General features: G+C 39.5%; 5 protein-coding genes across 6 annotated transcripts; 3 read left to right on the top strand and 2 right to left on the bottom strand.

Annotated features, from left to right (window-relative positions):
• Positions 1 to 12,502: 12,502 nt before the first annotated feature.
• LOC131225453 (aluminum-activated malate transporter 12-like) lies at positions 12,503 to 17,300 on the bottom strand. Its single transcript, XM_058220983.1, has 6 exons — positions 17,012 to 17,300; positions 15,639 to 15,779; positions 14,581 to 14,853; positions 14,259 to 14,374; positions 14,026 to 14,169; positions 12,503 to 13,178 (listed from the first exon to the last, which is right to left on the bottom strand). The coding sequence occupies exons 1-6, from the start codon at positions 17,292 to 17,294 to the stop codon at positions 12,840 to 12,842; spliced, it is 1,296 nt and encodes a 431-aa protein (XP_058076966.1). The 5' UTR covers positions 17,295 to 17,300; the 3' UTR covers positions 12,503 to 12,839.
• A 59,980-nt stretch (positions 17,301 to 77,280) lies between these two features.
• Positions 77,281 to 98,124, top strand: LOC131226075 (3-dehydrosphinganine reductase TSC10A). 2 transcript variants are annotated; one of them, XM_058221750.1, is made up of 4 exons: positions 77,281 to 77,927; positions 86,623 to 86,770; positions 95,115 to 95,314; positions 97,696 to 98,124. In XM_058221750.1, exons 1-4 carry the CDS (start codon positions 77,412 to 77,414, stop codon positions 97,753 to 97,755), a joined length of 924 nt encoding a protein of 307 aa, XP_058077733.1. In that variant the 5' UTR covers positions 77,281 to 77,411; the 3' UTR covers positions 97,756 to 98,124. The 2 variants fall into 2 exon arrangements, with proteins under 2 accessions (XP_058077733.1, XP_058077732.1); XM_058221749.1 differs by having other exon boundaries at positions 95,115 to 95,405.
• A 2,426-nt stretch (positions 98,125 to 100,550) lies between these two features.
• Positions 100,551 to 123,843, bottom strand: LOC131226074 (peroxiredoxin-2F, mitochondrial). The gene is made up of 5 exons (XM_058221748.1): positions 123,582 to 123,843; positions 122,270 to 122,299; positions 121,757 to 121,915; positions 113,680 to 113,774; positions 100,551 to 101,237 (listed from the first exon to the last, which is right to left on the bottom strand). The coding sequence occupies exons 1-5, from the start codon at positions 123,774 to 123,776 to the stop codon at positions 101,132 to 101,134; spliced, it is 585 nt and encodes a 194-aa protein (XP_058077731.1). The 5' UTR covers positions 123,777 to 123,843; the 3' UTR covers positions 100,551 to 101,131.
• A 5,273-nt stretch (positions 123,844 to 129,116) lies between these two features.
• Positions 129,117 to 130,101, top strand: LOC131225000 (uncharacterized). Its single transcript, XM_058220429.1, has 3 exons — positions 129,117 to 129,705; positions 129,789 to 129,921; positions 130,031 to 130,101. The coding sequence occupies exons 1-3, from the start codon at positions 129,310 to 129,312 to the stop codon at positions 130,099 to 130,101; spliced, it is 600 nt and encodes a 199-aa protein (XP_058076412.1). The 5' UTR covers positions 129,117 to 129,309.
• Positions 130,102 to 130,473: 372 nt separating this feature from the next.
• On the top strand, positions 130,474 to 131,968 carry LOC131224999 (uncharacterized). Its single transcript, XM_058220428.1, has 4 exons — positions 130,474 to 131,049; positions 131,145 to 131,240; positions 131,325 to 131,480; positions 131,569 to 131,968. Exons 1-4 carry the CDS (start codon positions 130,474 to 130,476, stop codon positions 131,950 to 131,952), a joined length of 1,212 nt encoding a protein of 403 aa, XP_058076411.1. The 3' UTR covers positions 131,953 to 131,968.
• Positions 131,969 to 144,179: the final 12,211 nt, after the last annotated feature.

Here is a 144,179-nt window from a genome sequence, read left to right as displayed (position 1 = left end):
TGTGACACGTGACTAAAGAAGTATATCCAACACGTATATAAAAGACCCATCGAGGCAAGGATCATATCACAAATTCAGATATGCTTGGTAAGACCGTCTCTCATAATCCTTCCAAAACTAGAGATCTTTCCAGAGATGTTCGAAACTCTCACAAAAATTACGAAAATCTCAAAGATGCGAAGATTGGACTACTATTTGAGCAGATAAGAACTAATGGATTGGACCCGATTTTGGATATGGTGGGACTAACCACCAGTTTTACGAATATTCAAAGTCATGATAGGAAATCTCTAAAGATGGCTATGATCGAGCCACGATTAGATGTAATAGATCTTTGAAAATGATTTTTGATTTACAAGAATCGTTGCAACCACGTTAGCAAGAGATCTGAAAATGGTTTCAGATCTACGGAGATCTCTTATGAGAAGACCATATAAAAATTCGTGGATATGAGGGATTCTAAACCAATAAGGAAACACAACAAGAGTTTTTCCATATCCAGAAGCTATAAAAGGAGAACGCAATGAAATGCTCGAGGCCTACTCCAAACACAATCTATATACATCTTTACCTTTACCTATTTTTTTATCTTAGCATGGCTTAGCCTAGCTCTAGCTTAGATCCTTATTGTCTAGCACCATCTCTACAGTATCGTACGAGTAGAATAAATGTCCACAGCCTTCCGCTGTTGGATTTCGATCAACTGAGTTCTTACTTAGAAGATCAAATGCCTTGGTCACATCCAACTGACTATTTGCCTAGATTGTTTATTTAAACGAGCGGGTTAGGTATTTATTTTCAATTTTATTTTATTCTCAAGTTTATTTAACACCGTTGATTGTAATGAGCATCATTCATAAATCAATAAAATCAACATTATTTTAGTCTATTTCTATTTTATTTGTCCACTTTTTTTTTTTTTTTTTTTTTTGAGAAATATATTAACTGCAATTACTAGTGAAAGAACAAGTCCTTAAGACACAAGGGAAAAAGAATTTATTAGGAAGCTACTCTTCTACAAATCGCCTGATTAGTGTTACAACTAGTGGTTGACGAGGGCAATTGGATTCTAAAATCTAGTTTTAAACGGTACATCTCAGCACGGGGCACTAGCATTCAATTAAACATCGACTCAAGTATGACTTTGGCACAGCCACACTTCCTAATTACAAACGTAAACTGAATATATATTTTCTCATTCACACGTGTGGCCTCATATTTGATTGAATTGTACAAACATTAGTTATAAGATGGATGGACATTTATTGGACAGTTAAAAATAAAAATTTAGCAATGAACCTGTTTGAACAAACAAGTGCCCATGAATTAGAAGTTTGGATTAGCCAACCAATCTGATTTATCGGGTTTCATAATCTTGTATACCTTAATATATATGAGATTAGATAGACCAAACATCAGTTTTAAGTTTTTTTTCCCATGTTAGTCCCAATTATGGTGTGAGTGGACCACCAAACTGTAACATAAATTGTATATTTGGAGGTCCTTGGGGAGATGTCTTAATTAAAATTTTCCACTGATCATAGCCATCTGTTTGTTGGCTTGCAAATGGACAATCATCTCAATTGGTGGGCCATGAACAACAGCTCAGAGAGCTAGTTCTACCTATGCTCCCACCCAGCAAAGGTTCCACCACATGAACGTTTGGTTTGCCAAGACGTGGTTGCATTTTCTTCAGTTTTTTGTATGGTATATCTCGAGTCTAGCTTCTGCAGAATCTGGACCCATGCACGCCCATAAGCTGTACAACCGGACAATCTAAGCCCTTCAATTGGTATCCTATAAAACGGATGATTGATATAAAAAAGGACAGGCTCCGGTGAATACAAACTTAAGTTGGGTCACAACAGAAGGAACGATCTGGGACGGAACATCCACCCTTGAATTTCACATAGGCCCACTTGAACATCAAAACTGACCCTTCATTTGGATCTCAACGGACTGGATTATATATACACAATATGGTGGGATTTGGGGGACCGCAGAAGCACGCAGAGATGAATCAAGTAAAATATTCCACTCGTGCAATCAAGTCTAATTACAACCACTCCAAATTTAACGTGGAAAAGCCCTTACGGGAAAAACCATGGCATAAAGCGATATTATAATATACTATGAAAGCAGAAAATTACAAGAGAGAGATTACTCAATTCAAACAAGCCTCAAATTTCTCCAAGCTATATCCTTGAAGCCCTTAGAAATGAATTTACAAAACCTAGGACACCTTTATTTCTACCAAAATTCTAATTACACTCATATATATAGCCTCTATGAAAATCACATTTGAAATCGAAAACAAATCCCGACAATTCTGCACGTGTGCTCGATTACACCTTCGATGGCAGTTTGATGGCCCTCGATGTCATTGAGTTGAACATCAAAAAGTTCCGGTGACTAAACATGGATTTTTCATATTTTTATGATGGCATCGAACGGCCTTCAATGGCATCAAACTGTCATCAATAGACCTGTTGATTTTCAGATTTTAAGACATCAATAGGTCCCTCTCAACATATGTTTTCTGTGTGGTGATCCATCCAAGTTTTGGCTCGGGCTGATTTATGGGCTCTTGGAGTTTTGAGGTGACACATCTTATGTACGGATTAGATTCTATGAATAGAACACTAGGCCCAACATATTCCCAATATTATTGTAAGCTTAAGGTGGCAATGGGCCCCACTGGAATGTGCCCTTATAAAAAAAAATAAAGCATCGGCCTAGATTCAAATGGAAGTAGGGAAAAATATTGAATGGTTGGGATCATCCATCTTAAAGACTTTTGGGGCATGGGAGCCAACCAGGCATGGTCTAGATTATTCAACCATGGGGCCCACTTGTATTAACTCAAGGCCCCGGTAAGCTATATCGAGTCAAGAATCGTGTGATCTTTCATTTACTTTTACAAGGATCGATATATACAACAAAAAATGATGTTAAGAATATAAAAATAATAATATTATTATAAAATTTCTTACAAGGAAATATAAATGCTCAACCGGATCTAGCGTGCTTTTAGTTCAGCTAGTCACCACACAATTGGCCCCACCTTTCAACGATCATGATCATTAGTCTAATTTAGACAATCAACTAATCATCCATTTGTAGGGCATCGATTGAATGGTGATGATTTAAATGGTATCCAAATGATTAGGAAGAAGTTATAGCAATAGTTAGGAATGAGTGACCTGGGACTCATCTGTCATTTTTATTTTTTATTTTTTATTATTCTTGTGAATTAAATTGCTTGGAAATTTTTTAAAGATGATCTGTTAAATATTAAGCACTTCTATCGAGCTAGAAATGATCATCTCTAATTATTTTTAAGCAACTATTGTTGGGCAATTTAAAAGGCAACATAAACAAAGATTGAAAATATGAATGTGGTCGAGATGAGAATGTTGATATAAATATGTTAGAAAATAAAAGGGAAGATTAAAAAAACAAAGACCATTGAAAGGATAAAAAGACGGGAAAGAATATTGAGACGATTTACATGTGCAATGAAGATAGAAATAGGTAAAAGAGAGGGAATATTGATTGGAGTTGAAGTACTTAAGAACAGGAGTAACACATAAGTCAATCACAGCCTGCCCACCCACCTCATCAATTAAATCTTAATACATTATTTCACAATCTAATTCATATATTAAGTTATATGTGATGCATTTGGCAATATTTCTAATCTTCATCTAAGCAATATTTCTTTCTGTATCCCAATAAAAAAAATAATGAAAAAACAAAAAGGTTTTGATCCAAGAATGCTAGTCAATGATCAATTGAGAGGCCACTTTCTATGGAAGATCATATGCATTGGACCATAACTTCCATAAGAAAAAGAGCGTACTAAATGACAAAAATTAAAAATCTTTGTAGGTGACTTCCTGATAGAAAATGACTTCTAATCCTCTTATTTAATTAAAGTATCACATGGAAGTACAATTTCTTCTGTTCTTGTTGGAGCACCAAGGGCATGTTTTTTTTAAAAAAAGAAATTATACTTTAAATACATTGTAAATGAGTAATGATTAACTCTCCCCAACATTTGAAAGAGTGAAAATTAGCCTTTGTAATTATCCTTTGAAAACCCTGATTGCAAGCATGTAATTGGACAAAGATTGTTGTGTCTGTTTAAATCTGTGGAACCCACCATGATGTATGTGATCTGATCCATGTCGTCCATCTGTTTTAGCAACTCATTTAGGTCATGACCCAAAAATGAGGCAAATTGTAAGTTTAAGTGGACCCTACCACAAGAAAATGAGGGATAATGATGTCCATTATTGAAAGCTGAAATAAGCCTACGGCCCACATGGATGTGTATCTGTCATCCAAACTGCTCATAAGATCACACAGACATAGATGAAGGGAAAACAAAAATATTAGCTTGATCTAAAACTTTTGAGGGCCCCAGGAAGTTTTCAACTGTAGGCATTCAATTCCCCCAGTTTCTTGTGGTTTAGCCCACTTGCACTTTGGATCTCTCTCTTTTTTTGGCTCATGCTAAAGAATGAGCAAGTAAAATGGATGGATGGCGTGAATCAAGCACATACATAATGGTGGGCCCTATAGATTTTACAGGAACCACATTTCCATTCCTCGATTTTAGTGTACATGCGTAGCTATCACGTCATGTGGATGCATTTGAGTTGCAATTGCAAGTGTAAATAATAATTACTTATTTACCTGTAGTTATAGGTAATTACAGAAAAACAAACTCTAATGACTTATTTGTTTCGGTACAAATATTGGTAAATATGTGCTAAAAGCTTTATAATTGCTTATGCTGGCTGTTTGGAAAGAGTGTAATTGCTCATGAGGCAAGACTTAGCCTTGTTTCATTGCCAAAACTCAATGGGCCCACTATGATGTATGCATTATATTCACACTATCCAATTAATTTTTTAGACCATTTTAAGACATGAGCCCAAAAATGGGGCAGATCTGAAGCTCGAGTGGGCCACACTACAAAAAAAGTAGGTTCAACTATTATTCCCACTACTTCTTGTGGTGTGGTTCACTTGAGCTTTGGATTTGCCTCATTTTTTGCTTCATGCCTTAAAATGGTACAGTATCTACCTCGTTTTCTATGTTAGAACCTACTAAAAGGTGTAGACATCATACTCTCTGACTCTTATATAATTAATAAATACTAAATTCAATTAAATTACAAGTAAATACAATATAACAAACTGTCTTTAAAGGATTCTTATTGGGTGAAGTTCAAAAGAAGTTTTTATTTTTAATTTTATTTGACCTAGCAATTTTCTTCTTTCCTTGCTTTTCCTTGATATTAATAAGTTAACAAAATAATAAAATTCTCATTAAGAATGAAAATTTTGTTATACTTAAAACTTTCTAAGCATCAATATGACCCTTCATCGAACTTCATTATTGTCTACACCCATTTTTTACACATTTATATCGACCAATGAGATGTCACCACATATCGACATTACACGCTAAGTGATGGATGAAATCGTACTCATGTATCGAGAATATTGTGTACATCTAGCCCAGCATGCCTAGATCAAACGGTCCAAAAGATGCACAACTAAGCCATATGTGGTGTAAATAAACTTCAAGAAGAGTTAAAGCCATGTACTAAGAGAGCATTAAATACTAGAGTTTTATCAAAATTACTATTTGCATGCAAAATACAAGAGTCTTATTAAAGTAAATCTCTCTCTCAATATTAAATGTTAGAATCTCATCAAATGAAATCTCTATCTAGCGTTAAATGCTAGAGACTTGCAAAAAATAACTCTCTACAAATGCCAAAAGCAAGTGACGTAAGGATCATAATAACTATCTTAATGTGGGAATCCAGAGATGGGAGGACTTCAGCCGATGCACAATCTGAAGAAGCGAGAGTATATCTCTTATACACATGACCACACGCGATAGGCGACGCTAACATGTAAGAATCAAGGAGATTTCTACAACCGATTGCCTAAATCCTTTACAATGCTAAAGACTATACATGACCATATTGCCTTCCAGAAGCTTATATAAGTAACAATCGATGAAGAGCTCTAGACCTCACTCCATTACAATCAAACCTAGTTTTATCTATCATTCCACGATGGATATTTATCTTTTCATTTTATTTTAGTTTAGCCCAATCACTGATCATAGTATGGGCCTCTAATTTTTAACTCTTAGTTTATATATCCACCCTTCATACACGGCATCCCGTTGGATTAATGTAAGGAAGATCAATCAATTTTGAATGAAAGGTTATGAGGCTTTCTTGCTACATAATAGGTGATTTTTCTGCCTATCTTGCCACGAAGTCTCGTACACACCAAACGACAAACGGATATCGATTCACGACTATCTCACCATGTGCTTTTGGTTCCCACTAAGACCACGAACATGTTATTTATCTATCCACTATGGATATTTATCTTTTTATTTTAGTTTAGTTTAACTCCTATTGTTGCTCATAACATGAGGCCCATAGTTTTAATCTTTAATTTATATCTTCACCCTTCATTCACAGCATTTCGCAATATCGCAAGGAATATTACTTAGTTTTGAATGGAAGGTTGCAGAGTTTTCTTGCTACATATTAAGTGATTTCGCTGGCCATCTCTCCACGAAGTCTGATTCACACCAGACAACAAACAGATAATCAGTTCACGACTGTCTCACCACGTGCTTTTGGTTCCTACCAAGACCATGAACAGGATATCACCTCATTGGTCATCTCGCCACAGAGCTAGGTTCTAACCAATTAATGAACAATTTGTCAAATATTCACCCTCCATCAGACGTTTTTCCACGAAGCCCAATTTTCAATTAAGCAACAAATAGATAATCATCCTGCACATCACGAACAACTCGCTATGAAGCTCATTCCACGATTGGGTAACAAATGGATCGTCATCCCTTGAGCCTATCGTGAATACCATTATTGTAAAAATCATTAATAAAATAATACTTTCAGATTTTATCATCTTTCTCTATTGTTATTGTTGAATTATGGTTGCTATCACGCTGAAAGAAAAAAAAATCTCAAGTCCTTAGACACAAGGCAAAAAGAATCCACTCATAAGGGCTAACGCTTACCCATTTACACAGCTCTTGATTGTTAATCGCAATCAGTATTTGAGAGGATAGTTCGATTCTGCATCTAGTCTCTAATTAGTTTGAGTCAATGCGAGAGATACTAGTAATGACAGCTTTTTGTATATTTCAAATTCTGTATATATTCTGTGTATCTTTACAAAGAAAAACAACCTATTTAACAACGTTACAAGGGACCATATATGGTTATACAGAGATTGCGCCTAAATGGAATCTGACCCTATAATTAAGGGATTTTTGTCCCTGTATATCTTCAATCAAACAGCTCACGCCTAATCAGAACAGCTCCTGCCAGAACAGCTCACGCCAGAACAGCTCACGCCAACACTCCCCCTCAAGTTGGTGCGTATAGGTTTCTGAGGCCCAACTTGTCAAGTGAGCTATGGAAGTCCTTGCTGCACATTGCTTTTGTTAGTATATCTGCCAGTTGGTCTTCGGACTTAACAAAAGGAAACCGGATTATTTTTGCTTCAAGGTTTTGTTTGATAAAATGTCGATCCACCTCCACATGCTTGGTTCGATCATGCTGGACAGGATTATGAGAGATCTCTATAGCTGCTTTGTTATCACAAAAGAGATTCATCTCACAATCCAGAGCAAAACCAATCTTTGTCAAAAGCCTTCGAAGCCAAAAAAGCTCACAAAGACCCTTAGTCATTCCACGAAACTCAGCTTCAGCACTTGATAATGCCACTACCTTCTGTTTTTTACTCCTCCAAGTCACGAGGTTTCCTCCAACAAAGGTGAAGTAACCTGAGGTGGACTTTCTATCTGTGACATTCCCTGCCCAATCAGCATCAGTATAGCCTTCGACTCTTAAGTGATTATTCTTAAAAAACATAAGTCTCTTTCCAGGAGAGAACTTTAAGTATCGGAGGATTTAAACCACTGCCTCCATATGATCTTCACTTGGGCAATGCATGAACTGACTAACAACACTTACTGCATAAGCAATATCGGGTCGTGTATGAGAGAGATAAATCAGCTTACCAACCAATCCTTGATATCTTCCTTTGTCAGTTGGTATTTGATTTGGGTACTCTCCGAGTTTGTGATTCTAGATCATTGGTGTATCCGCAGGCTTACACTCCAATAATCCAACTTCAGACAATAGGTCAAGGACATATTTCCGTTGGGACAAGAATATCCCTTGATTGGATCTAGCGACTTCAATTCCTAGAAAGTATTTGAGTCCTCCCAAACTTTTCATCTCAAATTCTGTTGCCAACTGCTTTTGTAGTTTTGATATTTCTTCTGAATCATCTCCCGTAATAATCATATCATCCACATAGACTATTAACGCTGTGATCTTTCCCTGTCGATGCTTTAGAAAGAGCGTATGGTCTGAATTGCTCTGATGAAAACTATATTTCTTCATTGCCAAGCTCAACCATCCGAATCATGCCCGAGGAGATTGCTTTAGTCCGTATAACGTCCGTTGTAATTTGCATACAACTTTGGTCTCAGAGGTCGCTACATATCCTGGAGGAATATCCATGTATATTTCTTCTTCGAGGTCACCATGGAGAAAAGCATTTTTCACGTCGAATTGGTGTAATGGCCAGTCGAGGTTTGCTGCTAAGGACAGTAGAACTCTGACAGTATTTAACTTGGCAATTGGTGAGAACGTCTCTTGATAGTCCACACCGTACGTCTGTGTATAGCCTTTCGCCACTAGTCTCGCCTTGTATCGCTCCATGGATCCATCAGCTTTGTATTTGATGAAGAACACCCACTTGCATCCCACTATTTTTTGTCCTTCGGTTAGAGGCACGAGAATCCATGTCTCATTCTTCAGTAATGCTTCCATCTCTTCTTTCATGGCTTGAATCCACCTAGGATCTTGCAGAGCTTCATCAACACTAGTAGGAATATGGCATGAGGAAAGTTCATTTGCGAAGATCTTGAGAGGTTCAGATAGTTTCTCTGTAGATACATAGTTGGCAATTGGATACCTCGACCTCCGTTCCTTGACTTCTGGAGAGTATCTATTAGGTGGATTTCCACGATTGTGCCTGAAAGGGAGCTCATAGCCAACTGGAGTATCCACATTGTTAGAAATCTAAGATATGGGTAGAGTGCTTATCAGCGATATTCTCAGGAGATGGGTCGTTGGATACAGGAGAGTGGGGGGTTGTCATTTCGTCTTCAGTTTCCGAAGATGTCGTTGGCTTAGTACTTGCAGGAGACGATGTCGTTGGTTCAATTGCAGTGTTTGGTTCCTCAAGGGCTAGTTAAGAAGGAACTGAAGATCCTCCAGTAGTGTGATTGAGTAGCCAATTCATCTTTTCACCATTGGTCTCCCCCTGAAGGGAAGAATTGGAGGCGGCGGGAGAAAAAAACATGTCAGATTCCAGAAACGTGACATCCATCGTCACATAGGTACGCCGGGTGGAAGGAGCATAGCAGCGATACCCTTTTTGATTTACAGCATATCCCAAGAACAGATAACGAATGGCACAGGGATCGAGTTTCGTTCGTTGGTTCTTGGGAAGATGAACAAAGGCAACGCAGCCAAAGACTTTTGGTGGAAGCATCAACATCGTAGGTAAGTGAACGACTGTCGACAAGACCTGTAGAGGGGTCTTGAAAGCGAGAATTTTGGTAGGCATTCGGTTGATGAGATGAACTGCTGTGGTAACCGCATCCGGCCAATGAGTGCTGGGCACATGAGCTCCCAGTAGAAGGGCACGAGCAGTTTTGAGAATATGGCGATTTTTCCGCTCAGCGACACCATTCTGCTGAGGGGTTTGAGGGCAAGATGTCTCGTGAAGCAGACCATGGTGTCGAAAATAATCTGAAAATCGACTGTGCATGTATTCGCCACCATTATCCGACCGCAGAATCCGAATTTTACCAGTGGAATGGAAAGCTTGAAAAATGCTGAAGACCTCATCTTTATTTTTTAGTAAGTAAAGCCAAGTCATTCTAGTGCAGTCATCAACAAATATCACATACCACCGTACACCAGACATACAGGGTTTTGGGGAAGAACCCCACATATCAGAGTGAATTAGAGCGAAAGGAATATCACTTTTATTCATACTCAATGGATATGTAACTCGATGACTTTTAGCTAAAATGCAAGTATCACATGTAAAGTCTGAAATTGACAATCCTGAAAATAAATTAGGTAACAAATGCTTCAAATATCCAAATGACGAATGACCCAACCGACGGTGCCAAAGCAAAATCTGTTGTATTTTCTGGTCCCTCTGATGGTGTACATGAAATGCTCGGCCTATACCGAAGTCATCCATGTAATATAGCTCCCCCTCTTAGTACCACGCCCAATGATCTCCTTGGTGAGAATATCCTGAAGAAGACAAAAGGTAGGGTAAATTAGCACCAAACAATTCAGGTCTTTGGTAACTTGACTTACAGATAGTAATTTGTGAGAAAGGGAGGGCACAAGTAAAGTGTTAGACAAGGATAGAGCTGGTGACAACTTTACAGTGCCAGCCCCTATAACCGAGGAAATAGCCCCATTAGCATTGACAATGCTAGTGCGCCGTGGTGGGGAATGTTGGGAAAAATCCTTGGCGTCAAACGTCATGTGATCTGTAACTCCAGAATCAAGTATCCAAGTGCTCCCATCACCATAGCTACGGGAACCAAAAAGAACACTACCTGTGGTGGAGGCTGAAGAGTTAACAGGAATAAAAGAGAGCTCTGGTTCTGTCGTAACTACCGCAGCCTTCCCTTGACCTCCATCGTTTCCATCACGACGCTTTCGGGCTTGGAGTTCATGCCACCAGTCAGGGTACCCGTGAAGTTTGAAACAAGTTTCACGGGTATGCTTGCCATTTCCACAATGAGAGCATTTAGCTCCGTCCCCCATGACCTTTGGCTTAGAGTTTGTCACTTGCTTTAAGGAAAGAAAATCAGTGGTAAGCATCCCTACTGGCATGTTATTTTTTTTAGCCTTTGATGCCAAAAAAACACCCGAGAACCCATTGGAATCTCCCGCCGTCATCACAGCTTGACGAACCTCTTCTCTACGGACGTGAGCATAGGCCTATTCTACCGTGGGGAACGGTTGCATTTGCAGAACATCACTGCGGATGTTATCAAGGTGGTCATCGAGCCCATCCAGAAACACATAAACACGATCTTCCTGAAGCAACATGTTGTAGTGCTTGATATCCAAGGGACACTCTATCGGATTGGGGCGGCGGAAGTCTATCTCACGCCAGAGGCCTTGAAGTTCATTATAAAATTTTTCCAGGGAGCCGCCGCCTTGCTTGAGCCTTGTTACACGTCGCCGGAGGTCATAGAGTTGAGAGGCATCACTGCCATCGAAATACATGGTGACAATGGCATCCCAGACTAACTTGGTAGTAGGGAAACGAATGAAGTTATCTATGAGGGAGGAATCCATGGAATTAATGAGCCATCCTTTTACAACAGCGTTGTTTGTGCACCATTGTCGAAATGTCTGGTCGGTCGGAGAAGGTTGAGGGAGGTCGCCATTGATATATCCCAGTTCGTCTTTGCTGGAGATGTACATCTCAACGACCTGGGACCAGAGGGCATAGTTGGTGCCGTCCAACTTGATGCCGATCGATGCAGCAGCGGCGTCTGTGGTTGTGGTCGAAACGGAGGCTTTGGTCAGAACCTCCGTCATCTTTGTAGTCAACTCAGCTAGTATGGCAGGGGTCGGTGAGTCTGCGTTGGCCATTGAAGCAGAAGCGATCGGTGGGTCAGATTAGAATGAAAGGCTCTGATACCATGACAGCTTTTTGTATATTTCAAATTCTGTATATATTCTGTGTATCTTTACAAAGAAAAACAGCCTATTTAACAACGTTACAAGGGACCATATATGGTTATACAGAGATTGCGCCTAAATGGAATCTGACCCTATAATTAAGGGATTTTTGTCCCTGTATATCTTCAATCAAACAGCTCACGCCTAATCAGAACAGCTCTTGCCAGAACAGCTCACGCCAGAACAGCTCACGGCAACAAGTAATTCAATCAAAGATTGAGTTGAGTAGACTATAGCACGCCTACACATTATACACTCACATGAAATCTGAATACATGCCCTTGATTATACATGTAACCTTGTGTTTGATTGAATCGATACAACAATTATAAATTCCTTCATAAAACTTTAAAACTTGAGCATCGATTCAACCCTATCTAAGAAAAAAAACAAAGGAGCGTTCTCCTTGTTCCTTTTCGCTGTCTTCTTATCTCCATATACTTAGAAAAGGAAACCTTCAAATCTCATTTCAAAATGCCAAAAGTATTTTACAATATCTCAAGCATAATATAAAACAGCCTAAACTACCTTCTAATTAATTTTGATAACTCCCAGACTAAAAACTAACCAACACAAAAGGAAATAACATAAATATCCCTCAAAATTACTGCCATTGCAAAAATAGATCAAAAGTATCATTATAATTATTGATAGTGAGGAAGAGTATTAGAACAATACTCATACTCTTATTTTCTACATATTTTCGAGATCGACAGCCTACACTAGTGTAGGTTTAGTTCAGTCGTTTTCAATCTTTTTTAGCTAAACAGATCATTTGTCATACATATTCAACATTGTATTTGATTTTAACATAATTAATGCGAATCAATTGTATTCCTCCTGCAAAAGTGTTTACAAATACCATGTGTTCATGGCTACTTAGATGTTACTCTTCACTTGTCATATCTAGCCTCATAAATCCTCACCATAGACCATCAAATCTCCGGCACCAACGGCTACTTTATTGAGAAATGAAACCTGCAAGTTCTCCAAGTTCTTGTACTTCTTTGGCCAACATTTCCACCTTATCCACCATTTCCATTAACATAAACACAAAACTCGCCATAGAAAGTTCATCGCGGATGCTACTAGTTTGATTTCCCAATGTCCCAAGTTTCCAAGTAGATATCGTTGAATTTAGCTCCTGTCTCGCCATCTTTAACTCCGCAACAATAGACTCTCGTCGTTGACACTTCCTCATGTTGAAGATGGTATCGCCAAGTTCCTTCAAAGCGGAACATATCAACACGGCCATGGCTTCGCAAGGCTCCTTGATAGTGGACCGTATGCATTGTGGCGACTGCTTGAAACAGTAAAAAAAAAAAAAAAAAAAAAAATCAAAGTTAGCAATTGGGATTTTTCTACCATGTGTAATAGAACAAGGAATGTGAATGATTTGGTTCGTCGATAGCTTGTTTTCAGTGGGGAGTTATGGATTTTGTAGAGTTAGTTCTTTGGGTAATTTTCTTTCTAGAAAAGAAATGAACTTCTTTGAGAGAAAGAGGATGGTTATCTCAACAGATGGCTCAAAATTTTTTGGAAGAAGGTGCTGAAAAACCAGTCAAATAACAGGCCTAACCCTGCATTTGATTGCTTCAAATATCAAAATTTCATGAAATATCATGATATTTGGTGCAACCAAACGCACCCTAAAGCACCTTCCTTTCTATCCTGTAATGGTGATTAGACCACTTTGTTACTCTGATGAAAATATTCTTATAACATTTTTGCTTAAGTCAGGCCAATTTATGATCTTAGTCGTTAGTTTTAATCATAGTTCAAAAACATGAAAACCCAACTCAAAACCTAGTCGAGTCGGGTTGACTCGACTCAAAAACCCCAAGTGAGGTTCTTAAAAACTCATACAAGTTTTTCTGAGTTTTTTCATCAATATATAAATAATATTGAGTTGCGCTGAGTCATGTTGAGTTTTAACAAATTTTATCGAGTTTTTCTGAAGTTTTGTTTAGTTGACTCGGTTTTTCTCCACACTAGACCGAGACATGGTCAGATCAAGTTTTTCTCGAGTCTTGGTGATTTCTGATTGAGACGAGTTGAGTCGAGTCGTCAAGACAGTATTTTTTTTTTTTTTTTTTTTTTTTTTTTGAGGTTTTAAACTATGGTTTTGACAGGGACGTGCTTCATGCCTGTCGATGCGATGGTAAGCATGCTTTCAGTTGAATCATGGAAGCTGCCAGCTCCCGAAGAAACTCGCCGACGTGCAGGTACTTGTTCCAGGGATAGCTGAATCCGAATCTCCCATGCCAGGGCTCCCACCTCGCGAAATTGGCCTGAGACACAAAAAAATACCACAAAAATTCTTTGAGTACTCTTTCAAACACTTGGAGAATTCAGTAACTAATGGAAGAATATCACATACCAATGACTCGTCGGATGATTTTGAGTGTAGCACTGATTTGTATCTATCAAGATCGCCGCTTGATTGAGTTCCTGTTTTCTCGACATCGATCAATTTGAAGTACTCTTTCAAACATTCTACAATAAAATGAAAAAAATTTAAATGATTATCAACCATAAAACTCAGCAAATGTGCTAATTGATTTGGACCATCTAATTAATGGACCACCTCATGGATAGATGTAGTAGAGTTGGTTACAACCATTGGATCTTAGATCATGGTTCATCCAATAGGTGTTCCACTAAATGGACAATTGAGTTTGTGATTATTGAAGAATACAGACCTTCGATCGAGGACGCAACATTGTCGAATTTGGACTTCAAAGATCGATGAAGCTCATCGCCAGCCCAAACAGGGAAGATGAGCAAGCTGGTGAACAGGGAAATGGAAAAACCGATAGTGATTGTCAAGAGACGATCTTTGGCTAGTTTGATGATCTCCTCGCCGCGGAAACCCGAAACTGCTACTAGATTGAAGGTGAGGATGAAGATCACAATTCCATATTCAAATTTCTTCTTAACGCTTGGGACCAACCGAAAATACGTTGCTGCCATGCCTGAAAGATCATTGAAAATGATCGTGTTCAGATGTTTAATTCAAAGATGAAGGAACAATTCCATGCTACATGTATGTGTCATGATACCATCTGATACTACTGTAAATGTGGACAGTCTAATTATCAATCATGACCATCCACATCATGGGCCCACCTTGGAATAGTCCTGACCAGGTTGCTTGTACATTTTTTTCACCCTCCATTTGCATTTCCTGGATCGATGTGGGAGCGATTTTCGGGCCATGGAGGAAAGTGATGCGAAAAATGTGGACAGCCCCGACGGATCAAAGTGGGACCCACATGAATGGTAGAATGGATCAAAGCGGGATTCACATATGGATTGTAGAATGGATCAAAGTAGGACCCACATGGAAGGTAGAATGGAACAAAGTAGGACCCACATGTACTATAGAATCGACCAAAGTGGGACCCACATGCATGGTAGAATGGATTAAAGAGGGACCCACATGGGTGAATCAAAGTAGGACCCACATGTACAGTAGAATGGATCAAAGTAGGACCCACATATAATATAGAATGGATAAAAATGGGACCCGCATGCATGGTGGAATGGATCAAGAAGGGACCCACATGCATGACAGAATGGATTATCGAAGAGGGACCCACATGGATGTCAGAATGGATTAATGAAGTGGGACGACCCACATGCATGGAAGGATGGGATCATCAAAGTGGGACCCACATGCATGTAGAAATTGATTCTGAAACATATATATATATATATATATATATTGCAATGCAACTGAGTTGTATCACATGCTCACCAAAGATGAAGACTGATATGGCAATGGCAATGGCTTTGCCGTTCCCACCAACGCTTCGAGCCAAAAGTGCTGATAGGCACCCTAACCCACCACCTAAGATAGTGCCCATTCCACGATTCAAACCCTTGCTGAGTGTCGCACCTAACATCACATACATCACCAAATCACAAACGTTAATAAAGCATATCCACTCCTTTTTTCTAGATTTGATGATATAACACAATACAACTCTTTTCACAGTACTATTTATTCCAATAGTTAGAAAAGTAAGGGTGCGTATGCGAGGAAAGATATTTGAATATGATTCTGTGCTGTCAGAGCACTATAAGTTATAGAGATCCTACTTGCATAGGATCCCATAAGATGATCTGAGCTGTCCATTAGGTCCACCAAACATTTCAGAGGTTACCATCTAAAAACTCTGATTGGACTATTCTAACCATCCAATCAATAACATATGAATGGACGTCAAAGATCTTTAATATAAAAACAGGCCTAATCAACCATTTGAGACATTTTTAAAAAAAAATTATTTTGGGACCCATCATGGATTGTTTTGTAAGAACCACTCTATCAGAGAATCCTAACCATCCAATTCATTGTTATAAAAAGCAAGGCCAAATTATGGATGGCAAAGATCATCCAATCAATTTGGTAATTTCCATTGAAATTTATGATGAACCTGATGGACAGTCAAGATTGATTGCATGGATTGTCTGAGTGCCCCAGAGCATCAGATCATTCTCTTAAAAGAATTACTCATGTTATCTTCTTTTTCAGCTTTGTTCATGGATAGACAACTAGAAATTTCATCATAATTCTTAGCTGTTTATCGGTGGGAGAAATAGATATTTATTGGGATTGATACATTAGATGTCCCAGATCATGATACGCCAAATAGACACTCGATGATCAGTTGGTTTTGTACCAAAAGCGCGTGAAAAAAAATAGTTATTTGATGTTCCATATGATCCATTTAGATGGTGCATGTCCCCAAAAATCAGATTGATCAGATGGGCCTCAGCTCTGATGAATCAATCAATCAATGGACATTTGTTCGTCGAACTTGAAAAATCAACTAATCTCTTTTTTAATTGTCTATTGCATCTCGACCAATCAACTAATTACAATCAAATGTTCATTGTAATTTTAAGCAATGGCCCATCATAATTCTGAAACTTCAATTTCGAGCCCTGACTCGACTTGACAAGATTTCAAGCTAAGTCACAAGGAAACTTGGTAGTGACTGCTCCGCCTCTTTAATATATATCAAAAGCAAAAAATGAAATTGTCTTGAGTAACCCAGGCACGAAATTAAAATTAAATGACCCAAATGGACTATCTTAGGCTAAAAGTTGGCAAAATTCCCTTACCTGCTGAGAATTCGAAAACAACCACGACTGTCATAATCGCCCACATCGCATTATCGCCGAATTTGTCATACAGAGGCTGCAAAAGATATAGTAATGACACTAGTACCAGAGCGAATCCCACCTTAATGCAGTGGACCACCTTTCTTGGGTCTTCGACACCAATTTTTTGTAAGAGAGAAGAGAGAAAAGAAAGAGGACTCGGTTTTTTCTTCGCGATAGAAGATCCTTCTTCTTCATCGTGAATGGGCACTACTGTCGAGCCTAGCGAATTCACTGGAACCATTTTGTGTGAATCTCGTTACATTGAGGACTTGATGTGGTGCAATGCAATATATATATACATATGTAATGGAATATCATATTGAGACCGCGTGGGCCACATCAGGTGTGCGATAAGTACGGAAGCTTTCGTATAATGTCATTTCTTTTCTTTAAGTGACCAAAAGGAGGAATATAGCTGCTCTAGGCCTATGATGATGGTCCAAATGAGCTTAAGGACCAAAACCAAGTCATCAATCATGACAAAAGGAAATATTTTTCTACTCCTTATATGGGTATACATCTTATCGATAACTCTTTGGGTGGGTTGTGATGAAATGCATTTTTCTAAGAACTCTTTGGGTCATAGGACATGATGCCCAAATGCTTATTGCTTTTCTCTCTCTCTCTCTCTCTCTCTCTCTCTCTCTCTCTCTCTAGCAAATGATCTAGTTGCATTAGTAGTTTTTGGTATCCATGTGGGTTATGTGGACCGTCCACTAATTAAAGTTCACTGTTCATAGGCTGCCTTAAAAAATATATACTAAACAAGATTATTCAAACTGTCCATCAATGGAATATAAAAAATGAGTGATCAAGATTTATCTATTTATTTATTTTTGTAGAAGATATGACCGGTGTCGAATGTTTATGACCATCCAATTGATGTTGTTGTTGCATTATAGTGGGAGTAAAGTGGACCAGACCTAATGAACGGTTCAGATAAGTGATGTCGATATCAACAAGTTCAAATACAACCATTTGCATGTGAAGGTTTCCATGTGCTTAAAAAACATTAATCTTGCTTTGAGGTTTAAGACCTCTGACCTCTCTTTCTCTCTTGTAAGATTTATTTAATTATTTATTTAGTTAGTGGATTTCTTATCAAATCTGTCTCCCATCCCACTACTTTCCCATGACCATGCAATTTTTGGACCATCCATTGAATGACCATAGCCAAACATCATGCCACTTAATTTCCCAGACCATCAGATCCCTTGCTAATTTTTTGGACGGTCAGGAAAGTTTAGATCAATGGACCAGAAAATCTTTAGATCAAATGGTTGTCAAAGCTAGTTTTTCTGTGGTTTTTGGCATTGGATCATCCACAAGGTGGTCCACCAGTTAGTTTCGTTTTGGTATGGGTTTTATACATTCACTAATCTTGTTCGTTAGAGAGTTAATGCAATTTACTGAAATGGTTTATAACACCCCAAGGAATTATCATATAACAATCGAGAGAATGATAAGTTAGCACGCTGCATCTCTTTTCCCGCCAATACTCCACATTTTTTAACAAATCCAAGCCGTGCAAAAGTTGGGCCCCATCATGAAAACCACTCAGTGGAAAAACCTGACGGATCCGCTCATCATGCAGGCCACACTTTTGAAACCAAAGAAAGGTTGATTTTGGTGCCACGTGATCTCCATCGCGGAGCCAAAGCTTTTATACAGCTACAGATCAAATCGTGGGTGATATCCACTCCGTCCATCAGACGAGATAACTTATCCTCACCGTACATCCAAAAGATCATCCCATAAAAAGAAACTTACATGGGCCACACCAATAGTAACAATGTAAAATTGCACCTAAAATATCTAAGTTTGGACCCACATGAATTTTAGATCAGGCTGTCTTATGATGAAATATAAACACCATATGGCCCCACACACAAACTTATATCTAGCATTCCATTCACATAGTTCCTTGTGGCATGGCCCACCTGAACCCTGCATGCAGTGGATTTTTGCCACTTGGGTCTAAAATAGAGAAACACACTTAATAGACTGAGTGGATGGTGGTGGTATGGTGGGCCCACAGAGCTAGAGCGTGAGGCTTGCTAAGCATGCACTTGAAAATTATACACGTGGCATATGTTAACTAAATTAGACTAACAACAGCATGGATTCCCTGGATATCCAAACAGACACTTGTTTGGAATTGGACCACTGGATACCTTTCATTTTCAATCATCCAATAAATGTCTATTAACCCAATACTCAGACAATGAAATAAGCTTATCTAAATTGAGACCCACAATTTGTACAGTTCAATCCTACTTACTCTAAGCCACACGTTCATTTTTTTCAGAGTATCATCGATCACGCGGTGCCGGTGTAATAAAGCTATCTGACTTCTGCATAGAAGTATAGATGAATGGGATGCCACTAAGAATAAGGTCTCAGTCCAACTGATTAGACTATAAGTTATGGGCCACCTAATAAATAACTCTCAACCCGTTAACCGCATGCGAAATCCAATCCTTTTAATAGGTCAGCCACACCATGAATATCACCTGGTGTAAATAAAAAAAAACAGCTCATCTACTCATCAACAGATCCACACCTTTGAAAACAATATCCAGCCATTGGTAAATAGCAGACTGCTGATATGGTCCAGTCAATGGGTAAATGTGGGTTATTTTTGTGTAAGGTTATTATCATGATGGGTGCAGCCAGTTAGACGAATTTGACTTCCCAAGCAAATAAAAGGTTGGATGTTATCTGTTGGGTGGACTGAAACTTATGGGTCCAACCAGATGGATGGATTTGAGAACACCTCCACTGACAGCATGGAAGAGATAAAATTCGAGGAAGGCAATACACTGAAGTCGTGCTATAACAAAAGTGGGCGGTTGGGGTTCGAGGATGTAAAGAAATGACAGCACCAACAACTTAGTGCGGTGTGAGAGGCCACCATTACTTGCCTGATGTGTGTCTCCCTTTTGTCTTCATCTGTCTACTTTTCGTTTATCGCGAGAAATCATATCAAGCATTTTCTTTTAAGTGTGGGCTACTAGGACATCGTATTTAATGGTATGTAAACTTTAATTGATGTAAATAAAAGGTCGACATTCGTTACTCACTTTTAGCCCATGATACGACGGAACTTACCTTACATGGGAATGCTGTTTTTCTTTTTTAGGAAATTAAGAATTTAAACCCTTAAAGGTTTGAAATAATCGAATTTAATAGCTTTTATTCGAATTCTACTTACCTTATGACCTAAAACTACCCTATAAATGGTTTGGATAAGTGCGACTATAGATTCAATGGCTAAAGTGGATTTGGCTTTGATAGTGACACTATTATCGACGTTGGTATTGGTCAGTGCTATGTGGGCCCCACCATGATGTATGTGTATATTTATTTTTCTAGCTCATTGTAAGTTATATTTTTTTAAACATACGCCTATACCCACCTACACAACGTGGGCACTCAATCTCATGATCTTAGTATTGAAATAGTCTGTCTACTGCTAGATATGGACTTGGATTCAACTCATTTTAGGTTATGAGCCCCAAAAAAAGGTAGATCTAAATCTCAGGTGGACCACACCACAGGAAACAATGGTGTGATTGAATATGGTAGAGCCATATGTCTACAACACATGATGTACTGCATTTGGCGAACCGGTCGAGCCCAAATAACTAAAATATGGTAGAGCCATATGTCTACAACACATGATGTAATCAATCACAGACTTTCCATCTATCCTATGAGCCGTTCATTCTAAAAGAGATGTTTAAAAACTACAAATAAATCAGTGGCCTACAACGATTATAGAAATAAAATAAAGTTGATTAATGGTCAACATCAAGTGATTAATGGTTGATATTAAGAGCCGAAAAGTGAAGACAAATAAATTAACCTAAAATCTTTTAATATATTGCAAACATTAAAACATGAATGCCATTACTCAACCACTTGATTAAGGGTGTTGGACTAATTAATTAGTGGTCCAGCTCAAACCAAGCAACCTAGTTCTATAGAGCTAGGGTTTAGGGTTTTAAATTTGGACCAAGGGCTAGCTGCATGTTAGAAAGAGAGGCCCAATGCTGAGAATGATGGATGGCCTAGGTTTGCTGGAGCATCTAGAGTCTACCATATTGCAAGTGCGAATTTGTTGTGTGTTGCACGCAAGTGCTTAATCCGGTTCATCCATTTTGAGGGTTCCTCCGTGTAGACGCCTCGACCAAAAATAAGGCCTGCCCACTGAAAGGTGGCACACGTTAGCAATGAATGGACAACTAAAATTATCTAGTCATGCATTTATTTTGTAAAGTAGGGTTTGATTTTTTGGTTGGGCATCCCACCTAGGGAACATCCATGATCATGCACTCACGTAGGAGCTATCTTCTCTCTCTCAAGGCACTTTCAGCCCCACAATGGCCAGGGAGTGGCTTCGACCCGGAACCAGCAACATGGGTGGGACCGACCGTAGGGCCTACCTTGATGCATGCGTGTTATATATTACTATATTACGGTGTCCATCTGTTTTGTTAGCTTAATTTAGAGCATGGTCCATAAAATGAAGAAGACATAAATTTCAAATGGACCACACCATAGTTAAAAACTTTTTAGGGTCCACTGCAATGCTTGTTGACTATCCAACTTGTATAATGTCAGGGCACTTTCAGCCCCACAATGGCTACGGAGTGGCTGTGACCCGGCCGGGAACCAGTAATGTGGGTGGGACCAACTGTAGGGCCTACCTTGATGCATGCTTGTTGTATATTAGGTTGTCCATCTACATTGTCAACTTAATTTAGAGCACGGTCCATAAAATGAAGAAGACGTAAATTTCAGATGGACCACACCATATATGGTTAAAAACTTCTTAGGGTCCACTGCAATGCTTGTTGACTATCCAACTTGCGTGATGTCAAGGCACTTTCAGCCCCATCATAGCTAGGGAGTGGCTGTGACCTTGGAACAGTAATGTGGGTGGGACCGACCGTAGGGCCTACCTTGATGCATGCGTGTTATATATTGCGTTGTCCATCTATTTTGTCGGCTTAATTTAGAGCATGGTCCATAAAATAAAGAAGACATAAATTTTCGACGGACAACACCATAGTTAATTAAAAACTTCTTAGGCTCCATTGCAATGCTTATTAACTATCCAACATGCATGCATAATGTCAAGGCACTTTCAACCCCACAATGGCTAGGGAGTGGCTGTGCCCCTGGAACCAGCAATGTGGGTGGGACCGACTGTAGGGCCTACCTTGATGCATGCATGTAATATATATATATATATAAGGTTTTCTATCGGTTTTGTTAGCTTAATTTAGGACATGGTCCATAGAATGAAGAAGACATAAATTTCTGATGGACCACAACATAGTTAAAAACCTCTTAGGGTCCACTGCAATACTTGTTGACTATCCAACCTGTATAATGTCAAAATAGATATTAAGTTGATGCAAAACTTTTGTGGGCCCATAAAAGTTTTCAATGGTCAATAATCACTGTTTTGTGTAGTGTGGTCCACTTAAATTTTTTATATTCTTTATGGTCAATAATCACTGTTTTGTGTAGCATGGTCCACCTAAATTTTTTATCCTCTTCATTTTTGGGACCACGCTGTAAAGTGGACTTGCATAATACATAGAACAGAGCCAATTCATGTTAGCATGCACCCTGATTGGATAGTGTAGCACACAACACCTATTGTGGGTATATACCGTGCTGGAAAAGCTTTGTTAGCCCCACCATGCATGATGCATGTGTTTTATCCACACCGTCCATCCATTTAGATCACTTATTTTAGGATTGATACTAAAAATGAGGCATATTCAAATCTCAGGTGGACCACACCACAGGTAAATAGTGGTGATTGAATGCCCGCGGTCTAAAACGTCTCTGGGACTAGAAGTTTTGGATTAAGCTGATTTCTGCGCTTTCCCTTCGTCTAGTTCTATGTGACCTTATCAACAGGTTGGATGGCAAGTAAACATTACAGCGGGATGTAAGAAGCTTTTAATGGTCAAGGTTCAATCACTATTGTTTCTTGTGGTGGGGTGGTCCACGTACATGGATTAAAAAAACATACTTCATGGTGGGGCCCACGGAGCTCGAGTTATTAATGTACTGTTGTTGCCAATATGTGATTTCTTTCAAATCATTAAAATTATAAATAGCTTTTATAGAACTATACGTGCTAAAGCTGTTATATATAGACCATTTTCCACCTAAAATGTTTGCTCCATGGCCACTAATCAATGGATGAGATTATCCAACAAGTATAAGATCAGGAAACTTACTCTAGATTAAGTGTGCAATGCATGGTGGAAGTATTGACAATAACAAATGGCCATTAATCACATGTTTCATCCGTTTACACTTACACTTGGTGGACTCAAGACTCAGACCAAAATAAGGACTAGTAGACCCATGGTTTAAAATATTATCCAAAATGGATATGCATTGCTGGATATGAACTAATCTTAGCCATATACTATATGACCAAACCAGTACGTGCTTGAAATCGGCTGATATGTGATGGTATTGTTGCGGTTCGATTTCAAATTTGATCATATGATTAGTACGAACATGCTAGAATTGAATGTGCAGCTCAATTCAAACTGAACAGGGTATAACCCCAAGCACCAAGACAGGTGGATACATCGAAAATCAATTATATATAACAGAGTTCTAATAAGATCGCTCACTTATTTAACCACTTGCACAGTGTTGTTTAAAATGATCAGATGATAGTTAGATTAAGAACGCTTCTCTAAATTAAGAACTTCGCTTGATATTCGATCGGATTGTATCTAACATATGAGCATAGACTCAAATTATAACTAAAGTTAACAATACTTAATTATTGCTATGGATTACACCGAAGAATGTAAATAATAGGTAAATATAAAAATTACACTAAGAAATATAAATGACTAATAAAGATAATGATTACACTAAGGAATATAAATAACTGATAATTAAAAGATAGATTTAGTTTGATTTAGTTGATATGAGACGCATTCTTCTGCTCAATTTCATTTCTATTTATAGCCTTAAATTGACCATATGGATACTTTTCATATTATGATGGTTATTATAATCATTTCAGCACTGCACAACCTTCTGGAGACTTTCTTCTAAACTTGTCACTTGTCTTAGTAATCACTTAATGCTTCATTACTAACTCAACCATTCTTGCTTTGTGGATGACATGACACTTCTTGATAGACACTAGCTGTATACCAACAAAATCATCTTCAGGTATCTTTGCAGATCTTGAATACACCACACAACTCTCGCAAAATTACGCGTCCCTTTTTGATTGACTCTCGTAGGAATGGACATACATAAAGTTGAATAGCAATAGTCGAAAAACATTTTTAGATTCTTCTCTTTTCTAGATCCTTCTTTTAGTGTGTTGTTTCTTCCTAATCATTCCTCTTCTCTCAACCAAGCTCTATTTTTTGTCACTAATCAATCATTGGCCACACATCGACCACATCTTTTTTATCAGTCGCTCGCATGCGCTCCACTCGATTGCTCTCTGCATATTTCCGTTTTGACCACTCGACGAAGCATCTCGGTCAGATGTATTCCATTACCTGGCTTCCCTCAGTCGCTTCGTCTACTTTGGGACACCTCTTGGCCGCTCGGTCTGCTTCTACATGCTTATCGATTACTTTTTCCACTTTCGTACAACTATCGACTACTTACTTCACTTTGTCGACCAAGGTTTTGTCTTGATTGCCCTCTCGGTCGATCTCTTGAATATCTCCCAGCCACTTGGTTTGCTTTGGAAATCCTTACAACTGTTCACTATCTTATCATTATATAAATTGTGATTCCGTAAAAAGAACTTTAAGCATCCTTGAAAATCTTTAGCATGTTATATCTTTCTTATACTATAACACATGTTCTTTTCAATTAAGTTTCCTAAGAATGGTATAAAAAAAAAAAAGCACAACAGGTGCAACCCAATTACTCAATTTGGGATGCTGTTTGGCTTGTGACTCCAACGCCAAATAAGCAGCTGGTGCCAAGGCTCTATGGGCCCAACTATGATGTATGTGTTTTATCTAGCTTGTTTATCCATTTTAATTTATAGCTCATTTTAGGGCATGATTAGTCCAAAATTGAAGTATATTAAAAGCTCAAGTGGACCACACCTCATGAAACAACAGGATAATTATGTCCATCGTTGAAATGTCCTAAGGCTTACAATGATGTTTTTGTTATATACATGTACCTGTCAGTCTTCGCCATGACGCAATATTCGCCATGATGCTTTCTCTCACATTCATTATATGCGTCTTTTTTGGGGTACCTTGCAGATCAGAAAGGGTATAAAAGTGCTATGATCTTATCACTGGAAAGTGCGTATTTATCGCCATGTCACTTTTTATGAAGATTTATCTCCATTTACCAAGGCGCCATTTAGATTGGATGATAAAATCGAACTGGCTCTAATATAGGGGGAGAGCTCTTCCAACCTTTTCACAATTATAGTTCACCGCGCACTACTTGTGGCTTGCTTCACGAAGCCCCGCTCGCTACTTTAAAACCAACAAGCTGAAAAAGGTATGATTGCGCTAGCAAGCAATGACTTTGAAGCAATCATTGTGCATTTGTCAGTAAATCCGTTTGTAAGGTCACACAAACCTAGATGAAGGGAACACACAAATATCAGCCTTATCCAAAATTTTCATAGCCACCAAATTTAATAGTAAGTATCCAATCTCACTATTTCCAATAGTGTCATTCATTTGAGTGTTGGATCTACTTTATTTTAGGGCTTATATACTAAAATGAGCTGACAAGATAGATAAATGGTATGGATAAAACTCGTATATCATGGTAGGGCCTATGGAGCTTCGACATCAGCTTATTGGCTGGTATTGGCAACACCAGCCAAACCACGTCCCCTAATTTGGGCCACCAACGATATGGATTTTAAATCCATATGTGTGACACACAAAATGCCTTTAAAAAAGATACAATAAAGATGCATTTTACTTCCAATGGTTAAAGTTGCGGGACCACCAAAGTAGGTAGCACGTTGCTTAAAATTTCAATGGGTTACGCGCTACAGACCTCGATATCTCGTGAAACGAGAAAATGCAATGAAAGGGTGAGTGAGGAGCCCCGAGAAGACGCAATGATTAGAGGCACCTTGGGCTTTGGAATGGAATTCAAAAGTCCGTGCCACGGAATTACCGTCGTACATCCGTACTCCTTTGACGGGACACGTGGAAGCCTCTTTCTCCGTTAATTCAACAGGAATGTTCGCGAATCACACCCATCTCGATGGACCACAGTGTTCCTGTCCGTTTAGCCATACGTGCGTTTTGTTGAGTGTATGAGAGATCCGAGCCGTTGAAAATGTGGACACCATGTTGGAGACTATGGGTAGAAAATCAACCTGGTATATTCTCTTTTTTTTGCCACACGTATGCAATGAGTAACGCATTGGCCGTGCATTGGATCCATTGGCTGCACAAGTATTTTCCACGGTGGGGGATGATGATGAATTTATGGGCCTATTTTTGTTCTTAACATGTTCAACATAGGACCCACCTTTTCAACGGCTTGGATATGTTATGGACAACGTAAGTTGGCCGTATGCTATAAATGGACGGTAATCTTATCGCGTTGGGGAGAATCAGAACGTTCCTCTGTACTTGTCTTCGAGAAGGGACCCGAACCCGTGCAACAAAAAGATCTGTTCGGGCCACCGTTATCTGTGTGGGACATCCAGTCCGTCCATAACTTTATACATCTCATGTTGGAAGGTGGGCCACAATTAAAATTTTAGATTATCAAAAATTCATGTGGACCACACCACAGGAAACATGGTGATGTAGACACACCATTGAAACTTCGGTGGGGCTAGGGAGGTTTCAATAGTAGGCGTGCGGCTTCGGTGGATACCCGGATCCACCAAGGTGGGTGGGAGGGATCCTTGACTCTGAGGCCCACCATTATGTATGTGACTTATATCCAGGTCGTCCATCTATTTTGAAAACTCATTTTATAGCATGATTCCAAAAATGAAGCAAATCCACGTCTCAGGTGAACCATGATACAGGAAACAGTGGTAATCTTCAATTAAAAACTTCTTGTGGGCAACAAAAGTTTTGGATCAATTTAATATTTGTGGGGTCCCTTCATCCAGGTCTTTGTGACCTTATCAACGGTATAGATGGAAAATAAACATTCCAGTGGCCCTCATGAATTTTTTAATGGTGGACATTCAATCATACTGTTTCTTGTGGTATGGCTCATGTAAGATTTGGATCTGCTTTATTTTTTATCATACCCTAAAAAGAATTTTCAAAATAGATGGACAGTGTGGATTTAAGGCACGTGCATTTATAGTGGGCCCCACGGTTAGGGATCCCACTAAAACCGGGTCCGCATTTCCAACCCATCTTTCCGGAAACGGATTGGCTACTCCCCCCGGCAAGCAGCCAATGGCTGATGGTCGGTATTTTTGGGCCCCACCATGATGTATGTGCTTCATCCATGCCGTCCATTTATTTTTCTAGATTATTTTATGTTATTAGACCAAAAATGAGGTATATCCAGATCTCAAGTGGACCACATTATAGGAAATAGTGTTGAATGAACGTCAGCTATTAAAACCTTTTTAGAGGCCATAAAAGTTTTGGATCAAGCTGATCTTTGTTTTTTCCCTTCATCTGGGTTTGTATAACCTAATTAACAGATTGGATTTCAAATAAACAGTACAGTGGGCCTTAGGATGGTTTTAATGGTGGATATCCAATCACTATTGTTTTCCCATGGTGTGGTCCACTTGAGATTTGTATCCCTCTCATTTTTTAGATCAAATCCTGAAATGATCCGTAAAAATGGATGAACGGAATGGATGAAAAACATACATCATGGTGGGTCCCACAGAGCACCGACCATCAGCCACCTGAAAGGTGGGCCCCACATGCGCAGACACCGAAAGGACGAAGGACGATCCTGGCATCAATGGTACGAGAAATATATAAATCCTTGTTTCAGCTTTAGTCTTCGCACCAGATCTCAGGTAGATTCATCCGTACACTGGCATGCAAAATGCCATAGAAAGACATGTGAGGTGAGACATGATGTGCGCACTGGGTCACAAGTCAAGATGAGTCAGATGGGACAGACATCAGACCCACACGATTAGTCAATCCCCACTCTCTGGCAGAAATATCAAGCAAATCAGTCTCATCAGGTGGACAGCACATGCACGGAAAATAAAATAAACGGTTGATCTCGACTGAAAGATTTGCATTCCATGAAAACGTGTAGCCCAGATGCTGATCATGTCAGGCTGATTTTTTGAGGTGGCATCTATACAGTGGGGATGGCCTGATGAAGAGCTACTGAAGGACAAACGTCTGGCTTGTGTCTGCAGGCAATGCAAGTGCACTGACTGAATTTGTTCCTGCAGTACAATCAGCACCTTCCGATTGCTACAAGAAGAAACATACGTACATTTTTCTCGAGCACTTTAGGAACTTAGCTTTACGAAGAGGGATTACTCTTATCATGACCCACGAGAAAAAAAAAATCTCTTGGGGCTGTTTGATTTTTGAGGTAAGAGTTAATTAGTCGGTGGATGAGTAATAATTAGTTATCAAGTAATTACCGCATCGTTTCTTACAACCATGTTCTCTGCTTAACTTTTTGGCATTAAAATTAAGGATGACTGCTATATGAATATAGGGTACTCTGTGATGTACGTGATATATCAATACCATTCATCCTATATATCAGCCTCATTTAAGCCATGAACCAAAAAATGAGGTAGATGCAAAGCTCTAGTGGACCACACCACAGGAAACAGTGAAAATTGAATGCTTACCATATAAAAATTTATGTAGCCATCAAGAGTTTGGGATGAAGCTGATTTTTGTGTTTAACCCTTATCAATGTACTCTTGGATAAAGTTGATATTTGTGTTTAACCCTTATTAATGTTTTTATGATTGCATGAACATGTTAGATGACAAAAAAATATTAATGTGGGCCCAATAAACAAAATAACTTTTAATGACAGATGTTTAAGGCCATTGTTTCCTATGGTACGGGCTACTTGAGCATTGCATTTGTTCAATTTTGGACTTATGCCCTAAAATTGTCTAATAAAACAGATAGATGGTATGTATATGTCATGCACATCATAGTCGGGTCCATAAATGTAAGTCAGCTTTTTATGATCAATTTTCGAGACGAAAATGCATTTGAAATTTTAAACGGGGAAAATGTAATAATAACCTCTTTCAAGGATATTTCTCTGGTACACAAAAATCAAACACGCCCTTATAGTCCATTAGGATACCACCAAATAAGTTATTTTTTCTAACTACAGCATTAGTTAAATAAATTATTTTAGATAAGTGCCCAGTAGGCGGTGGGAGCCTCTAGATATGGACGTGATGATACCTTCCGTGAAAATCAGATAAGACTTCTCTTCATCATGAGATTAATTGGATCCACCGCGGCAACCGAGAAACCAAACCTACTTGTGCGCGCATGGGTGTACAATGGTTATATTTGTTCTGCATTGGCAAAAGAAGAATAATCTATTCTTAATGGACGGCTTAAATAAGTGCAGTGAATGCCAAAGGGTCCAAATTCAGCCATGTTCATGAAAAGGTTCCCAAACACTTACCACCACATCATTTATCATTAAAAATTCATGCCAAAGGCATCTCTACCTAAGTACGAGATTACTTTGGAGTTTGGTTGTCTAAAGGCATTGTTATTTTTTTAATGGCACCGAGATAAGCTAAATAATACTCCGCCGGAGTTTGATGATGTATGCACATTCAATCAGACATTTTGCACGTCTTGTTTCACATGTAACTCAATTTAAACCGTTCAAATCATGGGCCCCACTATAGGTAGGCCACACCTCCGAAATAAGATTGATTGGATAAGCCTATCCACTGATCGGTGGGCATCCATTAATCAAGCTTGGATCACTAGCTATTTTCATTCTAAGCATCCATCCATTGTGATTGTTTGTTTATGATCAACCTATGGTGGGCCACTTCACATGTGTACCAAACTGCCGCATGTACAAGTTTGCGATCGCATGTATACAAACCACATTTGTGATGGGTGGTGAGGATTTGGATCAAATTATAATTGGTGGGTCAATCAAGAAGTTCTTAAAAAACAATAATAATAATAATAATAATTGTTATTATTAATTAAGTAGACGATTGTAACAGCAATTCTGTATATAATAGTAGATAGTCTTTGTGTATTTCTTTACCTTTGCCGAAAGAACTCACTTTTTGTCTGAATGTTTTTTTAAAGAAAATAAAAGGTCATTAGCTTGAAAGCTTAGAATGTTGGAAGAATCAAATCCGAGTTAATTCCATGTGGGGTCGTACGCCATGGAACACATGTTATTAGAAACCGTCCATACACAACTAATTGGAGACGAGAAATTCATGTAGTCAGGTGTGGAGCCCACAGAAGAGCGCGTATGTTATCCAACCACTCCAGGAGAGTTGTTCCACTGCAAAAATCTGACGAGCTGAGCCAACCATTGGTTGGATGTGTTGTCCAATGTTTCACATTTTGTGGCCCACCTGATAGTTGGATCGGCGTGATTTTTGGGGCATCCTATTTTCATGGTGAGGCCATCCTTGCAAACGGGTTTGATTTCATACATGTGCCATAGTGGGCCCATTTCTCATCTGCAATTAGTAGCGCTTGAGAAGTTATCATGTTCCAAAGTTTTCAAATTCTTAAATTGAATGAATATGAAAATGTTTGCGGGAATTTACATATGTTGGATCATGGAAACATGTTTTCTTGCCACTATTAGAGAAAATTGAGATAGTGGCAGCAGCTTCATTATCTTTTGAATTATATTTGTGGTCTACATTTTATTTAGAAGATGACATTGTCATTATAATATTATAATGATACATTATAATATTATAATGATACGGTGGTAAATAAGTTTCATAATGTGATTTATTTCATAATGGTGCATTTGGTTGCATTAAATATCGTGAAATTTTGATGATATTTGCACCAAATTAGACTGATTGATCATAACATTTTGATTTGGAAATTCTAACTATGTAGGTAATTTATGGCTTGTAAATAAAGGACAGTTGTAAGAAATTGGACCCATTTTAAGGGTCAGGGTTATCCGATCAATTTCTTCTGACCATCAGTTTAATAAGCCATAGATTACATGGACTAGGTGGCAGCCTCTGAGGAGTTTCAACACCTGGTCAAGGGTTCGAATACCCATAGGTGGTGAAATTCCACTACGGCGTGAGTGTGTGGTGGTGTGTGTGCGTGTGTAAAAATTAAAACAAAATTTTGTAAAAAAAAAAAAAAAAAACCTATAGATTACATGGTTAGAATCATCAAACCAAAGTGTTACTTCGAAATCATAGCATTATAATACTAGGATCTATCAAATAGACAGTTCAAGATGATCATTGGACCTATTTTATTACTCAATCTTGATTGTCCATTTTTCATGCTATTTAACCGATGCTTAAGATCATCTGATAAGCATGATATTTCCACTATGGGCTATCTCTAATTGTATGAAAGGATGGATCCCTAAGTGTCACTTGAACACTTTGCGGGGCGTTGCTAATGGTACTCGGGATGTCTAATCATCAATTTGAGCCCTCCATTCTTTCATACAATTATGGACAAGCCATGGTACAAAAAATCCACGTCAACCATATGATTGTAATCTTGAACCATCCATCTAGTATGGCCCACTTTGCATTGGTTATGACTCTAAAGTAGCACTTTGGTTTGACGAATCTAACCATGTAATTTATAATTCATAAACAAAACTGTGTGATTTTTTGTACCATGGTTTGATCTCATTGATACCATTGAATGAATTGTCCAAGCATGCTGCATGTCATTTAATGGTTTGAGGACATTTGCAAGCATACCCAACAAGGTGGGGACTTGTTTAAGACATGAGACAATCTAAATGGGATTAGGAGACGTCTCTCTTCATTTATGTGACACGATGCTTACAATACATGATTGTTATATATAAATGGCATCCAACCCTTCTAACAAGTTCACTCTATTATAAAAATTGGACAGCTATAAAACATGTTAATCCGATCGTATGATGAACAACCGCCTAAAAATCTTCAAATTTAAATAGTGGACCACCTAATGGGTTTCATCAACTTGATTTTTGATTGTCCATTTTCATAATGGAATGATCATGTTGAATGGGTCAAAATCCACCATAGATCTTTAAAAAAGATACGAGTAATAATCCAAAAGAGAAGAAAGTAAAGAATGTATACCTAAAAAGTAGGTTCATTGCACTTAGCCCATCCTTTTACTTCACATTTTCATCAACTTTAATGGATTGAAATGCAATTTAGATTGGATAAATCCTAAAAATCCCATAAATATGGATCAAGCAAGAAATCCATTGAAATGACAATCCAGCTACAAATCAATAGGCAACATTCTTCAATGACACCTCCACGGCTACCTAATCGCTGTAAACAAAATGTGCCTTCCAGATGAACGGTCTGGATCTCATACAACGGGACTAGACATACAAAAATAAATCCACTGGCCCACTGTGATGTATGTGTATTATCCAAACCGTCCATCCATTTTACCAACTATTTCTACGGCATATTCCCAAAAATTAAGCATATCCAAATCTCAAGTGGACCACACCAAAGGAAACACTGTAGATTGAACACCTCCAGTTGAAAACTTCCTGGGGCCCACTCTAATTTTGAATCGAGCTTATATTTATATTTTCCCTTCATCCATATCTGCGTGATCTTACAAAAAGGTTGGATGACAAGCATACATCACTATGGGCCCTAGGAAGGTTTCAACGGTGGACATCATCATCTCCACTATTTCCTGTGGTGTTGCTCACTCGATCATTGGGTATGATTCAATTTTCGTCTCCTCCCCTAAAATGATCTGCCAAAACTGATGAACGGCATGGATAATACATATACATCAACAGTGGGCCCCACAGAATTTAAAATAACTCAATACACAATCCACTTCCAAGAGAAGGGAAAATGAGTTCATGTAACCCAGTTTCCTGGAGCCTTCAATTCATCTACGACTAAGATCTGATGATATCAAGTGTCCCAAAAAAGTCGAAAGCATCTAAGTTCCGTCACCCATTTTACTTAGCTGAGTTTGAAAGGTCTGGTTTTGAATTTTGGATTTTTCTTCTGATGGTAAGATGTCAAAGCAGCCAAGATTCAAGTGGACATAGTCCACTTAAGATAGATGAGGTCCATGTGATGGTGGGCCACCAACCCACGAACATGTCAACGTTGGCCTTTTTCTCCTTTCAGCCCAGACAAGGGTACCCTTGTACGTTCAAAGCATGAGCGCGTGATGTCCTAAACTAGCAATATTTTATCTGCTTTTGTACGTGCATCATCAGGTGGCCACTTCATCCTGTCTTTCTACGGTTGGATTAGTGAAGACATAAACACATGTGCCAATATTTCACATGTGTGGGAGATCTAGGCTATTCGTTAGGGAGGAATACTTCATTGAGAGAAGAAATAAATAAATGGTTGGATAAAAGTGGGCCTAAATTGTATTATATATCACCTATCTTGATGAGTGGACCAGGGTAATTTTCGGTAAGGTCATGTTAGTATAGAGTCTACACAATGAATGGTTCAGATCTTACACATGCATGCCACATTGGTATTTGGAGCTGTGAATGGTGTGTTATTGGGCCCACAATCAAGGACAGAGAAATAAAGAACATGAGAGGTTGATAAGACCCAATGTACGATTTTAATGCCATCATGGTTGGATGACCCTTAAATGCTGACTTCGAATGTTGGCATTGCTCAACGTGGTTTGGTGGTCCACATGGTCTCCATCGTAAGGCCATGGACATGACATTATTAGATCCTGAGATCATGTTGGTTGTCCTCTAGGAATGAAAGAGCAGCTGATTTTTATTTTTTTAAAAAAAAAAAATTGGTTTACCAGGATTTGAATGATACACGGGTGCCCGTCTTTCCACCATACACAGGCTTTAATTCTGAAAAGTGGGGCCTATCGTTATGAAATCTAGACCATTTGTTTGATGTACCCCATGGCGGAAGAACCATGATGCCCCAAGAATCAGCCATACATTTAAAAGTTTTTTAATGTGATTTGCAAAGGGAATTTTTATTATGAAATTCCAGGGTAATTCTGTTTCACCGAACAGTGCCTTTACTAATCAAATTTTCATGGAGGTGCTTTATAATTAGAGATGTACATGAGTTGAGTTAGCACTGTCAGCTTGCTTGACTGGAAAGCTTAACTCACCTTGAAATTGGACTCGGACCAAGTCATGCTAGATTTTGGAGCTTAAAAAATTTTCTTCAAGCTTGCTCAAGCTCAACTCAACTTAGATCCAACCGCAGTTCGAATTGGCTCGGTGACTTAGTTATTTTGATATTAATGCTGCTTGCTAAGTGCTTGATGAATTGATTCAACGAAATATTGTTTCGGGTGCATACATTCTCCTTGGGATCGGTGGTGGCGAGGAAGGAATGGATACGAAAACAAATTGTCACAAAAAAAACTTTATATTATAAAACTACCATCAGATCTTGATTTTGATGTTACCTGCCAAGTGTTTAATAAAATGCGTGTAAATTGTTACTATTGTTTTGCATTTTGCAAGAACTTGAAGATGTACTCTATATATTTTAGAAAATGTGATGTAGAGCGGGTCGCAGACAATTACATGGCCAAGATGGATCAGAAAAGGCCCGGTCAACGACAGAAGTGATCCAGACCATCGAACCTTAAATCGGGCGTATCTTGCAATCCAGAATGAGTTATCTGACGTAAAATATATGATTTTGGGGTAGAACGAGCTACTGAAGCCAACCAACCCTGCTAAGCCGGGTTGCGCAGCCCGGAATTGCGAAAAACCCCTGGATCGATGGTCGTTTCCCCATTTTAATTTCGTTTTTACTATAAATAGTAAGTTTTAGTTTGATTATAACTCTTCATCCGTCGGGCTTTAGGAGTTGCGCCCAACGTGAAAAGAGCTTAGAATAATTAGGAGAACGGTTTGGTGAAGCCAAATAGGACACTTACTATTTTTGGCCGAAAACCTTGCGCACTAGTAGACATCACGATCGTCTATAAATAGTAAGTTTACTATTTATAGTAAGTCGCGGATTCTAAGAGTTTGAGTTGTAGTTTGCTTCTAATTTCTTTCCCAATGCTTGGTAGCCCTATTTAAAGGGTTGTGAACTCGTTTTTATTCATCAATTAATCAATTTCGAATTTATTAGAATTTATTTCTATTTTCTGCTTTCTTTTCCTCGTGGATTCGAGAAGTCTCTGTGAGGAGTCCAGAGAAGCTCCGTGGATTCGGGGTAGTTATCCTCATCACGTTCATCCCTGCGTCAATTGGTATCAGAGCGAGGATTTCCCTCGGGCCGATGGCAAACAACGAAGGTATGAATCAAAATCCTGTGGACGGTGATTTAGGGATTCGTTATCTTTCGGAAAGAATGGAAGCTTTCCACCGGGAGAGTCAGTTGACCATGCAAGGGTTGCAGGCAACTCTCGACCGTCTTGCGGATGCGCTACTTCCGCCCCGAGCCCTAGGCGGTGCTCCACCACCCATGGTTGCTGTACGACACAATCCCGATTTTCGTAGAGCATTACCAGTGGCAAACCATAGGGCTACACCAGATGATTCAAGTTCTAGCGACGAGGACCTTAATGAGGGTTTTGCTCGACGACCAATCCATGGAGGTGATCATCTAGATCGTGCTGAAAGAGACTATCGAGGTAAGGCTGAACTTCCTAGTTTTAATGGTTTATTACGTATAGAAGATTTTCTCGATTGGCTACCCGAAGTAGAGAGATATTTTGATTACATGGACGTGCCAGATCATAAAAGGGTAAAATTGGTAGCGTTTAAATTAAAATCTGGTGCTTCTGCATGGTGGGAACAATTACAACTCTCAAGAGCCAGCCAGAACAAGGCGCCCATCTCATCATGGCCACGGATGAGACGTCTTCTTCGATCTCGATTTCTCCCCAGTGATTATGAGCAGATATTATTCCAAAGAATATCAAAATTGCGAAGGAAATCGAACTGTCACAGATTACACTGAAGAATTTCAACGGTTGGCTACACGAAACGATCTGTCAGAATCTGAGTCACAGAAGGTGGCACGATTTATAGGTGGGTTGCGACCGATAATTCAGGATCAAGTTCAGATGTACCCAGTCGGGACCGTGGATGAAGCAGTTCAATTGGCGGGTAGGGCAGAAACACAACTTGCAAGAGCTCCTGCTCGTCCATATCCTTCAAATCGACCCCCCATGACGGGTCCCACGCAGGATCCAGTGCTGCCACGAGGAAAAGATCCAGTACCTTAACTTCCTACAATAGCAAACCGTGATAAGGGGAGCGGCTCATCCAGACCTCAACGTGCAGCACCCACAACAGCAGGTCCGAGTAGGATTCCAAATCCTTATACTCGGCCAAGGTCGAATAATTGTTACCGCTGTGGCCAACCAGGCCACTTATCAAACACTTGTCCTCAACGTCCCGCAGCGCACTTGACTATAAACGAAGGGGGCACTGAAGATGAGGCCGCAGAAGAAGACCATCGCTTTGATGAACATGAACAAACTACTGAAGAAACAGCAGGTGGCGATGAAGTGACGGGCGAGGATCGTGGCGAATTTCTAGTTGTGAGGCGATTACTGTATGCCCCACGAAAGGAATTACATCCACAGCGACACAATATATTTCGTACTCGGTGCACCGTCAACGGAAAGGTCTGTGATGTGATCATAGACAGTGGTAGTAGTGAAAATATCGTCTCGAGAGTAATGGTGGACAAGTTGCGGCTACCAACGATGAAGCATCCTTCCCCATACTCTATTGGCTGGATAAAAAAGGTGAATGAGACCAAGGTAACTGAATAATGCACTATCTCGTTTTCAATTGACAAAAATTATAAGGATCAAATACTTTGTGACGTGGTCGATATGGAAGCTTGTCATATGTTACTCGGTCGACCCTGGCAGTCGGACCGTGATGCGACCCATCGGGGACGAGATAATGTCTACGTATTCGTCAAGGATAGTCGAAAAATAATTCTTGCCCCTATGGCACCAGAGAACCACCCTGAAGCCTCTAAAGTGGAGGGGAGTTCCCTCTTGACCATTCGGGATTTCATGGAGGAATCTAAGGAAATCGGTGAGGTATATGCAGTAGTAGTAAAGGGCGAGGAATCGAAACCCTCAAACATTCCTCCAAGTTTAAGACTATTTCAAAGAAGTTTGGCGTGAAGATTTACCTAATGGATTGCCCCCATGAGGGACATTCAACATCACATATACCTCATCCTTGGGGCTAGCCTGCCCAGTTGCCCTCATTATCGGATGAGTCCAAAGGAGTGTGAGATACTTTAGGGGCAAATGGAGGAATTGATCGGTAAGGGTCTCTTGAGAGAGAGCATGAGCCCATGTGCCGTACCAGCATTATTAACGCCAAAGAGAGATGGAAGCTGGCGCATGTGTGTCGACAGCCGAGCAATCAACAAAATTACCATCAAATATCGGTTTCCAATACCACGGTTGGACGACATGCTCGATATGTTAGAAGGGGCCAAGGTGTTCTCTAAACTAAATTTAAGGAACGACTACCATCAGATTCATATCTGACCCGGTGATGAGTGGAAAACGGCATTCAAGACCAAGGAAGGGTTGTATGAGTGGCTGGTCATGCCCTTCGGCCTATCGAACGCACCAAGTACTTTTATGCGTTTGATGAATCAAGTTCTAAAACCATTCACTGGCCGATTTGTGGTAGTATATTTTGATGACATATTGATATATATATAGCCAGGATGAGACGGAGGACAAGAAACATCTCAGGTAAGTGCTGCAGGTCCTACAAAGTAACAAGTTATACCTCAACTTAAAGAAGTATAGTTTTTTAACTGACAACCTGTTGTTTCTAGAATTTGTTGTAACATCCACAAGCATCCGTGTGGACGATGAAAAGGTGCGAGCCATTAGGGAATGGTCGATCCCGACAAACATTCATGAGGTGAAGAGTTTCACGGGTTGGCAACTTTCTATCATCGATTTGTGCGAGATTTTAGCACCATAGTCGCGCCTATAACAGATTGCATGAAAAAAGGCCCGTTTCAGTGGACCGATAAAGCTGATAAGAGCTTTCATGAGATCAAGCATCGTTTGTCTACAACACCGGTCTTGGTGCTTCCTAATTTCGACAAATTGTTTGAGGTTGAGTGTGACGCTTCATACGTCGGAATTGGAGGAGTATTATCACAGGAAGGCAGGCCGGTAGCCTTCTACAGCGAGAAGCTCAGCGAAGCCCGAGGTCGACTTATGAGCTTGAGTTGTACGCAGTTGTTCAGGCGCTGCGACATTGGCGGCATTATCTGATTCAAAGAGAGTTTGTTTTGTACACTGACCATCAAGCATTAAAGTTTATTAATAGTCAGACTAACGTGAATCGTGTGCATGCTAGATGGGTTGCGTTTTTACAGGAATTCACGTTCGTTCTGAAGCACAAGTCAGGGCAGCAGAACAAGGTGGCTGATGCACTTAGCCGTCGTGCATCACTACTAGTTACAATGAGCAACGAGGTAGTCGGCTTCGACTATCTCAAGGAGCTGTATGCCGAGGATGAGGACTTCAAAGATTCTTGGATGAAGTGTCAAGAAGGTCACCCCAGTGACCTTCATATACAGGACGATTTTCTCTTCAAAGGGAATCGATTGTGCATCCCCCAAAGTTCTCTGAGGGAGCAGATTATTCAGGAGCTACATGGAGGTGGCCTTGGTGGACACCTGGGGCGAGACAAGACGCGAGATCTTGTGGAAGAGCGGTATTACTGGCCGCAGTTAGTACGTGATGTGGGAAAAGCCGTACAACGTTGTCATGTTTGTCAGACCTCCAAGGGGCAATCTCAGAATACGGGCCTCTACACCCCGTTACCTGTTCCTGACGGTCCTTGGGAGGATTTATCAATGGACTTCGTGCTTGGTCTCCCACGAACACAACGTGGCATAGATTCGGTGTTCGTGTTGGTAGATCGTTTCTCTAAGATGGCGCACTTTATCCCATGCAAGAAGACCCTCGATGCAACACACGTGGTGAATTTATTTTTTAGGGAGGTCGTACGGCTACACGGGGTCCCCAAGACCATTACTTCCGATCGTGACACGAAGGTCATTAGCCATTTTTGGCGGACTTTATGGAATCGATTCGATACACGACTTCAATTCAGTAGTGCTTACCACCCACAGACTGATGGGCAGACCGAAGTTGTGAATCGCACGTTGGGAAACCTCCTTCGCTGTATTTCAGGAGAAAAACCGAAGCAGTGGGACTTGGCCTTGTCTCAAGCAGAGTTTGCATTCAACAACATGGTGAACCGCTCAACAGGGAGATCACCATTCCAGATTATATACGGACGAGTGCCTCGCCACACACTTGACTTGGTCCCTCTGCCCAAGCACCCAGGCACGAGCATTGCAGCAGAACATATGGCAGACAAGATCATGGGCATCCATGCAGAAGTGCAGACCAAGCTACATGCCTCGAACGAGAAGTACAAGGAACAAGCGGACAAGCATCGGCGACAAAAAGTGTTCGAGGTGGGCGACCGCGTTATGGTCCATCTGCGCAAAGAGAGATTTCCGACCGGGACGTACAACAAGTTGAAAAATAAGAAAATTTGACCCATCCCAATCATCCGAAAGATTAATGATAACGCTTATATTGTTGATCTTCTAGATGACATGGCAATCTCACAGACTTTCAATGTCGCGGACCTGACCGAGTATCATGAACCAGAGCATGACAAGAACTCGAGGACGAGTTCTTTTGAAGTGGAGGAGACTGATGTAGAGCGGGTCGCAGACAATTACATGGCCAAGATGGATCAGAAAAGGCCCGGTCGACGACAGAAGTGATCCAGACCATCGAACCTTAAATCGGGCGTATCTTGCAATCCGAAATGAGTTATCTGACGTAAAATATATGATTTTGGGGTAGAACGAGCTACTGAAGCCAACCAACCCCGCTACGCCGGGTTGCGCAGCCCGGAATTGCGAAAAACCCCTGGATCGATGGTCGTTTCCCCGTTTTAATTTCGTTTTTACTATAAATAGTAAGTTTTAGTTTGATTATAACTCTTCATCCGTCGGGCTTTAGGAGTTGCGCCCAACGTGAAAAAAGCTTAGAATAATTAGGAGAACGGTTTGGTGAAGCCAAATAGGACACTTACTATTTTTGGCCGAAAACCTTGTGCACTAGTAGACATCACGACCGTCTATAAATAGTAAGTTTACTATTTATAGTAAGTCGCGGATTCTAAGAGTTTGAGTTGTAGTTTGCTTCTAATTTCTTTCCCATTGCTTGGTAGCCCTATTTAAAGGGTTGTGAACTCGTTTTTATTCATCAATTAATCAATTTCGAATTTATTAGAATTTATTTCTATTTTCTGCTTTCTTTTCCTCGTGGATTCGAGAAGTCTCTGTGAGGAGTCCAGAGAAGCTCTGTGGATTCGGGGTAGTTATCCTCATCACGTTCATCCCTGCGTCAAAATGTCATAGAGGCTTGAATTAACTCGATCTACTGACCAAATCGAGCCGAGCTGACCAATCAGGCTTGAGGACCGAGTTGAGCCGAGTTCGAGCTGGGGTTAGCTACTGGCCGAGTCAATTCGAGTTGTGCCAAACTTGAATCGGCTCAACTCGTGTATATCTCTATTTATAATTATGATGACTAAATTTACCAAAATACCCTTTTACTTTTAATTATTTAAAATGTGGTAAATTATGGGGCCCATAAGGTATGTGTATGACACCCAACTCGCCTAAATGCAACCCACCATGATAATCGAATGGACCAAGAATATGGACGGTCCAATCATAAAGTGGGCCACACCATAAATACAATTATCTGATTTTCTTACTTTTTATTAAAAGAATAATATGAAGACATCTTGGTGGTTTCTCCTCTGGAAGAATACCACGTGTATTTTCAATTAGGAGGGTCATTATTTGGTGAGCGAAAACTCTCATAAATTTTGCAGTAAAAATCCCTTTGAAAAATCAACTAAAATTAGAGATTTTTACAAAAGACTGCCTCATTAATTTGTAATTAACATCCCTATACATTTCTAAAAAGATTTTCATTAAAATACCTCATTCGTTTAGATAATTTTCATTAATTTGTATTTATCTAATTTGGAAATTAAGTAGCCTTTGTTAAATGATAAAAATGCCCTCAAGTCTTTAAGCGTGTGCTTAGAAATAAGGGGTTTTTAACAAAAGACCGCCCATTATTTTGGATTTGCACCCCAATACCTTTCTTAGAAAGGTTTGTACTGAGATACCTAATTAGTTTAGGTTATTCTCATTATTACACCTTCCCTTGCATTTCTTTAAAAGTTTGATTCACTAGATTATTTTTCTCCAAATGATGAAAATACCCTTTGGACGATTCAAAATTAAAAATATGAAATGGTCCTATTTCAACAAGCAAGTGGTCACAAATAAGAAGTTAGGATTGTTCAACACCCATTTATATGGACCACATTCTAAGTTGTTTTTACTTCAATTAATATGAGCCATGTGTGCCGTCTCTTAGTGCCTATATGTCCAATAACTTCCTCAGTGATAGTTTTGTTAGTTATGTCAGATCGAAATCGCATGCAACACATTGTTTTTATGTAGTGTGTAAAACACCCAAGTCTGTGGGGCCCACCATGTTGTATATGCGTAATCCATTGTATCCATTGGCTGAGAACACTCTTCGTCACCACGCATAAAAAAGATCAACCCACTAAAATCTCATATGGGTAATTACCAATGGGAGCAATGTCAAATCGTGCTTAAAACTTCTAAGTTCAAATTGTTACACCGACTATATATATACATATATATATATATATATATATATATATATATATATATATATATATGGAAAAGGTACTATGCGCTCGGCCTCATGATTAGCTCCCGTGAGGTCGAGCTGTGTGGGCCCCACCGTGATGCGTGTCAACCATCAACACCGTGCATTTGATGGGTACCCTCTAAATTATGGGATATCCCAAAAATCAGCCGTATACGGAACTCAGGTGGGCCATACCATCTAAAATCATGTGAAACACCGTTAAAACATATAAAAGCACTTGGTGGGGCCCACCTGTGTTTTGAATTCTGCTGAAACTTGGTCTGAATCCTCATGCAAGTGGGACACACATAATGGATAGGCTGGATTTTCAAACCACATCTCTGTGGGCCCAACAAACTGATTATGAATGTTTTAATGGTGCACGGCCCCTCCCCACTTCTGTATGTGGTGTGGCCCACAAAAGTCACGGATTGACTTGATTTTTGAGACCTAGGCCCATGATGGAATGTTGTATCTGACTGATGGGTTAGATGTTCAAAATGCATCACGGTGGGGCCCACACAACTAAACCTCGTGGGACGGACTCGCGAGGTCAAGCGCATAGTACCTTACCCCCCGCCCAAAAATATTCAATTAAATTCATTTTGTGAGTCCACACACACACACACACACACACACACACACACACATATATATATATATATATATATATATATATATATATATATATATATATCTATATATATACATATATATGTTCACTTCATCCTTATGAGCCACACCCAATTACTGGTTTTGATGAAAGATTCACCCATGGGGGTCCCACCCACACACAAAATATGGTTGGGAACCCACCCGTTCTTCCCCATGCTAAGCTCACTTGATTTGTATTTCTAGATGATTTTTGCCCCTAAGGCTTAGCATTGAGAAGCTCATATGATGGATGGAGTGAATTTTACACACATGCAGGCCCACAGAGCTTGGGTGTTTTCTGCGTTGTGTAAACCAAGTATTGTGGATGATTCCACACGGCAGGTTAACTTAATTGCTTTATGACTACAATTTTTTAAATATAAGTGGTATAGAGAGGCTGCAGGGCCTATTCTTGGTACAGATGGACCAAAAGAATCTTGAATGGAAACTGACGTCGTCTGTTAAATCCAAGCTGAATCCTACGGGAGGCATGACATAACTGAGCCCCAAGTACATCCTAATTGAAGAAATATATTCCTAATTAAAAGAAATTGCCATTTGAAGTGCGACCTATAAATCTAATGTAACTTTTTATCCGAGTATCATTATGGGACGCATGACATGACCTGTGAATTTTGACTAGAATAAGCTACATGGGACTAATCGACTCCCATAAGTGGATTGTGCCACTCTGCTTCACGAGAAAACGACTCATTCCTAATTAAAATTATATTTTTATGAAAAACTTATTACTTTTAATAAATTTTAGATTAGATGCCAAGAATCATCATATCTAATTAAATTAGGACTTTTTATTTTTAGAAAATTTTAATGTTTCAAGCAAGTTTTAGTTTAGTTGAATTAGGACTTTTAATTAAAATTTGTATTTATTATTTAAAGCATTATAATTTCGTTTCAAATATATTATTAATAAAATATTTTAATTTTCTTTTATTTCTTATAGATTTAAGAGTGATTGCTTACACATTGTAAATTTTAAATTTTTACATACTTAAGGTAGACAGTGATCTTTCTCATTATCTCGTCACGCTTTATTGCATCAACAAGCAATCCATGATACATCACCTTGACATGTTTAATATAGAAGTATCTCTGCCTTGGATGTACTCATGTTTGAAAACTTTGCCTTGTACTAGAAAGATGTTGGACCGTCAACTTCGCGCGGTGGTTTAGTTTTGAAGGCCACCTATCATATGGCTAAGTTTATATGGTCCTGATCATTTTATCTCTGTGAGTCAAGATCACCAAAATGTGTGGCTCCATGGGGCCCACATGCAATGGTTAGGTGATCAAGATGGACCATCTTTTAGGTACAAGTTTGAATGCCCATTCTCCATATGAGTAATTTGATCTTGAGTATTGGTTTACAAAGTTGAATGTAAACCATTGAAAATTTTCTTTTCAATGGTCGACATTCGGCTACTTATATCAAGGGCGAAAACCATCCATTTAGTGATAGTTTCTCGCCATGCTAAATCTGAAGTCGTACCCAACATATGGACGGTTCTGATCACCTAATCATCTTTGAATGTGGGCCAAAGCAAGAGATATAAGTTTGGTGGTGTGGACTTGCCCTGACTGCAAGCGTCCCAACGCGAATTTGGGCCTGTTTGGATCATTGATTACCACAGTAATATAGTGGGAAAGTTACGTCACTACACTTTAATTATCATGATAGAGCCGGCTGTCAAATCATGATAATCCTTTGGAATAACCATGGAGACGTGGATTGAAGTGTGTTGAAGTGGTATAGTTTTATGCACGTGTTATATCCGCACCGTCGTACATGATATTTTTATGGAATGAGACATAAAAATGAGCAAATCCAACTATCAAGTGGACCACCCAACAAAAAGCGGTATGGATTGAACATCTCCCGTTGAAAACTTATTGATGGTCATAGCAGTTTTGAATAAGCTCATATTTCTGTTTCCCTTCATCCATGTCTGTGTGACCTTATGAACAGGTTGAATGGAAAATAAACATCATGATGGGTCCTAGGAAGGTTTCAACGGTGGGTGTCATTGTCCTCATTGCTTTATGTGGTGTGGTCTACTTGATCTTTGGATCTGCCTAGATTTTTGGGACATGCTATAAAATAATATTGCAAAATGGATGGACATTGTAGATATAACACATTTTGAAGAATTTATATCCATGGTCAAAAGTGTCTTGGAGGGGGTGTAACATATGGATTACATCGTATTACCTCCATATTGGCTTAATCCAAACAGGCCCCTGGAGATATTGTCAGTTTTAAGCAAACAAAAATATTCCGAGGGCATCTTTTCTCATTTTGACAATGAGATATTGTTAGTCTTATGTAAATAAAAATATCATGAGGGCATTTTTGTCGATTTGAAAATAAGCTACAGTTAATTAGTGGTAGAAAGATCTAACAGAAGGTACAAGTGAAAATTGGCTCAAGGTATTTTAGTGAAAAGTTTTTTTAAATAGGTATTTGGATGTAAATTCCAAAATAACGAGGTAGTATGTTATAAAAGCCCCTTATATAAACCATAATCTCTAACACATAAGTAACAGTATTTAAAGTAGAGAAATGCTTACAGACAGTTAGATGAATGTCCAAACTAGTTGGTGTGTAGGGCCCACCATAGTAATTTTTCATGACATCTCACCCATCCAACAAGGTTACCCCACAAAAAAAATGAGACATGGTAGAAGTAAGGTGGATCTAATTATCAGGCAAGGTACACCATAGAAAACAATGAACAACCATCTAAAAACCTTCACAGTCATGTGGGACACACCTAACAACTGGATTGATCTGATTTTTGGGGCATCTCATTTCTATGGTGGGACAACCTTATTAGATGGGTAAGATGTCATACAAACACCTTGGTGAGCCCACGCGCCAACAAGTTGGACGCACAACTAATTGTGTGTGAGCATTCTCTTTAAAATGAGATGAAAACATTTTTTTTTAAATGGCTAATCAATTGGGCCTTCTAAATCAATAAAATTACATTTTTTTTTTTTATTTCTCTTTTTTTACCTTCCTATTAAACTCAGAGCCATTTCACAACTCTTATCTAATTCAATCAGCGCTAGAGAATTATTTTTGCTCTAGCTCTTGTTTTAAGGTAAGCTCAATGGATAAATTTATTTTTTGAACTAATTTTTTTAAAATAAATACATTTGATAAAGCATTTAAATAAGAGTTTTTTTTAGAAGTAGTTGAAGCACACTTTTAATGTGGACCACTCATCAGGTAGGACCCAACTTCAAAGGGGGTTGTCCATCATGCAGACTACCTTGGATGCATGTTATTCATCATTAAGAGTCAACCTTTGATGTGGACGGCCCCTTATGAGAGGGCCCGCCTTGACCTAAATCATCCTTCATGCAAGCCCCACCTTAGATAAGGCTTTTCATCATATCAAACATTGGAGTAAATCGTCATTATGTGGGGCCCACACCGTTCATCATGCAGGGACCAAATTCAAAGTGGGTTGTCCATAGAGCTGGGCATATCTTACCCGATCTGGTGGATCCGACCCGAACCGACGGCCTGGATTGGTGCGGGTCGAGTTGGACGATTCAGATCCAAATGGTTTCCAGATTGAGTTCAGGTCGTGGCTAATCTGGACCGACCCGACCTGAAACCCGATCCGAATGGGTCCGATCCGATCCGATCCGACCCAACCCAATTCGGGGTGGATAAACCACATGTATTCACAATGGGGCCCATCAGAGTTTACTCATTACACACCAGCTATATAAGCTGCTGTAGGTACGTGTCGTGCGAAGACGGAGAGACAATGCGGAAGGCTTTCTCAGGAAGTTCCTGTGCTGGAATGCAAGGTGGGGTCCACCGTGATGTTTACGAGAAATCCAACCCGTCCATCCATTTTTTGAGCTCATTTTAGAATATGTGACAAAAAATTAAGAGGATCTAAAACTCGATTGGGCCATACAAGATGAAATAGTGAGAAAAGGAATTCCTACCGTTGAAACCTTCCCAGGATCTGCCTTGATGTTTATATGCCATCCAAACTGCTTATAAGGTCATTTTTATTGGGATGAAGTGAAAACACTAAAAACTTAGATTGATACAAAACTTTGATGCCCATATAAATATCTCAACGGTGAAAAATAAATCCCCACTTTTTCATCTCTTATGGCCCATTTGAGTTTTGGATCCACCTTATTTTTTCTTGAGTGTCCTAAAACAAGATCTAAAAATGGATGGACAGGTTTGATTTCTCACGAACATCGCAGTGGGTCCCACCCGGAATAATTGCGCACCTACGAAAGCCTTTCGCAGGAAATCCGTGTCCTGGGAAGACGAACTGACGTCTCTGACACTCCTCAAGCTCCGGGTTGTACGAATGGTTCAAAGGAGATCAAAGTTATATGGGCCCCACAGTGATGTATTTATTATATCAGTACCGTTTATATATTTTTAGAGATCATTCTAGAGCATTATCCAAAAAACGAATAATATCCAAAGATCATCTGGACCACACCACAAATAGCAGCAGAGATAATGATTTTCACCTTAAACAATTCACGTGGTCCATTTGATAGTTAGATCTGTCTCATTTTTCGTCTCAAACATTAGGACGAGCTCGTAAAATGCATGGACGGTTTGGATACAACACATACCCCATGATCAAACTCACAGAACTTGCTACTGTCAATACAGTGCAATGCACTGTGCAAGCGTGCCGTTGTGCTTTCTTGTTAAGCAAGCCACCGTGCTTTCGTGCCCAGCAAGTCTACACCACGTGTTGTGCAAAAGCCAATGGAGTCTGCGCCTCGAGCTCCGAGTTGTATGAACGGCTCAAATGAGATCAAAATTACATGGGCCCCACGATGATGTATTTATTATATCCATACCATTTATTCAATCTTGGTGATTATTTTAGATCATTTGAAAAAAAGTTGAATCATATCTAAAGCTCAAATGGACCACACTGAAAATAACAACGAGGATAATGATTTTCACCGTTAAAATTTTTTATCTGAATCGTGCCGAATCCGATTCGACTCGGTTTCCCTGGCTGAGTTGGACTTGGGTCGAGTCAAGTCAACCGCGCATCGGGTCGGATCGAGTCAGATCTCCCTAACCCGGTCCCGAATGGGATCGAATTCGGGTTAGACTGCTTGCATTTCGGACCGGATCGAGTTGGACCCAATCCGATCTGATTCTGTTCGATGCCTAGCTCTAGTTGTCCATCATGTGGGGCCGACCTTGGATGTGGCTCATTCATTGTTAGGGGCCGACTGTTAATGTGAATTGTCCATTATTTAGGGCCCACCTTGATGTGGCCGTCCACTATGTGGGCCCCACCTTTCATGTGGACTGTACCTCATATGAGGCAACGTTTGGTATGGAGCATCCATGATGTGGAGAGATCACAAAGAGAGAAGAAGAGAGAAAGTAAAACATCTACCTAACTTTGATGTTAAATTTGGACCTTACCAAACAATCTAATATGGATGATATATATATGGGAAAAGGTACTATGCCGTGCTCATGGGAACTTCCCATGAGGTCGAGCTGTGTGGGCCCCACCGTGATGCTTGTCGACCATCAACACCGTGCATTTGATGGGTCCCCTTTAAATTATGGGATATCCCAAAAATCAGCCGTATATGGAACTCAGGTGGGCCATACCATCTAAAAGCATGTGAAGACATGCCTAAAACATATAAAAGCACTTGGTGGGGCCCACCTGAAATTTGGATGCATCTGAAACTTGGTCTTAACCCTCATCCAAGTGGGACACACATAATGGATGGGCTGGATTTGCAAACCACATCTCGGTGGGCCCAACAAATGATTATGAATTTTTTAATGGAGGGTAGCCCCTCTCAACTTCTGTATGTGGTGTGGCCCACACAAGTCACGGATTGACTTGATTTTTGAAACCTAGGCCCACCATGGAATGGTGCATCTGACTGATGGGGTAGATGTTCGACAAGCATCACAGTGGGGCCCACACAGCTCGACCTCATGGGAAGTTCCCATGAGCTCGACCGCATAGTACCTTTTCCCTATATATATATATATATATATATATAAAAGCTCTTATTTATAGACATACCTAACCACCCCATATAGTTTTTTAATTGGATAATGACACTGCAACTCAAGTTTTTAATCCAATGAGAAGAACAATGAGGAGACATGGCCTGGTAGAGTCATTTCTTCCATGGTACGGTAGACCCATCTCTCCCATAAGACACATGATGGGGTGACGTATGGATTGGGCCACTCATGTAGTGGCATTTGGACATATGACTAATGTTTTAAAAATAAAATCCTGATGTATGGATTGGGCCCACACATGTAGTGGCATCAGGACAGATGACTTATCTTTTAAAAATAAAATCCATGAGATAATTCTATCCATTACTTTTATAGTTTATTCCACTGCATGTTTGACTTACTTGTTTTTGTTTTCCACCATTACTTTTTATGGACGTATATAAGATGGGGAGTGGATTAGGTGCGGGCCCTACGGCCCTTACTGTGGGGCCTACCTTAAAGTATGTATTGTATATCCATGTTTAGAGGTATACATGAGTTGAACCGAGTCGAGCTTGGCACAGCTCGGCTCGGTCTTTGAGCTTGACTGGCCAGCTCGGCCCGGTTCAGTCAACAGCTGGGGCCAGTTTGAGCCGAGTTCAAGCCGAGTTCACCTGTGCAACATTTTCACAAACACATGGCTTGCACCTTCAAATTCTCACTGTATGTAAAACACCAACAACGGTTTTACAGGTATTTCATCAAATACCTTGTAGGCAACATCAAAATCAAGAAAAAAAAATGGTATTTGTTTGATGAAACATACCTTCCTTGCCATTAGCCAACACTTCGCTAAGTCATTTCATCAAACACTCGGTGAGCAACATCAATATCAAAGTAACAAAGTCACTGAATTGGTTTAATCCGAGTTTGATTCGAGTTAGGTTTGATTTGAGTCGAGTTGAGCTAGGGCAAGCTCGAACTCAGTTCGAAATTTTTCCAAGTTAAAAAAATCAGCTTGACTCGACTCAAACTCAGTTTCGAACTGAGTAGAATCGAGCTTTTTCGAGTCGAGTCAAGAAATAAGAGCATTTATATGGTCAGGCCCACCTGATCGATGGATTAGATCGCACACATATGTGCCACTTTGACACTAAATCATGCATAAATGGGTTCTTTTATATATGTGCGCGCGCAAATGCTAGCATCCACCTTCATGTGCATTTGGCAAAGTTCCCAAAGCTTTTGTATGACACATTGGGCATCCAATCATCAATTTGGACAGCTCATTCGATGGTGCTATTGGGAGGAAGCCATAACCCTTTGAATGAGGCCAATTTCTTATAATACTCTGTTTTTTATGAGCCATAGATCACATGTTTAGAATCTTTATGCCAAACTTTTACTTTGGAATCATAAAAATATAGAAATATAATCTATCAAATAGATGTTTTAAGATGATTATTGGACCTACTTTGTTTCTCCACACAATCTTGACCGTCCATTTTCCATGTTATTGATCAAATGTTTAGGATCATCCAATTGACATGATTTTTACATCAATGATATGAATTGATGATTGGTCATCCCATGTGGTATTTAAGAGCTTTGGTGATGGGACATTAGCAACGTCCCTTAACCTTATAAATCTTCAATCGAGGTGGGTTCATTCAATGGTACCATCAGGAGCAAGCTATGGTACAGGAATTACATCAATCTAATAATCTTAAACCTTTGAATGGGCCAATTTGTTAAAACCATCTATTATTTTCTTTTATTTCTTATGGATTCAAGAGTCATTACTTACACTTTGTGCATCCAAGTTTCTGCACACTTGAGATAGATGGTGATCTTTCTTATTATCTCTTCATGCTCTTCCTAGTGTCGATAGGCAATCCATGACCTGTACTGGATAGATGGCTAGATCAATGCATCACCTTGACATGTTTACAATGGAAGAATCTCTGCCTTGTATGGCTCATGTTTGAAAAATCTCACTTATCATATGATCTTAGATTTTTACCATCCATATCTTTTGTTCAAAATCTAGTAAAGATGTTGGACCGTTAACTTCGCTCGTTGAGTTATCTGATATAAAATATATGATTTTGGGGTAGAATGAGCTACTTTAGCCAACCAACCTTGCTATGCTGGGTTGCCCAAGCCGAATTTGCGAAATACCGCCAAATCGACGGTCGTTTCCCTATTTTAATTTTGTTTTTACTATAAATAGTAAGTTTTAGTTTGATTATAACTCTTCATCCGTTAGGCTTTAGGAGTTGCGTCTAACGTGAAAAGAGCTTAGAAAAATTAGGAGAACGGTTTGGTGAAGCCAAATAGGACACTTACTATTTTTGGCCGAAAACCTTGTGCACTAGTAAGTTTACTATTTATAGTAAGTTGCGAATTCTATAAGTTTTAGTTGTAGTTTGATTCTGATTTCTTTCTCATTGCTTAGTACCCCTATTTAAAGGGTTGTGAACTCATTTTATTCATTCATTAATCAATTTGGAATTTATTTCTATTTTCTGCTTTCTTTCCTCGTGGATTCGAGAAGTCTCTGCCTTGTCTGGCTCAAGTTTGAAAAATCTCACTTATCATATGATCTTAGATTTTTGCCATCCATATCTTTTGTTCAAAATCTAGTAAAGATGTTGGACCGTGAACTTCGCTCGTTGTTTTAGTTTTGAAAGCCACTTATCATATATTGGGGGCTGTGGAAGCACACAGAGATGAATCAAGTAAAATATTTCAATTGCACAACCAAACCCAATCACAAAAACTCTAAATTTAATGTGAAAAAGCCCTTACGGGAAAAAATCATGACACAAAGCGACATATATGCACTATGAAAGTAGAAATTACAAGAGATAGAGAATATTCGATTTGAACAAGCCTTGAATTTTCCTTACAAGCCCTTGAAACCCCTTTAAAATGAATTAAAAAGCTCTGAGATACATCATATTCTCGATTACACCCATATATATAGCATCTATGAGAATCACAATCGAAATAAAAAATAAATCCTGCAAATACGCAACTCTGCGTTAAAGTTTGATGGTACCTGCGATGGGACTTCGATGGCATCAATAGATTGTTGATGGCATTGAACATAACACCAAAACGTTCTAGTGACTAAACGCGAAAAATTCATATTTTTACGATGGCATCGAGCGGGACTTCGATGGCATCGAACCTCTTTCAATGGCATTGAGTGGGATACTTAAAGTGTCTAGCAACCAACATGTGCAATTCTGGATTTTCACTATGACATCGAACAGTATTTCGGTGGCATCGAAGTCTGCTCGATGGCATTGAACTGTTATCAACAAATATGTTGATTTACAAATTTAAGACATCAATTAACATCATATAGCTAAGATTATATGGTTGTGATCATTTTATCTATGTGAGTCAAGATCACCAGAATGTGTGGCTCCATGGGGCCCACATGCAATGGTTCGGTGATCAAGATGGGCCAACTTTTAGGTACAAGTTTGAATGTCCATTCTCCATATGAGTAATTTGATCTTGAGTATTGGTTTACAAAGTTTGAATGTAAATCATTGAAAATTTTCTTTTCAATGGTCCACATTCGGCTACTTATATCAAGGGTGAAAACCATCCATTCAGTGTTAGTTTATCACCATGCTAAATCTGCAGTAGCATCCAACAAATGGACGGTTCTGATCACCTAATCATCTTTAAATGTGGGCCAAAGCAAGAGACATAAGTTTGGTTATGTGGACCGGCCATAATTAGTCACAACAGACTGCACGTATTTGGGGCCTGTTTGGATCATTGATTACCACACTAATTTAGTGGGAAAGTTACATCACTGCATTTTAAGTACCATTGATATAAGATAGAGCTGGCTGTCAAATCATGATAATCCTTTGGAACCACCGTAGAGACGTGGATTGACTAAAGTCTGTTGATGTAGTATAGTTTTATGGACCCCAACATGATGTATGTGTTATATCCATACCGTTTATCCATCTTGCGAGATATTTTTGTAGGATCAAACAGAAAAATGAGCAAATCCAATGATCAAGTGGACCACGCCACAAAAAGCAATAAGATTTGAATGTCACCCATTCAAAACTTCTTTAGTGCCATTGAAGTTTCGGATCAAGCTGATATTTGTGTTTCCCTGCATCCAGCTCTATGGGACCTTATGAACAGGTTGGATGGAAAATAAACTTCATGGTGGGCCCTAGGAAGGTTTCAACCATGGTGTCATTGTCTCCACTACTTTTTGTGGTGTGGTCCATTTGATCTTTGGATCTGCCTCATTTTTTTGGGACATATCATAAAATAATATTGCAAAATGAATGGACAGTGTAGATATAACACATTTTGAAGAATTTACATCACTTGTATTCAACCCCTAAAAGTGTCTTACGGGTGGTGTAATATATGGATTACATTGTATTGGCTTAATCCAAAGAGCCCAAGAGATATTGTCAGTTTTAAGCAAATCAAAATATCTTGAGAGCATTTTTGTCATTTTGTACACCAATCGAGTTAGCTTGGTTAGCTCGCTCAATTGGACTCCAAAAAGCTCAGTTCAAAACCAAGTTCGATCCGAGTTGAGTGGATTTTTTGAGCTTGAAAGCTCGAAAAAGTTTTGAGCTGAGTTTGAGCTTGCTCAGGCTCAATCCGACTGGGATCAAACCCCAACGTGAATCGAACTCGGATTGAACTAGTTCGGTGACTTGGTTATTTTGATATTGATGTTGCCCACTAAGTATTTGATGAAATGACTCAACAAAGTGTCAATTGATGGCGAGGGAGGTATGGATATGAAACAAATACTTTTGTATCTTAATTTTGATGTTGCCAACTAAGTGTTTGATGAAATACCTGTAAACTATTGATGTTGTTTTACATACTGTGAGAAATTGAAGGTGCGCTCCACGTGTTTGAGAAAATGCCACACAGGATCGAACTCGGCTCGAACTTACCCGAGTTGCTAATCGAACCGAGCCGAGCTCACTAGTCAAGCTTGAGGACCGAGCCAAGACGAGTTTGAATTGGGGTCAGCTAGTGCTCAAGCTGAGTCAAGCTGTGCCAAGCTCGACTTGGTTCAACTCGTGTACAGCTCTAGATATTGTTAGTCTTAAGTAAATAAAAATATCTCGAGGGCATTTTTGTCAATTTGAAAATAAACTTATTGATAGAAAAATCTAACAGAAGGTACATGTGAAAATTGGATCAAGGTAATTTAGTGAAAAGCTTTTAACAGTAGGTATTTGGATGTAAATTCCAAAATAATGAGGTAGTATTTCATTGAAACCCCCCTTACATAAACCATGATCTCAAAGTAGAGAAATGCTTACACACAGTCAGATGAATGTCCAAACTAGTTGGTGTGTAGGGCCCACCATGTATTTGCATGACATCTCCCCCATCTAACAAGGTTAACTCACCATAAAAAATGGGACATGCCAAAAGTAAGGTGGATCTAACTGCCAGGCAAGGCACACCATAGAAAATAATGAACAACCATCTAAAAATCTTCAGTCCTGTGGGGCGCACCTAACAATTGGATTAATCTGATTTTTGGGGCATTTCATTTTCTTTTGGGACAACCTTGTTAGATGGGTAATATGCCATACAAACACCTTGGCGAGCCCACGTGCCAATTCTCTTTAAAATGAGATCATGAAATCATTTTTAAATGGCTAATCGGTTGGGCCTTATAAAATCAATAAAAATATATTTTTTTTTTCTCTGTTTTTTTTTTCTTTTTTTTTTTTTTCACATTCTATTAAACTTAAGAGCCATTTAACAACTCTTATCTAATTCAATAAGAGCTAGAGAATTATATTTGCTCTAGCTATTGTTTTACAGTAAGCTGTATTGATAAAATTAATTTTTAGAACTGAAAACAAAATTTTATTTAAAATAAATAGATTTGATAAAGCATTTAAATAAGGGCTTTTTTTAGAAATAATGGAGGCACACCTTTAATGTGGACCACCCATCATGCAGGCCCAACTTCAAAATAGGTTGTCCATCATGCAAACTACCTTGCATGCGGGTCATTCATCATTAGGAGTCAACCTTTGATGTGAACAGTCCCTTATGGGGGGCCCACCTTGACCTTGATCATTCATCATACAGGCCCCACTTTAGATCAGTTTTTTCATCATATCATACATTGGATGTAGATCCTCCATCATGTGGGGCCCACACTATTAATCATGTGGGGCCCAAATTCAAAGTGGGTTGTCCATCATGCGAAGCCCGCCTTGGATGTGGCACATTCATTGTTAGACGTTGACCTTTAATGTGGATTGTCCATTATTTAGGGCCCACCTTGATGTGGCATATGTGGACTAGCTATCTTGCGAAGCCCACCATCAATGTTAGTTGCCATCACGTGGGGCCCACCTTCATTGTCCAGTACCCATCATGAGAAGTCAACCTTTGATGTGGACCATCCATTATGCGGGCCTCACCTTCCATGTGGACTGTAAATCATGTGAGGCAACCTTTGGTATGGACCATCCATGATGTGGAGAGATCACAGAGAGAAAGAGGAAGAGAGAGTAAAACATCTAGATGTTAAACTAGGACCTTACCAAACAATATAATATGGATGAAAAAAAATATTTTTTTAAAAAATAATTAAATAAGCTTTTATTTATAGACATGCCTAGAGGTGGGTAGGATCCGACCCGACTCGTCGGATCCGATCTGACCCGAACCGAAAGCCAGGGTTGGGTCGGATCGAGTAGACCCACTCCGATCCGACTGTAAAATGAGTCGAGTTCATCGGTAGCCAATCCGATCCGAAATCTGATTTGATTGGATCTAATCTGATCTGGTCGGGTAGTATAAAGTATCTTTTTAATAATTTTTTTAAACTTTTACCTCTCTTTTCTATCTGAACAACGAACCCTAACCCATCCCTACCCGAGCGGCTCCACACCCATCTCGATCCGAATCCAGGCCACTCAGCAGCCCGACAACCCATCTTCACTGTTCATCCTCCTCCATTCATCAAGTAGGTTCCATTTATTTTATTATTATTTTTTATTTCTCTGTGTATTTTTCCTGGCTCGCTGGCGGTCCGGCCAAGGTTGGGACCTCACTGGCTCGGCCGCAACGTCTGACCCTGGCTCTCCTCCTTTCTCTCCCTCTTTCTCTTCCGATTTTCCTCTCCTTTCTCTCCCTCTCTCCTGATTTCCCTTTTGTTTCCTTCATAGCATCAGAGTCTCCGGCTTGGCTTGACTCAGCCCAGTCCAAAACGACCGGACAGACTCAACTCGATCTAATTCGATTTCCCTGACTTAGTCAGACTCGGTTCGGGTCAAGCCAACAAGGATTCAGAATGGATCGAGTCAACCTTGCTGGACTCGGTCCCGAATCGGATCAAGTTCGGGTCAGTTTCTTGGAAAATTTGGATTAAGTCGAGTTGGACCCAATCCAGTTCGACTTGACTCCATGCCCACCTCTAGACATGCCTAACCGCCCCGTATTTGGATTTTATGTATTAGTTGGGCTCATGGATATAGTTTTTTAATTGGATAATGACATTGCAACTCAAGTTTTTAATCCAATGAGAAGAACAATGAGGAGACATGACATGGTAGAGTCATTTCTCCCATGGAACGGTAGACCCATCTCTCCCATAGGACACATGATGGGGTGATGTATGGATTAGGCCCACTCATGTAGTGGCATTAGGACATATGACTTATGTTTTAAAAATAAAATCCATGAGATAATTCTATCCATTACTTTTATAGTTTATTCCACTGCATGTTTGACTTACTTGTTTTTGTTTTCCACCGTTACTTTTCATGGCCATATATAAGATGGGGAACGGATTAGGTACGGTCCATGCGGCCCCCACCCTGACCTCAGCTAAGACAGTGCGGCCTTTACTGTGGGGCGTACCTTGTATGTATTTTTTATCCACGTTGTTTATCCTTTTTTTTCCAATCATTTAATGTATGAGCCCAAAAATGAAGCAGATCCTATATCCTCGAGTGGACCATACCACAGGATAGTCGTGATTGACCATTAATGGGCCACAAAAGTTTTGGATCAAGCTTATATTTGTTTTCTCATTTCATCCAGGTTTATGACCTTATCAACGGGTTGAATGGCAAATAAACATTAATGAAACATTACGGTGGACCCTAGGAAGTTTTAATGATAGGATGTTCAATCACCATTGTTTCCTATAGTATGGTCTACCTAAGATTTGGATCTTCTTCATTTTTGGGCTCATGTCTTAAAATGATCTAGAAAAACAAATGAACAGTGTGGATATAGAATACATATATTAAGGTAGGCCCCACAGTAAGGGCCGCACCTAATCCGCTATGATCAGATAGATAGTACTGAGTATTTTTGAGATATAAACCATCCACAGTGCTATTCATATGGGCAGATCTGATTTTGATGGCTCTACCATATTCTGGTCCTTTTAGCTCCTCTAGGTCATCTCCCCCTATCAATCAGATACTTAGAGCCTCTACATATAAGTCAAAATGGCTAGCTCGCCCTTAGCGAACCATTTATAAGCCCACGGGCTTGACCCAACATGATTTTTTAGGCCCAAATGCTAAATGGGATAGACCAGGCCCAACTATACATAGAAAAAGCTGGAGAGTATTTATAGCAAGTGGGCCAGTCTTGAATGAGCCATGGCCTACTCGTGTCATTTACACCTCTCAATGTATGGTGGAGGTGAATATAGGGTTATCAATGGATTGAGTCCTATAGTATTCATGCCTGGACTAATAGGGTTTGGATCCTTTTGGATCTATGTCTTTGTTCTTGAAGACCGGGATCTGGTCTTTGGACCTAGGATTGAAGTTGGGTTTTGGACAAATAAGAGCATTTATATGGTCAGGCCCACTTGACCGATGGATTAGATCGCGCACACATGTGCCACTTTGACACTTAATCGTGATGCAAAAATCACACCAATTGGACTCTCTCTCTCTCTCTCTCTCTCTCTCTCTCTCTCTCTCTCTCTCTCTCTCTCTCCACACATATACATACATACATGCATGGGTTAGCTAGCATCCCAACCTTAATGGGTATGTTATTATCATCCCCAAACTTTTTAAATGGCACACACGGTGAGATTCAAAACATATTCGAATCATTCATGTATTCATATAACTAGGACCAAGCCATGATGCAAAAATCATGCCAATCAAGTGATCTTAAGCTTCTAATTAATAGCATGAAAATAGACAACTAAGATTGGCCCGAAAAACAAAATAAGTACAATAATCATCTTGAAATATGTAGTAGATAGATCCCACTTGGTATTTTTTTAAGATTTTAAAGTAGCACTTTGATTGGATGATTCCAACCATGTGATTTATGGCTCATGATTGTAACAAATTGGTTGCATTCAAATGTCTAGGTTCATCCGATAAGTGTGATTCATGTACCATGGCTTTCTTCTAGTAGTTTGAATTAATGAATGGCTCAAATCAATGAAAGGTCACCCGGTGCTATTTAAAAGGTTTGGAGACTCTAGTAATCTCCCTATGGAGGTGGGGATGTGAGCCCTTAGGGTTTTACCCTCCAAACCTTTTAAAGGGCACATAGCATAACCTACCACTAATCTAAACCATTCATTCATTCATACATCTGGGAGTAAGTGATGGTGCAAGAATCATGCCGATCCGATGATCTTAACCCTTTGGATGCCACCAATTTGTTACAATTGTCCATTGTTTGCATGCCATAAATTACATGGTTAGAATCATCAAATCAAAGTGTTACTTTACAATTATAAGAAATACAAAGTAGGATTCACGGACCTATTTTGTTTCTCCAATCAATCTATTGATCGAAGCATAGGATCACCCAATTGACATGATTTTTATATGAATGAATGAATCATTTGGATCGACAATAACCCTTTCATACAAGTACTCCAGCCCACTAGCTGCATGATTTTCTTGGAATAATCATATCCATTGATCCCATGATTTGCCCTTGCCCCTATGACTCTTGCGTTAGCACTTAACAAGGCGACTTGTTCCGCATGTGCCAAATTTTCAAATGGTCTATATTTAACTTAAAACATGGCCCTTTGATCAGAATCTGCGAAAGCAAGCCCCGAATTCAAATCAAACAATTGAAAGATAAACACAACAAAGTATACATAAAGGACATGAATTTTATGTGGAAAAATCATCGCAGAAAAAAAACCACAATACAAAGCGACAACAATCACTATGAAAACGAAAAAGTACAAGAGATGGATGTACTTGCAATTCAAAAAATCGTCATCTTTTTTCTATTAAAAACCCTAGAAATGTTTTAGCCTCGATTGGAATACCATAATCTCACAATTACACCCATACATATAGCATAACACCCGGAATCGGAAACTAATCACTCAATTATACAGAACCTGTCAATTTCAACACCGATCGATCGATTGAACTCCACATGTTTGATCACTCAAACATGCTTAAAAGTGTCTAGGAGGTTACAAGTATTTTTTTTTAATATCATCGATCGCTCAAGCTTGCAAGTCGATCGACCGAACCTGTTTAAAACTATCCAGAGACCAATTTGTATAATTTGGGGCTCACTGGATCAATCAACTAGGTTGGTCGGTCAATCGAGACCCCTGCTTCATGTACAAATTGAAGACATCAAACAATAATCTTCACCATGGCTTTAATCAACATGAACTACAATTCCAAGCTCCAACTCTAATCACCTTCATCATAGCTTTCGAGAATATTCCAAAGATTTTGAAGATTCGAAGATCGGACCAATGCCCTATCGAACCCAGCCCAAGTCGGGAGAAACAAACGCATCATCATGGTTGGGTCTGGAGCCGCACCCCCATCAGGATAGGGAGAATGCAAAGGGGGCCCGAAGAAGGATATGATCTGACTGATAATAGATTAGTATCGGACGGATCCAGGCCACTCATCAAGGAGATAGGAAGAGACAGAGAAATTGCCTTGATGCCCTATTGGGTGATCTGATCTGATGATCGTGATTCCATTAGGATCAAAGGAATGGAAAATCTTGATGTGATGGATCCAATCCATCTTTGTTAATAGATCAATATCAGGTGTCAATCTCACTCTTACAGTCAGGAACTGAGTGATGTAAACCAGACCACTCGGGTGAATGGTCGTGATAGATCTAAGGGTCAAATGCTCCCTTGACCAACGAGGGTCCTATAGGGGAGCATTTACGTATAAGAGTGAAAATTTGAGATTCGATGGCTTCAAACTCTTCGAATACCTTCCTAATTTGGAGGTTCCGAAGCTACCAATGAGATTTTCTTGTCTGGAAAGCCCACAACGTGATCACAAAGGACTTAAAAGCAACAAAGAAACTATAGCAAGGGTTTCAGCGTCTCAACAATTTATAAAATGAGTAATCAAAGAAGAGCTTAAGGCCCTACACTAAACACATCAACCTATCTTTTATTTTATCTTTCCTTTTATTATCATAGCATAGCCTAGTTTTATGTAACTATTGCCTAGAGGCTCCCCTTACAATACCTTAGGAGTAGAAGTAATCTTTTTACAACCTTAACTTGTACGATCGTGATCATCTAAGTTCTGATTTAGATTATCACACCCGCTTCAATCGTCTATTCTAATAAATGTATCAAGTATTTATAATTTCCTGTTTGTTTATTCATTTGGTCGTATCATAACTTATCGATTGTAATGTGCATCATTTTCGAATGTTAATAAAAATCAGCAATATTTTACCTTTTTTAATTTGAATGTGTATCTTCATTCTTTTAAGAAATACTTTGAACTTAAAGTGTTGGTGAATGAATAAGTCCTTAAGTTTTTAGACTCACGTTTGTTGTCACGTAACCCAAAAAAAAAACTCATTCGAAATGACTAATCCCTATTTTTCCCCAAATCACATGAACGGAAGCGCAAATGTTGGTGGTTGAAAGGACCATGTAGATTTTTTATTCTAGTCTCCAATATATTCAACTCAACGAGGGAAGACACCAACGGTTCAATCAAACTTTGAGTTGAGTAGACTCTGGCACGCCCATGCACTTTACCTACACACGCAAACACAATGTAGACCCTTTGTCACATGAGTGGTCCAATTTGATGGAATTGGCAACAACACCTCTATCCTACAACTACTTAAACAAGGTTAGGTCCCCAAATTTAACCTACACATGTCTGAAGCTATCTCTTCCTTCTCTAAAATTGTAAGGTGTGGAAGATCCCAACATTTCCTTCCGCAATGGCTTTCCAATCTGGTATGTTCAATCCTTTTTAATTCATAATTTTAGCTGATTAATTACCCTCAACAAACTTTTCATATTCATCTTTTGGTAGGAAAAGTATTTTCAAAAGTCAAAAAAGATAAAAACATGCAACTAACTACTGCAATCTAATACAATCTCCTACATCCAATGTGCATTTTATACCTACAATCAACAAGGATTCTTTTCAATTGCCTCATTCGCTACTGGCAATGGCTCGGTGCAGTGAATACAAATACAACTTCTGTGGTAGTGAGATGGAACTCCATCTTTTGTTGCCATGTTCTGTAATTGGTTTCAGTAAACGGTCCAAATTGTTAGCATGTGTGCCGCAAGTGACCTCTTCTTCAACCTCATGCGGAGACTGCTTTGCCATTCCTAAGGGAGAGATACAGAACCAGGATGACAATGGGATGGCAGCAGGCTCGACCCAACACATCAGACCCAGCTTTTGGCTAGGCTTGAACCATGGGTTGGGCTTGGGCCCCACATGCATGACCCAATTAATATTCTAGATGAGCTTGGGCTGAAGTCATTCTAGCCGGGCGGGTTGGTGCTCAACCCTAGCCCAACCCAAGGTTCATATACCTCAACCCCAACCCAACCCAACCTCAGGTTGGGAATTCTCACCCAAGCCCAACCCAAGTGGGCTCGGTTGGGTTGGTTGGGTGGATACATCCTAATATTTTTACTATTACATTAGTATATTATATTTCAATGTCTTTTTTTTTTACTCTATAATTTTATTAATTATATGTAGTTATTTATGGTAAACAACTTCATTTTTTTTTAAAACAAGCAAAATAAAATATAGGATTACTCCTTTAAAACTCGTGTTGTGTAGCACGTAATCTATTTGAGAGAGAAATCCGGCATATCTAAGTAGCTTGAGTCATCGAAAATGGCATAGACCAATGAGACCTAACGCTACTAAAACTTCTTGTGCCTTCAACACAGATGATCTGCACTCAATTATAATTTATTACTTAGATTGGGTTCGGATTAAGCCGGGCAACTTGAGCCCAACACAACTTTTATTAGGTTAGTGTTTATATAGCCCAAGCTCAAGACCAATCCCAATACATCCTGCCCAAGCCCAACCCACTGTTGGGGCTCGGGTTAAACCTGGCCCTACGGCCTAGCCATGCTCGACCCAATTTCATATGTACATGTGTTGTAAACTACAAGTATACATTCTTTCTATCGTATATGGGCCAGGGATGCCGGTGGATTGGGACCGTAGATCTACTGAACCCTAACATGGATGTCCCATGGTTAAAAGCCCACCCAGGACAGACAATCCCCGGCTCTCCAATAGGTGGTCTTCGAATGGACGGTGGAAAGCGAGACTAGTTGACGGTTGTTATTCATGGATAGAAAGGTGAGAGAAAATGATGGAAGCATGACCTATCCATGACAGTGCCCACTGGTTGAGTGGTCAGATCCATTATCTACCTTGTCTCTCGACCGCCCTGGCCCACTAATCACTTGGGTTCGGTCAAATGAAAGAGGAAAGAAGAACTTGGATATGATGGCAGAATGTGATGTCAGGTACGTGGTCAGATCGTCTGTTTCCAGTGCAAAAGACTTCCTGTTCCTTGAAATTTAAATGGGCCACGTCATCTGCACTAATATTAATATAATAATTTAATAAGATGATGAAACATTTACAAATGACTGCCTGACTAAGAAGGAATGTTACATTCCATGACCTTAGTCAATTGCGCGTGTTATCTGTGACTCAGGATCCAATGATGTGGGTGGGATCCTAACCATGGGCCACCTCAATGTATGTGTTGTATTTCTATGATATCCATCTTTTTTTATTATTTTAAAGCATTTTCCATAATAAAAAATTAAAATTTAAAAAAAAAATTTTAAAAAAACAGCACATCTCAGGTGGACCACACCACATGTAACAGTGATCATTAAACGGCCACCATTGAAAACTTTAGCGTCCACCGTAATGTTTATTTACCATCCAATGTGTTGTTTAATAAGGTCACACAGACCCAAGTAAGGTGAAAACACAAATATCAGCGTCATCAAAAACCTTTGGTCCATGAAAAGTTTTTAACCGTCAATGAGTATTATTTCTTTATGGTTTGGTCAACTTAGAATTTGATTTTTTTTTTATTTTTATTTTTTCATTTCTTAAAATGAGTTGACAAAAAGATAGATGACACAGATATACGATGTATACATCAAGGTGAGCCCCATGATCATGTCCCACCCACATCCCCAGATTCTTTTTTCAAGATCAGGATCACTATGATCTTAGATTCATTGGAAAGATGTTTCGTCGATAAATAGAATTGGAATCATCTTATTTGAATACCGTGTGATCTTTTAAAAGCGGGTCCAAAGTCTATCTTGCATTCACTTTCATTTTTAAAAGTAGAGTTTTTGCAATCTCTTATCTTTCCTTCTATCCATTTTGTTTATTTTATTTTTTTGGGCAAAAGAACTATCTAAGCTAAATATTTAAAATAATATAAGAAGAAGCATTTATCTTTTAAAAATAAAATTTTTGCAATATTCTTTTCATCTCATCTTCTCAGTCAAGCTTAGAACTCATTTTTTCTAAAAAGAGAGTTTCTACCAGAAAAAGTAGTCAGAAGGCACAAAATATTACTAGATAGTTAGAAAGTACGAAAGATCATCAAACTATAATGGTAAAAGAAGATGTAATTGAAAGTAGTGATAAGTGAAGAAGGTATGGAGAAGAAAATCAACGAGCATTTCGTCCATGAAGATTAAAAAATGTATCTAAAGTTTAAAAAATAAATATTTAAAAAGGAATGTTATTTTAGGTCTTCTAATAGACCTTGTGTTTAGTTAGGGAAAAAGCCCTAAAATTTAAATCAACATGCAAAATGACAATCTAATGGATGAGCTTTGTACATTTGAAGCACAATCGGATTCGGAGGTGAGCCGAATGCCAAACAGCTAGCTAGTGAAAAAGCCCTATGGTCTCACCATGATGTAAGTTTTTTATCCATGCCGTCCATTAATGTGCTAAAAAAATGAGGTAGATCCAAATTAAGCTCTAGCCCACACCACACGAAGTAGTGTATTGAACGCCTACCGTTGAAAGCTTATTAGGGCAAAAGAATTTTGGATCAAGTTGATATTTGTGTTTCCCCATCATCCGAGGTTATGTGACTTTATGAAAAGGTTGGATGGTAGATAAACATTGTGGTGGGCCCGCAAGAAGTTTTCAACTGTGGGCATTCAATCCGTATGGTTTCCTGTGGTGTGGGCCACTTGAGCATTGGATATGTAGACACCCCATAGTCCTTCATGGACCGTTTCTAGGTGTGGCCCCTACCTTAGGCAAGATTAAATTTCACTCTTCAACTTCAGCTAAGCATCAATCAAAGCATCCATATGGCAGAAGGAAAGCCCTAAAAATATCTATCAAGTCAGATCGGCCTTCACCGGAGTGTACAGACTATAGGCCTAAAGAGGAACACGGTCTCATGAATACCCACGAGACGCGGAACTTATTTTAAAAAGATATAATACCTATAAACGGACCATAAAGGTTCAGTTATAGATGACTAGTTTGTCAATGACCAGTTCTATGCATAACCAGCCTCTGAATGATCATATGTGAGCCAATATTCAAGCTACTTCACAAAAATGCATTAATAGAAGGGAACGAGGACTGCTAAAAAGCATTCGACACAATCAAGGAGTACTTATTGGATCTGCCAGTACTAGTCCCGCCAACACCAGGACAACCACTCTACATCTCAATATCTATGGATGTCATCGGGTACGTGCTTGGCCAACATAATGGCACGGAAAGAAAATAGCAAGAGATCTACTTTCTCAACTGTCGATTCATAGATTGCAAGTCCAAATACTCCTCAATCAAAAAGATATACCTCACCCTCACATAGGCTACTCAACACCTTATGTAATCCTCCCACTTGCACGTATGGATCCATTGAAGTACTTGTTCGAGAAACTTACATTGACTGGTAGAATAGAGAAACGGCAATTGTTGCTCTCTGGGTTCAACATTACCTATATCACCTAGAAAGCAATCAAGGGACAAGCATTAGTCGATCATCTCGCAGCACATTCCCTACCCGACTACCAGCCATTAAAGACTTTCTTCCCCGATAAGGATGTTGTAAGATCTCTGTAAGGTGGGCCTCATCGATCAATGGTCTGGATTGACTTAAGACTAGAGAATGTAATCGGGTAAACCAATGGGCCCCATAGCAATGTGATACTTCCAGATATTCTACATCAGGGGTGGAATGTTATAGCTGTGATACGCGCACAACTATTTGTGTGCTACTAGGATTCTAATGTGTGGAGCCGTGGGAAGAGAGTTTTGACGGGTTTCAAACTCTTTTCACCCCATTATCTATATAATAAAGTTAGGTCCTCAATCCTACAGCACAGCAGAAAGAAAAGTCCCATCTATTCTTCTATATTCGGGTGTGAAGGAGAGAAAGATTCTGGTATTCTATTTCTTCACCTATGGCCTCTTAAATAGGTATGTCCTCTTCATCTTTTGGTCACCATATTCTATGCACAACAAGGTCCTTGGGCTAATTCCGCAAATTAGAAATTCTAATAGATGCCATATCCCTCAAAGGTGAAAAGGGACCAGGGGTAGATGAGTGGACCTTATACTTCGATGGTACAACCAACACTAAAAGAAGCGTAGTAGGAGCAACCCTCTATTCTGTAAATGACGTCCATGTCCTTATCTTAAGAATGATAGATTTGGGATGCACGAATAAGGTATCAGAGTGCAAAGTATGTATAACAGGTTTAAAAGAAGCAATCACCTTGTGAGTGAAGAAGTCGAGGGCCTTTGGTGATTCTCAAACCACCACCAATCAAACCAATGGTGATTGAAAAATGAAGGATGAGAAACCGATTCCTTATCACGTCTATCTCAAAAACCTTATTAACGAATTTCATAGAATTACCTTTATATACATGCCATGCACCATGAATCAATTCGCAAATGCTCCAGCTACACTAGGATTAATGCTAGAAATTCTCGAAGGAGCAGCGCAATGGGAACTCACAGTTAAACTTCAGGAATACCCGACATTCTATCTACAAATTGAGGAAGCCAAAACACCTCATCGATAGACATCCTCGATATACTGGCATTAAGAAATATCTAAAAGATTCGATATACTCGGAAAGCACCACATCGACAGTCCACTGCGCAATTCAACAATTGGCCGTAGAGTTCATAATTAATGGTGGTATCCTGTACAAACGGTCCTTTAATTAGGTCTTGCTACTATGCATGGACAAGACAAACTGAAAAAATCATGTCTGAAGCCCATAATAGAATATGTGGTTCATATATGAACAGTTACATGATGGTCAAGAAGATCTTACGGTGGGGATACTACTAGCTAACTATGGAAATAAACTATTGTCAGGACGTCAAGACATGATTCAAATGTCAAGAGCACGCAAATCGAATCCACGCACTTGCTTTTGATTACATTACTTGACAACACCTTGACTCTTCTTAATGTTGGTTATCGACATTATCAATAAAATCAGTCTTAAAGCATTAAATTGTTATGAGTATATCAGGGTGGCAGTTGATTACTTCACCAAATGAGTGGAGGCAGCATCATATTCCACCATAGTTGCATTACACATAATATGGTTTCTAAATAATAACATCATTAGTCGTTATGGGATCCTGTAGGTCATCATCACATATAATGGGACACCTTTCGTAAAGTAGAAGGTTGATAACTTTCTTGAACAATTCAAAGTTAAAGGGAACAAATTAAGCTTTTATCGACCACAAATGAATAACGGGTTGAAGCTGCCAACAAAATACTCATTCGCATCCTCGAAAAGATGGTAAAAATATGTTGCGACTAGTTAAAGATGCTTTTATATGCAGTTTGAGCTTACCGAATGTCTATACACATTGTGACGAGCTTCACTTCATACAAGCTTACACACGAAATAAAGGTTGTCCTACTAGTCGAGGTGGAGAAAGTGAAGTTGAAGAGGGAGAATAGTTACAAACTCGCTACAATTAGCTTCATCTTGTAGATGAAAAGTGTAAACAAGCACTATGTCATTCCTATACTTACTAGAAGAGGATCGCATGAGCACACAACAAGCAGGTTCGCACAAGAAGTACTCCCTAGAGGGACACTCCACCTCACTAATATGGAGAATGAAGACCTTCTTGAGCTAATCAATAGGAGTGGGCATTACTAATAGGGATGCCTTGGGAGGGTAAAGGGGCGTTTACCATCAATTATGTCAAAATTCACCACAGGTAGTAAGATGGTTACGAGAAGCTACCCAAGGTCGAGCCCCATCCCTCTTTGCCATCATGCTCTCAGAATTACAAAAATTTTAAAAATAATATTAATAAAAAGGAAAAAAATATGTACATATTTTTTTAAAAAAAAAACCAACAAACAACCCAAAAATTTTGAAAAACAATAAGGGCATATAAAAAGATGGAAAAAAAAAAGGAGCATCCCTAGGAGCAAAATCCCACTGATTTCCTCTATCCCTAAAATGGTATCGACCACGAGTAGCGCATTTCGAAGCCTCACACTACCTTAGAAGCGTTCGTCGGCCGACAATGACAAAATTCCCAACCATATAAAAGAGAGAGAGAGAGAGAGAGAGAGAGAGAGAGCGAGAGAGAGAAGAGAGAAGTGCGTCTAAAGCAAAATAGGCAAGGTGAAAACCCGCAAGGGCATTTCGAGTAAAAACAGGGAATACACAGCGGACATGTTGAAAACCTGAAAGGGCGCGGGGGGCAAAACGGCAAAGTTGCTAAGAGACAAACAAGAACAAATATCCAAGACATGGTGAAAACCAAAAAGGGCAACATAGGCAAAAATGAAGGGAAAAACGGATGTAGTGAAAACTCGATCGGGCATTACAGGTAAGAATTGTAACAAAAAAGAATAGGGTAGTCTGTGACCCCCAGTTGGGTTCGTATCTCAGAGGCAAAGCATGAAAATCATGATATCTCATGAACTTTCAACTTAGCCCAAATTTAAGAAAGCACCTCTAATATGTACTTCTAAAGGTCTTCCAAAACCCTCAGGAATAAGCTCAAAGCTTATAAAGGATGGACATTAGAATCGTCAAGTGTTTAATCCCTGTAATCCAAAATACTAAAATCCAAATCACGGATCACGCAGACAAGACTAACACATAAGGTTTTTCATTTCATTTCTTTCATAAAAAGTTATATTTGCCTCGAAAAAAAGGGTGCACATGCATGCATATAAATAAATACTAAAAAACAATATCCATCTCTGCAGGTTGCATGACTTAAACCATGGGTGTCTCCCCAAAATGCCCAACTATACAACAACCTCAACCAATGCCTAGGTGAGTTTCGCTCCCTCTACTCCAACTCTTCAATCCTCCAACTGAAGCAATCTCTCTCTCTACAGGAACAGAAGCACCCTTGAAGTGAAGAAGGGATCTCCATGTCAACTAAAAACATGCTTAAAGTTGGACACTGAATAGTGAGACTATCTCAATAAAAGCTGATCTTGATCACATCCACTAGATTGTGAGATGATAGGTTAGATTTATTTTCAAAAAAAAAAATTACAATAAAAGCCGACTCTGATCGTAACCATTACAATTCTAATGGAAACGAGAGCTACTCAGACTTATTTAAAATAAAAAATAAAAAATGAGGCTAAAGTAAAATCCACTTGATGAAACCTCCTTGGGAGATTAGGCAAATATTTTTCATAATAAATGGCCTAGAAAAAACCTTTAAAAAAATATTTATGTGATAAAAACCTCATGGATCAATGTTCTGTGGATGTTTTTTTTAGATAAAAAATTTCAAAATCTTTAAAAAATACCAACACGCATGGCATCCAAGGCACTGGGTTATCCTCCATACCTCCCTGTGGGTGGTGATGCAATACCAATAATTAGCATTGGTTTTTTCTAACTTGTCGATTTTCTACGAGATCATGCCCGGAATATGGGGCAACCGCCTTGAATTTTTAGTGTTAGCTTAATCATCTCGGAATATGGAATTATTACTTCTAGATTAGCACAACCGCTCCTCTAACTACGAAAAAGTCTATTACAACCAAAGTGACAAAATCAAGAGCTCGAATAGCAAAAGAATCATCCACATGCCTCTAGCCTGAGACACTTGTAAGCCTAACGCATTGTAATATAGGAGATCCGTAAGGCCGCAAAATGCCCAAGTAACTTCCCATTATAAATGACTTGTCTTAAAGCAATCCTTGAGGATCATGTAGCTGTTGGGATTTTGGCCTGTGAAATCACACAGATTTAGATTTAGGATAGCAACACAATGGCACCAAGCACATACAAGAGAACACACAGATTTAACGTGGAAAACCCTTACGGGAAAAAACCACGGCACAAAGTGATAGAATTCCACTATGAAAGCATCAATTACAAAGAAAGAGGACTTACTCAATTCGAATAACCTCGAATCTCACCCTTACTACACCCTTTGATAACTTTAGAACCCTTTAGAATACTTTTAGGAAGCCTTAGAATACATTAGAATAGCCCTAGGGACCCCTATTTATATTTTAGGAAACTTCACTTTCGTACCCTTGCGAAACCGCCTCAGATTTCCGCAGTCTGCACAAGATCCGGACTCGAATCTGCGTAACCTCGATTAGTCGAGCCGAGGCCTCGACTGGTCGAGGGACCCCCTCCACTGGTCGAGTAGCTCGGACACTTAAAACTTGTGCTCGCTGGACTTCGAGTCGAGCAAGCCTCAACTAGTCGAGCAGCTTCCTCGACTGGTCGAGCCAGTCCCTCAACCGGTCGAGTATACTAAAAAATAATATTTAAGACATCAAGTGCAACAATCTCCACCATGTCTTCAATCTTCAACCATGTAGCTTCTTGTCCTCTTCTTTTCTCTGCATCACATCATAACTTCTCTTGCAAACTCTGTCCTTCTTTTATGCTATCGCCAAGCCCAGAGAAGTTACACATAACTTGAACTTCTCTGTAGGAATGATCTAGGTGAGCATGTCTGCCGGATCAAAATCCACATGCTCAACCACCTTTGCTCCTGTCTTTTCAAAAGGAAAGACGTAGTCTTCTTACCATCTCACCGCTACCCAATATTGCTTACCAGGGTACTTGCTCACAACACTAATAGCCTGTGGAATAACCGGTCTAATACAGACCACGGCATATACTGTCAACCACATTCGAATAAGGCTCATGAGATATCCTGCTTTTCCTCATCTGTTTTGAGACATGTCTTGAGGAAAACTTGAGGAGAGACACGTAGGGAACGCTCTCTGGCTTTACATGGTCCATCACCTCCTTGATCAATACTTACCCAAGGTATTCTTCCTGAGATAATCAAAGCGTACTCCTCTTTCAGTCTTAACGCCGAGAACCATCTTCGCAGCCCCTGATCCTTCATCCTGAATGTCTCACTTAACTGAGTCTTCAGTACATTGATTTCAGACATGTCATAATTGGCGATCTACATGTCATCAATTTCTGACTCACCATGAAGGAATCAAACCACTACCTAGGCGACAGGTCGAACCACAACCTCCTGCAAAGTATTTTTTCAGCCCCTTTAACTTCGAACCGCTCTGGTTGCTTCCTGTAGATCTGCTCTTCACTTTCCCTTACAGAAGTGCAGACTCCACATTCATCCTTCCAGCTTAAGATCACATTGACCAACCAGCGTCAATCACGGATCTAATAGACACCTGTTATACTGTCGGCGCGGATATCTCTGAGAAACCGTTTCCTTCTCTCTGAGCATAACCTTTTGCTACCAACCTCGCCCTGTATCTATGCTGTATCCTCTTGAAGATCCACCTGCATTCAACCGCTCTCCGATCCACTGGAAGCTCCACCCGCTCCCATATGTTGGTCTGGTACAACAAATCCATCACATCGCCCATAGTCACCTTTCACTTCTCAACATCAGGCTTACCTAGAGCCATCTGAATAGAAGATGAATCCCCTGCGATATTGGAGTCGTCCATATACCTCGCCGATATCCTGTGATCATGCCGTGTGATTATTCTCACCGGTGGTTGCTCCACCTGCTCTGTATCCCTGTCCGCACGTCTCAGCCTTCCTGCCCTGCCCGCTCATGTGGTCATGCCCAATATGCCACACACGTGCAGAGCTGGAATCCGCTACATCGACTGCAGCTCCACTTGCTGAAGTGCTCCTGATTAACCTGTACAAGTTATCGAGTCGTTGCGCTTTCATGATTACCCGTGCCCCCTTAGATACCTTAAGAGCACCATCAATACCTGTGAACTTGTAGCCCATTTTCTTAAGTACACCAATAGAAATCAGATTCTTCTTCAAATCAGGAACGTGCCTGACATCAGTCAAGGTACGCTCCACCCCATCAAACATCTTGAAACGCACTGTACCAATAGCCACAATATTATAGGCAATATCATTGCCCATAAATACCTGTCCATCATCGCAATCCTTGTAGCTGGTGAACCAACTCCGATGAGGAGTCATGTGAAAAGATGCCCCTGTGTCTAGAATCCACTCGTTCTTACGATCATAGTATGACCGCCTGATAGTAGACACAGACAAAACATTACTATCACATCCACTTGATCCATCTGACATGGCAGCATTGGCCTCCCTGTATGAAGCCTCAGAATCTTCTCTTCGATTTTGGATTTTCGCAATCTTTCTTCACATGTCCTTCCTTCCCATAGTTCCAGCACTTTACCTTTCTTTTGTCATTGCCTTGGATTTGGATCTAGAACCTGAAAAACCCGTACCTTATTCAGAATTCCTACCCCCTGTAAATAGTCCATCAGAAGATGTCCCCATGTCGCCGTTTAGCTTTCTCATAGTCTTTCCTTGAAGGGCTGAGATAACGGTGTCGACACTCAGGATTTTATTCGTGCTGCACATAGTGTCCTTGAATGACTCATACGACGTTGGAAGAGAATTCAACAACATACATGCTTGTTCTTCATCTTTCATCACTTCTTTCATATCCAGCAATTTACAAACTAATTTATTAAAGTTGCTTATGTGAGCCTCCAGATCTCCACTCTTTGTCATCTTGAAGTTATATCACTACCGCTTCAAGTGTAGGTGATTTTTTGAGGATTTTTTCGCATAGACATTATCTAATTTCGCCCATAACTTAGTAGCGGTTTTCTCCCTTAAATATGACGTTGTAGAGAACCTTATTCGTGAGACATAAACGGATCGATGATAAAGCCTTCTTATCAAGAGTATTCCAATCATCATCAGTCATAGTAGACTTTCGCTCCTCAAGAGCACCATATTCGCCTTGCTTGATTAAGGAACTCATCATCTTGATCTTGCATAACTCAAAATTATTTTTCCCAGAGTACTTTTCAATCTCATACCTTGTACTTCCCATTATTACTAATCCTGCAGATTCAGATCTGTGCCCCAACGACTGCTCTGATACCACTTGTTGGGATTTTGGCCTGCAGAATCACATAGATCTAGATCTAGGATAGCAATACAATGGCACCAAGTACATACAAGAGAATACACAGATTTAACGTGGAAAACCCTTGCGGGAAAAAACCACGGCACAAAGTGACAGAATTCCACTATGAAAGCATCACTTAGAAAGAGAGAGGGCTTACTCGATTCGAACAACCTCGAATCTCACCCTTACTACACCCTCTGATAACCCTAGAACCCTTTAGAATACCTTTAGGGAGCCTTAGAATACATTAGAATAGCCCTAAGGACCCCTATTTATAGTTTAAGAAACTTTACTTTCGCACCCTTGTGAAACCGCCTCAGATTTTCGCAGTCTGCACAAGATCTGGACTCGAATCTGAGTAACCTTGACCAGTCGAGCCGAGGCCTCTACTGGTCGAGGGACCCCCTCGATTGGTCGAGCCTGACCCTCGACTGGTTGACCAGCTCGGACACCCAAAACCTGTGCTCGCTGGACTTCGAGTCGAGCAAGCCTCGACTAATCGAGCAGCTCCCTCGACCGGTCGAGTATACCAAAAAACAAGATTTAAGACATCAAGTGCAACAGTAGCATCAAACACTACCTTTTCAAATTAAAGTGTCTTATTCTTATAAGGTCACAAAAAGCCCAGGGGCTCTAACCACCAACAATTCAAACTCACAAACTTCTTTGATGTACATCTGGTAATCACGACGTAAAAGAACTATAGTTTAATGCCTCATAAAGCCACAAAATGTGTATGGACAAATTACAACATTTTTCCCAACTCTCATAAGACGTCCAGTTTGAGCTATAACCAACGAGTGTCTCAATAAATGACACTCTGGTGAGGAATAAATTAGATCGCGTCTACATCTAATTCAGAGATGGGGTGTTTACTTATTTTGACAATCAGTTGTACACAACATCTGCGTCCATAGACATCTTGTGGTCCTGCAGGGACCCTTTTTTTGGTAAAACGGTCCTGTAGGGACTAATTTTGAGTGATAATGGTCCTGCAACGACTGTTTCTAGGCATGGCCCCCACCTTAAGTGAGATTAAATCCTACTCGTCAACTTCAACTTAGTGCTAATCAAAGTACCCATACAACATATGATAAGCCCTGAAGACAACCATCATATCAGATCGATCATCACTGGAGCATAAAGACAGCATGCCAAAAGAGGAATATGGTCTCTAGAATACCAACGGGATGCAAAACCTATTAAAAAATGTACAATACCTATAAACGAACCATAAAGGTCTATTTATAGGTAAATTAATTTGTCAAGGATCGGTTCTACGTAGAACGGGCCTAGGAACGACTAGTTCTATGCAAAACCAGTCCCTGAATGATTGTTTTTTGGTGTAGATAGGCCAGTCCAATCGCAGGCTCTGCCCCCCTTACGCCACGCTCCGATTTGTTAGGATCAGCGGCTGACAGAGCTGTCATCATCTATTTAAAGAGATCTTATGAGCGTTAGACATAGAGAAGCGAGCAGAGGCAGAGGTGCTAGAGTATTGCATAATATATGCTCCGTCAGTCCATTGAAGGCAGTTTCAGCCCAGCTCCCCCTTTTTTGAAAGCTTTACGCACCCAAATGCATTTGGCCCTCTGCCACCTCTGAAATTTTTGTTTTCCTTTCAACTTGCTCTATGAGTTGAAGGTCAAAGTCAAGGAAGACATAAAAATCAGTGAGTATGGTCAGAATTCAGGATGTCCGACCATCCATTTTTAAAAAATAAAATACGGTGTCTGATTTTTCATTTTCCTTCTCACATCTCATATTAGGCTGTATCCACTCCGCACATACCCTGAATGTCAACAACATCTGCACACACATATACTCTTATGTTGCCTTTACTTTTTAGTATTTCGCCCACCGGGGCCCTGTGCCCCACGTGGTATGGCTTAATCCGGTAATATTGGAGGATCCCCCTAAAAATCGTATAGTCTCATAAAGTAAAGATTGTGCATCGCACGGGTGGAAATGATACCTAACCCTTATCTTTTCCGTAACTAAGGCCCTTACCCAGAATCTACTGTGTAGACCAACGTAAGAATCACCCTATAGACACCCATCCCAGGTTGATAAGTTGATTGAGTTTAAACTGATGGATGGTCAACCAAAACCCCACTCTTAAACCCTAACCATATAAGCTCAAACCCTAGAAACCCCTATCCTAAACCCTAAACTCATCCCATTCAACCTAATCCTATACCCTAAGAATCTAAAACCTTAAAGCCTCGAGGCAGCTTGATGAGTCAACTCACCTAGTCAGCCCACCTAATCTAACAACCTAATTAACTCACCTGGTTAAGCTTAAAAACCAAGCCCGAACCCAAGCTCAAAAGCAAGCCCAATCAGAGAAATATGCACGACCTCAAAGTAGCAACCTTTACAACAAAGTCTCCACACGCTTGAAGGAGGCCGCTTGCCAAAGTAGGGAGTCTATGTGAGGACCAGTGGCAACCAACTTGCTGTCGGCAACATGACACTCCCCCTTTTTGGGGTGGCGTCCCTCGAGTATATGAAATCTCCTCTTTTCAAAACCTAAGTATGCGATTGACATGTATGTACTCTGATGTCCATTTCCATACCCAAAATTATCATTTTACCACCTCATTCAGCCCATGAGATGATGCCATATAGCAATCTCTAATCCTAACTCTTCAACCATATTTTGCCCTAGAATCACCAATAATTACAAGAAAATCGGGTTTGAAAGCTATAAATAGTCTCATTCTCTTCTTATTTAGAGCACCCACTATGTCGAGACATCCAAAAGGGACTCATCCACTCCTAGTTCAAAGCATTCTCATTCCTTAGGGCCTTAGCCATCTAGCCATCCCTCCAAGGAGAGTGAGAGTAGAGCTGTACAAAAACCAAGTTAGCTCGGTTAACTTGCTGACTTGACTAAAAAAAGCTCGATTTGACTCCGTTTGAAATTGAGTTTGAGCAGATTTTTGGAACTTGAAAAAATTTCAAGCTGAGTTCGAGCTTGTCCAAGCTCGAATCAATTCGGATCGAACCTCAGCTCGAATTGAATTCAGATCGAACCAGTTCGGTGATTCAGTTTTTTTAATATTGATGTTGCTCACCAAGTGTTTGATGAAATGACTCAATGAAGTGTTGATTCAGGTGTATACATTCTCCGCAGGATCAGCTGATGGTAAGTAATGTATGAATATGAAACAAATCACTACCAAAAAAAGAAACATTACATGATAAAACTGCCATTGTATCTTGATTTTGATGCTGCGTATTGAGTGTTTGATGAAATGCCTGTAAAATGCTATTGTTGTTTTGCATACTGTGAGAAATTGCAGGTGCACTCCATGTGTTTGAGAAAATGTCGCAAAGGCTTGAACTCGGTTCGAACTGAGCCGAACTGGCCAATAAGGCTCAAGGACTGAGCCGAGCCAAGTTTAAGCTGGGGTCAACTAGTGGCCGAGCTGAGTCAAGTTGTGCCAAGCTCGACTCGGTTCGACTCATGTACAACTCTAAGTGAGAGTGAGTCCAACCCTGATCTAGCATAGCCTAAGTAGAGTCCAAGCCTCATGAGCCATTTAAGTTCAAATATGAGTCACCAATTTAGCCTTGCGACACTATCATTTATCCAACTATTCAAGATTCAATCAATTTCATCATAGTAGAACATTAGCATCGTGCAACACTCATTTCCATCTTAACCCTCTTGCTCCTCATATACATCATCATTTCATTGCATTTCATCGTTTTCTCGCATCTAACTGGCGGGCATATGCTGCGAGACTTATTGATATAATCGAAGCAATTCCACTAGAAACCTCACCCAGTTAGCCGTTGTTTTGTCATGTACATTGCATTTCATCGTTTTCTTGCAGCTAACTGGTGGACTCATGCTCTATGGCTTGCCAATATACTCGGAACTAGCCCATCAAAAACCTTATCTAGTTGGCCATCGTTTTATCATAAACATTTGTATAGCATCTAACATATCATACATTACATTTCTACATAATTTGTACATCGCATTAGATCGTTTTGAACATGCTCTACGACTTGCCTACTCATTAAAAATTCAGATCAATCATCACTGCACCGTGAAAAGGCGCTCACAGGGTCTATTTCATTTTTGGGTGCCCTACAACGAGCTCTAAAAATGGATGGCATGAATGAAACACATACATCACGGTGGGCCCTACAACGTTTGGTTACCGGTGTAAGTCCCATCCACAGTCAAGGTCCCACTCACATCGCTGGTTCCGGGTCGCAGCTAACTCGCACCTGGAGGTGCAGATTAGATACTTACAAGGTCAGTAGCCAAATCGCTACTGAAGTGACGTCACCAAGCTCTGTGGACCCCACCATGATGCATGTGTTGTATCCATACCGAGATCGTTTTATGGCATGAGAAAAAGAATGATATAGATCTAAAGTTCAAGTGGACCCACCACAGAAAGCCATGAGATCAATCACACTCACCATTGAAACATTTATAGGGCCCATCATGATGTATTTTTTAGATCCAACCAATTCATAAATTAACATAGAGATGGATGAAGTGAAAACAAAAATATAAGCTTGATCGGAAACTTCTGTGGCCCCTAAGAAGTTTTGAACGGTGGATGTCACTGTCCCCACTGTTTTCTACGGTGGGTCCACTTGAACTTTATATCCATCTCATTATTTTCATCATGCAATAAAACGATCTCTCCAAATGGATGGACGGTATGGATATAACACATGCATCATAGTTGGGCCCACAGAGCTTAGTGACGTCACTTCAGTAGCGATTTGGATACTCACCTTGTCAGCATCTAATCCGCGCCCCGCCTGGAGACCCGGCGGGAAAAGTTCACAGCGGGCTCACTTCTCAATTGCCAATAATTCCCACACGTGTGCTGAGGTTCGCCTCGTCAATCTCTCGGCGCACAGATCGCCATCCGTGGCGTCCATCTTCGTCCTCCCTCTCACGTGAGAAACTGCCTCCCTCCCTCTCTCTCTCTCTCACTCTCTCAATGGCACTTCTCTTCCTTCTCCTCCTCCCTCTCTCTCTCCTCCTCCTCCTCTCCTTCCTCGTCCGCCCCCGGCCAACCAAGATCCCAATCAAGAGCCGCCACGTCTTCATCACTGGCGGATCCAGCGGCATCGGCCTAGCTCTCGCCCACCGCGCCGCCGCGGAGGGCGCCCGCGTCTCCATCCTCGCCCGGAGCCCCGGCAAGCTCGAAGAAGCCCGGGACTCCATCCGCCTCGCCACCGGCGTCGACGTTGCCACCTTCAGCGCCGATGTCAGGGACTTCGACGCAGTGCGGCAGGCCGTCGATGCGGCGGGCCCCATCGATGTCCTAGTCTGCAACCACGGGGTGTTCGTTGCTCAAGAATTGGAGAAGCAGGATGTGGATGGGGTCAAATTCATGATCGACGTGAATTTGATGGGGACATTCCATTTGATAAAGGCTGCACTGCCGGGGATGAAGAATAGGGCCGGTCGTGGGCCCGGCTCGATTGTTCTTATGTCATCACAGGCGGGACAGGTAAGGTGCATACTTAGTGTTTTATTTAGTTTTGCAATTTGTAAATGATGAATTTGATGATGGAGAAATCTCTCTAAAGAATAAAAAAGAATTTGATGTTGTTTTTATTTTTTAAAATATGAGTACTGTAGGACTGTTGAATTAGGAGAAGAACTTCGATGCTTCAGAAGAGTGTTATGGTTGATACACAGGCACTATAAATTTGTATGTGGCATATACAAATTCTGGAGTCTGTAGGTTAGCTAAGTAGGATGCATGGGATCCTTAAAGATGTTTTCAAATACATATGATTTGCACAAAACAACCAAATAATGATACTGCAATGGGTCATTTGGATGCCTGTAGGTTTGATTAGTTGTGAAGGGTTCGCAGATAACTCAGTTACAGGTGTAGTTTGGGCAGGATTTCACCTGTGAGTTACAAGGCGTAAGTCACAACTTTTTGATGCATTTAAACTTCTAAGAAAAAGGAAGTGATTTCAGGATAGTTGGTCTATTTGGGCACTGCTATTGATGGAGCGTGACTCAAAAAATTATATAATTAACAGATTCTAGCCACTAACCATGTGCCTTTTTAATGCAAATCTCGGAAGGGGAAGCAAATAGATCAAAGAAAAGAAGAAAGAAATTGTGGGAAAGGACCCAACAATCCTCTAGCCAAATGCTAGAGACCGTGAATGAAAGATTGTGAGCAAGCTCAATAGTCCTCTAGTCTTGAAGTAGATATCACTTCCCCCTTCAACAACTACCGCAGAGAAAACCGGAGAATTTTCATAAAAGAGAATATTATTCAACTTTGCTTATTCCATAGGCCATAGGCCTTATTTATAATCAGTCCTTACAATCTCCAATAAAAGCTATGGAATCTAAGAATAAAATCCCTAACTAGCCAATGTCTGAGAAAATATGAAAATACTTAAATAAGAAATCACTTAAATAAGAAGAATCTAAGATTACTTCTTACTTAATATAAAAATATCAAAGGAAGTTACCTAATGTAGAGATTTTAAAGAAATAAAAAGTGAAGACATTTCCTAATTTAGGGATTGGAAAGAAGAAGGAAAGTAGAGATGAGCTAAAGAGGGAAAGTGGTCATTTTCTCGTATGCACGTGCAAAGCATGCACATGTGGGATGTGGACCGATTGCATCAATTCCCCCGGCTTGGAAAAACTCAGCTCCACTTGAGTTAATGGCAATGTACTACTCATAGAGTTATGTGTTGATGCGCTTCAAATCATTCGCTGAAATCCACATGTTGTCAGATCCTAGTTGGCCTTCCATTTGACAAGAAACTTTTGATACCCTCTTTGGCGTGTGGAAACTATTTGATCATCCAACATGTCTTCAATGATTTCTTCGATCTGGCGAGTGGCATTGTACCTCAGGTATCTGGATAGCCAATTCTTCCGTGATCTCGTTTGTGTGATGTCCAAGATAAACCGTATGATCTTCCACATTAAAAATGGGGCTGATCTTCATTTTGGGTGGAAGCTCAATTAGGTATGCATTATCACCTAACTTTTTCAAAATATGATAATGACTTGCCTTTTTTAAGTGAAGCTTTGTATAAGAGCCTACTGGAAACCGCTCAGGCTTAAGTCACACCATGACTCTATCTCCTTCTTGGAATTGTGCAGAACGTTGTTGAACATCTACATGTCTCTTGTAATTTTCATTACTAAGGGTGATCTTTCACCTAACTTCTTCATGCATCTCCTTAACATGCTGTGCAAAAGCTTTAGCACATTGGCTCGATCGAGTCGCACTAGGAAGTGAGACTAAATCAATAGGTTGTCGTAGTTGCGTACCCGTCACAATTCAAATGGAGAGTCCCATAGTGCAGTTCACATAACTATAATAGTCAAACTCAACTTGTGGTAACATGATGTCCAATGGGCTAATATGATCACTAACCAGACATTGAAGTAGATTCTCAAGACTACGGTTGACAACTTCAATATGCCCATCTGTTTGTGGATGATAAACACTTGAGAACTTCAACTTAGTTTCCATCTTAGACCATAAGGTGCACTAGAAGTAGCTCATAAACTTAACATCACAATCAAATACAATCGTTTTGGGAATAACATGTAGATGAACCATCTCTTTGAAGAAAACATTGGCGATGTGCATGGCGTCTGACGTCTTGCTATAAGGGATAAAATGAGCCATCTTTGAGAACCTGCCAACCACAACATCAATAGAGTCATAGCCACGTTGAGTCTTATGCAATCCCAAGAAGAAATCCATATCGATGTCTTCCCATGGAGTATCTTACATAGGTAATGGCATATAAAGACCAATATTCTGCTTGCTACCATTACCCAGCTGGCACGCTCGACATTGACGACCAATGACCCTAGCATCTTTTTTCAAACTTGGCTAATAGAAACGGTCTTCAACTAGGGTTGTCGTTTTATCGATACTAAAGTGACCACACAGGCCACCTGAACGAAGCTCACCCATAACAAGCTCTCGCAAGGAATTTTTAAGAAGACACAATCTCATATCATAGAATAAGTACCCATTATGCAAGCTAAATCTTAAGTACTCGGTGCCGGTGCCTATGCCGGGAACGAGTGTTGAAAATACATTTCTAATATCATCATCGGCGGCATAGTTGATGAGGACATCCGAGCACCATTCAGAGTATACCAGAGGAGGAGAGCTTTGGCCCCAATTCCAGCATCTCTATGGTTGGATGGTCAATATATGGGGCCTGAATCGAATACGTAGCCTCGTTAGAAGACCCTACATGCATGTTCATGCATCTTTGAAGACCTCACACTAGGAAGATGCATATGGGCTGCATATAGCAGCTTATTGGATACATCTAGACCTTTGGATTGAGTGGACGTTTTCATCAGACCATTGGATTTCAAGCGTTAGATCATCCAGATCGTTAATCATTGCGCTGTCTTTGTCGTAGACATCGTGAGACATTAGTTTAGACATCATGAGTTTGGTTATTTTATTTATTTTGTGGGTTATTTTCTGTTTTAGTTGATTCAGGGATTATTTTGGATATTCTAGAATCATAAGGGTATTTTTGTAAAAACACCCCAATTAGTTTATAAATGGGTAGGCTTGTGAATCTAGGAGCATTATGATGCCTTAGAATGAAATTTCTCTCTTTTGCTTTTGAGTAACAAAAACCTCTTGTGATTGAAGTTGGTATGATGCCATGAACTGATTCCAATTTACCCTTCTCTCTCATTCTTCTCTCTAAGGTAGTTCCTTTACTTTCTTCCTTCTCATCGTCTCTCTCTCTCGTTTTTTTTTCCCTTTTGTTTCAAATAAATTCTATTAAACCCTAAACCAATCAAACCCTAACCCATCTAAACCTCAACCTAACTTGCCCCGACCACCATTAGCCCCAAGTCCCTATCCATACGGTCGTACGGACACACGTGTACGGTTGTCGCCCTCTTGCTTCATCTTCCTCATTCCTCTCTATTCATTGTCCTTTACTTCAATCCTAAACCCTAGTTTCCCAATTCCTAAACCTAAATCCCCAATTCCCAAAATATAAAACCCTAAACCGAAAGGTAGTTTAGTTAAAACCTTAAAACCAAGTGAATCCTTTTGAATTAAGAGTAATCCCTATGTTAGAAGAAAGTTCTACCTTCCATAGATCCTAATTAATTCATATTTTGTTAGATCTACATTGCGGGATTGTTTACGGCTTTAAACTAGAACATGTTTTGTTATTTGTATTCTTTAACTTTGTGATAGAGTAGTTTTATTTTGAGTTTTGGTTGCTTTAATTAATTCATTATTTAGTTTCAACACATCAATCTAGGATAGACCATCCGTCATGCATCAATAGTCCCTCTTAAGTTCTTTAAACCCAACAAAAGAAACTGATAATGTAGACAATAGGTGCGATTTTCGACTGAGGGCGTCCGCTACCTTATTTTCGATGCTAGCGTGATGTTTTAGGTTGAATGTGAACTCTTGAAGATAAGCACTCCACTTAGCATGCCTAGTGCTAAACTTCTTCTGAGAAATCAAATAACGTAATGCCTCATGATCAGAGTAGAGAACAAACTCCTGATGAATGAGGTAATGGCGCCAATGCTTCAAAGCTTGTACAATAGCATAAAACTCTACGTCGTATGTAGAATACTTTTTCCGTGCCTCATTGAGTTTTTCATTGAAAAAGGCCACCGAATGTCATTCCTGGCTAAGGACACATCCTATGCCTATGTGGGATACATCACAGGCAACTTCTAACACCTTTTTGAAATCAAGGGGTCTAAGAACTGGAGCTTCTGTCATTTTCTGCTTGATTTCTTGAAATGCCTTTGTTGTTGCTTTAGTCAACCCAAATGGATTGACCTTCATACATTCAATAATGGGCACCATGATGGAACTAAAGTTCTGAATAAACCTTCAATAAAATATTGCAAGCCTGTGAAAACTGTGGACCTCATGAATGTTTATGGGAGTTGGTCATTTAATAGTAGCCCTTATCTTTTTAGAATCAGCATTCACGCCTTCTACTGAGTCGACGAACCCCAAAAAAACCCCGCTAGAACTCATGAAGGTACACTTCTTCAAATTGATGTAGAGTTTCTCGTGATTTAATTCTCTATCACTTGGCGAACATGGTCCAAATGATCGTCTCATGATCGGCTATAGATGCGAATATCATCGAAATATACAACAACAAACTTGCTAATGAATGGCTATATAATTTGTGTCATCACTTGCATTAATGTACTAGATGCGTTTTTCAAGCCAAAAGGCATGACTAGCCATTTATATAATCCATCTTTTATCTTAAAAGCAGTTTTCTATTAATCTCTAGGATGAATTCTTATCTGGTGATACCCGCTTCGCAAATTAATCTTCGAAAAGATTGTAGCATTCACCAACATGTCCAGCATATCATCTAGGCATGGAATGGGAAAGTGGTACTTTACTGTTATCTTGTTGATGGCTCGACTGTCAACACACATTCACTAGTTGCCATCCTTTTTTGGTGTCGACAATGCCGACACAACACATGGGTTGAGGCTATCACGAATGAAATCCTTTGTTAGCAATTCCTCCACCTGTTGACGAAGCTCTGCATGCTATTGGGTTCATTTGGTATGTTGTAAGATTTGGTAATGGCTCTCCAGGCACTAAATCAATCGCATGCTAAATGGCGCATGGGTGGAAGCTCACTTGATAGTTCATCATGGACCAAATCCTGAAATTGGGATAGAATGTCCAAAATCTCAGGTGGTTGAACAACAACATTACCAACTGAATCGGTCTTGCATCCTACCAAAGCATTCGTCATTCCCCGTTCCCGTCTCTCCTCCTCGAATTGGGCCATACTCAACACTATGGAAGTCGGTTGTGCCACTTCAGATTCATTATCCTTCATAAGGTTAAGAGTAATAGGCTTTCCTTTACTCATAAAGTTGTACGTGTTCTTATGACCCTTATGAGTTACATCTTTGTAGTATATCCACGAGTGCCCCAGTAATATGTTTGACCTTCATTGGAATGATGTCACATCAAAGAAATTCTTCGTAACGACCTAGAGATAAGTTTATTAAGCATCTCTTAGTTATAGGGATGAACATATCATTCACCCATGCAATCTTGTATGGTTTGGGATGCGTTTGAGGCTTCAATTTCAACTTGTCCACCATGCTTTGTGAGGCCACATTTATGTTATTGCCTCCATCAATAATGACCTTGACAACCTTTCCACCACACGATACTTGTGTATGGAAAATATTGGTTCTCAACCAGTCTTCTTGGGCTCCTCTTTTGGTGCTGTCAGAATCCTACTAGCCACCAATGAATGATAACTTGTTTTCATTAAGGCCATCTAGGCCTTCCTCAAGTTCATGCTTGTCATCTTCTGGATTGTTTTCATGTTCATCTTCCACTTAGTTTGCAATGAAGTTTTCTACCTCTCAATATTGGAGATTGCGAGAAAGACACTCTATCGCGTAATGTCCACGACCACCACACTTAAAGCAAGTGTTGGTCGACCTTTCCTGCGTTGCTGCAACAGATTTTTCCTTTGTATCATCGTTTTGGGGAAGAAAATTAGAGGCAGAGTTCTGACCAATTTTGTAATCCCGAGGCAAATTAGTGCGAGACATGGATGCAAAGTGGAGCCACTAGTAGCAGGGCAGGTGGATGCATAGCCCCCCACATTGAGGGCCACCACGCCTTATCACCAACTTATGCTCTTACACTTTTCAGGCCATTTAATACGCTTTGCCTATGTTATTAAGCCGAACAGTCACCAGTTCTCTTTGAATCTCGAATCATAACCCATTGCAATAACACAACACTTGTTGTCTTCCAATTCTGTTAGGTGGCAACGAAGAACTAAGTCATAATAACGCTGTGTGTACTCCTCCACGATCAGATTGTCCTGCCAAAGCGTGCGGAGCTCTTGGAAAGAAGTCGTCTCATAATCCAGTGTCAGAAGCCTTTGCTTCAATCCAGCCTTCGTTTCCTCCCAATTACTTACGGGAGGAAGGCCACACAGTTGCAAATCTTCTTCGATGGCGTACCACCAGTCTTAAGTTGCACCCTTAAGTTTCTTTGGAGCAAAACGTAACTTGACGGCTTCTTCCATTTCATACAAATGAAAATATCCCTCTATTGACTTCAGCCAATCATTGAATACCTTGGGATCCAAATTACCATCGTAATCGGGAATGTCAATCTTGACATGTTTAACGAGATCTGTAGTACGAATATTCATTCCTCATTCGGGATAAATTGGATAATCTTGTCGGAGGTTGTTCATTCCTTTGGCTCCCGGTTGCACATAATGATGTTCTTAAGATTATTTTGATCACTCCATTTTGTTTATATTTGATTTCTTGCAGTGCATGGTGTTTGAATAATATAAACTCATTTTGGTTAATCTGTTTTTTTTTCATCAACACATGGTTTAGGCTCCTATTAAATGGAAAGTTATCACATTTAGTTGATTTTTTGCAATATTTTGATTACGAAATGCGTAAAAATGTGTTTTTTTAACATCTCCTAAAGTTTCACTGAAAATTTTCACCTTTTTCCCAATGTTTCCCTCAGTTAGCTATCTTTTTCCTAGTATTGGCAATAATATCGGCGAGATCAATACATGTTTTTGTATCCCATACCCTAAACTCTAGTGTTTACACGTTATGTCTAACACATGAATGATGCTATCATTTAAGGCAACATCTCACCATGGCATGCTCATCCTTGGATTAGTTCTTCCTAAACCTATATATGATGATAAAGCATATAGTTAATATTTCAGAATATCATGTTCATGGAGGAACTTTAATAAAAAAGAAGATATGAGTTTCAGATACATGGAGGATTTTATTTTTATTTTTATTTTTTGAAGATAAAAAAAAAAGATGATAAATTGATGGGGGAATTTAGATGAGGAATTTACTGATTGTCGTGGAAATTGAGTTGGCTAAATTTCACCGGTTAAAGCTTCTTTTGCTTATTTGTTTGTACTCTACCTGTCAATACTATACATCCATGCTTTCACTGACAATTTATGTGAGGAAACATGGTTTAATGATTGATGAGCTGACAAAAAGCCCTAAATGTTTACTGGAAAAAATCGATTCAATTCCCCTCTGTGTTTTAAGGATCTAGTTGCAGCCGAAACTTGACTTGAGGCTCATATCCGTCAAGTCAACTTGTGGAATGGCTGAAGTCCATTTTTCTTGTTTCCAGAAGCCTCTGTATACTACTTCATAAAGACATCCAGAGGGGCTTTAACTGATTTCAAAAATGGAGAAATTCAAGAATGACTCCATTGCCATTCCCCTGGATAGTCCCCGTCCCAGGCATACACCTTATTTGAGATCCACACTTTGATGTGAAGCATACAACCCATCAAACATTCCTGACTTTTTTGTCCATAGAAGTAAACGAATAATCAGGATAAGTAATAGACAGTTCTGCTAATGTGCATAACCAAAAGACAAAACTGTAAAAGATTACTGAATTTCTCAATGCTATAAGAACTCAATGTGTGCATAACTATGTTAAATTCTAAGCAGATGTAGTTCTCTAGTTAGAATAGGAATTGCCAGAATATAGAGAAGGCTGCTTTATTTTGGGTCTTGCATCCAGATGGGCAGACCATGCCCTAAAACCTGTTTGGACGCACTACACCAGAAGGGGGTTTCCAAACAAGGAGGTCTCAAGCCTGGTTTTCTGGTTGACTCGCCAAAAATGTATCAGACTTTTATTGGCCGAGTGGGCGTTTCAGCACTTATTTTGTTGAGCGGAATATGAGACAGTGGTTTGCAAAGTGTTTGTGCAGCATCAATTGGCGTTTGGATAAAAAAGGTGTTTAGGCCTCAAACGCCCCTTGGTAATGTGCGTACAAATAGGCCCTAAAAGAGTTAGCATGTCTACCTTTCGCTCAATTTCCTCTGAATTGAGATTGTAGAAACTGGAGATGGTTGTCTGATTAGGTGTAAATGATCATATAGCATTAATATTTTCATGTAAAATACAATACTTGACAATTAAACCATCAAAATTTGGCTCTTGTAGTGGATTGGAATTTTGATGTCTTTATCTTTAAAAAAATCATGTCTTTCTGAAGGATATGAAACCGCCAGCAAACTTCTTCTGTCTTGTGATGGATTTTATATATCTATAGATATAAAGATGTGATGGATTATTGATATGCATTCATGTTCTATGGAAGGTGGGCGTTTATGGTTATACAGCTTATTCAGCCAGTAAATTTGGCCTTCGTGGATTGGGAGAGGCATTGCAGCAGGAGGTCATTGCTGATGATATTCACATTTCCCTAGTATTCCCTCCAGATACAGATACCCCCGGTTTCGTGGAAGGTTCACTGCATGCCTTTGGTTTTAATTCGTACCATGATTTAGTTGAGAAACAAAAATCATTTTACAAAAATCATTTTACAAAATACTGCAAATATAGTTTATCAATGAACTTTTAGAGCTAAACATCTGAGTGAGCTCTTACTGTTGAGATACTTTCTGGCTGATGTATCAATATAGCTTTGATTTTATACTAGTAAATATTGGACATTTATACTCTACAATTCAGTTTAATTTATTTATTGAAAATATGTCCATATTCTGTGCTAATCTGATGCAGTGTTCGAAGTATCGGTATCACTACAAGTTTCATTTGGTGGGGATATGGAAACAATATCGATATCGCTGATAACTGGAAATGCGGGAAAACATGGGAAAAAGGGTAGAATATTCAGTGAAACCTTAGGAGATGCTAAAATACACATATCTACATATTTAGGAATAAAAATTTGCAAAAAGAATGTATACATAATCAGTATCCATTTATTGGGGGCTTAAAAGCATGTGTTGTCATAAGAAATAGTCTAACGATCGCATCCATCCTATCTAACCATCCAATCATCCATCTAAAACTCCATCAGTATTGCAGAATATCAACAACTAAAAAAGAAACGAAAGATTGAGGTCTTGATATCGCGCATGTTGCGATAACGATAATATTGAGATATTATCAATATTAGCAACATCAAATTGAAAACTACATGCAACAATGTGCTCATAAAAAAATTGAAATAGATTATTTTTTTTAATAAACAATCTTTTTGTGATATCTCTATGTTCACGGTATTATTGAAATATCGTCGATACACTTGTGATACAAGCATCACGGCGTCACCTAGAATTTTCACAGTAAAAAATATTGGCGATATTGATACATTGGCAATACAAACGATGCTTGGAATTTACACAATTGAAAATATTGATGGTATCAATATGTTGGCAATACTTATTACATTGCTGATGCCTGGAATTTCTAATACTACCGGTGTTATCAGTATCGCTACCAATGTTATCGGTATTGCCAAGCTAGAGATAAAGATGATATTGGAGATATTTTGATAATATCGGAGGTAATGTGACATGTATTGTTTTCATTGCACTGAGGGAAGCTCATTCTATTTTAAAATTCTTATATCATTGTGGCATAAAATTCTTTTTCTGAGTTATGCTCTTGACTGTCAAGCCCTTGAATCTACCTTTAATGCCCTGGTAAAAAGAAAAGGGAAAAAATGATTTCTTGTTTCCATATATGATCAGATTCAAAATACCTGTCTCTGGTGTCTCAGATCTTTGAGGTGTAAGATTACAATGTCATTCATTTCATATGTTTTTCTTTATCATTCTTTGCTGTGTAAGATTATCAGTCTCTATCGATGGAGCAAGTTCGAATGAGCAAATTTAATGAGTAGATTCAAAATATATGTGGTATGAGACAACTATATTTTACTTTAATGCTTGATCAGGCCACAACATTCTATTTTTTACCCTTCCACAACCAAATTTCTTCCCACAAACATTCAATACCTAGTAATGGAACGTATATCATTTAGAGAGCCTGCCCAATTTGCATCAAAATACTCTATGACTTGAAGATGATTATTTCTTATGTACAAAATTCCCTAGCCTAGAGACCCGTTGAGATACCGCAAAATCTGAACAACTGCATGCATGTGAGGCACCTTTGGAGAGCTCATACACTGGCTCACCATGCTCACAACATATGATGTATCTAGCTTGATAGTTAGATAGATAAACTCTTTCACCAATCTTTTATACTTTCCTGGGTCTTCAACCACATCTCTTTAATCATCAACTAGTTTATGATTCGAATCCATTGGTGTACCAACTGGCTTAATACCAAAAAGGCCGATCTTTGTGAGCAAATTCAAAACATATTTTCGTTGAGACAGATTTATTCATTCCTTTAATTTGACAATTTCTATACCAAGAAAATATTGAAGATGACCCTAATCTTTCATTAGAAAACAATTTTGAAGATACTTCTTAAGTTCCCCAATCCCCCTACTGTCACTCCTTGTGACCGCAATATAACATGTACAATTAACATAATTAGACCTGAGGCGCCTCTTCGCACAAAGACAAAATGGTCAGCATGACTTCGAACAAAATGATAGTTCATTATAGCCTTACTAAACTTATTAAACCATGTACACAGTGATTGTTTCAACCGGTAATTTGTCTTTTTCAGTTTGCACACCTTATCTGACCACCCCGAGCAACGAACACAAGTGGTTGCTCCATATAAACCTCCTCTGTGATTTCACCATGAAGAAAGACATTTTGTACTTCAAGTTGGAAGATGACCCAACCATGATTGATAACCACTTGAAGAATAACATGAATAGAATTTAGCTTGGCAACTGGAGAGAGTTTTAAATAATAAACACTGACTATCTATATATATTCCTTTGCGACCAAGCGAGCCTTCATAATGCAGGGGCATTTTCATGCCGGGCTCAAGTGGGGTCGCTTGTGGGATGCAGGGGCACACTTGGGGTGGGCGCAGCCCACGGAGGAGGTCTCGTGTTCGAAACTCCTCATCGGGGGTGATTAATGCGCATTTCACACTAGGCTCGAGTGGGGTAGCCCATGGGATGCGGGGACACTCGGGCTGGGCGGCCCATTTAATTTGGGGCCCACGAAGGGGGTTCGGCCGAGGTCCTAATCTATGCGATGTGGGGCCTGGGCTATGAGATAAAGGGATTAATTCACCATACTCTAATAGTTCAAGCTTTTAGAGCAAGTGGTTAATTGTCCTGTATCAAATTGGTATCAGAGCGGGAGGTCTCGTGTTCGAGACTCCTCATTGGGGGTGATTAATGCAAGGGCATTTTCACACCGGGCTTGAGTGGGGTTGATTGTGGGATGCAAGGGCACACTTGGGGTGGGTGCGGCCCACGGAGGAGGTCTCGTGTTCGAGACTCCTCACTGGGGGTGATTAATGTGTATTTCACACCAGGCTTAGTGGGGTAACTCGTGGGATGCGGGGACATATTCAGGGTGGGTGGCCCATGTGATTCGGGGCCCACGAAGGGGGTTTGGCCGAGGTCCTAACCCATGCGATGTGGGACTTGGGCTATGAGATAAAAGGGATTAATTCGTCATACTCTAACGGTTCGAGCTTTTAGAGTAAGTGGTTAATTGTCCTGCATCACTTCAATCATTCAACTGTACCACCAAGCTGAAATTTAATAGTATACACACACCGACAACCAATAATATTTTTACCAGTGGGAAAACTAGTTAGCTCCTAAGTGTTACTCTAATAAAGTGTAGCCATTCATCTTCCATCACTTGCTTTCATTTTTTATGTAACAAGGCTTCTTAATATGACCTGAGAATAGGACAAGATGATAAAGGGCAAATCTATAGAAAGTGGAAGACATGCACCGAATGGAAACATATTTGAAGATAGGGTACGTTTCTTCAAAGAAATAGGAACATGAGATGAATTAGGGGATATATGAGGAGGCACTGTAGTAGTAAGCTTGGAAGAAGATATGGTGGATGGCACATCATGATTGGCCATATTATCTTCCCATTTTCACCGTGAGTAGACTTTAAGAGGAGGCGCGACAAAAAATGATGAACCAATGGAAGGAGGCGATTGGATAGTGTCTTCTCCAAAAGGAATAGTCACCGGCACTGATGGTGAAGCTTCTAAGTCAAGAGATTTACGTGCTTTTAAGAAGAATTGCGTAGACTTAAAAAGGCAATATCCACGTACACAAATTGTCTTTGAAGTGAAGGACTTTAACATCTGCAACCCCTTTGTGTTCTAGAGTACCCAAGAAACATATATTTAATTTCTCAAGGATCTAATTTATCATGACCCAACTCCAACTGATGAACAAAGCATATACATCAAAAAGCTGTGGAAGGCAAACAAACAAAAGAATATCTGGAAATAAAATCGCATGAGGTGATTGACCCATTAAAACAATTGAGGACTTTCGATTTATCAGAAAGCATGTTGTTAGAATTGCATTACTTCAAAAACTTTTGAGAGCATTTATATGAAACAATAAAGATGTGTCACCTCAAGCAAGTGACGATTTTTTCGTTCTGCAACACTTTTGTTGTGGACTGTGTGCACATGATGTTTGATGCAAGATACCTTTCTCAGAGAAATATAAGCTAAAAGACTTGGACATGTACTCCTTAGCATTATTTGAACGAAACGCAAATACTTCGGAATTAAATTAATTTTGTATTTCCATATGAAAGTCTTAGAAACACAACAATTTAGATATGTTTTTCATTAAATAATGCAAAGTCATTTTTTAACAATCATCAACAAATGTAACAAAATATTTATACCCTGACCTATTAGAGATTCTATCTGGTCTCCAAACATCTGAATGGACCAAAGAAAAGAGAAATAAGCTACACTTTTACACACATGGTGGAAAAGTGACTCGATGATGTTTACTCAGCTCACACACTTCATACTCTAAAATTGATGCCAACAACAAGGAATAACACTTTTGTGAGTCTTCAAGGATGGATGACCTAGACGGCAATGCCCCTAGAGAGGAGATATATTCTTTTGTGCTAATGTGCCAACTACTTCGCAGTCAATGTAGTATAACCCATCATGTTCATGTCCTCCACCAATCTTTTTCTTCATCTTTAAATTCTAAAAAACATAGTATGAAGGATAGAAGATCACAAAGCAATTAAGTGATTTGGTGAGTTTACTAACAAACATAAGGCTTAAAGGGAATTTAGGGAATAAAGAACATATGACAATGAAAGAGAATAACTTGGATTAACAATACCCATTCCACATACTTTGGATTAGGTACCATCTGCTAGAGGGACAGATGAACTCGTCAACACTTTATCAATAAATGAAAAGGCACTAGACTCACTTGTCATATGGTCAGATGCCCTAGAGTCAATGACCCATGGAGTAGAGGATTTGGACTTGTCATACCCAAGTTCACGATTGTAGCCGTAGGAGTGGGAGTAGCAGTAGATACAAGCTAATTCTTTAATAACTTGGAATATTCATCTTGGGTAAGCATAATTGTCTCTCCAAACATATGTGGCTGTTAAGTTGTAGAGGTAGAACTCAAAATGTGGCCCACTGCTCTCTCCAATATAAGATGTTTGATTAGCCCAGGCCGACTTCTCGTGGAGATCCCGACACTTCTCAACAGAGTGATTTGTAAGCCCACAATGAGTACACTTCCTAGATCCACGACTTTCTCTTGCTTCACCACAACCATCTTGATTACCTTTGCCACCACGATCATCACCTCTGCCTTATCCAGCAAATACCTCCAAAGCAGAGTTATCATTGACTCCTCTCATAGAGCCAAGGGATACACGTTGGTGGCAAGCATGCACTTCATTCAGAGATTGCACATCCTTGCCACCCAAGATTTGTGCATGTACTACCTCAAATCCTGGTTTTAAGCCAGATAAAAACTTAGCCACACAAAACTCCTAATGTCGCTGACATTGCTTTTCTAGATCACTAGTTAGAGTCGATACACATTCAATTGCTCCCATATTCCTTTAAGTTTTGAATATTAGTCACCAAGAGAATCATCTCCTTGTTAAAAATTAGAATCTCTTCAAACATCTAGTACATACAAGAGATGTTTTTATTTGCCGAATATATCTTTCATAACACATCCAAACTTCATTTGCACTATCCAAAAACATTATATTAGCACTTACAGATGTTCCCATGTTGTTCCACACGATGTCATAATCTGATCATTCTCCTGGATCCACTGACCATACATGCTATCATTCTCATCTAGCTTCTCTATGGTCAAATATTTCAATTTGCCTTTGACCGTTAAAAACACTAGAATAGATTTGGACCATTGGAGATAATTTGCTCCATTTAATTTTAAAGAGGTTATTTAGACTCCTAGAAAATCTGATGGTTTATAAATCTAGATTTTGGATTACTCTTCATCTCCATCAGAATAAAAGGGTAAAGATCAATATCACAATTCTTAACGAATACAAGATGACCTTTCATGATAGGAGAATACCCTACTTGCACGCTTTATGCAATGATGTGCACACCACGCTTAACGAGAACGATCAACCCATGCATCTACACGTTCCAATCAAATTCAAGAGGTGATGATCATGAACATGACATCCAATGAGAACGATCAGCCCACATGTCCGCATGTTCCTACCAAATGCAAGAAAGGTGATGATCACGAACATGACATTCACCCTCTCACACGTGGACCATTACACAAGCTCAACGCACACAAAAAATGAAAAAAAAAAGAAAAAAAGAAAAAAGAAAAAAAGAAAAAAAGAAAAAAGTAAAAAAGAGGAAGAAACCCTAGGTTTCTTTATGAACTTTCTGCACAAGAGAGATAGGAAGGACCCCCTCTGTTATATTTAAATGATATAAAAACAAAAAATACCCATAGTACCCCTAAAAATTAAAAAATAAGTCAAAACACATAAATGAGACCAAACACCAAGACTAGGTAGATCATACAGTAGTATGATCCATACTCATGTTCGCTACCAAAATCATAGATACTTGAGGTTTCCCTCACACTTAATAATGGCATCTATGGTAAAACCAAACACATGGTCATCTATGTACATGATAATAACAATTATTATTGGTTTTCTAAGGTACACAATATCAACAATCTCCTACTAACTCTAAAACCAATCATGCTTAAGATTAGATGCTTAGGAAAACACGTCTAATCTAGATTGCATCCAGCACGATAATAGAGGATCAAAAGGATGAGACCTGGAGATTGCAGATCCTCTTACATGGAAGTCTATAGGATTCTCATATGGTCGTAAACATTGTCCATGTGAAAAGTCCTAACAAGTTCACCAGACTTGGACATCCATGCAATCTCCCTACCCTTGTCTCATAGAGTAAGGATGATAAAGCCAATCGCCAGACAACCTGAAGTCCTTGACCAAACTTTCTGATCCAAATAATATTCATGCAAAAAACTATGCATCTAGATCAATGTAGGAACATGATGCATGAACATGCAATTATATGACATTATCACCAAAGGAGAAGAGTAAATCTGATTTTTAATCCAGTACATTTCTTTATTGTAAAGTGTTTGTTTCTTAGTTGCAGGATCCTTCTAACTAGGCGTCACTCCCACTTTGAATTGCGCTTCGGACCCGCACTCCTGCTCCCACTTCGTAGCCATTTATACTGATAACATTTTGAAACACACCTCCCTGCACCCTGGCCCGAATTTTTTGTCGCTTTGCTCCACTCTTCGTGCAACTATAGTTTGTCTTGGCGTTTTTTATTTTCATTTGCTAACAAGATCAAGTATCTCCTTACCTCAACACCATTTTGGTGTGGTTTTTGAGTCACTGTGTGTCCTATGCTAGTGATGAAAACATGATTTAGCTTTAGAATGAGTTGAAGGTAATATGCTTGCAACTTGGTTGTGATTTGTCGATAACTTGGTAGGGTTCTTTGATGTCAACAACTGTTTCTCCGATGATTTCACAGGTCAAATTGCCACTGTTAACTAATCAAACTCATTTAAAATTTAACTGTAAGCCTATGCATGTGATATTGTGATTTGATGATGCCAAGTGCTAACAACCATTCCTGGAACAATCAATTTCACCATCAGTTACCAATTTCATAGTCCCGGAACATGTAACAATGTTAGGAAGCATGTGTTCAATCGCCACGTGCCCTTATATAGATAATCAAACAACACAGTATACAATTGGTGTACCAGTTACCACTATCTCTGATTATGATTATGGCTAGAGGTTCTCTTTTGGTATATGTTCTATCATTCAGCAGATGGATAGATCCTATGGTCAATTTTAATGGAGCATAATAATAGATCATTTTGGAATCAGCAGAGGCTTCCTGATGAGGTGTTCTGGAAAGCAAGATCGAATGTCATAGGTTGGGCTATGGTTTTAAAGCCCTTTGCAGTGCCCTGTAGCTTCTTCCCTCCCTCCCTCGCTCGCCCTGCCCCCTTCTAATCAAATTATCATGATCTTTCAAAAATTAAAAATTAAAAAATTGGGCAGATGGAGCCAGCATTGACTCTTTTGATCACTGCGCTTATGATATGATTGAAATTTCTTCCACCATTAATGTTTGGGATGATTTTTTTTATGTCTGGACTTTGAACCAGTTTCTCATTTTTTAACCAATTTATTTTTGACATAACTTCAAAAGCAGCATTTTTTATTTTTTGGTAGGATGTCAAAAGCTGCAATTTGCATGGGAAATATGTTAACTTTGTTATATAAGCGTGATTAATATTCATATAGATTTTACAAAGCATCATAACTGAGACATGCTTACCTTTTGCAGAAATGAAGGTAAGACCAGAGGTCACCAATATCATAGCAGCCTCTTCTGGTGCAATGAAGGCTGATGAAGTTGCTGATAAAACTCTAAATGGCATAAAATCTGGAAGCTTTATCATCACATGCAACTTTGATGGAATCATGCTGTCTGTTGCGACTGCCGGTTTGTCTCCTCAGAGATCATACCTGATGGCATTTTTTGAGGTGCTTGCTGCTGGTTTTATGCGCATTGTTGCTCTATGTTTTCAGTGGAATTGGTATGGAATCATAGAAAGGAGGCAGAAACAAAAGAACAGTAAGTGTTTTAAAGCAGTCCGATAGAAAGCTTACTGCATTTCTGAGTGCCGTTGTTGCCACTTGTAGCCAAATTATAATAATGAATTATTATTCGTATTATTATTACTTTCTAATGGCAACTCAATTTATTAAAGGAAAAGCCAAAAACAAAAACAAGGGGTGATTGTGACTTGTGAGAAATCATCTCAAGGAAAAAAAAAAAAAAACATGGAAGAAAAGAAACTACGGACCTCCCTGAATAAAGGTATTTTCCAATCTAGAGAATCTGTCTAGGAGATACCTCTAACTAGCGAATTTTCCTCTTCAATGGTTCTACCAAGACTTCCTCAGTAATCCTCCACTAAGGAAACTACCATTCTCATTTCACCCATTATTTGGGTGGGAAAATGGGAACATGCTGGGTTGCTTTTGTGGGTTCCATTAACATGCTGCCCAAAACCTAAGCACAGTAAGTAGGCCTGGAAGCCCCATCAACCATGATTTGGTGGAAGATTTAAGTGCTGTCTAAAATGTTTCTTCTTCCACTGATGAATGTGAAAGTAAAACAGCTTTGAGTGGAAATGTTATATGATCAGATGATCTACGTACTCAATTTCAGAGTTTCACATTGTAAATCATACAAAAAATATTGACGGTGCATTAGTTGTTTAAATCCTTATCTTTTAAGTCATCATTCAAAATGATGGAGATATTTTCAATACAATTTATTCTGGAGAGAATTTTTCTTTTTCTACATTTGGGCTTGCTTTGTCCATGAATAGCATCAATGACTTCTGATGAATTGATTCTTTTCATAGATATTTATAAGCCATATTTAACGATTCACTGGGATGCCTGTATCACTTTTTTACTGTAGCATTCAAATATTCCTCTCGTTTTCTTTGATGAAAAATCCAATGTGTTCCATAATGGTAATGGTGGCTGTAACGCCACTGCCGTTACCAATACGATACGGGTCATTACAGTCGTTATGGTCTCTATTCTTCTTCTTCTTTTTTTTATTTAAAGAAACCTGTTTTGAGATTGTTACGGGGCCATTGCGGTCTGTTACGGGCAATTACTGGACCGTTACAGGGCCGTTATGGGCAGTTCTTTTCTTTTTTTTTCTGTAACGGCCGTTTTGACCCATAATGCGTAACAGTTATGGCTATTTCCATTACGTCACAGCCATTACGTAACTGTTTTTATATACCATGGAAAATTCTCTCCGTCTTCTTAGGGAACTTTTAATTAAATAATCTTAGTGCCTCGATTACTTTGCATCGATGGGACCTTTGACATTTTCTCCATTAGATAAACTGTGAGAATGTATTGGTTCATGACAAAAATGACTAAAAGCCTATGACTTGACCAAAACCTGATCATTCTCTAGATTGGGAAATGACCGAAGGTCGTGAAAATTTCTCATATCAATTTCTTATTGGTTGCACTTAAGGGTACAGAAGTATGAGCCTATAGAGCAGATCCTGTTCAAATAAGATTGGCGCAGATATCCTGCTTCCTTTTTATAAAATCTCATGTTGGTTGCCTCATTTTCCTGGTAAACTGATTTGGTTTCTTAGTAACTTCATCTCAGTTCATCTTTCATAAATTCAAATCTACTAAGTTAAATGGGAGACATACTTTTCGGTTTAAATTATCAAAAATTTTCCAGCAAGGTCCATTTTTCTTTCAAATCTAGATTCCTATCCACATTTGTTCTGTAGCCCACCTAAGTTTTGGATTGGCCTGATTTTTAGGCCCTATGGCTATTTTGGGGTGATGCATCATGCATCTGATGGACAGTTTAGATATTGTGAACTCATCATGTGGGCCCCACATCTGCCTGGTACCATTGCAGTGTACCCCTTTGCACATATAGCTGCTTACAACTCTTAAAAAAAGAACAAGAAAGAAAACCTTACACCCTATTTGTACATATATCCTAGACACAAGTCAAATAAATAAATAAATAAATAAATTCCCATTGCATCTCATTTGAACATACATCCATCACATCCCTGTTTTGAGACTCCTTACTCTTCATTTGGCTTCATCATCGAAGGGATTCTAAATTCTGAAGCCTATAAAGAAAGCAAATAAGAAGGTTACTGGTCGAATAAAGCAGCAATAAATAGAGTAATAGCAGTGTTAAGCTTATTTAGAATAACATAAATAGATCAAAAGAGGGTATTTGCACAATCCTATTCATTAACTCTCTTTTCTCTGTTCTTTTCTTTTTCTCTGTTTTTATGCTTCCTATTACTTATTATACCCTGATTCTTGTTTTGCTTTCAACAATATACAAGGCCAAAAGCAGCAGGACCCGCCAAGGCCGAAACCATTATGACCCTTTCAGCTTCGGATGAAAGCATCGGTGGGCACATGGATTCATCCTGAGACTCCTGAGACGTACAAGATGATGGTCTGTTCTTCTCCTGTGCAACTGAGATTTCAGTGAGTTTTATTCCCTGATTCAAGCCCTCTGCATGTTGAATGTTGGTGTCACTTCTTTCTAATATTTTAAAATGTAATTGTAATGGATTTTCTCTGTTTTTTTTTTTCCCCCCCGTCTTTTGCTTTTCTTTGCCCAGTTCTTTTAGAACTAAAATTAACATTATTTTTCTTTCTTTTTGCCTTTTTCTGTTTTTCCTTTCGGAATCTGTGAAGAGCTAAGGGCATTATGTCGTGTCTCTAATTGAGTATGAAGGAAAGAATGAAAAGGTGTTGCAACCCTAGTTTGGCTTACCTATGTCATCATGCTAAAATCAAGTTTGACCAGAAATCAGCAGCAATTAATGGTTCATTGGCAACTTTGGACTAAAAGCCAATGATTAGGGATGGCAATTCCTGGGCCTGGAGAGGGTCCCATGTGGCCATGCCTGAATTTTGAACAACAGGCTCGGGCCAGGCCTATTCTAAATTTGTCACTTGCTCAGCCAGGCCCATCCCGGCCCATTGCCACCCCATCGGCACTGGAAATCAATAAGCATGATTGTATTTTTATGGTTGGTTTAGTTCTAAGTGTTTTGGATGATTATGATGCTGAATCTAGGTTTATTTATTTATTTATTTTTGGTCCTTTTCCTATAGGCAGTTAGGTATGCTTGGTGTAGAAAAGTAGTTTCATGGAGCTTTCCTAATCCCACATGCATTATGGTAGCCCATCTTCTGCCCACCATGTATGCCCACGTGGCAAATGGGTTCAAGACCCAACCTATATATCACGTTAAGTGCCACCATGTATACGCCCTTGACCATGAATCAGGCTGGTCAACTTAACTCATGGCCCACAATTTAGAAATTTATAAATTGTGGCCCACATGATGATTGACCAGCCTAATTCTCTTTTACACTGTCCATAGAGTTGGGACCTACCTGATGGATGGCTTGGATTCTAAGCCTTTCAACCGCATTGGCACATTGGCAGCAGTGTAGATGAGCTGCCTTATGGACATGAACCCACTGACAATGAATTGAGAGGAGGTTTATTGAAGAAAATAAACTCTTCTTTGTATTATTTGTGATTGTTTTTAGGAGTAAATTGTTAGGTGTTTTTATATGCATTGAGGACAACTTCAATGCAGCCAGGCAAGCACTGAGAGTTGGGTGTTCGCATCGTCTTCTTCCACTGTTTCAAAGGCCATTGGTTGGTAGTTGGAACTCAGTTTCAGGAGTTCATTTTAAAAAATGCATATTAAAAGATTCTCATCTACTGCAAACTGCATTCTTGGATACAATTTTCGCCGACTGAAAGCATGAAAAATGGACAATTGAAATTGCACGCAGAAGCTGAGAAACATATGGGTGGAATCAATCTTGAAACCATTGTCCTAAATCTTGGTGGCTTTACCTGGAACTTGGCTGAGTCAACTCGATTCAACAAGATTTTGAGCCTGAGTCTCTTGGAAATTTGTCAACGAGCTGAACTCAGTCAGGACTCGACAAGACCCGTCGAGTCAGCTCGGATAGGGATGAGAATTGAACCAAACAGTGCATCTCTGCATCTTTGGAGGTATTTATTTCCTTGTATTTAGTCGGCTAGACAACAAGTCGAGTTTTCCAGCTTTGAACTATGCTTGACAAATCTATCCGGTGTGCCCCATCCTAGACTATTCAGCATCTTCTGACCATCCAATTTATAGCTTATAAAAAGTGGACCATTAGGACAACAAAATCAAAGCCATTTTTCGATAGGGCATGATAAATGTATGCCACTTAAATTGGGTGTTTTTTATTGTCCCATTAGTGTGTGTGGGGCATGACCAATTCCAGGATGACCCTCTTATCCAACAATTAGCAATCATACATGGGCCAACACAGGCCCCATTGAAATAGTTTCTCATATGCAATGAGTGCAATTGAGGTTTCTCCACACCTACCTGCACCTTCACTTGCAACTCATATGCCAACCTCACAAGGGTGTGAGAGATCTGATTTTGTCCATAATGTGGTAAAAAATACATCCATTTTTCATATAGGGGCATCCTACCTGAACTAGCCTGGCTTCAGTGTATATAATCGTCAAGCTGGACCCCACATCATACATTACTCAAAATGTCATATACTTCGCCTTGTATGTTGTGCATATGGCTAGTTAACCTTTACAAGGCACAACCTATCAACCCTATGAAAGATCTTCAGCTTCAAATAAGGTGGGCAATCTTGAGGACAACACAAAATATGGTTGGCCCACTCAACAGATAGGCCACTTCTTTACTAAAAAAGATAGACAGGTTAAAATAACTTTCCCAATCACAACATTAAGTGCACGTGTATACATGATTGTCACGCAGTTCCTAGGCAGCATGTTGAGGTTGTACAAACATCCAGCCCGTCCAAAATGTGGGAACCACCATGAGGATTACGAGCAACCACCAGATTTTGGTCAGATTTTTGTGTATGATCCTCATGGTGGAGCCAAACCTCATGGACAGGTTGGATGTGATAAAAGGATGACCCCTGGGTATGGTTGAGCCTACTGGATTCTGTTTGGTGCTCTTGCTTTTACATTCTAGTTGCTTTAACAGACGGAGATGGAACTGCAAGAGGGAGCTGATGTGACTAAACCGTTCCGAGTCAGTAGCCAACTCAATGGACTCAGTTCAACTGCTCATGTTGCTTCGACCATCAATTGCAATCACAAATCACACAACACAAACGGTAAAGATTACCGAACACTGCACCATGTTTAAGTTATGGACCTCACATGCACTTCAGCGATAAAAACTTTTGGGTCTTCAACTGCAGAGAGTAAAAGCTTTTGGGTCTTCAACTGCAGAGAGTAACGGAAACTAATGAGACTATCGTGCGTCCAAACAGCTGTTTGGACTACGTGCGTCCAAACAGCTGTTTGTAGACATCACCCTGTTTTGTGGCCCGTTTGGAAACCCATGCCAAACCGCCAGTTTCAAAATCACCCAATGAAAAAGGCACTAAAAAGCCAATTGGTTTTCGGAGTCGATTTTGCAGGAAAAATGCTTTTTTGAAGTTGTGTCCAAACAGGTCCTGAAGGCAAAGAAAATGCAAGTTGGCAACATGGGAATGGAATACGAAGAGAAAACTGTAATATACCAGAATTTATTTCCCAACATGGAAGATAAAAGTATTGTGTGTCAAGTAGAATGTGGATCAAATGGAATACATAAAACGATGTTATTGTTAAAAGGGCAGAACTCATACCACCTCTATTTCGCTAAACTGGAAGAATATATCTCATTTAGAAGAGGTAGCAATTCAAACAAGTTAAATCTGACCCAAGATTACCTCTCCACCAGAAACCTTGAATTCGGAAGGGACTTTCTCAACATTAAGAACCTTAACCTTCCCATCTACAACGTAAGCTGACCACCTGTAAAACAAGCAATTTGTGAACTTAGTTGTTATCCTTTGAAACTTTTTGTACACCCCAACAACTCCATTATTAGAGTAACCAGAAGAAAACCACTTGGCAGTGTGAACATCCAATTTGCATAATATGCATGGGTCATTTTGTACAAGCAGGCCAGATGTTTGGGTGATCAAGATCATTCATTTAATGGACCCACCCTGTATAGACCTTTCCCCATGAAACTTTGATGGGGGATCCAAAGCTCTTTGATTGCTGGCCTGCAAAGAGGCAGCTATGAAAAGAAATATGGCAACAGTCCCCATTTAAACCGAGAAAATGCCAAAGATTGGGTGGCTAGGATCTTCCCATCTGCACGAATTCTGGGACATGGCCCATTTAAATTGGGACCCATGAGATGAACATCTGTGTTGTTGTGGGCCCATTTCTATAAACTGAATGCCTGAGGATACCATGAATATCTGTATCAGGTCAATGATTCCAAGTAACATGCCATGTCTGGGTATCATAGAAGCTAATTTAAAGCCAAATAATCATGAAAAGAATGAAAATGATGTGGGGATGATCAAGAAAAATGCAACCATAAGAAATTCATGTTTTTCATCTTCCAACAGTTGTCTCGGTGAACTGCTTGTCTTTAGCAAACAATATGAGGATTTTGTTTTTCAAGTAAAACCACATCGCATGTGCGAGTGCGTGTGGGTCCCACTCCTTGAATGGACCCAGTTAATCTTACTATTACTGTTGCACTTATCTCAAGAATTAGTGTAATGGTAGTTTTTGTAATTTTACAAATATAATAAATTACAAGGATAGAATAAAAATCAAGAAGACTGATCGACTTTTGTCCCTCCTCTTTTTTTTTTTTTTAAAATAATCTTAAACCATGATCTGAATTTTGCTTGGGAATTGTGGCATTATCTTGCTTCTGTCGGTTCACACCTATTGCCGTGCCTCAGTGGTACTCTCTGGAGTTTCAATGCGAGGTCACGGGTTCGAGCACTCCTTGTGGTGCGAGTGCCCGAGAGTGTGGGGTGGGTGTGCATGTGGGAGTGTGAGTGTGTGGGGGAGGGGTGAGAGTGTGTGTGTGTATATATATATATATATATATATATATATTTAAAATCTTGCTTTTGTCTGGCTAGGTTTTTAGGGTGGTGTGCCTAATTTTTGTAGATCATTGCATATGAAGGATTTCGACCATCAGTGTAACTTGGCTTAGAACATCATGGCCTGTTTTCTGTTGATTTACTGCTAGTGTAGCCAGTTTTGGTGTTTTTGTGGGGTCTGTTTGGGTGCTCGGGTGACTCGGGTTGGTGCCTCCATGTTCATGCGACTTGATTTGGATATCTGAGTAGGGACAGCTGGATGGGAATGCACAGGTAGCAGCCATTCCCAACACCACATATGCAACTAGCGCCTGACCCTAGAGCCATCACCAGGGATGGATCTGCCTTCTGAAGAAAGAACCCACCCCGAGCACTGCTTTTGAAAGACCAGAGCCCCAACCATACAGAGAGGCCTGTAGAGAGAACCAGCCCCATATTCCCACCCCATAATTAGAAACGATGACACCTTTTCACAAATTGACTTGCTTCTCCCTAAATCTCCATAACCATTTAACCAAGTTCATAAGCTTGAGATTTCTAATACTTGTCCTCTGTACACATTTGGCTTACAGACTCCATTCCAGCTAACCAAATGGAACTTATTTTTGTTCTCCTACTCTTGCTGAAGGAAATCCCTCGGAATCATTTCAAACCTGTTAATTTCATTAGCTGGATAAAAGAGCGACAAGAAGTACAGAAAGTTAGAGACATACTAGTAAGGGCAGACACGATCAAGGTTATATGGCTCCCAAAGGATAAATATCGACTTTTCCACCCAGACAACTTCTGCTCCATTCTGCCAACGACCAGATCTCAAAGATGCTTAGCTGGCTTGTTCGTAGTTGGTACAAAGAAGCTGGTCGATATAGGTCAAAGGCAGATGGTCAGGTGATGGGCAGAACGTCGATTTTTGCCCCCAATAGCTTGCTTTGAACGTTGATTTTTTCCCCTGACACCACTTCAAAACACTGAATGACATTTTGAAGATTGTCCACTTGTGTCCAATCCACCTCAAGGCATAGAGGCATATCATCGGTGAACTAAAGATGCATGACCTGAAAAATAAGAGGTCAGCCCAGTAGCCGTTCGAAAGACTGCTCTCTTGCTCAATCTAGCAATTAACTCAAGGCCTGAACGACAATGAAGGGAGATGAAGGATCCCCTTGTTGGGGGAACTTTTGAAAATGCCATTGGGGGAACTGTTCCCAAGAACCAAGAAACAAACCAAAGACACATTACTTATCCATCTTCTCCACCTAAAGCCCAAGCCCAACCTACTAAGCATGCAACGGACAAACTTTCAATCATGCTATCCAAAAATGGTTACTTGACAATCAGAATGCCTTTGTCCATGGAGAACAAAGGTGAATCCTATGGCCAATTGAGAAGTAGGACTGATGCAGGACAATTAACCACTTGCACTAAAAGCTCGAACTGTTAGAGTATGGCGAATTAATCCCTTTATCTCATAGCCCAGGCCCCATATATCATGGGTTAGGACCTCGGCCAAACCCCCTTCGTGGGCCCCAAATCACATGGGCCGCCCACCCTGAGTGTGTCCCTGCATCCCACGGGCTACCCCACTCAAGCCCAGTGTGAAATGCGCATTAATCACCCTTGGTAAGGAGTCTCGAACACGAGACCTCCCCCGTGGACCCCAAATCGCATGGGTCACCCACCCCGAGTGTGCCCCTGCATCCAACAGGTGACCCAACTCAAGCCCAGTGTGAAAATGCCCCTGCATTAAGGATGTTTGAATAGGAATCTCAAGATGCAATGCTGGGAGGACAGACGGGAAGCAAGACAGTCGCAGGAGTTGGGTGAAGAAGGGAAGGAAGGGGAGCAAGGAGGGGCGAGTGGAGGGAGGATGACAGAGCCGGGAGGGGTGAGGGCGAGGTCATACAAAGAAGTCATTTGGGATGAGGATAGGGAATTACAGAGGCCAATCTATTTGCAAAGAGGGTGAGAGAGAGGTGGACTTGGAGGGAGGAGGAGAAAGAGAACGTGGTGGTATGGGTTGACCCCAGATTAGTGGAGAAGTCCTGACCAGCTCTTCAACGGTCTCTTGCCATTTATACAAGGTTAGGCACAACGCTGAATGGCAAAAAGCGTGATGTGGGCTAAGAGAGGACTCCATTATCAAGCCATTGGGAGGGACAGAGGTGTGGATCTCAGTAAGGCCGGATGCAAATTTTGACTAGATTCTCGTCATGGACTCTTATCTTTGACGACAGGCCAGTAAAGTATATTTGGAGATAGGAGGAGAAATCATTCTTCGAAAAGGTGGAGGTCTCGTATCTAATTTGGTGGAAGAGCTGTGGGTAATGGATGTCTTCGTCGCCAATGTATCGGGTTGGGAGAGGTGGTAGCCATTGATCCGACTACAGAAACCAGAATGGAGGTCAATGCTATTAGGTTATGCATCAGGAATAAAAAACGCCTTGGCATATCCAAAATCCATCATAGTGGTTGTGGGTAAGGAAATATTACAAGTTGGGGGATTGCAAGTGGAGAACAAGGGGCAAAGGGGGTGGAGAACTGGTTGGGTACTCTGGCGAACCACTGGATCTAGCAGTGCCCACGCGGACGAATATGGGAGAAGGGTTGGGGATGGGTTGCCACATGCCCTCTCTAGATGCAACACATGCGGGAGTTGGTAGAGGCATTAATGGCAGTTGAAGGGGGCTCTGAAGGACAACAGGAGTTAGGCGAGAGCAATTTTCAACTATCCACATGTGAGACGCATGGCGAGAATGTCAACAGTTACAACAAAGAGGTGCGTGAGGTTCAGGATTTTTTTTCAAGATGAGGATGAGGTTGGGGAGCCACGTGGCAAAGGTGGCAGGAGCCTCAACAAAGGGAAGGGAGCTAGAAACAAAACGTGTAGGGGACATGGGGGAGATGTGTCCTTGCTGGGGGTGACACATATAAGGGTAACTGGTAGGAGACTTTATGAGGAGGTAGGTCAGACAGCATGAGGCAGCAGGAGCTAGGCAGAGATGACTTCCAAACGATGGAGAAGCAATCAGATGTATTGGGTGTCAGTAGGCTCGGGAAAGGGTTGCAGGAGGATCAAGATGATTGTCTCAAGGAGAATATGCCCAGGGAAATAGATGGCAGACTTGGGGAGGTTTGGATGACAAATAGCAATGGAAATGGTAGGCACAGGGTCAGGACTCAGGATAGCAGCAACAAAACAAAAATGGCAAGGATTGCTAGTAGTGATGCCTGTAGAAAGACAAGTGGACCAGTATGTTGCCGCATGGGATAGGGGCACTATTGCCTATCCAGACACGTGTGAATGCTGGTGAGAATCTCATCATGTTACTAGTCAGATACCCCTCTCCAACAATTGCCCGAGGTAACGAGTTTAGGTTGTTAGCTGATGTCGAAGGTAGTTCATTGCGGAACAAAGCAAAGACTCATGAGAAGAGGGCTGGGGCCGAAGTGGCTGAACGTACGATGTCTGTGGCTAACCTAGAAGTGGAGGTCGGTGAGGATAGGAGACATTGCTGCATAAGAAACGGTCAGCAATGGCGAGGATCTAAACGAGGCTCTAGACATAACTCTAGTGTAGACATCGAGACAAAGGGAGCATCTAGAAGACCAATATATGTCACATTCCAAAAATCAATTTGGTTGACCAATTCTAACCACTAATTTGGAGACACTTGTTTGTTGAAATAGGAAAGTTAGATCTTTTCATTTTTAATGGTCCAATAAATGTCCATCAATCATATAGTTAGCTAATCAAGTGTAATTTTTTCATGACATATCTATATTGGAGTCCGTAATTTGGAGAGTCTAACTTGAATTATTTGTATGCAAAGTATATTATTTCTAGGTAATTTGTAAGTGCCCATGTATTAGCCACAACGCTGCCAAAGTATCAATACCAATTTATACGCTACATACTATTATACACTAGGGCCTAGGGGCTGGACTATTTATCATTAGTCCAGGCCCAGCCCAACCTGAAAGTTTAGAGGCGCAAGCCCCGTTCCAGCCCAGCCCATTGCCACCCCTACTTGTGTACCACTACCCCCTCTAGAACTACTCGCATTACCTGCTATTGTATATATATGATATCCTCATTAGTGGGATGACACTGCTGATATCCAGTGCCCGAAAAAGCTTCTTGATAATTCTTTCAAGATGAAGGATTTGGGATCTGTTACCTACTTCCTTGGTTAGAGGTCCCTTGTTCTGTAGATGAATATGATCACCAATGAAAGTATTACCACTGACCTAACCAAACTCGACAATTTGTTTGATAACAAGAACGTAGATACCCCATAGAAGTGAATGCTAAATACAAGATAGATGGGCAAAGCTATCAGATCCAACTCATCATGGACAGCTTGTTGGGAATCTTATCTATCTTATGATGACTTGCCCTTATGTCTACTGTGGTGTTCAAGTTGTGGGCTGGTTTGTTGTGGACCCTTGCCATATCCATCTTAGTGTTATCTATCATATCATTTGTTACCTTTAGGGTACAGCCGACTCATAGAGAAATCCTTATTTCTAGTTCTTCTCTCTACCTGTGAGCAAATTGTCACAAACCAAACATTTGCAGGAGGTTAAGTCAGGGACAGCCAATTTTTGGCACTTCTTGTACAACAGAGGATGTGTTCATGGTGTGGAGGCTGCTAAAGTAGGCAAAAAGCATGTAGAGAATTCTAGAGAATGTTAGAAGCATGTAAAGTAGTGGAGGCTTCTAAAGTAGGCAAGAAGTATATAGGGAATTATAGAAATTCTAAAGAATGAGTAATGTAGAAGCATTAATTCTCCCTAATATATGTATCGTGTGTATGGACAACACTGAATCGATATATCATTTCTTCATTCATTGTTCTTTTGTGCAGAGTCTATGGGAGCATTTTCTTGGTTTGCTCAAGACTGAATGGGTTATGCCGGAATTGGTGGAAATTTTCCTTCGGGCTTGGCATGGGGGAGTGGGTAAAGCAGAAAAGGCCAAGTGGAGGATGATTCTCATGGCCATGTTTTGGGTAATTTGGGGAACCCAGAATGGGTGGTGTTTCAGTAATGAGAATATCAGTGTAGAAGCTGCAATTAGCAACATCAAGTTTCTTGCCACGGGTTGGGCCGAATCTGTAAATGCAGATTTTAGCTTCTAATTTTTCTGGTTTCTTTGGCCTGTAATGTTTTTTGTATTCTTTTCTCGCTTTGTGTGGGCTTTCCAATAAATGTTGTTTCCTCTCAAAATAATAATAATAATAATAATAAATAGCGTAGAAATCTTTGGAATATTCTAGAGTTTCTAGTGGGTTTTGTAGAGAGGATTGTAGAAGTATCTAGTAGGTTTCTAGAGTATTCCTAGCCATTGGATCATTGCCACATGGCACTATCCCGGCATTCATGTAAAGTTGCTAGAAGGTTCAGCCTTATATGAGGGGTCCTCATTTCTAGCCAACCTCCGAAATGTCAAAAAGTTGTAAGCTTTGTAGTGCTCAAGTAGCGTTATTCACTTCCATTCTCCATGCATGCTCCTGTCTTCGAAGTAACTTGGGCTATACTGGTTGTGGTGGCTAACTCATATTGTGACTTAAATATCCATCTTCGAACACCTACACTCTATGGCGACAACATGAGTAGACTGTGTATTGCTTCGATTCTTTCCATGAATGCGAAAAGCGTGTTGAAGTTGATTTCAATTTCATTTGAGATAAATATTGGGCATCGACAAGTGAAATCATGCAGTTTGATTGCCATTTCAACTGAGACAAACACACCTCTTGCATGAGATATGAGCAAAGAAGGTTGGAAGGAGGTCCGTAAGAAGGCCAAGCATCATGATAAAGCCCGGAAGAAGGTGAAGTGAAGTTGTTTATGGAATGCTATATAAATCGGGGTTTTGCAGGGCTGTGATATCACCTCGTAAAGTTGGGGAGGTGATTGGTGTTGTCATGGCAACTGATCGCAAGTCGGGAGGTCTTACGGGCTTCGCCTTCATCAAAATTGCTAGCAAGGAAGAGGCAGATGATGCAATCAAGGATTAGTTGGGCAATTTGTGCAGGTGAGAAAGATCAAAGTGAAAATTGCTAAACATGGGACAGTTTCTCAGGCCTAGGAAACATGGTAGGATACCAATGATTCCGCATGAGAAAACAAGAAAAAAGGAAGAAAACCAGCTCTCCTGAGGGATCTAAAACTGTGAGGAGGAGATTGGAGGTCTCTGTTAAGGGAAGTCGATCTTATAGAGATGTCGCAGCGGGCTCCAAAAAGAATGAAAAGATGGGTGGGACAATACAGTTTTCCCAGATCAGGGAGGTGAGGGTCCTACAGTGAAAATGGAGCTGATGGGAGGGAAGTAGTCACTGTAGAACTGTCGGTAGCGAAAAAAAATCCTAAGATGTCTTGACCAAATTTGTCCTATTGGTGAGGTCGAAGCACTGCTCCAATGAAGAGATTGTAGAGTGGGTTAATCTCAAATGGGGATTAAACATGGAGGAGTCCTTGTTCATGTCCTTTAACAGATGGTAGAGATGGTTTATGTTAAAGCCCAGTATTCTGACAAAAAGCCTGCTGGAAGGAAGATCCTTCATCCCAGTGGGTCCAATATGCTTGATCCAGAGGTGGTCGAAATGGTCAGCACTTGGATTTGAGTACATGCAGGCTCGAATGTTTGGAATCCCAGTGGACATGTAGACAGAAAAGGCGTCAAGGGAGATAGGTCGTGCTTGAGAACCATCACAGGAATCAATTTTAGATCACTTCTAAGGGAGATTGTGTTGTGTACTAGACTGAAAATCAGCAAAAGAAGTATGGTTCCGATGCTAGACACGGCGGAATTACAGATGGCTGAGCTAGTCTTTCCAATAAGGTGTTTCCAGAAAGCCAGTAATGGAGACAAGGTGTTAAAGGAGCTGGAGGAAGGCTTGAGATGTCAGTGAGCCAGTCAGCTATAAGAGTTATCACAAGTCTAGCAAAAGGTGGCACAAATGTTCTCCAGAGAGAACAATAGCTATTGCATCAACCCTCGATACAGGAGAAGCACATTCATGGACCCCTCTTAACTCATTTTCAAATTCAAAAAATGACACTTGTATCCAAGATACTGAGGTTGCACATGTGGATGACAAAAATGTAATATTGGGTGCGCATTCAAGAAACCATGCACATATAGATAAATCCAGTGGGCCAAGATGACTCTAAGATCTGAACCATCTGTTGCAGTGAGGCACAAGGTGGTCCAATCAATTGAAGGTGTAATTACCTCGTCTGATACGACTCTATGAACTCCTCAGATAGTCACCTATCTTTAGCCTCTTCCTGGATGTCGCCTTCGTCGCAAGCCCAAAGTAGAGTTAGCCCCAGGGTACAGGTGGCTGAGTCAGTCTCAGCTGAAGGTCCACACAAGTCAACCCAGAGTTGAACTCGTGTTCTCGGGTGATGGTGACGGAAGCGTCAATTCAGTAGGAGCAGCATAATCATGTGATAGCAACAGAACAGGTATAAGGGGTACTGCAGAACCGATCGAAGGAACAATTACAGGAGGACAGACAGACCTTTCAACCTCTTGAGAAAGTAAGCAGATATACTAGTGTATGGTTTGGGAACTATGTGGAGGAATACTACGCCATTATGCGATTTGTGGATGAAACGAAGAATGAAAAACAAATGAAAGCAAAATAAGAAGTGTACATAAGGAAATTTAAAGGCAAGCGGGAGCTTAAAAATCTCAAATCATTGATTAACTGCGATAAGCGAAGCAATGAGATAGCAATTAGGTACGTGGTGTTGGATAGCGAGGTGCATATGGTGCTAAGTTGAGGACGAGATATAGCAGGAGGTGACCAATTAGCATAATTTCTTGGAATGTCAGGGAGCTGGTATGCCCGATTACGAGGGCACTTATAAAGGAAATATGCCTGGTAAATAAGGTTCGTAATGTGCCTCTTCAAGAAACAAGGATTCAAACAACAAAAGTGCCATTGCTCCAATTTGTGTGGGGACATCACAGGTCTGAGTCGGGTTCTAAATTCCAATGGAGTCTCAGGTCGTATAGCAGTAGGTTTGAAAAGATCTTCTCTGAACAAAATTGATATGTTCAACAGCACATATTCCATCTCCAATTTATTTAAAGTTGTGGGGAACTTTTCTTGGGTTCTGACAACATTTTTGATCTGGTACTCAAAGCTTGGGAGTTGATTTTGGGAGGATCTAAACAGAGACAGATCCAAATAGATCAGGCCATGCTGCTTGTGTGAGGGTTTTTAATGTTATTCAGGTTTCTGCATAAAAGAAGAGGACGGTGCAGGATAAACGCGGGTAAGCAAGACCTTTTAGCTTTGATGGGCAATCACAAGCTAATTGATTTGTCGTCAGGGGGTTACTGCTTGGTCAAATAATCAGGAACAACTGACATTGTTGTTGTGTTTTTTTTTTTTTTTTTTTTTTTGTTGGGGGGTGGGGGGGGATGGGGGGCAAGGAAAACTACCCTGAGGTCAATCACTACCCAACCGTCCTGCAAACACACGTCCACATGTGCAATTTCAAAGTGCATGAGTACTAACAATCACACTTTGGCAGCATATTAACTCATTTTAAACTGCTTCTCCACCCCTTTCTCCCATATCTTGCAAACCACCTCTCTCCACGCGTGGAACCGCATTTTTTAACAATATAGTAAAAAATTATTTGATGATACGATGCCCTTTTTGGTTTTTTTTAAGGAAGGATATGATGTCCTTTTTGGTTGAGAAGGATTTGGGAGGAAAACTACCCTAGGGTCAATCACTACCCAACCGTCCTGCAAACACGTCCGCATGTGCAATTTCAAAGTGCATGAATACTAACAATCACACTTTGGCAGCATATTAACTCCTATTCAATTGCTTCTCCACCCCTTTCTCCCATTTCATGCAAACCACCTCTCTCCACGTGCATGGAACCACATCTTTTAACAACATAGTCAATAATATTTGATTGATACGATGTCCTTTTTGGTTTTTTAAAGGAAGGATACAATGTACTTTTTGGTTGAGAAGTCCAAAAGCAAAAAAAAGGTGGTCTCGATGTTATTAGCATTAACGAAAGGAATTGGTTGCCCAATTTAAACTTTTTCAATAACCAAAGGGCCCCTTAACGTGGGCCATGGTGAGAGGGTTCATTTTTGGGAAATCCTTTGGATCAGGGATATAGCCTAGCATCTAGATTTCCCAGACTTTTCTCCATATTGCTAGGCGAAACACTCTACTCAAGGAGTCTTATGAGCTTGTTGAAGAAATTAGTGTCTTTGCAATTCCATTTTGGCCTCCGGGATTATCAGATGCTGTGTTGGTTGAGTTTCTTGATATCTTAAATAGCAACACCCTTTATCCCTTTGAGGAGGATATGCATTTGTGGGCTCCATGAGCAGTGTTTTTTTTTCCCCCTTATCTAAGAATTTCCTAAAGGCTTTGCATCAGTTTGCAACCCCAAAACCAACTTGGGTGAAAGCATGGGGAGTTAAGCACTAGTCATCCTAGACGACACCTTGCACACAGCAGAGGGCTGTAATGCCCTGAGAGGAGCCATCAAAGTTTAGCTTCAACAGCCCTCCAGTGTGCAAAATCCAGAGCAGGACGACAGAGAAGTTAGAAGCCTCACTACCAGCAACAACAAACCATTTTTCAAGAAGATCCAATGATGAAATCCCTCGAGATCAGTCCCAAATTCTCAGCTCATATCACACACCTAAACAGCTTATAATCCATCACCATCGAACATGTTGCTTAATGTGAGATGTCAACTAGAAGAGGTCATTCCTAAACTTCTCATGGCAGTTCCTCTCCATATACCCATTCTTGCCAAGAGAATCCTTATCCATGTTCCAACACTTATCACACCGGTCCATAACCATATTCCACTCCTTACTACAACATTCACCCCAAAACGTAGGTTATTCAACGATGACGATTCATAGTCAAAGTCACCTGGGGAATCAAAGAAGATTTGAGAAGATAATAAGATGGCGGGAGAGGAAGAAAGTGAAGTGTGGAGGGCAATTAAAAAGCGAGTAGAAGATATAGCTTCCCTGAATGGACAGGAACTGCTTTGGGAGGATGACTCTGATTCACAAGTTGGAGTGTTCATCATCACCTCTTACCCAAACCACCAAAGGAATGAAAGAATGGCAGGGCCAGAGTGGACCCGGCATTAACACAGTTGGAAGACCTGGCCATCCAAACTAAGGTTTGATCCTTAATCAGTATGAATCTTGGACATCATAGTAATGATTGGATCGTCCACAAATGGAGTGGAGATTGTTCTGTGGGCCCCACATGCGGTACCATGCATGTGGCAACAAAGAATATACAAACTACAGGCTTTTAGAGCATAAGGTTGATGGTTGAGAGCTCTAATCCATCTTGGAAAGCAAGCCACATAGTTGGATTGGTTTCCATGCTTTTTAGAATCACTTCCTTTATTGATTTAGATTAATTGTCTTATTTTTCCAGAAAAGCTTTCCTCATCCGTCAAGTGTCAACAGTCTACAGTCCCTGTTGGAATTGAAGTTCTCTTTCTTGTCAAAGACTATAACATGTCTTGCATATATATATATATATATAAGCAATAAATAAAGAACACCTTCATTTGATTGATTCAACTCAAAATTTCCTTTTTCCTATGACTGGAAAGGGACCTAGAAGTGAGACTCTTCTTGATTCTTGAAGTGAGACTCCTCTTTGTGTGGTGCAACTCCATATGGTAATCTCCTCTTTCTTTCCTATTCCAGCTATGTGTCCTGTGTCTGATGTTTCTGAAGATTTTCGAGTGCCATAAGGTTCCTACAATCTGCAATTTGTTTTCAAATAGATAGGCCTGCCCATTATTTTATTGCAAACAAAGAATCTGGAATCTAATTTTTCAGATAGAGTTGTTGTCAATTAGCAAAACAAACAAATTAAGGAAAGTGTCAATGAGCACTCTCACATATTTATCTCATTCTTTTCTTACTAAAATTTACACATCTACTAGAGCAAACTCCATGAATTCCTGGAGTATTAAGACCACACCAAGAACAATATTCTGGCCTTCAGCATCATAGTAAAGAATGAGAACCAGAATATAATATATATTTTACATGCGCATTAGAAAATAGTTAAATATCATATCTGCATGTGCAAAAATGCGCACACAGCATATAAACATGAGCACAGACCTATATGCAAACAAATGAAGCCATGGAATTTAGTTTTTGAAGACCCCACATGCTGAACACCAACATTTCAAATCAAAACGCTCATATCTGCATCCAAGTACCTTGACAAAAGTAATAACAAAATGAAACCCGGAGAATGGAATGCGTTAGAAAAATAAATACACACCTTTGAGAACGATGCCCAAGTAGAGCAGCAGAGAGATCTATGCCTAAATCCAAGCTCTTGTGGAAGCTCCCATCAAAATCTCCATAAAATTCAATCTATAAGTGGACAAACAAACAGAAATCACACCTTCAGCTGAATCATTGGAATTTATGTTTGCTTTCATAAGAGAGAACCATACAATAAGTCCAAATTATGCCTATGTGCAAAATTGCAAGCAAATCATACACACAAAAATGGAAGTGTAGTGTGTGCACCTTTTTGCCCTCGTCCCAAAGATCTTTGGAGCTGATAATCTGTCCAATTTTAGACCTATCTGTCACACCCCAAAATTCGGATACCGAGTGTGCACCATCATCCCTAAGTTTTGGTTCGTAACCTGTACACAAAGTGTACTAATTACATATATTGATCGGTTTAATCAAAGGTGGGAATTACGTGCATTCTCAGTTCTACCCAAGTCCATCAATTTTCATTCACACATACATAACTCTTAGTAATATTCAACCATGCACACATAGATCTCCACACTTACTCACATAACCTCAATTATAAACATTATTCATTGCTTTTAGCAACCAACCAAAAATATGCTCAATCCGGTCTTAAAATGTCTAAATCAAATGAAACCAACTCAAATTCTCAAATTTCCATAATTATTACTACTATGCTAGATGCTAAAATCAACTATCATGAATAAAAAAATGTTATAACGCTGCCAATTCATCTTCGGACAAATACGGCCACGTTTCCTATGGGTCATGTTCAGGTTCCACTGCATGCTCTGGTTCCTGAGCAACTTCATCAACCGTTTCTCCATCTGTACATTTTTCAATCAATAAAAAGGTAGGTTGGCCAGGCTTGGTGAAATAACCCAATATGGTTCATGTACATATCAATTAAAATAGTATAAGATATAGAATGCAAAATTGCATGAATGCACATGATGTATGAATGAATCAGATGGGGTGATCGTCCATCTGTTTCGATTGGATAATCATCAACCCGCATCCACCCGTTGGATAAGATTCCAATTTTCAGTAGGCATAGGCATGGCCCACATCTAATAACGATTCTACCAGGATTGATATTCTTCCAGGGAGGTCCCTCAAGATCGACAATGTAAAGTGCTTATGCGTATGTGATTCCAATAATCAAATGTGGGATCATAGGTTAGCATGTGACACAATTTCATATATTACCACTAGTTAAATCAACAAAACAATGTCAATCAACCACACAATCAATTCTATTTTAATTTCCTTGAACATGACACATGTTAGGATTACTCGTCGGGTCTTACAGTGAAAAATTCACAAGATGATTAGATTGATTTGAATTCAGAAATCCTAACGATCATATACATCACATTATTGTTTGATCTAATTTCATCACATAGTGAGGTCCACCTTTGATTAATAACCTTAGGTGGCTAACCACTATTCAACAAACCCTAAACAATTTATACATTCTTAATAAATTATTGATTAAAGATTAATTTAATATTGTGAAAGTTTTTTATTCTTAGGTTAAGGGGTTACTTATGTCTTTGGATCATATTCAAACCGTCCATTGGCAGAATCGATTTAAGGAAAAGCCGATGAATTATCAAGATCTAGACCATTTAGGATCAACAATCCCCCTAAGACCATGTTAATAATAACCCTTCTTACGATCAATGTGGCCTACCAAACAATCTGATCCATCTACAGTTCTAAATCTTATGATAGATTTGTCCCAAAATGTATATGAATGAGATACGATACGACCGATCACCCATCCTAGAATCAAATATACAAATTAATGTTTACAATTAAATCTGACTAGTGTAGCCCGTTTGCTGGTCAGATCGATTTGGAAGTTAGGACCCTTGTATATTTTGGCCTTAGGGATCTTATGATATATTCAACCTGACGCATACAGATGACCCCACACCAATCTCTATAACCAAGGTGTTTTCATATGAAATCCAAGTCTTTTCATCGAATCAGCCCATAAATCAATGGGATGATCGAGCGACCGATCCGCCCCGATCATTGCATAGATCCAACAAATATAAGTTAAATGCACAAAAATTAATGAAAGAAGAACAACAGACTTACCAGATCTGAGTTCTCCAATGTCCTCTCTCTCTCTCTCAATTGCTCGAATGATGTCTTTTGGTTAATATTTGAGTTGGAATAGAACTCCTCTTACAACACATTCCTTAAAAGGAAAGGCTCGTTGGGAGGTTAAGAGATATAGGCAGAGAGTCAGAGAGAAAAGAGATAGAGATAAGATAGGAGATTAGATAAGAGATTAAGGATTAAGTTTGGATAAGAGATAGAGATGAGATACAAAATCTCTCTCAAATAAATAATAATAATAATAAATTTCACGGGCGTTACATTTTTTTTTTTTTTTTTTTTTTTTTTAATTTGAGAGAGATTTCGTATCTCCTCTCTCTCTCTCTCTCTCTCTCTCTCTCTCTCTCTCATCCAAACATAATCCCTAATCTCTTATCTTGTCTCTATCATTTTTATCTCCATAACTCTCTCCCCGTATCTCTCAACCTCCCAACAAGCCTTTTCTTTTAAGAAAGGTAAAAGGAGATCTACTCCAACTCAAATATTAACCAAAAGACGCCCTGCGTACTATTGAGAAAAAGAGGGAGGACTTTGGAGAACTCAAATCCAGTAAGTTTGTTGTTCTTTCATTATTTTTTGTGTATTTAGCTTATTTTTGTCGAATCTATGCAATGATCGGGGCGGATCGGCTGCTCGATCATCACATTGATCCATGGGCTAATTTGATTAAAAGACTTGGATTTCATACGAAAACCTCTTGGTTATAGAGATTGGTGCGAGGCCTTTTGTATGTGTCCAGTTAGATCTGAATGAATCATAAGTTCCCTAAGGCCAAAATATACGAGGGTCCTAACTTCCAAATCGATTTGACCATCAGATGGGCCACACAAGTTAGATCTAATTATAGACATTAATTTTTATGTTTGATTCTAAGATGGGTGATTGGACGTATCAGATCTGATCCCTACCATTCATATATACTTTGGGACAAATCTATCATGAAATCTAGAACTGTGGATGGATATGATCGTCTGGTGGGCCACAATGATCGTAAGAAGGGTTATTATTAACATGGTCTTATGGGAAATTTGGATCCTAAATAGTCTAGATCTGGATAATTCATTGGTTTTTCCTTAAATCGATCAAGTGGAAGCTAATGGACGGTTTGGATCTAACTCAAAGACACAAGTAACCCATTAATCTAAGAATAAAGGAAAAACTTTCACAATATTAAATTAATCTTCAATAAAAAACTTATTAAAAATGTATAAATTGCTTAGGGTTTATTGAATAGTGGTTAGCCACCTACGGTGATTAATCAAAAAGGGCCCCACTATGATGAAACTGGATCAAACAATAATGTGGTGTATATAATTGTTAGGATTTCTGAATTCAAATCAATCTGATCATCTTGTGAATTTTTCACTACTAGACATAGGTGAATAATCCCAATATGTCTCATGTTCATGGAAATTAAAATAGAATTGATCGTGTGGTTGATTGATTGATGTGTTGTGTTTATTGATGTATTATTTTGTTGATTTAACTGATGGTAATATACTAATACATGAAATTATGACACATACTAATCTATGATCTCACATTTGATTACTGGAAACACAATGGAATCACATACGTATATTCCTAATAAGATAAGGATTTATGAATAGTTACGAAATGATGAAATCATACATCATCCATCGCATACGCACTTTGCAATGTCAATCCTGAGGGCCCTCGGAAGAAATGTCGATCTTGGTAAAGAGTTACCAGATACGGGCCATGCCCATGCCTACCAAAATGTAGAAGCCTACCCAACAGGTGGATGCGGGCTGACAATCTCCAACCTAAGCAGGTGGACAATCACCCCACCTGGTGCATTCATACATCGTGTGCATACATTTTCCATTCAGTGTTTCGTACTACTTTAATTGTTAAGTTTATGAACCATGCTGGGTTATTTTACTAAGCCTAGCCAGCTTACCTTTTTATAGATGGAAAAACCATACAGATGAGCAGTTAGCAGAGAATGTGGCGTAGGAACCGGAATGGGTCACTGAACCTGAACAAGACCCACATGATACGTGGTCATACTTTTCTGAAGATGAATTGGTGGCATTAGGCCATTTCTAAATATTTAATTTATTTGCTAGGATAGTTTGATGTACAGTACATATTTGATTATAGGATTTTAAGCAATTGTTTAGATTTATTTGATTGAGACATTGTGAGTTTGGAATAAATATATTTATAGTAAGATGTTATAACAAATGAATAATGTTTGAGATTTATGTTATTTGAATGGTCGTGAAAATTTATATATGCCTGGTTGATTGGTACTAAGTGTTATGTATGCATCATTGGAATTCGATGAACTTGGGCGGAACTTAGAATGAACGCAATTCTCACCTCTGATTAAACTGATCAATGGATGAAGTTGGTATATTTTGTGTATGAGTTACAAATCGAAACTCGGGTCTAAGGGTGCACACTCTGTACCTGGATTTTGGGGTGTAGCAATAATAATAATAATAATTATTATTATTATTATTATTATTATTATATGAAATTGTAAAACATAAATTTTAATAGTATTATTATTATAATTATTATTATTATATGTAATTGTAAAACATAAATTTTATTACTACTATTATATCGACCACCCATCAGTTTGCCAGGTGGTCAATATAAAATTATTTCTAAGGTTTTGAGTCAGAAACATCGGATGGTTTTGCCTAAGGAAATCTCCCCTTTGCAAAGTGCTTTTATTTCCAGGACGCAGATCCTAGATAGTGTGCTTATACCGTGTGAATGTGTAGACTCTTGTTATAAATCAAAAGTCAAATGTGTAGTTTGTAAATTGGATTTAGAATGGGCTTAAAATTGCGTGGACCGGTCTTTTTTAAATTAATACCAAAACCCATTATCTTGCCTTTCAAAAAGAGAATGGGTTTTGGTATTAAATGGAGAAGGTGGGTTCAAGGTTGCATCTCCTCGGTTTCTTTCTCCATTCTCATTAATGTTTCTCCATTTGGATTCTTTAAATTACCCCAGGGCCTTTAGCAGGGGAACCCTTTATCCCCTTACCTATTAGTGGTCATTTCAGAAGCCCTTAGCTGGTTGCTTTTCAAAGGGCAAATGGCTGGGCTGTTCAATGGTTTCTTTGTGGCTAATTTCCCGCGGCCGATCAATCATCTGGAATTTGAGAACAATACTATTCTATTCTGTGAAGCTGAGGAGTCTAAGGTTGCTAATCTTTGGATTGCTATTCTCTGGTTTGACATTGTTTCCGGGCTTAAAATCAGCCTATCCAAGTCTGAAATTCTTGGGATCCATTTATCTCAAGAGTAGGTTTCCAATTTTTCTGAAATTTTTCGTTGTAGGGTGGGTTCTTTCCCTTCTTCCTATCTTGGCTAGCCTCTATGCTTAGGGAAGCCTACTTGTCATCTCTGGGACAAAGTGGTGGAGAGGATCAAGCGGAAGCTTAGCCTTTGGAAGAGCAAATTGCTCTGCTTGGGGGGTAGGCTCACCCTAATCAAATCTTCTCTATCTAATATGCCTCTCTATCATTTGTTTTGTTTTCAATGTTCTAAGGCCGTGCTTGAGCGTATCGACAACCTAAGAAGGGATTTCTTGTGGCAAGGAGATGCTCCTAATGGAAAATTTCACCTCTTGAGTTGGAAAGAGGTTGGGTGAATGGGTTTGGAGATTTCAAGTTGAAGAATCTAGTTCATGGAGGAAAATTATCACTGCCAAATAAGGGTCTTCCCCTTTCAGAAGGTGGATTAAAGATTCTTCTATTTCTCGTGCCTCATTTATTTGGAAAGTGATTGCCCACTTGGCTCCTAAGGAAAGGGATAGGTTTAGTTTCGTTGTGGGGGATGGCTCCAGAGTTAGTTCCAAGGAGGATTTATGGTGTGAGGATGTTGCTCCATCATTCCTTTTTGGATTTGGCTAAACTTTGCCCTAAGGCCAATATTTTTGTGGTAAATTGTTTTTCCTCCTCTGATAGCAAGGGTGTTTGGATCCCCCCTTGTCATAGGGATTTGCTAGACTCTGAACTAGATAACTTGCTCTGTCTTCTATCTTGTTTACAGGATGTGTTGATTCTGATAGAAATTGAGGACTCTCTTCTATGGCATTTTCGTGAGTCCGACAAGTTCTCGTTCGGTACTTGAGATTATCTTGGGCTAAGAGGGGTGCCGAGCATCATCATACAACGGAGGTCTGATTCTATGGTGCCCTGCCTAAAGTTGCTACTTTTGCTTGGCTCACTGAGAGGAATAGGATCTTAACGATAGAAAATCTTCGAAAAAGATCTACGGTGCTCCCTAATGCATGTTTGTTGTGTTTAGAAGCTGAGTCCGTGGACCATCTCTTCATCCACTGTTCTTTCTCTCGGGTGGTGTGGTCAAGCATATTCCGATCTTTGAACGTTCTTTGAGTGATGCCAATCTCAATCGTTGTGATGTTCCAAGCTTGGCATTGTGATCCAAGAGGAAGCTTTGGTCATCAAAGATGGAGGCTCACCATGTTAGTCATGCTTTGGTCATTGCGGATGGACAGGAATCATCGTGTTTTTTTTGTAATCAATGTAGCCGTGCAGATAGAGTGTATAGTTGGCTGCTTTCTATTTTGTATGAGTGTGCTCCCTAAGGGTTTCTTGTGTTGGGCCTGTTGGGTGTTGTGCTAGGCCTATTTGGTTTTTTTCCCTTTTCCTGTCCTTTTCTTTCAGCCTACAGCCTCAATAAAATTGCAACATCTTAAAAAAATAAATAAAAATAAATAAAAAGATCTTGGAGGAGGTTAACTCATTTTTGTAGGTCTTCTTATTACAAACCAATTTGCCTATAGGTGGAAGGATTGATACACAGTATTTGATACCTTTAATTTTTCTTTCATGGAAAGATGATCATTGATGGATTATTGAAAAGGATTCTCTTTATGTAAGCCTTGGGTCAAGTGTAAGCTTAAACTACTATGTTTAATTACTTTGGTATTAGATATTGCACCTTGCCACTTTTCCAAAAACGGATATTGCACTTTATCAAGTACTGAGTAATAAAGGCTATTTCCATCCTAGAAATCTAATCATGAGTTAAAATCTTGATACTGGAGTATGTAGTGAAACATGTCATGAAAGTTGAAACATTATGTGCTGGCATTAACCAGTTCACACGCACGCACGCACATACATATACACACACACACACACACATGCATATAAATATTATATATATTGTCATGATGTCATAAACTTTCCTTGACTGAGTGTCAAATACATACACATCAATATTGCATCACTTTTTTTTCCTTTCTTGATCAATCATCCACATCCATGTTGAATCCTCAAAGTAAAAAAAAAAAAAAAACCAGACAATGCTTCTCTCTCTCTCTCTCTCTCTCTCTCTCTCTCTCTCTCTCTCTCTCTCTCTCTCTCTCTGTTTTTCTTTTCTTTTTTCTTTTTTTTTGGTGAAGCATTGAACTGATGCATGGCAAGATGTTAAAACTGATCTCTATCCGGTCAACATTTTTATATTAGTAACAAGAGAAATAATCTAGGATGAAATTGAAACCATAGAGGCAAACATTCGATGAAAGCATACCAAGGTGTTAAAAATGTCATAACACCCATCTGTTTAAATAGTGGCTGTTGTATAGGAAAGCAGTTCTTTAACATTGTTGGTTTTATAGATTATAACAATATTTTCCGGTGAAAAAGCTCACCCTTAATTGATTATTTCCCATGGGTCACGTGTTTTTCCCATTTTTCAGTTTCATAATAGACGCTGCAATTACATAAAGGTGACACCAGTCAGCTGTTATGGAGTCATAACAAAGTTTCTAAACCTTGAAATAAATCCCAAGCAGTTAGGCACTGTGCCAACAAGAGATTAAGCATGTTGGAACTTCACTAGTGCCTCAAACCAAAATCACCACAAGAATTTCAACCATGAACTAGCATTCAAATGCTTGATGCAATAAAATCAACGTATGAGGAAAACACTTACAGCCTCGTTTGCTTGGAGCTTCTCGGCCCACCCGTTCATAACATACGGATCATTAACAGCCACACAAATTACAGAATCAATCCCTTTCGCTTTGAACTTATCAATGTTATTCTTATAGCTGGGAACATGCTGAGCTGAACAAACACCCGTATATGCACCCTGTGAAAAAATGGAAAAGGATCTCTCTTTCACCCATCTAAAATTGAAACATCCTACTCGATAGAGAAAACAAAACCTTAAAATCACACATTTAAATTCCCACCAAACTTCCCTGACAATCATTAGCTAGACCTACAACTGTATACAGTGGAGATGACGGGCATAAGCTAGCCTACCTAGCAAACCTCTTGGCATATTACACTAAACACAGAAAACCCATCTGAATTTCTTGAACCAATCTAATTTCCTAAAATCAGATTTTTAAATATCCAGCAAAAGGGGGCGAAAAAAGAAAAAGGAATAGAAAAGTAAATCATCCCAAATACAAGACTGGAAGGGAAGAAGGCAGCTTACAGGGAGGCCAAAGATGACCACTTTCTTCTCCTGAAAACCCGAACAACAACAAATTACGGTCAGTTAGAGGGAAATCATACATAAACACACAAATGACAATGCGCACATGGTGTTAGTGGTTGTCTCAAGCTGTTGTGGAGCCCAAATGGTAAGTGATGAACCGGATTCCTCACAGTAGTGTGTGTGACATCCACTCCGTCCATCTGTTGCGCCAGCTTATGTGAGGATGTGAACCTAAATGTCAGGTTGATCCAAAACTCATGTGGGCCACACCACAGCGAACAGCGGAGATGGGGACGCCACCATCGAAATCTACCTGGGGCCCAATGTGATGTTTATATACCATCCAACCCATTCATAAGGTGAATCCCACCAGGATGAAGGGAAAACCCAAATATCAACCTGATCCAAAATTTCAGTGGGCCCAGGAAAGTCCCATTGGCAGCCATCCCCATCCCCACCGTTCCCTATACTGCAGCCGACTTTGGATTGGCCCAATTTTTGGGGCCATGTCCTAACATGAGCTGGCACAAATGAATGACAGAGCGGATGTTACACCCACATCAGAGTGGGCCCTCATAGCTTTTTGTTGCAAGGCACTCCCTGCAACAAGTGTTGCGGAGGATCCTGATCCGTATGTGACCCACATCCAGCCTGTCCAATGTGATCGCAATGTGATCACGCCACCATGAGGGATTACCCAGCTCATGTACACATAAATACATACATACAAAGAGCGAGCGAGAGAGAGAGAGAGAGAGAGAGACACCCATTTCCTACTTTGGGAATTAGAGTAGTACATAAGTGTACTAGTTCAATTCCAAAAATGGCCAATGTGTGCATGCAAATCAATCAGAGAGAAAATGTAGAATGTAGAGAGAGAGAGAGAGAGAGAGAGAGAGAGAGAGAGAGAGAGAGAGAGAGAGAGAGAGAGAGAGAGACAGACTATCACACATACACCCTTTTCCTACTTTGGGAATTAGAGTAGTACATAAGTGTACTAGTTCAATTCCAAAAATGGCCAATGTGTGCATGCATAAGAAAGGAAACAAATATGTGAATGTAGAGAGAGAGAGAGAGAGAGAGAGAGAGAGAGAGAGAGAGAGAGAGAGAGAGAGAGAGATTGACTGATTTTGCACACACCCATTTTCCATTTTAGAGGATGGAAAAGGTGGTACTAGTTCAATTCCAAAGAAATGGAAAAGAGGCTCTCCCCAAATCAAACAGATAGGAGTGTAACAGTATAGATGGATAAATAGATAGAGAGAGAGAGAGAGAGAGAGAGAGAGAGAGAGAGAGAGAGAGAGAGTACATGGAAGATATGAGAGAGGGGAGTTGTGGAAAATTTGGAAGAGACGCCCTCGTCCCAGGTACGAGCCTTCTGGAGAGAAACGCCTGGAGCTGCCGAGACGATATCGCTCCCAACAGCCAGGGACGCGAACGCCCTCCTCCATCCTCCTACACCTTTTGCTACTGCAGAACGCTTCACCGCTGCAAACATCGCCATTTTTAGACGAGGAACCGTGACTGAGTGGAAAGGCACGATGGTTTTTCTTCTTTTTCTATATGACGCTCCGGCCGCTAGTGAAACTTCATATACCACTGTGAGGCCCACGGAAGGGCTATCTATGGGCCGGGCTTGGCCTGTAAAAATCATTTTTTACTAGGCCCGGCCCACAGGACCCAGCCCAAAATAGTTCAAAATCCGGGCCAAGCTAACCCCAGGCCCACTGTATTCTTTACCTTACATCCACTTTAGAGCATTTCCAATCACTTACTGTCTCAATCACAAGCTCAAAATCAGATTATCTAAATGATCCCAATCTTTGAATTCATGGACACTTGTTTGCCTAGATAGTAGCATTGAATGCTTTAATTTAATCACCAGATAATATACCATTTAGTTGATTGTCAAGTATGCATTTTATTTTTTTCCATTCTTGATACTTCTAAGTTGAGGCCCATTATTTTTTGGACAATTTAATACTTACATTCCATGAGTTTATATAACATGGAAAAATATAATGTCCACGATGCGGTATGTATGGGATTAATCAAATCTTCATTTATTTATTTTATTTTATTTTATTATATTTTCTTTTTTCTTTTTCTTTTTTCGTATCAGTAAGAGCTTGAACATGCTCTAAAGTACCAGCTATGAATAATCCACCACTACGAAAAGTTTTTGAGCGGCCATTAGGCACCATGGATCTAGAGGAGATTGAGGGGATTTCAAACCCCATAGAATATTTGGCACCATAAAGTAATTAGGGATTTCAACTCCTAAAAGAGGGGGTTTGAAATCTAGGATGAGAGCTTGGATTACATCTGAAATTTAGAATTAGAGTATTAATCTATTAGGCACATAACCCTATGATGACATCTTAAAACAATTAGTTATCAATCACATCACTATAATTTTTCAAATATGATGATTTGTGCTGTCTAAACATTGTTCATGTAAAATCAATGGTTAAAAATCATCAATTGGTCACTTGGATATGATCTTTTGCTTATGGCTCATTCAGACCGACAATTTCATCATTTTCAAGCAAAGTATATATTTCAACGGGCTTATCGCAACCATTGTGTCAAACATTACACATGTACACTGCTTAAAGATATTGAAGTTGATTTAGTAATTAAATTCAAACTCTTATAAATATATTATGCATAGCTACTTTTGGATTATAGGAATTTTGAATCTAGTCTAGGGTGCCAAACACAACATAAAGGATTTCAAATCTAGGTGGTTTCAAACACGGGCAATTCCAAATCATTCCAAAATCCAAGGGTTCCAAATCTAGACTCCCAAACAGGCTCATGTTAGTTACAGCCCCTGCTCCCCGGTTTGCTAACCATAATACCTAAATATGCGGGTGGGATGATGGACCATGCATCAAGTGCAAATGATTTTGGATGCCAAATGGGATATATAACAGATTGCCATGCATTTCAAGCAACCCTTGGGATCCAGAACCATCTTCAAGTGGGACCATCATGTAGATGCCTTAGCCCAAAATTCATGGGCAAACCTCATTCTTTGTAGAGGAAACAACTTCCATCTGAAATACTGAGTCGGCACATGTGATTGCTTTCTCTGGAACACAGCCATGTAATTGGGAAGTGGCCCAAAATTCTGGAAATTAATATTGAGAACATTGTTAGTAAATACACGTGAAATGTTGAATCTTTTAAAAAATATAGGGTATTTTTTTAATCTACTATTTATTTATATGGTTAATGCTATTAAATTCAAAAAAATGAAATGAAAATAAGCAATTCCTATTTCCTAATATCTAGTGTATATGATGTCTTTTTTATTTTTTTATTTTTGCCATGGCAATTAGTCCCAAAAGAGAGGATAAATACAACATAAAAATGTAGTTGCTTGGCCAAGAATAGTTAATATTTTATCACGCTAAAGATGGCTAAGATTAGATCTGCTTCCTCACTTCTTTTAATGCATGTAGCTTGATAAAAACTTCACATTTACAAATAAAAAATCTAGAGAAGCTCTGTGGAGTGTAAGCATATTGCATGCTTACAATTGAGAAAACTTTGCAGGGTCACCGTGATTTATGTATTTTATCCAATGCAAAATAATTTTAGAGCTTGAGACCAAAAACAAAGAATATCATAAGGTCAGGACGACCATATCACAAGAAACTGTGGGAATTGAACTTCTACTATTGAAAAATTCTTGGGAGCCATGCAAGTTTTGGATCAAGCACATCTTTGTGTTTTCCTTCATCCATCTATGTGTGATCTTACCAAGAGGTTGGATGACAAATAAAAATCACCATGGGCCCTAGGAAGGTTTCAACCATGAAAATCATTATTCCTATTCTGTTCTTGTGGTGTGGTCCACTTGAGCTTTGGATATACTGAAATTTTGGGGTCAATTGATAAAATGAGCTGGGAAAATGGATGCACCAAGTGGATAAACCACATACATTCATGGTGGGCCCAACAATTTACTTAGTACAATAAAAGCATACTCAATAACTCAGTATGTAAAATCCACTCCATCTATTAGGTGAGAACCATCATTGAATTGTAAGCCTGATTAATAACTCAAGCGGGCTACTCCATTCATCTTTGTGTGTATCTTCTATTCATCCTCGTGGGTTAAGTTTGATTAATGTGTTTGATGAAAGATACACCACATGGCAGCCCTCACACAAACCTATGGTTGACATTCCATTCCCACTGTTTCATGTAGAGTAACACGTGAGTTGTGGATGTAGCTGTTTGTTTTTTTGAAATCTTGACCTAACATCAAGCATAGAGCCTGATGAACCTAATGGATGAAGAGGATTTTACATTTAAAACATGGTGGGCCGGCCCTTGAATTGGTGTTTTATGTGGTGAGTAAAACGGGTGGTGTGGACTCTGGTACCTCTGCCTCACTCTCTTTTTTCTCTTTTGAGAAAATGACCACTGTAGACAAAACCTTTTACCCAGCGGTTTTTATGAAGGAAGACAAACTTAAGTTACCAAGTTAGACTAGCACGTGCGGACAGCGACTTTGAAGACGAAACTACCCCTCCTTTTTACCTCCGTTGCTTTTCCTCTTCCTCACTTCCCTCTTTACATTTTCGAAAAACGAAGACGAAAACTCCAGCACCGCTGCTTTTACTCTCCCTTTCAACTGTTTGTTTTTTCTCTCCCTCCTTTTCACTGTTGCTTTTCCTCTCCTTTTCCACTGCTGTTTTACTGCCATTACTTTCACCTCCTTTCCTCACCCGTTAGAAAGACCAAAAAACACCCTTTCTGTGGGCCCCTCTTATCAACATTTTGTCTTCTTCTGAAAATGGTCCGTCCAATGAAGAAAGCACGCACCACAGGTATATTTTAAACTCAGTTGGGCCCACATTGAATGTATTTAATATAGGAAACGGATTGGCTACTCCCCCTAACACCAGCCCCGTGGTCGGTGGTCGATGATCCGTTGGCCCCACCATGATGTATATGGTCGCCGGTCGGTGCTCTGTGGGCCCCACCATGATGTATGTGTTTCATCCATTCCGTTCATCCATTTTTAAAGTTCATCCAGGGCTTTATCCTAAAAATAAGAGGGATATAAATCTTAGATATACCACAATACAGGAAAACAATAGTGATTGGATATCCATCATTTAAATCGTCCTGAGGCCCACTGTACTCTTTACCTGAAATCCAATCTGTTTATTACGTCATAAAGACCCAGATGAAGGGTAAAAACAAAGATCATGTTGATCCAATACTTTTATGGCCACCAAAAACTTTTTAATGGTTGATGTTCATTAAACACTGTTTCCTGTAATGTGGTTCAATTGAGATTAGGATATACCTCATTTTTTGTATAATATCGTAAAATGATATATAAAAATAGATGGACGGCATGGTTGAAACACATACATCATGATGGGGCCCACAGAGCACCGAACACCAGCCATTGGCTGGTGGCATGGGGAGTAGCTAATCCGTTTCATGTAGTATATCCACGCCATCCATCCGTTTTTCTATCTAATTTAAGGGGTTGAGCCTGAAATTGAAGCATATGAAGATATGAAGTGGATCATACCACGAGAAACAGTGAGCATAATGATTTTCTAGTTTGTCCCGCTGATTTTCTAATTTGATCCACTCAATTTCATATTTGTTGGAAGTGCATAGGTGGATGTATAACATACTTTGTAATTTTGGTAGATGATGAAATGATCATCTTTATACTTTGTCTCATTGTATTTTCAGTTTGTCTCGCTCAATTTCCAGATTGGCCCGCTCAATTTCCAGTTTGGCCCACTCAATTTCATTTCCAGCTTGGCCCGCTCAATTTCTAGTTTGGCCCGTAGTATATCCACGCTGTCCATCCATTCTTCCATCTAATTTAAGCGGTTTAACCCCAAATTGAAGCATATCAAAAGATCAAGTGGATGATACCACAGTAAACAGTGGGCATAATGATTTCCACCATTGAAACCGTAGTGGGCCCAACAGTGATGTTTGTTTGTTATCACATCTTTCTTTTTTAAAAATTATGTGAATGAACCGCTTCGAATATAGAATAAGTAGCCTAACGTACTTTTTTATTGTCTATATAAATTGGCCTACGTAATCACTATTTGTGAAGAAAAAAAGAGTATATTCTTTAGCACACATATAAATACCATGATCAAGTATACCTTTCAAATGATGCAAAATCTTTTTCCCTACTTGTAAATGAATCTAATTTAGAAATTTCATGTGATAGTTAAGTAATTCCACAATATACAAGATTTTTAGGCTAGTATGAGTTAAGTATTTAAAACTTCTAATCAACAACTTGAAACCCTTTAGGATCTATTAGATTGTTTTTCTTGTCGTTGCTCAATTTCAACGTAATTTCCATGAGTATGCACACTAATTTAGAATTTTTCATCGCAATGATTTTTAGAGTTTCATGAATATACGTGTTCTCAAATGAAAAAATTACATCATGTATTTAATTTATCCTGATTCAAGATAATACGCCATAAGACCCATATTTGTCATTTCAAATTTACGAAGTAGCCTTTATAAACTCATCAATCATAACACTATCATTGTCTGTGAATATTAGATCACCAATGTATAAGGATGTCAATAATACATCACCATGTTCATTGTGTTAACATGGATAACATGCTCATTAGGATAACTTGTTTGTTTGTTATCAAACCTATTCATAAGATCATAGATACATTGTTTTCAATTATGTCTGATTTTGTCCACTATGTTTATCTTATGAATTTTATTTTTGATATGTTTTTCAATTCATCTCTGCAGGCGACGAATATTCTGTTGTAATCTCCAACCCAACATCTAGGTGTACACTGACATGGTGGTTTGACAAGGTGAAGGGTGGAGTAGAGAAGCACGATAGTCGGCTAAATCTGTTTAGGCAATCCCCTTTCTCGTTTCTATTGCATATTACATCATTTAGATTTATAGGGGCTCTATTTCACCTTCTTCTTGTAAGATACAAAGGTGATCTAGTATTTGAGATCAGGGGGAGACGATTACAGTTTACCGAGATGGACTTCGCCCTCATTACCGGTCTTAAGACTGGAGATCTTACTGTACCAAATATTTCTTGCACTACGAGTACATTAAGAGACAAATACTTTAAAGAATATCCAGTATTAAAGAAGCACCTAATGGACGTGTTTGAGAGATTAATTGACACCAATAAGCATGAAGACGTCGTGAAGGTTGCCCTACTTCTAGTTGTGGAGTACTTTCTTAGGGGAAACGAACCAAAAACCAGGTGTAACATGGATTATATTCATCTGGTGGACTCGCTAGATGATTTCTATAGGTATCCCTGGGGTAGTTTGGGATACAATACAATGTCGCAAGGAATCGAATCTGCCGTTGCCGCATCAAGTTCCCCTCGGTACACTGTGTATGGTTGTGTCCTTCCTTTACAAGTAAGAACACCTTTTATTTTCTATATGTTTTCCCTCTATAGTTAATTTTGAATTTTTAACCGGGTGCAATTCCATTCTAATAGGTATGGGCAGTAGAGATATTACCAGCCCTACAAGAATGTGTTGTTTCATATGTTCCCCATCAAATTCCACGCTTCATTCAATATCGAGGCTGGAAGGGTTGGAGGTACAAGAGAATACATGCTATTTTCGAGAGTAGAGCTGTAAGTTTATATATATATATATATATCTCTCTCTTCCATCTACTTTGCTTAACTTGACGTATATGCTTTTATATTTAACATTACTCTTTATTTTTTTGCAGACATCAGTAGTATTGAAATTAGAACCAACGCTGCGAGAATGGGAAACAGATGCCGTTCGCTCGGTGCGTGACAGTTTCTAGGTGAGCTGTTGTGAAAAATGAACTATATTTTATCTACCATTGTTTCGATATCCTTACTCTGACATATCCATGTATACATTTTGCAGCTCACTGAGAGTCAGGAAGATGATGAGGAGGATGAGGAGGGTAATGAGATTGATCATGAAGAGGATGACGAGTCAGATGATAATGATAAGAAAGGCATGGAGGGAGAGGGACCGAGGGTGGGTATTATGAAGAATGTTCTTTTTATGGAGGAATGTCGGATTGAGAGGGAAGAGTTGAAGAAGGAGAGAGAGGAATTGAAGAAGGAGAGAGAGGAATTGAAGAAGGAGAGGGACGAATTGAGAAAAGAGAGGGAAGAGATAAGGAGGAAAGAAGCAATGTTTAATGAGAGGGATACCTTACTGAAAGAGAAAGAACAATTTAAGAGGGAGAAGGACTTGTTTTTTGAGGAGAAGGAAAAGTTAGCGAATGAGAGGGAGGAGTTTAATAAGGAGAAGGAAGGTACTCATACACAAAAGGGACATTTTGTGATGGAGGAGGGTGAGGAGTTGAGGAATAGAGGGGAAGTAAATATTGACGATAAAGAACCTGGATACGAGGATCTGGGTGTGCAATCGTATAGTAATGCCAAAGGTAATGTATTGAATGCATCCACTTCTCATCCCGTTTATGAAAGAAGAGCCAAAAGGATATCGAAGCCATCATATTACAAGATGTCTCCGTACTTGTCCCTGTCTGCATTCGACACAACCCATGGGTCGGTTCCCGAACCCAACCAAGTAACCGCTTTTGCTACTTCTCCGATACCATTTCCTCTACATATGGATCCTTTCAGAGCATTATCCGCACATGAGGTGAAAGAGGTAGATGACTGGTATGAAGCAAACAAGGACATCCCAGCATGGAAATGGTTTAGTACGATATGGATGAAAGATGCGTGGGTTGATAGCGAGGTAATCATTACTAATTTATTCTCTATATGCATTGATTGACATATAATTAATTGTTATATTAATCTATGACTAAATCGTACTATCCTATTGATAAGGCTATCGACACATACATAGAGTTCCTTGAAAAAAGGCATAACGACCTTTCAATAACATATCGCCAGGATTGCAAGTTCTGTCCTACGTATTTTACGGTAACTGTTTATTTCGCCAAACCTTAATTTGTTTGAAGATTTTATTTTCTTACATGTATTGAACTTTGAGCATGTTTGTAACAGCAAAGCCTTGAGGGGTGTTTGCCGGTTTTGATCGCATACCGGGCCTCAAAATCGGCATCAGAACGGGCCTCGCTAATAGGCCAGCTGACTCCGGCTTACGCAATTGCCAAGCAGCGAGATAAACCATACGCCAAAGCGATTTGGTGTTATGAACGGGTAATGCACTCGTCACAGAACATCATCTGTTACTGTTATGTGTTCTATCATGTTTTGACTAATATATTATTTTGTGAATCATGGACAGGTCTATGCGCCCATAAATTATGAAAATTCACATTGGTTTCTGTTGGTCATCTACCCTAGAGCAAGAGAAATCGTTGTTGTAGATAGCTTATGCACAAATGTAATGCCGAAGTATAAGCAGCAGATGAAGAACATGACTGATGCACTCCCCATTCTCTTCCATGCCACTGGAGACAGCACTGCGCTTGAAGGGAAGAATTGGTCCGTTAGAGTGGATGAATCTGCGCCGAAGCAGCACAATGGTTATGACTGCGGCATATTCGTAATGAAATTCATTGACATTTTGTGTAGCGGTCTCACCTTGGCGGGAACAGACATGCAAAAATTCACTGCCGATTGGAGGAAGTCAATAGCATATGATTGTTTGTCTCTAGTCCGTAGATGATATTTGTCCAGGGCATGGGAGGATTTTTGGAAAGATGTTGTATTATATAGATTATTAATTTCATTGTTGAATATACTTTGTACATTGTTGTCCCGCTCATGTACCATTTCATGTTATATACATTGTATGAGGTTGACAGTATTCTTGGAGTGACAGAAAATTTCCAGCTCTGTTCATTTCAGTCTGAGTTCCTTCTCTAATCACGATGGCCTTGGGAGGGTTGATCCGAGGGATGGGTTGGCTGCAAAAGGGTCGATTAAAACCATATTGGGTTATCTTGCTGGTTTTGAAACCATTATGCCAGCCAGGAAGATAACCCAATATAGTTTTAATAGGCCCTTTTGCAATCAACCCATCCCTCGGATCAACCCTCCCAAGGCCATCGTGATTAGAGAAGGAACTCAGACTGAAATGCACATACTTGAAAATTTGCTGCATATTTACCGGAAGTACATGGGTGGATGTATAGCATGCTATGTAATTTTGGTGGATAATGAAATGATCTTTGTACTGTCCCACTGTATTTTCAGTTCCCGCTCAATTTCAGTTTGGCCCTCTCAATTTCTAGTTTGTCGCTCAATTTTCGGTTTGGCTGCTCATTTCCATGTTTGCCTCCTCAATTTCCGTTTGGCCCATTGAAATTCTAGTTTGTCTGTTCATTTCCATGTTTGCCGCTCAATTTCCAATTTGGCCCTGAAATTCTAGTTTGTCCGCTCATTTCCATGTTTGCTGCTCAATTTCTAGTTTTCCCGCTCAATTTCCAATTTATCCCACTCGATTTCCAATTTGGCCCGCTCATTTTTAAGTTTGTCGCTCGATTTTCGTTTGGTGCTCAATTTTTAGTTCGTCGCTCAATTTCGGTTTGTCCGCTCGATTTTCGATTTGGCGCTCAATTTCTAGTTTGTCCGTTCATTTTCCGGTTTTGCTCAAATTCCGGTTTGTCCCGATTTCTAGTTTGTCGCTCAATTTCGGTTTGTCCGCTCTGGCCGCTCAATTTTCAATTTGGTCGGCTCGATGTCGATTTAGTGTCTCGCTCGATTTCAGTTTGGCCCCCTCGATTTCTAGTTTATCCTGCTCAATTTTCATTTTGTCCTCTCAATTTTCGGTCAATTTGCTTCACTTCACAGTCATTTCCATGCATTTCACGGTCATTCCCGGCGATTCCGTGTTGATTCACTATCATTTCCATGCATTTCATGGTCAACTCCCTTCACTTCACGGTCATTTCCACACGTTTCACTGTCAATTCGCTCCACTCCACGGTCATTTCCATGCATTTCACGTTCAATTCCGATGATTCTGTTTCATTTCACGGTCATTTCCCTTCACTTCACCATCATTTTCATGCATTTTTTCCTAAACAAACAAGCTAAAATATAGGACAACTGCTCCATTACAAGTCGTATTTTGTATCAAGCAATTTATTCGGGAGAGGGAAATCCGGCATATCTTGTTAGCTTGAGGGGAGGCATTGGAATTTCCTTTGCCTTCAACACAAATGATCTGCACTCAATTATAATAAATTTATAAGGAACTTATATATTAATCAGGGTAACCCGAGACCCCAACTCGAGCCCAGCCTAAGTTTTATCGGGTTGGTGTTTGTATGGCCCAACCCTAAGACCAAACTCGATACATCCTGCTCAAGCCCAACCCAATGTTACGTCGGTCATAGGTTGGTCGGTTTGAGCCCGCCCAACTTTTAGCCCTAAAATCATATATGGTACGTCAAGTAACTAATTTTGGTTTATAAGTATTTATTATATGAATAAAGAAAGAATTGAAAAAAGTGATAATTTTTGGTTTTATATGCTTATATATACATATTTACATAAAGGTGTTAGAGAAAAATGTAGGTAGAATAAAATTCCCTATGTTAAAAAAAAAAAAGGATACGAATACGGTTATAGCTACAGTTATAATCTGTAGCCATAGATCGGGGGTGGAATCGCCGAATCTATGATTGATCGCCGTTCGGGACAGCGACTTGCGGTGGAATCGTGGGAACTGCGATGGATCGCCCGTCTGTGGCTACGGTTATAATCCGTAGTCATAGAAAACCGTAGCCATAGGTTCTTTCCTCTTTCATTTTTTTCCATTCTTTTTTTTCTTTTTTGCTGTTGTAATCCCCACCGCCTTTTGTGGGTCCTATAATGAGGTCTGTGTTATATCCAAACCTATGGCTATTTGACGAACTCATATTAAGGCTTGAGACGAAAAATAAGATAGATCTAACTATCGGGTAGACCACACTGTATAAGGCAATGGGGAATTGAACGTCTACCATTGAAACCCTTTTAGGGGTTATAGAAGATTTGGATCATTATGAAATTTATTTTTCTTCCTCATCCAGGTCTTTGTGACCCTATGAATGAACTTAGCCGGGGAGGATTTCTCACAAACATCACAGTGGACCCCCAAAAAGTTTTTAATGGTCGACGCATTCTTCCGTTTCTAGTTTGGTGTGCTTTGTTTATTATATTGCTCTGAGTTTCTCTTTCACATTGACCCAAGGCTTTATAACCTCCATTTTCTTCATAAATAACAAATAAAAAATCCTAACACATCCAAATAGTCCTTAAAGTAGGCTTGAGGAGATTGCTCAATTCATTGATAGCCAGTCAAATCAGATAAAAGAGTTTGAGAGAGAGAGAGAGAGAGAGAGAGAGAGAGAGAGAGAGAGAGAGAGAGAGAGAGAGAGAGAGAGAGAGAGAAGCTGATACGATTGCATGAAGATAAGAAGACTGAGCTGAAGTGGAGGTATTTGGAAGAAGAGGTGGAATTGGAGAAGGAATTTGATGCTAAGCTGACCTAACTGATGGGCAAGTGACTTTTGTAAATAGGTCCAAATGTTGTCTTTTTTCTAACAAATTTTGATTTTTGTTTCAGCTTTTTCTTAATCGTTTGTTTGCAACCCATCAGTTAAGAAAACAGTTGGTCAGTAAAAAGATGCAAAAGCAGTCCATGGTTTGGTGAGCTAGGCTATTGATCTGAGCCAGCTACGGATGTGCTAGCTACATATAGATCATTAAGAAAATGCAGCAACAATATTAAATCTCCAATTTTTTTTGTTCCTATTAGTTTTGTCCAGAAATTGATCGATTTCACTTTTAGCACAATATTGAACTTGATATGTACTTGTGGGCCTTGGTTCTTCGATGCTCTCTAGGTTAAATGAGTTCAAGTCATTAGACAAATTCATTCATGTTTGTGGGCTTGTTTTCTTTGTTCAGGCTAGTATATATGAGGAGGAGAAGAATCTCATAGACTGAATCAGTTTGATAATGTACTAACCTTTGCTCTATCATTTGGTAGTGCTTATTTCCTTTGCTTCTATTATAAATTTTGTTTATTCTTTTTGTCATTACACTGATTGTTTCAAAGATTTTATTTGGAATGGAGCTTCAATATTAGGAACATTGTGTGATCTAGGTTGTAAGAATGAAACTATAATAGTTATCAGTTGCATCTGGTTTATCTAAACTGCTGGTTGCGTCATGGTCATATACTCTTGGTGAGGTTTGGTAGTTTTCAAAGGCAATTCTCAGTTTTGAAGGAATGGTCATGCAAATCAGCGGGCAATCTAGGAGTTGGCTCTACATGTATCTATCTCCTAGTAGAACTAGCAAGCCATTTCAAAATGCAAACTTGAAGAAATGACTGATCACAAATCTCTCTCTACAGTGACTAATTTACCATTTCACTCTCATTTGGGCTCTGAAATCATCTTTATTAATGTTGTGAGATCCCGTTCAATCTGGCTGGATTACAAAAAGTTAAATAAATTGAATCTTGTATGTTTTAAGTTGTAACAGCCAATGACACAGCCCAATATTGACATTTGTGGGCGAGAACAATGTTTGAGATGTGCATGAACGAGCCCAAGAACTACCTTTTTCTTTTTCTTTTTTAACCAACCGTTTCTTTTTTTTTTTTATTGTTTATTTGTATCGCTGTTTTGACATGTAAAATTTTATTCTACCTACAAATTTTCTCTAACACATATTTTATATAAATATGTGTATATATATAAGCATATAAAAAAAATTCACGGTTATACTTTGTCTCATTGCTTTCTTTATTCATATAGCAAGAATACATTCTAAACCAAAATTAGTGAAGGGAAATGACCGTGAAATGAGGGTGAAGTGAAGGAAATAGATTGGCATGTTGGAGAAAGTAGTTTTGATAAGAGTTAACCACCCTCCTAAGGAAGATAACAATGCTTCCAACTTGATAAGTTTCTTTCAATTCTCTCGATAACCTTGTCCCATAGATGCTTCACTAGCTTACCTATGCAAAGAGGCAAGCCAAGATATGATAACGGGAAGGATCCTGTTTTGCACATGAAGACATTTGCCATTTGGATTAGGACATCATGAGGCACATGAATCCCCAATAATTCGCTTTTGGAGGCATTAACATTTAGATTCGAAACCGCTTCGATGGATAATGTGATTTTTTGGAGATTATCAATCGAAGTAAGGTTTGCATCACAAAAGAGGATTGTGTCGTTCGCATGCTAAAGATGGCTAACTTGCACATTGCACCCCTGCCTCTGCAACGTTAAAACCTCGGATTAAATCATTTCCCTTTGCTTTATGAAGCATCCTATCAAAAGCCTATCCGGTAACAATGTATTGGGTCACCTTGTCCAATACTGCGAGAGGCCTTGAAAAAAACAAAAGGTGAGCCATTAATCAGAATTGAGAAATATGGGGATTGAATACAAGATTGAATCCAACCTCTCCACTTGAGACCAAAACCAAGTCTTTCTAGCGTATAGTCTAAAAAGTTCCAGTCAACATGATCGTAAGTCTTTTTAATATCTAGCTTGTAGACTAATCCATTCTTCCCTTCTCTATGTCTGGAGTTGATACATTCATGGGCCATTAGGGCAGTGTTGAGGATCCATCTACTTGCTATGAAAGAACCTTGATTTTCTGATATCACCGTTTATAAGACACCTCTAATTCTTAGGGAAAGAACTCTGGTGAGGATTTTAGAAGGGCTCCCAATTAGAATTATAGGCTCAATTTTGGGGACAAGGGCAATGAAGGTGGCTCCAAGTTCCTTAGAGAGGTGACCTCTATCATAGAATTCTGATATAAAATCCATAACGTCGCTTGAGGGCTTCTGATATTGTGGTCATTTGTAAGAGGAAAGAAAGATGCACAAAAGATGGAAATGCCCTCTCCGTCTAAAATGCATCTACTAAAAGTCTAAAAGTTTGTCCCTTTTCGAATTCTCTCTCTCTCTCTCTCTCTCTCTCTCTCTCTCTCTCTCTCTCTAATAGTCTAATGTGAGTTTATTTGCATGAGGAGAAATTGCACATAGCAGCCTGCTGCTTGAGTTGGAAGTGCATCTTTTCAATCTAAGATGCAACAAGAGAATTCAGATACACAGCTTCCCTGGAGGTGTTATCTCGTGTTGTGGCATACAAGAGGTTGGTGGGCAGCATTTCCAAATTCCAAAATTTATATATGATGTGACATGCATTGGCTGATGGTGATGATCATTCCTCTTCCCAGTTGTTTGTTTTTGGGCCGTCGGAGTTGAATCAACCAACTGAGAAAAATTAACAAATAAATTAAAATAGAAGAGCAGCTGCAAGTAAAGCTTCTCATTTCTGAACTGGTTCTTTGTTTCAGCATAAGTCAGAAGGCAACTGGTTTGATTATATTTCTTGGAGATCTTCCATCTTTTCTGTGAAACTGATTTATCTGTGGTTATGTTTCATTTCTTGGATGCAGCCGAAATGCAATGAAGCTTTGTTGGAGATGTTTCAGATTGAGTACATTGGGAGTGCTCCATACCTCATCTGTATTCCTTCTGTTCTCCATCACCGTCCATGCTCGAATGACCGCTTTTTAGTCCTTTCTTCTGATGGGCTTTACCAGTACTTCAGCAATGAAGAAGTATGGGACCATGTCGCATGGTTTATTGAAAACGTCCCTGAAGGTGACCCTGCACAGTACCTTATCGCGGAGCTTCTCTTTCGTGCTGCCAGAAAAAATGGTCAGTTGATCCATCTTGTTTTTGTTTCATTGATCTTCATAATATTATTGCATTTTAAAAAAAAAAAAAAAAAACAGAGGAAGAAAAAAGGAATCCTGCCCATGTTCATCTGGGATCCACCTGGTACATGGAATGGATCCTCACACGTGTGCTGTAATTTACCCCTTCAGTCAAGTCTGTCAATTGGTTGAGATTCTTAGGGGATTGATCTTGTTACTGTTGTAACTGGACCTGGTTCTTTTGGTGCAACTCGAGAGCATCGTTGCATGTCATCATCAAGCCTAACCACCATAAAAAATGCTGAGATTTTCAGCTGCAAAACGATAGTAATAAATGGCAGTAGTTTGGGAAAACAAGCTCTCTCTCTTTTTTTCTTTTGGCAAAAAAAAAGTTCATCTCATTTTAGTTAGGGTGTGTTTGGTTGCAAAAAAATTTTTGAACTATAATGATTATTTCCGCCAAATCAGACTGATTAATCATTAGATATCATGAATTTCACGATATTTGGTGCAGCCAAACAGAATGGGAGTGCCACAGATCAGGACTTCAGTTCTTTCATAATTGCTGGAGCATCTGGTTCTACTGTTGGTAGTCCTGAACTGAGGGAAAAAGCTGCAAAGATTATACATGTAGCTTCAAGGTAATGCTTCTTATCCATCATCTCTTTGTGGGGATATAACACAGACCTCATGATTGGACCCACAAAAGGATGTGGGGATTACAACATTAAAAAAAAAAAAAAAAAATGAAAGCGAGTTGGGGCGGTGGAATACAGATATAGGAATACAGGTATAGCTACGGTTATAATTCGTAGCCATAGATCGGCGGTAGAATCGCGGGATCTACGATTGATCCCCGAATGGGACAGCGAGTTGGGGCGGAATCGCAGGATTCGCGATTGATCGCCGAATCTATGGCTACGGATTATAACCGTAGCTATAGTCGTATTCCTGTTTTGACACGTAAAATTTTATTCTACCTACAATTTTTCTCTAACACGTATTTTATATAAATATGTGTATATATATAAGCATATTAAAAAAAATTTACGGTTATACTTTGTCTCATTTCTTTCTTTATTCATATAGCAAAAATACATTCTAAACCAAAATTAGTGAAGGGAAATGACCGTGAAATGAGGGTGAAGTGAAGGAAATTGACCGTGAAATGATGAAATGCATGGAAATGACCGTGAAGTGTATGGAAATGACCGTGAATCAACACGAAATCGCCGGGATTGACCGTGAAATGCATGGAAATGATCATGAATCAACACGGAATTGCCGGGAATGACCGTGAAGTGAAGCGAATTTAGCAGGAATTGAGAGGCAATTATGAAAATTAAGCAAAGCAAAGAAAATGAGCGGGCCAAACTAGAAATTGAGTGAACCAAAAACAAAAGGGCCAAACTGGCCTAACTTGAAAATGAGCGGCCAAACTAGAAAATGAGCGGACCAAATGGAAATGAGCGGACAAACTGAAATGATCGTGAATCAACACGGAATTGCCGAAATGACCGTGAAGTGAAGCGAATTTAACGTGAAATGCATGGAAATCAAATTGAGCAGGGCAAACACGAAAATGAGCGGGCCAAATTAGAAATTGAGCGAACCAAATTGAAAATTAAGCTGGTTGAGCGGACCAAATAGGAAAATGAGCGGGCGAAAATGAGCGGGCCAAACTAGAAAATGAGCGGGCCAAAGTGGAAATTAAGCGCCAAAGCCTAATCGAAAATGAGCGGACAAACCGAAAATGAGCGCCAAACCGCCTAATCGAAAATGAGCGGACAAACCGAGAAAATGAGCGGGACAAGCCGAAAATTGCGCGCCAAACTAGAAATTGAGCGAGCCAACTGGAAATTAAGCGGGCCAAACTGGCCTAATTGGAAAATGAGCGGGCCAAACTGGAAAATGAGTGGGACAAACTGGAAAATGAGCGGGCCAATTTGGTATTGAATTTGTCTTTAAAAAAAAAAACATTCAATTTGTCTAGAGGCTGAATTACTCTCATCAAACCAGTGTTTTCTAATTGTCATGTTTACTTAATGTCATTATTACATTGTTGGGTGCCATGAAGAGACAGGAAGCCTCCAAAGATATTTTCAGGCCACAACAGCAAAAAAAGGCTAGGATCTTCTAGAGTCTGAGATTTCAGCAAAGATGATATGACCTCAGCAAGCAAGAAATGTGCTACTTGTGTAGAGAAATAGAAAAATCATTCTATCACCTATATCTTGTTTGTAGAATGCCTAGGGATATGGAACTTCTTCAAACGCTTTTTAATTTGTTGGGTTCTCCAGAAAAGTGGCCTTGGTCGTAGGTGGGTGAATGAAATTGTTGTTTAATCAAGTAGGGCGAATTTTGAGGATGCTTTCATTTGACATAATCTGGTGGATCTAGAAGGAAAGGAATAAGAAATTCTTTGAAAATAGAGTATCATTAGAAGTGAGTGAGAGACATAATCAAGAATTTTTTATCAGTTGGTTAAAATTAGTGAAAATGAGTTTTGTGTCACTTTGGCATCTGTATGGAAAGAGCTTGAACAGCGACAACACGGAACAAAAAAATTTAGTTGGTGTTATGAGAAGTGACTAGGGAGAAACAATATGGTGTTTCAGACCGGTGAGACTCCAACAAGGCAGGTGAGTCTCATTTATTTTCTAGGCTGGTTAAAGTGGAAAGAGATGTAGAAAATGCAGATCAAATTTCATTGTCAGCAAAACTAAAAAAGTTGGTATAAGGTCCGTGCTGATATTTTTATCACGTTTCGAGGGAAGCTAGTGTGGTCACTGATCATTTCCATGCACTTCACGGTCATTTCCACAAAATTTCACGGTCATTTCCATGTATTTCACGGTCAATTCCAGTGATTCCATTTCATTTCACGGTCAATTCCCTTCACTTCACCATCATTTCAGGGTCATTTTTTTCTAAAAAAACAAACTAAAGTATAGGACTACTCCATTACAAGTCGTCGAGTGGGACCCACCTGAGGTATGTATTCTATCCAGGCTGTCCGACAATGGGGCCTGACATGCTAAGGGCCTCAGCTTCCACCTCCAAGATCCTATCGAACATTTGCTTGTCTGGGCTCGGCTGCATCCACTTCTCTTCTGAGAGGAGACTCGAGTAGTAGGTGATGACGTCATCATAGATGCAGGCTTTATCTATCCATCTTATTAATGGAGAATTGGTAATACATTAAAGCAGAGATAGCAAAGCTAGAAAACCAAGAAAAAACAATGAAATTATTTGGGAACAAAAAAGAAAAAGAAAATCATAGATGCTGAGTCTATTGACATGGTTAACTTGCTTATTTCAAGTCCTTGTTACACGGTGCCATGATTTTGTGCTTTGAAATTTTTGTTCAGATTGAGACTCGATACTCCTAGCGCAGTTGGTAGAGAATGAGATGAACAAGAGATTGGTAAACTTCAATGTTGTAGGTTCATTATCTTTATCCCTAATATTCTGGTAGACTGACATATTAGTGGATCTGTTCAGAAAGAAGGTACTTACAAAGGAAAGAAATTCAATGCTATCTGCCACTTCTTTGGCTATCAGGCCCGGGGTTCTTTACCATTGAAGTTTGACTGTGAATATGCCTATGTATGTTCTAAAAAACAACAGCTTTCTTTCCTTTTCGAGTTATGTTGATGATCTGTGCATGATTAAGAATCAAATCTGTGCAGGTTCTTGGGCACATCTGCTATCACATTCTAGCTGCTGGTTTGAATGGATACATGGCAATTGTGACCAACCTGAAAAATCCCGTGAACAAGTGGCGATGTGGTGCTGCTCCAATTATAGTATGTTCTCTGTTCTATTTAATTAGATCAAAATGCTCGTTAGTTCTGATTCCTACAAGGAAATGTCAGAGATTGTTCCCAGCAGCAAAAATGGAGAAATTGGAAGTTTCATACAAAAATGAAATCAGCTTACCTTTTACCTCAACAGGAAAAAAGGGATCTTCAGTGCTGCCTTCTAATTCTTCGTGGTGTTTTCTCATAAAAAGAAAATTTCGTTCTTTAATTTACAAGTATTGTTTTCTCATAAAGACAAACTCTCTCTCTCTCTCTCTCTCTCTCTCTCTCTCTCTCTAATTTATTCATTTTTTCGCTGGCCCGATACACCAACTGATACTGACATTCAGAACCATGGGTGTGCATAATGCCATCACCATTTACCCATCGATATATTTGGCATACGTGTAAGCCAATTTAGACCAGTCCAAATCATGACCTCCATTCTGAATGGACTAAAGCTGAAAATCACACTAAATGGATGTCAGACCACTGTGATGTCAGAAAGGCTTCTCATTAGTCAAGGTAGGACTCTTAAGTCCTAACTGCAGTCTATGAGTATTGATGCCTAAGGGAAATGAATGATCATAAAAGATACTGTAGCTTAAGAGCTCTTTCCTCAAATGTTATCTGCAGCAAAGCAACATGTTGTCTTCTTAATGATATTCTAATAGTAAAATACATTGTTTTTGCTATATTATTCTTCATTCCTTTCTGACCAATAGAAAGATGTGCAGATCTTAGCTATTGTACATAATCCTTGCTGCCTTGAGCTGATTGGGGTTTTGGTAGAGGATGCTGAGATAACATTTATATAAATATGTATATATAAGCATATGCAAAAAAAAAAATTTATCACTTTTTTTTAAAATTTCTTTCTTTATTCATATAACAAGAATATCTTCTAAACCAAAATTAGTTACTTAACATACCGTATATGATTATAGGGCTAGAAGTTGGGCGGGCTCAACCCGACCAACCTGTGGCCGACCCAACATTGGGTTGGGCTTGGGCAGGATGTATCGAGTTTGGTCTTGGGGTTGGGCCATACAAACACCAACCTGATAAAACTTGGGTTGAGCTCGGATTGAGGTCTTGGGTTGCCTGACCCAACACAAACTCGATTAATATATAAGTTTCTTATAAATTAATTATAATTGAGTGCAGATCATCTGTGTTGAAGGCAAAGGAAATTCCAATGCCTCCCCTCAAGCTAACAAGATATGCTGGATTTCCCTCTCCCAAATAAATTGCTTGATACAAAATACGACTTGTAATGGAGTAGTCCTATAGTTTAGTTTGTTTGTTTAGAAAAAATGCATGGAAATGATGGTGAAGTGAAGGGAATTGACCGTGAAATGCATGGAAATGACCGTGAAGTGAAGGGAAATGACCGTGAAGTGCATTGAAATGACCGTGAATCAACACGGAATCGACGGGATTGACCGTGAAATGCATGGAAATGACTATGAAGTGGAGCGAATTGACCGTGAAATGCATGGAAATGACCGTGAAGTGGAGCGAATTGACCGTGAAATGCATGGAAATGACCGTGAAGTGAAGGGAATTCACCATGAAATGCATGGAAATGATCGTGAATCAACACGGAATCGCTGGGAATGACCGTGAAATGCATGGAAATGACCGTGAAGTGAAGCGAATTGACCGGGAATTGAGCGGGCCAAACTGAAAATTGAGCGGGCCAAACTGAAAATTGAGCAGGACGAACTCGAAAATAAGCGGGGCAAACTGAAAATTGAGCGGGACAAACTGGAAATTGAGCGGGACAAACTGGATATTGAGCGGGCCAAACTAGGAAATGAGCGATTCAAACTGGATATTGAGCGGGCCAAACTAGGAAATGAGCGAGCCAAACTGGATATTGAGCGGGCCAAACTAGGAAATGAGCGGGCCAAACTGGAAATTGAGCGGGATTGGATGTTCATTAAAAGCTCCTATTTTCTATGTAAGTAGAAAAGCTTTGAAAGAAAGGAAAGACTAGTGGGGTTAGATGTCCAACCCTACTGTGTTTATCAAACAAGATATGCAATTTACATAAAATACACCTAAGTAAAGTTGGTTTTATTTCCTCATGATATCTGAAAAGTGGGGTCCTCAATCTCTTTATCATGGATTCCTATGAAAAGTTGGTTTTATTTCCTCAAGATATCTGAAAATTGCAAAAAGCACTAATCAAAAGAATCTAGAGCTAGATATCTTGTGGCAATTGCCATGAAACTTGATTGACTTTCTGGAAACCTTTATCTATTTCTGGTAAGCTTATCTTATGTTTTTGTTGCTGGAAAATCATGAAAGTATATAATTCCTAGAATTCCTCAATCGTTACAGCTGGTCCATATCACTATCAGATGCACATTCCAAGCATGTAAACATGAAGCTTATTCAT

This window comes from Magnolia sinica, chromosome 14 (genome assembly GCF_029962835.1).
Source record: "Magnolia sinica isolate HGM2019 chromosome 14, MsV1, whole genome shotgun sequence".
NCBI classification, from domain to species: Eukaryota; Viridiplantae; Streptophyta; class Magnoliopsida; order Magnoliales; family Magnoliaceae; genus Magnolia; species Magnolia sinica.
This window is presented reverse-complemented; position numbering and strand designations above follow the sequence as displayed.

What these genes read in the sequence shown, in the direction of transcription:
- LOC131225453 (XM_058220983.1), bottom strand. Translation starts at nt 17,294, where the DNA reads ATGGTTCCAGTGAATTCGCTAGGCTCGACAGTAGTGCCCATTCACGAT. An exon ending in TGTTTTCGAATTCTCAGCAG is followed by an intron (nt 15,780 to 17,011) that starts GTAAGGGAATTT and finishes ATGTGATGTTAG; the next exon opens with GTGCGACACTCAGCAAGGGT. An exon ending in TGTTGCGTCCTCGATCGAAG is followed by an intron (nt 14,375 to 14,580) that starts GTCTGTATTCTT and finishes ATTTTATTGTAG; the next exon opens with AATGTTTGAAAGAGTACTTC.
- LOC131226075 (XM_058221749.1), top strand. Translation starts at nt 77,412, where the DNA reads ATGGCACTTCTCTTCCTTCTCCTCCTCCCTCTCTCTCTCCTCCTCCTC. An exon ending in TGTCATCACAGGCGGGACAG is followed by an intron (nt 77,928 to 86,622) that starts GTAAGGTGCATA and finishes GTTCTATGGAAG; the next exon opens with GTGGGCGTTTATGGTTATAC. An exon ending in GAGGCAGAAACAAAAGAACA is followed by an intron (nt 95,406 to 97,695) that starts GTAAGTGTTTTA and finishes ACAATATACAAG; the next exon opens with GCCAAAAGCAGCAGGACCCG.
- LOC131226074 (XM_058221748.1), bottom strand. Translation starts at nt 123,776, where the DNA reads ATGGCGATGTTTGCAGCGGTGAAGCGTTCTGCAGTAGCAAAAGGTGTA. An exon ending in TGGTCATCTTTGGCCTCCCT is followed by an intron (nt 121,916 to 122,269) that starts GTAAGCTGCCTT and finishes ATTTTTTCACAG; the next exon opens with GGTGCATATACGGGTGTTTG. An exon ending in CTTGGGCATCGTTCTCAAAG is followed by an intron (nt 101,238 to 113,679) that starts GTGTGTATTTAT and finishes CTTGTTTTACAG; the next exon opens with GTGGTCAGCTTACGTTGTAG.
- LOC131225000 (XM_058220429.1), top strand. Translation starts at nt 129,310, where the DNA reads ATGGACTTCGCCCTCATTACCGGTCTTAAGACTGGAGATCTTACTGTA. An exon ending in GTTGTGTCCTTCCTTTACAA is followed by an intron (nt 129,706 to 129,788) that starts GTAAGAACACCT and finishes CCATTCTAATAG; the next exon opens with GTATGGGCAGTAGAGATATT. An exon ending in AATACATGCTATTTTCGAGA is followed by an intron (nt 129,922 to 130,030) that starts GTAGAGCTGTAA and finishes ATTTTTTTGCAG; the next exon opens with ACATCAGTAGTATTGAAATT.
- LOC131224999 (XM_058220428.1), top strand. Translation starts at nt 130,474, where the DNA reads ATGTTTAATGAGAGGGATACCTTACTGAAAGAGAAAGAACAATTTAAG. An exon ending in TCTGTCCTACGTATTTTACG is followed by an intron (nt 131,241 to 131,324) that starts GTAACTGTTTAT and finishes TGTTTGTAACAG; the next exon opens with CAAAGCCTTGAGGGGTGTTT. An exon ending in CGATTTGGTGTTATGAACGG is followed by an intron (nt 131,481 to 131,568) that starts GTAATGCACTCG and finishes AATCATGGACAG; the next exon opens with GTCTATGCGCCCATAAATTA.